The 114,522-nt window shown below is 46.4% G+C and overlaps 3 protein-coding genes and 1 long non-coding RNA gene across 20 annotated transcripts; 1 reads left to right on the top strand and 3 right to left on the bottom strand.

Annotated features, from left to right (window-relative positions):
- Nucleotides 1-1,413: 1,413 nt before the first annotated feature.
- Nucleotides 1,414-24,641, bottom strand: ST14 (ST14 transmembrane serine protease matriptase). Of its 5 annotated transcripts, none has more exons than XM_074848622.1 (19): nucleotides 24,507-24,641; nucleotides 13,946-14,105; nucleotides 13,616-13,743; nucleotides 12,944-13,014; nucleotides 12,327-12,487; nucleotides 11,893-11,928; nucleotides 11,196-11,433; nucleotides 10,892-11,031; nucleotides 10,395-10,492; nucleotides 9,768-9,877; nucleotides 8,789-8,919; nucleotides 8,428-8,532; nucleotides 7,110-7,217; nucleotides 5,805-5,912; nucleotides 5,529-5,657; nucleotides 4,987-5,173; nucleotides 4,009-4,283; nucleotides 3,603-3,739; nucleotides 1,414-2,591 (listed from the first exon to the last, which is right to left on the bottom strand). In XM_074848622.1, the coding sequence occupies exons 2-19, from the start codon at nucleotides 14,100-14,102 to the stop codon at nucleotides 2,430-2,432; spliced, it is 2,481 nt and encodes an 826-aa protein (XP_074704723.1). In that variant the 5' UTR covers nucleotides 14,103-14,105; nucleotides 24,507-24,641; the 3' UTR covers nucleotides 1,414-2,429. The 5 variants fall into 5 exon arrangements, with proteins under 5 accessions (XP_074704723.1, XP_074704719.1, XP_074704724.1 ...); XM_074848618.1 differs by lacking the exon at nucleotides 24,507-24,641 and adding an exon at nucleotides 22,234-22,469; XM_074848623.1 differs by lacking the exon at nucleotides 24,507-24,641 and adding an exon at nucleotides 21,884-21,910.
- Nucleotides 21,266-26,997, top strand: LOC141933698 (uncharacterized). Its single transcript, XR_012626192.1, has 3 exons — nucleotides 21,266-21,546; nucleotides 23,612-23,702; nucleotides 26,490-26,997. It is a non-coding gene; the product is annotated as an uncharacterized LOC141933698 (long non-coding RNA).
- Nucleotides 26,998-31,946: 4,949 nt separating this feature from the next.
- Nucleotides 31,947-50,646, bottom strand: NFRKB (nuclear factor related to kappaB binding protein). Of its 3 annotated transcripts, none has more exons than XM_074848605.1 (26): nucleotides 50,394-50,646; nucleotides 49,671-49,818; nucleotides 48,958-49,159; nucleotides 48,735-48,862; nucleotides 47,532-47,706; nucleotides 47,238-47,339; nucleotides 46,570-46,643; nucleotides 46,078-46,162; nucleotides 45,609-45,789; nucleotides 45,301-45,409; nucleotides 44,703-44,829; nucleotides 43,741-43,806; nucleotides 42,673-42,752; nucleotides 42,545-42,588; nucleotides 42,035-42,095; nucleotides 41,177-41,351; nucleotides 40,480-40,586; nucleotides 39,935-40,058; nucleotides 39,438-39,517; nucleotides 38,528-38,748; nucleotides 38,151-38,427; nucleotides 37,125-37,343; nucleotides 35,887-36,672; nucleotides 35,064-35,170; nucleotides 34,169-34,304; nucleotides 31,947-33,270 (listed from the first exon to the last, which is right to left on the bottom strand). In XM_074848605.1, the coding sequence occupies exons 2-26, from the start codon at nucleotides 49,803-49,805 to the stop codon at nucleotides 33,145-33,147; spliced, it is 3,927 nt and encodes a 1,308-aa protein (XP_074704706.1). In that variant the 5' UTR covers nucleotides 49,806-49,818; nucleotides 50,394-50,646; the 3' UTR covers nucleotides 31,947-33,144. The 3 variants fall into 3 exon arrangements, with proteins under 3 accessions (XP_074704706.1, XP_074704705.1, XP_074704707.1); XM_074848604.1 differs by having other exon boundaries at nucleotides 49,671-49,824; nucleotides 50,394-50,640; XM_074848606.1 differs by having other exon boundaries at nucleotides 42,035-42,092; nucleotides 49,671-49,824; nucleotides 50,394-50,639.
- Nucleotides 50,647-50,806: 160 nt separating this feature from the next.
- Nucleotides 50,807-96,805, bottom strand: PRDM10 (PR/SET domain 10). 11 transcript variants are annotated; one of them, XM_074848612.1, is made up of 25 exons: nucleotides 94,560-95,670; nucleotides 94,272-94,360; nucleotides 93,362-93,555; nucleotides 87,637-87,826; nucleotides 85,671-85,835; nucleotides 83,985-84,044; nucleotides 81,117-81,236; nucleotides 79,928-80,135; nucleotides 79,315-79,556; nucleotides 78,033-78,236; nucleotides 75,947-76,019; nucleotides 75,178-75,295; nucleotides 74,085-74,214; nucleotides 71,267-71,494; nucleotides 65,550-65,897; nucleotides 63,640-63,795; nucleotides 62,457-62,636; nucleotides 61,561-61,671; nucleotides 60,263-60,463; nucleotides 59,536-59,679; nucleotides 58,232-58,402; nucleotides 56,825-56,965; nucleotides 55,999-56,167; nucleotides 55,248-55,360; nucleotides 50,807-54,205 (listed from the first exon to the last, which is right to left on the bottom strand). In XM_074848612.1, exons 4-25 carry the CDS (start codon nucleotides 87,727-87,729, stop codon nucleotides 53,969-53,971), a joined length of 3,612 nt encoding a protein of 1,203 aa, XP_074704713.1. In that variant the 5' UTR covers nucleotides 87,730-87,826; nucleotides 93,362-93,555; nucleotides 94,272-94,360; nucleotides 94,560-95,670; the 3' UTR covers nucleotides 50,807-53,968. The 11 variants fall into 11 exon arrangements, 10 of the variants coding, with proteins under 10 accessions (XP_074704713.1, XP_074704711.1, XP_074704714.1 ...); XM_074848610.1 differs by having other exon boundaries at nucleotides 94,272-95,670; XM_074848613.1 differs by lacking the exons at nucleotides 94,272-94,360; nucleotides 94,560-95,670 and adding an exon at nucleotides 93,708-94,196.
- Between the last annotated feature and the right edge of the window lie 17,717 nt (nucleotides 96,806-114,522).

The raw sequence follows: 114,522 nt of genomic DNA on the forward strand, positions 1-114,522 counted from the left end.
CGTGCATTGGAGGATGTTACACAAGGCTCACAAGTGTCCCCCTCGAGTTGGGTTGACAGCGGTGGGAGGAAGGAGTTTGCTGAGAGGTTGCTGGGAGCAGAAGCAAGTAGAGCCTTTCCAGGTAACCAGATCCCAGTTACACGTCTGTGTTTGGGATGTAAAGGAAATATGCTGGCAAAAGCAAGGATGAATTTGATGCCTGAGCCAAAGAGGGCTGTAGTGCCATGGATGGAGGTGCCTCAGCCACGCACCTCCTGGATATCACCCATAAACCCTCAAGTTTAGGGAAACCTGGTGTGTCCAGCACTACCTGCCTGTTGCCTGCAGGAATTCAGGGATGAACTTGTCTCCGTGGCAAACTGCTGCTCCATGCAGCGTGCCCAGCTGCTCACATGCACAATCTGCAACCTGCCTTAGCCAGGTGTCTTCCCCCGGTCCTAGAAGCACCCGACCCTTGGGTTGGAGAGCAGATTCGGTGCCCCCCATGCCGCAGTCAGCCGGCTGCCAGCACTGCAGGGCTTTGAGGTGCCCTTTACCAGAACATCTTGCAAAGGGTTTCAGGGTGACTGTACTGGAACGAGCGTTTCTCTCCCCGGTTTGGTGCAGAGACCCACGGCTGCGAGGACACCCTGGCACCCAGCCCGGCCCTGGCAGCTGCTACAGGTCCACCCACGTGCTGGTGTCGTGTCAAAGTGACCACAGTAAACACTTCTCTTTCTGTTGCTGCAGCATCGTGTAAGCACAGATATAAAAACATTCCTTAATTCTGTTTCTCTGCAGGGAGATTTGAGGCGTAGACCATCCTCCTGCGAGCCCTCGCAGCCCGGCTGAGGCAGAGGAAAACAAGGCAGTCAGCGCTGCTGCTGAAGCTCAAGGGTGAGATTGCAAAGCGATTAAAATCCTCTCTCCGGGAGAAAGAAGCTGGCAGGAACAGAGCAGCCATGCACTGCACAAAACCAACCACACCACATGTCTGGGCTGGACTTTGTTTGGATGCTGGGTTTTGATATTTTTTTTTTTTCTGCTTCTTCCCGAGGGCCTCTTCGCCTGCCCTTGGAGAGATGCAGCGCCCATGAGTGCAGGGAAACCAAAACAAGCTCCTGCCCGTCTGATGCCAACGTGGGGGGTGAGTTTGCTGGGCTTGAGGATGGCTCCTCCAGGCTTCCAGCTGGGAAAGAACTGCTTCGTGTCATGCTCCGCTTCAGTCCTGCATCTCCCCTGACTCTGAAAACACTGGAGCCTGGTGATTTCCTTAAGGGTGCCCAAAAGAGCACAGCAGAGCTGCTGTGCACAGGATTAAAGTGTTTTCCTTTGGGGAGCTCAGCTGCCCCCTTAGCCCTGGGGATCTGTGCTGCAGGTTTCCCAGGTCAGGAACATGTGCAGAAGCTCAGGAAGAATCACCCAGGCAGAGTATTAGAAAATATCCCAGTTTATTAGAGCGTCTCCACTTCATATAGAGTTTTACAAAAGGATGTATTTACAGGCAAGGAGGGGGCTAACTAAACTCAACTGGAGTGTGCTCTTCTAGGGCAAAGAACAGGCTACACAGAAAAAAAGAAATCAAATCGGCACATTCACAAGTCACATTGTTGCATTTTTTTCTTTACAAAAGTAAGAAGGGTGTAAGACTGGTGTCTGGCACAGCAAAGCCGTGGTGTCGCTGGCAGGAGACAAACTCCAGGCCCACATTCAGTGCAGCCCTCCTGCTCCTCGCAGCCAGGAAGGGGAAGTCACCGAGCGCAGCGCAGCTCCCAGCAGTGTCGGCTAAACCCCAGCGTAGCGTTAAGGCACGTTGTGGTAACGTTTCAGCCAGGCTTCTCTCTTCCAGCCCCACCGCCCTGGACTCATGGGACAGAGGACGGAAGGAGGAGACCGTGGTGCAGGGCCACACGCAGGGAGGGAGCCTGAAGGGGATCCCCTCAAATCAGGGTAAGAACTTCTTTCCTCCCCGCCCCACCACACTGAAGACCAGAGCTAGGGCTGCAGACAGCAGTTTGAAAACAAATGGAGATAGAAAATACATTCTGAAAGCTTGGTTTTGAATCTGTCCCCATAAAGTTTGTGGTTTTTAGAGGCAAAGCGTTTATCTTTTTTCTTTCAATTTAATTTTTAAGTTGATTTTTATATATGTCTTGAATGACTGGTCCTTCAAGCTGTTTATGGGAGCTGCACTCACTTACCCACTAAAGGGAAATTTCTTAAACTCCAAACATTGATTTTTAAGTTGAGAGGTGGGAACACTAAGGGCTAAACCACCAGCTCTGGCTGTTCAGTACGCACGGGGCGTCCCAGGCGCTCGCAGCGCGAGGTAGAGGGAGGGTTGAAGTTCACAGTAGCAGCTGCGTGCTGCCGGGAGGGGAAATGCCAGTGCCCAGAGCCCCCACCCGGCTCCATGAGCTGTCCGTGTCCACGCGGGGACCAGCGCGGCCCTAGAGCCTCGTCTGCTGTTTGATCCAGTCTCGCAGGCTGGTGAGGCGGGTGTAGACTCCAGGCTTGTTTCTCTGGGCACAGCCATCACCCCAGCTCACCACACCGGCCAGGAACATCCGACTGCTGGGCTCCACGCTGACCAGGGGGCCCCCGGAGTCTCCCTGCCCAGAAACCAACAGTAGCATTAGGACATCGCTCTAATGCAAAGCGATAAACAGAGTAAATCACAAAAACTAATTACTAACTCCACAGAATTGGGTTTGAGACTGAGTCAGTTGTCAGTACAAGCCCCTGAATCAAGAAAAAATGGAAAGAAATATTTAAGCATGGCCATAAGAGTCAAAGTCCCAGAATAAGGAGCTAAACAAACCTGAAAGGAGGGTGCAGAGAGATGGGGATGAGTCTCTTTAACCAAGGAACAAGTGCCAGGACAAGAGGGAATGGCCTCAAGCTGCGCCAGGGCAGGGTCAGACTGGCTCTTAGGAAGGATTTCTTTGCAGAAGGGGTTGTTGGGCATTGGAATGGGCTGCCCAGGGCAGGGGGGGAGTCCCCATCCCTGGAGGGGTTGAAGAGTCGGGTTGACCCAGCGCTGAGGGATCTGGTGGAGTTGGGAACGGTCAGGGTTAGGTTGGACTAGGTGATCTTCAAGGTCTTTTCCAACCTGGATGATTCTGTGATTCTGTAAACAAGTGGCCTGTCTTGCCAACTACAAACTGGAGCATGGTTGCACTGTTCTCCGACCTGGTGAGATGCTTTTGTTACTAAAAAGTCACACATTGCCACAATTTGCTGCTCATGCCCATTCCAATTTGTCCAGACTCTGAAAACACTGGAGCCTGGTGCTTCTCTTAAGGCTGCCCAAAAGAGCACGGTGCAGCTGCTGTGCGCAGGATGAAAGGGTTTTACTTTGGGGAGCTCAGCTGCCCCCTTAGCCCTGGGGATCTGTGCTGCAGGTTTCCAAGGTCAGGAACATGTGCAGAAGCTCAGGAAGAATCACCCAGGCAGAGTATTAGAAAATATCCCAGTTTATTAGAGTGCCTCCACTTCCTATTTGCAGTATATTCACTCATGGAAAGATGAGTGGAAGTGCCAGAATAAAAAGGGCTGAGCAAAGGGCCTGTCTTCCTAACTAAGGCTCCTCCTCCTAGCACTAAACCCGAGCGCTGGCCTACCTGGCAGGCGTCCACGCCGCCCGTCAGGATCCCCACGCACATCATGCGCGGCGTGAGCTGGTCCGTCAGCAGCTCGTTGCAGATGGTCTGGTTGATGAGCCGGATTTCTGCTTTCTGCAAGATGGAGGCACCGCTGCCTGCGAGGAGGGAGGGAGGGGCAGCATTTTTGAGCAGCGTTGCACTTCGCTCGGGCTCCGCACAACCCACTAATACAGAAATCCCTATTGCTTTTTCCTAATAATGTTTTTCCAGCAGGACTAAGACACCACCTTTGTGTGTTCCCAAGGAAATCTCATTTGATTCCAGTCTTGAGGCAAGCCTGTACATTAAAATTGTGTCCAGGCAGCCCCCGTTCTCCCTAAAGCCACACGCAGCCCCAAATTCACAAGGCAATGGCAGCGCTCACCTCCTTCTGCAGTCGCTCCCCACCCGGTCACCCACAGGTCCTTGCCCACGGGGAAGTTGTGGGTGGCGTCGGGCAGGCAGATGGGCTGGACGACAGAGGAGAAGGTGACGGGGGTCTGCAGCTCCATCACGGCGATGTCGTAGTCGTAGGTGTAGTCGTTGAAGTAGGGGTGGGGGATGATCTGCTTGACTTTCCGGGTTTGCACGTTGTCGCCGTTGCGGTTGCCCTGGTTGGTCAGGCCCAGGTAGGCTGTCCACAGGCTGGGGTCTGAGTACCTGCATGGGGCATGAAACACAGGGCAGGGTGAGTCCACATCTCACAGACCACGTAGCTCATGATCTTAAACAGTTTCCTTGAGAAATGACTGAAAAAATTGGGTTTTTCCTATTCAAATGCTGGAAAATTTAGGCCACACCTCAATGACTGGGTTCAGTTTTGGGCCCCTCACTCCAAAAAGCCATTGAATGACTCGAGCGTGTCCAGAGAAGGGCAACGGAGCTGGTGCAGGGTCTGGAGCACAGGTCTGATGGGGAGCGGCTGAGGGAACTGGGGGGGTTTAGTGTGGAGAAGAGGAGGCTGAGGGGAGACCTCATGGCCCTCTACAACTGCCTGAAAGGAGGGTGCAGAGAGGGGGGAGGAGTCTCTTGAGCCAAGGAACCAGCACCAGGCCAAGAGGGAATGGCCTCAAGCTGCGCCAGGGCAGGGTCAGACTGGCTCTTAGGAAGGATTTCTTTGCAGAAGGGGTTGTTGGGCGTTGGAATGGGCTGCCCAGGGCAGGGGGGGAGTCCCCATCCCTGGAGGGGTTGAAGAGTCGGGTTGACCCAGCGCTGAGGGATCTGGTGGAGTTGGGAACGATCAGGGTGTGGTTCATGGTTGGACTGGAGGATCTTCAAGAGCTTTTCCAACTGAGATGATTCTAGGATTCTGTGACAATGGAAGCACCACCCCGGGGGTGTCCCCGAGGCAGCTCCTGCCTACCTGATGCCCTGCAGCTGCAGGAAGCAGTGCGCCGCCGACACCAGCCAGCTCCCTGAGATCAGCGAGGCCCCGCAGATGTGGCCCTGGCCCTTGACGTGGAGGCTGACCTGCCACGGCCACTCTCCCACGTCCGAGTCCTGCCCACCGACGATCCGCGACTTCCTTGTGTAGGAGCGGATCCCACAGTCTGGGGGGGAAGGAGAAGGGGCACTTGGTTACTCCCAGTCCCGCTCACCACCTCCCCTGTGTTCCTCTGGGATGTCTCCTACAGCACAAGTGCCCCATTACCCACATCAGGGATGGCAAAAATGTGAAATTTGCTAAAATATTTACCAGCCAAGTCTGTAAAGATGCAGACAAACCCCTGTATTATCTGTGTAAGCCCTCTTGAGCAACACAGACACACTGCAAACTGCTAAAGAACATGGCTTGGGTATTTTTAGATCAAGCTATCATGCAGAAAAAAACCTCCGCCACACTCAGGTGTTTCTCTTAGAGGCCCAGCTGGGAAATCCGCATCCCTCCTTCCCCAGGGTACTCACTGCAGTTGTCCTCATCTGAATTGTCTTCGCAGTCCTGCTCCCCGTCGCACTCCGGGTTCTGTTTGCTGATGCAGTGCCCGCTGCGGCACTTGTACGTGTACTCCTTGCAGGGGACCGTTGCGCGGGCCGCTGCGGGCAAAAAGGAGCCGGCTCAGCCCCATTTCGGGGAGATCGCGCCCTTCCCCTCTTCTACCCCTCCCCAGGACGCTGCCACCCCGTGAAAAAATGCACGAGATTCCCCAAGAGGGGAGGAGCCCCCCCGCAGCCCGTCCTCACCGCAGCCGCCCTCGTCGCTGCCGTCACCGCAGTCGTCCTTGCCGTCGCACTTGTGCGCGTTGGGGACGCACTTCCCGCTGTCGCACTTGAAGCTGTCGGCGGCGCAGCCTGGGGAAGAGAGCAGCTCCTGAGCCGTCCCCCCGACACACGGCTGCGTCCCCCTCCCTTCCCCCCCGAGACAAAGCTACAACACACCAACCCCCATTTCCTGCGTCCCCGCTCTTCTCTAACCTGCCCACCACCACGGATTGATGCCGCCCTTTCACAGAGTCATTCAGGTTGGAAAAGACCCTTGGGATATCGAGTCCAACCTTCAGCCCGACTCTACAAAGTTCTCCCCTACCCCACATCCCCCAACAGCTCATCCAAACCACCCTTAAACACACCCAGGGATGGGGACTCCACCCCCTCCCTGGGCAGCCTATTCCACTCTCTGACCACTCTTTCTGGGAAACATTTTCCCCTCATGTCCAGTCTGAACCTCCCCTGTTGCAGTTTAAAGCCGTTCCCTCTTGTTCTGTCACTAATCCCCTGGGAGAAGAGACCAGCACCAACCTCTCTACAACGTCCTTTCAGGGAGCTGTAGAGAGTGATGAGGTCTCCCCTCACCTTCTCCTCCTCACACTGAACAGTCCCAGCTCCTTCAATCTCTCCTCACAGGATTTATTCTCCAGGCCCTTCCCCAGCCTCGTTGCCCTCCTCTGCCCTCGCTCCAGCACCTCGAGATCTCTCTCGGATTGAGGTGCCCAAAACTGGACACAACACTCCAGGTGTGGCCTCACCAGTGCAGAGCACAGGGGGACTATCACCTCCCTGCTTCTGCTGGTCACACTATTTCTAATCCAAGCCAGGATGCCGTTGGCTTTCTTGGCCACCTGGGCACACTGCTGGCTCCTGTTCAGCTGCTTGTCAATGAGAACCCCCAGATCCTTCTCTTCCAGACAGCTCCAGCCACACCTCCCGAGGCCTGTAGCCATGCAGGGGGTTGTTGTGGCCCAAGTGCAGGACCTGGCACTTGGCCTTGTTGAAGCCCATCCCATTGACGTTGGCCACTGATCCAATCTATCCAAGTCTCTCTGTAGAGCCTCCCTATCTTACCTATCTTTCTCTCCCCCAACCCCACGTTTCCTACACCTCTGCTCATCCTCATTTCTCTCCTCCCAGCTCTTCTGTGGGCTCGAGGAAGCTGCACCAGGCGAGGCCTTTTGGGTTCCTTGCCCCCGTGTTTCCAGCCCGGCACTTGCCTCCCTCCACGCCTCGGTTGCCCCCTTTGCCTTGCTGAAGCCCTTGGGGTGAGTGACTTACTGCACTGCAGCTCGTCGCTGTTGTCGCCGCAGTCGTTGACGTTGTCACAGACCCAGAACTTGGGCTTGCACCAGCCGTTCTGGCATCTGAACTGCTGGTCCGTACAGGCTGAAAAGGGAGAGGCAGAAATCAGGGTCCAAAGGCACCGGTGGAGTCACCGGCGACCCGTCCGCCGCTGGGCAGCTCTCCCTGCGGGCGTGCAAGGCCACCAGAAAACACCACGACAGCCTGGGGCCATGCACGCAAATACCTAACGCACTCAGGCTATAGCACAGTATTTCCACTGTTCTGGAGAAAAAATAACTATTCAGAGTGCGGTAACATCTGAGGGAGTTAAGGCTGAGGCTGATATTACAGCCAGGGGCAACCACTTGAGGAAAATTGCTACAGCCTGTGGGAAAGCCCCTGAGATACCCCGATCACGGCGCTGGCAGCCAGGCCAGCAGCACGCTCTTCCTCAGAAAACAGCCCCTTATCTGCAAATGAGATCCCAAACCAGGGGATCCCATCCTCTCTAATTAATTTCAGACCCTGGACAATAATGATATCGACGAGAGAGCTCTGCTAATCCAAGAAGGAAACTTGTTGCACAAAGAAGCGACTCCTGTGTATCTCTCTGGTCCTCCTCTGCAATGCCTGCCCAGTTTGGTAACAAAATACATCCCTTTTACAGAATCCCAGAATCATCTCGGTTGGAAAAGACCTTGAAGATCCTCCAGTCCAACCATGAACCTCACACTGACCATTCCCAACTCCACCAGATCCCTCAGTGCTGGGTCAACCCGACTCTTCAACCCCTCCAGGGATGGGGACTCCCCCCCTGCCCTGGGCAGCCCATTCCAACGCCCAACAACCCCTTCTGCAAAGAAATCCTTCCTAAGAGCCAGTCTGACCCTGCCCTGGTGCAGCTTGAGGCCATTCCCTCTTGGCCTGGCGCTGGTTCCTTGGCTCAAGAGACTCCTCCCCCCTCTCTGCACCCTCCTTTCAGGGAGTTGCAGAGGGCCAGGAGGTCTCCCCTCAGCCTTCTCTTCTCCAGACTAAACCCCCCCAGTTCCCTCAGCCGCTCCCCATCAGACCTGTGCTCCAGACCCGTTACACCACCCAGCTCAGTCCAACCCAGGAAGATTAAACGAAAAAACACATTCCCAGCTGGGAGGGACTGGAGAAGGAGGGAGATTCCACTGGGAGAGGGCTGGATTAGCAGGAACTCCCGGCTCCTACACTGGGAAAGGATCCCAAATCGATGCCCACCCCGAGCACCTCTCACTGCAGCCCGGAGGAGCGAGGCAGGGTGGGCGAGCGGGAGGACAAGACTTACTGCAGGATCTCTCGTCGCTGCCGTCTACGCAGTCCAGCCACCCGTCGCAGCGCATGCTTCTGTCGATGCAGCGGCCGGTGTTGCAGGTAAATTTGCCAGGGCAGGCTTAGAGGGGAGAAAGGGGATCAAACGACGTGTCAGCCTGCCAGCTGTCCCCTCTATGTCCCTTCCCCAAAGCATTCAACGTCCCCTGGGCCTGTCCAGCACTAGAAACACCCTTTTCCTCAGAACAGAGCAGGAATACAAGGAGGTTTGCAGGAAAATAAAAAGACAGCTTCCCAATTTCCAGGGCAGCGTAAGCGCAGAGGAGGGACAGCCTCCAGCCTTCGGTTCCCCCCACAGCCTCAGGGTTTCAACTCACGATCGCTGGAGTCGTAGGACAGGTACTCGGCCAAGAAGCCAGTGTCTGTGTAGGACTGGTCTGAGTGGAACCGGACCTCTATTTTGTTGGTAGTACTGGCCACCACAAACTGGGGACGCTCCCCACAGTACCTGCAGGGAGAGAGAGCAAAGATGAACGGAGAGCAGCACTGAGCAGACCTTCCTCCATCCCTGAGCTCCCCATCATGGTCCCTTCACACCCCCGGAGAGCTCAGGGTGCAGGAGAACAGAGAGCAGGCCACAGACTGATGGACCTCAAGGGCCACACACGGGAGCTGAATTTTGCTGCTGTTGGCAGAAGGTTTGAGCCAGCTGCAAACACCCAAGTTGTGACCTTGGAAACGACTGGGAGTGAGTTTGTCCAAATCCCTGCCCGACACAGTGACATCTGATCTCAGATCCACCGCATCTCTGGATCTGTGGAGCCTCTAAAGCCGCAGGATCCCGTCCCACCCCGGGCTGGAAGGAAGTTTCCTTCCAGAAGGGGTTGTTGGGCGTTGGAATGGGCTGCCCAGGGCAGGGGGGGAGTCCCCATCCCTGGAGGGGTTGAAGAGTCGGGTTGACCCAGCGCTGAGGGATCTGGTGGAGTTGGGAACGGTCAGGGTGAGGTTCATGGTTGGGCTGGAGGATCTTCAAGGGCTTTTCCAACCCAGATGATTCTGTGAATCACTTGCCCAAGGACTGCTGCGGGAACTAGCCAGGGCCATAGATGTGACTGTGCTAACTTTGAAACCCCCTCTCTTTGAGGAACGGTCAGCTCCTTGCCCAAAACGTTGTGAAACAACACTGCTCACTTCCCCTGCGCAGCACCAAGTTGTCTTTTCGGCTCAGCTGCCATTAGGTTGTGTAATAGCAAACGGTGAATGTAACTTAAATGCATCACAGAACACAACGCAATTACCCTGACAATGGCCTCTCGCAGGGCCGAAGCCGCGGGTCAGACAGTGCCTGACACCCACCTCGTGCCGTTGATCTGCACGTAGTCCTTGGTGCAGGAGCTGACCGGGATCCCCGGCTCCAGCACAAAGAACATGTTGAAACGCACCTTCACGTTCTTCTTCGAGGGGACCTGCAAAAGGAAGCGGAGTCAGTGGCACGTTGTTTTCTGGAGCACAGAAAATGGGAAGAAGTTTTGTGGGAAAAGGGGTTGGGAGGAGGATAGAAGGTAACTGAAGGAAGTCCAGCGGAAAAAGAAACACCCTCCTGAAAAGCCATCATGGTTCACGCCGTCATTTAGAGAGTTGCTTGGCTTGCTGAGCCCAGAATCCCAGCGCAAACGAGCACACGGAGCAGGGCTTGAAGCCAGACCTGTCAGCAGTGCCTGTTCTCCCAGGGCAGACTGTTTCCCCTGCCAGTTCTGGGAGTTCCCAGTTTTGGGACTGGCCTGTCCCAAAGCCCACGTGCTTTTTCTGTAAAGCTACAGTTATCGGGGGCTACGATAAATGTCACGCAGGGTTCAGGCCTCTCACAGCCTCTTCTGCCTCTGGCACCAGCTCCTAAAGCCTCCCTCCAGTCATGCCAGACCGTCCCGTGTAACGAAGTGTATTTGACGGACTAATTAAGGCAAAGAGAGGACCTCGTCTCACCTCTATGTTCCAGACACAGTCCATGGCTGGGGGATAGTGTGCCGGGTAATAGGGAGTCGTGAAGGTGCCACTCTCTGCTTTTAGAGTCCCACCGCAGACTGGAAGATAAGCAGGAAGATGAAAGCTGGTTAGAGATCCAAAGAGACGTGGTTTGCCCAAGCCTTAGATGGCTATCGCCCGAGGCAGGAAGGGAGGCAGATGATAACAAGGTTAAGTTGATCTCTGGAGAGAGCAGCTCTGCTCCAAGGCTTGGAGAGAACCCAGGAGATCAATTAGGTGCTTCCTGCATACCTCAATCTGCATGTTTAATCCACCATCATTCTTACTTTGCCCTCCTCAGGGGACATCATTACAGCAGCCAAGAGCACCGTGGGCAAGGCAAGCTCCAAGAGCCATGATGGGACCTGCTTGCACATCTCCTGGCCCTGGAAACAGCCCTGGCAAACTGCCCATGGCAGGGAGAGGTGGGGGGGAAGCGGGACAAGGCCTCAGCTCACCTTTCATCTTGGGGAGCTGGAAGAACTCAGCCTTAAAGCCGGGGAATCTCCCCTCCTTGTTGGTAACCAGCGTGACGAGCATGACGTTCTGGGAGGATAGGAAGGTCAGGTTGTAGGAAGGGGCGTAATTCCCGCAGAGCCTAGGAAGTAAAGGACAAAATCCGTTAGCCACAGAGAGCCTCCAGCAGCACAGATCACCTCTGAGCAGGGACAGGAGCTCAGTTACCAGCAGGACTTCTCAGTGTCACCCTGTCACCTCAAGCCAGGACTCGGTGCCATACAGGAAGCTAACGGGGATGCTCACCTGACCAAAGCGTGGGGCTCCACAGGGCTCAGGGAGTTGTACACCTTGATGTAGTCGCTGTCGTCTGTGCACTGCTCCAGCTCCAGCGTCTTGAAGGTCAGGCTGATAATGGAGTTGGCATCTGCCCTCAGCGCCCAGTAGCAGAGCGCGTTGTTGGGGTACGGGCTGTTGGGGAAGCCCGGTGTGGTGAAACTGGTGATCTCTCCTTCCTTGGCGTGGAGGGCAAACACGCAGCTATCTGCCCAGGAGAGCAGGGAAGAGTTAATGAGGCAAACGAGGAGGTTCTGCCCTGCCTTTCCCTGGGATGGGGAGTTCAAGCCCCTCGCAGGGAGCATCCTTGCTTATCTCCCCCTGCCTCCAAGGTGGGGAAGCCAAGGCCACCCACCACTGCTAGGTTGGTGCCACAGTCTGGCCAACCCCAAACCAGCTCCCAGCAGCACATGGAGGTGCACACATGGCACCTCTGCTCATCCCTGGAGGGGTTGAAGAGTCCGGTTGACCCAGCGCTGAGGGATCTGGTGTAGCTGGGAACGGTCAGTGTGAGGTTAATGGTTGGACTGGAGGATCTACAAGGTCTTTTCCAACCAAGATGATTCTGGGATTCTGTGATACTCAGGCTCTTCCTCACCCCGCAAGGGAAACTGCCACCCCAAAGAGGTCTGGGGATGCACAGAGGCTGAAGAACAACTGTACTTACTGTCCCGAGCGGAGTTAGCTATGCTGGGGTCAGCAGCTGCAGGAAAAAACAGAGGAGATGTCATCTTTGGGCTGCGGAAAGTCCCTGGGCACAAAGCTGAGGAGGTCCCTGGGATTTGGCCGTGCTGGTGGGGTTTCTCCCTGCCCCAAGCTGGCCAGGGAGAGGCTCCCCAGAGCCGGGAGATGGAGCTTTTCCTCTGCAGGAGGGAGGATTCAGCCCTGTCCCTCCTCAGACGGGCTCAGGGGAGAACACAGAGTGCTCGAGCGAAGGGGAGCGGGTCCGATGCAGCGTCCCCCCTCAAGGCAGCTCTGTGAAAGCGGGGTCCTTCCGCTTGCCCTTAAAGCCATCCCCGCTGCCGAAGGCACCCAAGGGAGGGCTGTGTCCCCCTCCCAGCCCCACCGCAGAGGCCCAGGGACGACGGAGCCAGCACTCACGGAAAGCGACGACCGACTCCACCTTCAGCATGGGGTTTCGCAGGCGGGGGTTCCACCTCTGGGCCAGGCTCTGCTTGTCCGCCATCGCCCTGTCCAGACTCTCCTCCCGGTACTTGGGGACGAGGAACTCTGACCAGTAGTAGGCAATGACACTGCCCTCGCTGCAGGGGAGGGCAAGGTTATGGGGTGAGGGCGAGGACAGACACGGGAGGGCTCAAGTATCAGTGGAAGAAGGGGCCAGGCTACTTGATGAGCCATTTTTGGAGGGTGGCCGCGGGGAAGGGAGAGTCTCAGTGATAAGTTAAGCAAACTGTGCCCAGCAAAAGCCCCCACCAGCCCTTCTGAAGCTGCCAGGCACCACCTGCTGCAGTTCATAGGGCTCTACTGCACCATATCTTGATTTTTCCAAGACATCTCCCTCAGTGATGAGGACTGGCAGAAAACACTACACATTTTCAGGTCACTTTTCACTGCCCACCCTTTCCTGTGCCACTCAGGGTGACTACCAAGGTGCCCCCATCCCCAGCAGCCCGGGAATGGGGGTATATGGCTGTGTGACATCCCAGCATCGCCCTCCTCCACCCCCAGACAGGCCTCAGGCAGCACCTAACACTCACCTGAAGGCAGTTATCACTGTCTCTTTGTGGTAAGGGCCAATATCTGCATGATTCCTGTAGATCTCCTCCACCTGAAAGATTTGAGGAAGGTGTTCAGCACCTCTGGAAGCGAGGAGGGGGGAAAAGGCTAAAGACAGACAGAGCTTCAAGCCTGCTATGGAAAATCAGGGCACGTACCCGGCATTCCTGGCTGCAGGAGTCTACAGGGCCCAAAGAGAGGAAGAGGGAGAGCTGAGAGTCCCAGAAGTGCCCAGACCTGCACACCACAGCCTGCTCTGACTCAGCTCACCCCGCTCTTCCCCGGGGAAAGCACAACGAATACCTGAGTCTGAGAGGAAGGGCAAGACCAGCCGCAGCTTCGGCACAGAGGGCAGACACCCTCCTGCCTCAGCTCCTGCCCCTGACTCAGCCACCAACCCTGGGGTTTGCCCTGGCAGCCTCCTGCGGCACACGCTGGCTTGCAGAGGCAGGGAGACGCTGTGGCACTAGGCTGGAGCTGTGACGCCAAGACCCAGCTTAAAGGCAGGCTCCTTGTGCCCAGCCCAGGGCGTCACGGCGAGCAGGGAGAGCCGAGAGGAGCGAGAAAGCTCCAAGCAGCCTTACGTGCAAGATCCCTGTGGCAAGAGGAAAAACGTCCTGCCTGCAGGAGGAGGGATGCAAGAAACCTCTTACCGTGCTCTTCACCTTCTTGGCCAGCATGATGAACTCTGGTGAGCTGGAGTTCTCATAGGCATCAAGGAAGTCCCAGTTCAGGACCCGCAAGTGGCCATTGAAAAGCTTCTGGACGGCCACGTTCCTGTCTGGAAGGCAACAGGTCAGAGTTAGTAAGGGCAGGCAGGGCTGGGACCGTGGCACAGTAGGTCCCCAGAAGCAGTAAGGGGGTGGAAATGGTGTCCCCCCACTTCCTGGAGCCTCCCCCGAGCAAGATGGGATGACGAAGCTTCTCCCTGTGGATATGCTCCCGGGGTATCACCCTACATGCCCACCAGCCCTCATACTCACATTTGAAGTGCCAAACCAGGAGGCCAGTGACGAGGGAGATGAGGAAGAAAACAATGATCATGACAGTGACGACCACCTGTCGCTTCGGGCCGCGCTTCTCCATCTTCTTGGAGTTCATGGCAGGGAGGAACTCCACCCCTTCCTCCAGGTTGTTCATCTCCTAGGAGAGGAGGCAGGAGGTCCAACCACAAAAAAGGCTAGAGCAGAGCTCCCTGTCCACGGCAGCTCCCCAACACCAAGAGCACATGGCATGCCTTGGCGCTGGCGGCTCCGCAGCCACCCCACGGCCCGACAAACCCTGAAGGCTTTTGCTTTGCTTTTCTGCAACACACCTAATTCCTTTTTAGACCTAACATAAGGTCATCAGCTCAAGCAAACACAGGGGCGAGTCTACACACCCCCCCGTGACCACGGCAGGTCACAAGCCCACAACCTCCAAGATCTCTGCCTGCCGGCAGATGAAACTGCAGACAAAAATCCACCCCTACACAGCGCTCGCTGTGTGGCAGGTGTGTCACCCACAGCTCGCGGGGCACAGCACGCTATGAATAGCATTCCTGTAAAGAAGAAACCGGGCTACTTCCTCCCTTTATACTTGTGTCTCTGTACATCTCCTGGGCCAACACAATGTTCCTGCTGGGATTTCCCATTCAGCGCAAATACCGATTAAAAGAAAGAAACTAAAAAACTAAGATGAACACACAAGACCCCCCCACAGCCCGTGACCAGCCAGACTCTCAGGACAAGACATGCTGGCAAAGGAAGAGCAGGAAGGAGGAACGATACCCGTAGCACTATCACCTCCCCACACCGGGCTGGGTGATGAAGAGGAAGGTCTCTATCGCAGCGCAGAGCCCTGCAGCAGCTGCAAAACCCTCAGTGCCCCGGGGTTTTGCTTTCTCGTGCCTCTGGCCTACCTGCCCTTGGACCTGCACCTCCAGCCTGGGGGGAAATGGCTGCAGCCCCAGATGTTTTCAGAGGCTGCCACGCAGCCCAGAGCATCCTCGGTACAGGCGGATGTTGAGGGGGGACCCAGATCTGCACCCACTACCCTGGCAGCTCCTCTCCTCCCCAGAGAGCAGACTGCATCTTCTGCTTTCTCCCTCTGCCTCCCTCACGTAGGGAGGGCTCCTTGCCTGCTGCAAACTGCCCAAACCGTGAGGATACCTTGACCTTCCCACTCACCGTCTGCCCGTTTAACCTTCTCCCGAGCATCTGGCAGCTTCCCGGGCAGCGGCACGGGGCTCTGGACGCCAGCAAGGACGCCACAACGCAAAGTGCCGACGAGCACAAATTCGCTGCGTTCAATCGCATTCCTGCGCTCCAGATACGGGAACCTCGTCCCTGCAAACGCGACGCCGGGTCAGATGCTGCCTGTCCTCTCTCAGCCCAGGGCTGACACAAACATACCCTAACCGGCTCGGCTTCATTTGATGAGACGTCACAAGCCCCTAAAAGCCAGGAAAAACATCCAGTGAAGGGGACCCTGTCGACAGAGGGACCTTGGAGCCCCCTGTGCTCTCGCACAGACCCAGGCAACGCCCAGCTCCCACTTGCATCATTCCTCTGCTCCTTTTGCCCTTTTCTTCACCCAGTCTCTCCTCTCCTCCCACCCTCCACTCCTCACCAAAGCCTCTCCTCCCTGTGGTATTTGCCTGAGGCCCTTTACAAAAGAAAGGGACACAGCAGGCACCTTACCCTACATTTTTGTAAAGGACTAAGTTTAATCCTCTGCAAACACTTACTAGAAGGCCACCATGACCAGAGCAACCTACCAGCTTTCGCACCATCTTCTCTCAGAATAATCCGAGTTTATCATTTGACAGCTCTCCACTACAGCATGGGAAGGAAAGTTTTCACCCACTTGTGAGATTTACAGCCTAAGGGCCAGCAGAAAGAAACCAACTCTGAGGTGCCAGGCTGTTTCTGCCACCAACATCAAGCCACCCCCAGAAGAAATGAAAGACTGAGCAGAGCCACAGGAGGACAATCCCATGGGGGAGGCTCTGATTCCCCTTTGGCTTCCACAATCATACAGGAAAAACTTGAAAACATAACCCCAAGGAAACTTCAAAGCAGAAGACACACAAAGTAAAGCTTAAATACATACAGACATCCTAAATCAAAGTCAAGATTGCCTGGAGTTTGATGCACCATCTTTGAAACAGCCATCGGTTTCCAAATCATGCAAGAAATACCCCCAAACCAGGTAAAGAGAAAAAAACAGCCTCAAATCTTGCAAGCATCTCCCTTCTCCCACCGTGGGGCTGCTTGCAGCGCCAAGCCTTCCCAGGACCTCCAATACGTTGCTGCTGTTAGCAGAAAAAAAAAGTATTTAATTCTCTTCTAACATCCGCAGGAGCCTGTGGCAAGAAAACAACCTCCGGGGCTTAAATGATGTATCTGTTCCCACAGCAGCAGCTTTCCCAGACTGCTCGGGGTCAGCGAGGAAGAACCGCCTGCCCCCAGCTCACAGGGGGATGACGGCGTCCCTGTGTGCTCTGAGTAACAATTTTGGGGGACAAGCTGTTGAATCTTGGCCTTAATAACGTCCCTGGCAGGCTGAATTCATTCAGATGACATTTTTTTCCCTGAAAGAGGGATCACGCCGTAACGTTAGAGGGTGGTAGCAGCAGCAAAACAGCACAATGAAATCGGGGCTCCTCTGGCTAGAGCAAAGAAAACGCTGTTTTCAAACAGTGCACCCTCCAGCTGCAGGTACCTTCAGCCCTCTGCAAAACTCCCCAAAATTCAGTTTCATCAAACTGCCAGAAAAAAAAAATGAGGCTCAGCCACAAGCAGGAGATACTGCTGTACAAGGCCAGCCCGCACAAGACCATGGCTGACACATTTTAACATCCTCCTCGAGCTAAAGGTTGTGTCTTTGCAGAGAGAAAACTCTTAGAGGGGAACAACTAATCGGTGTGATTACATCAGAAAGAAAACACAGCTCCCCTCCGCCTCCAACACATGCAAATATGCTCCCGCGGCTGCAGCGTGACCAGAGGAAGTTAGGCAGGAAAACTCACCATCTGATCTTTCTTTAGACAATTTCTCCGCTCTCCTTGGAAAAAACGATGAAAGATCTTAAATCTGTGAGAGTTTACAGCACGCCTTTGTCAGTCTGTTCTTGCTCCAAAGCGGAGATTGCCGTGACACCCACAGCACCAAGAGAAATTCAAGGACTGTGGGGACTCCAAGGAGGTTATTTTTGTTACTACTCCTGTACAAGCTGCGTAAGCAGCCACTGACACTGTTACTCGCCGGAAGTTACCCAGTGATTAGAGGCAGATACGAGACTGGATCCAAAGAGGTTTCCCTCCCTGCCCTCTGTTTTGTATTCCAGATCTCACCCTCTCCCATCCTCGTGCCTTACGCACACCGTTACATTCCCCAGCCAGCCCTGACGCTGGAGTGAAGCTGCTTTGCAGAGCTGCCTCGTGTCACAGCCGGGGTCAGCCACGGCCATCCCTGCCAACTCTCTTCTCAAGACAAGGCGAAGGATCTGAAGCATCCCCCAAGCACTACAGGAATGCTGAATCAGGCTGTGCCGGGAAGGTTTCAGACGGGGCCCCGTGTCCTGACCTCTGAGTAAGAGGCTGAATCTTCCCTGCCCACACTCAGCACGAAAAGCACCCGTTTGACCTCAAGACCAGAGTTGTCTGTGCCCAAAGAACGTGGCTCAGCCTCCACTCTGCTGCACATCCCGCTCCTGCCCATTGGGGAAAAATACCTCCTCTGGGTGCTGGTCACCATCCTCTAAGCTGGGCAGAAACCAGGCGGCATCAAAAGCAAGACAGGCTCAAAAGATTATAGTTAAATCAAGCAAAAGACGACTGCAATTTTAATCTCCTTTAGGTAACGGTTCTGCACGTCTCCCTCGCAGGTACTGAACAGTCCATTGCAACAGCAGATGGGAACCAGAGAGGATCTGAACACACGTCCCGCTCTCACCTTGTCCATGATTCCCCGAGAAACCGTCTCTAGCCCAAAGTGACTCAAGGTCTGACTCTCTCGCCCTTCTCGAGGAAACTACTCCAATAAACATCATTAACAGCAAACCTTCCTTGATATTCTCTCCGCCTTAGTCACAGGTTCAGGTACTTCCTCTTGCTCCTCCTCGCCGTCACCGTGGGGCTCCCCACGGCAGCATCGGAGGTTCCTGGTCGCAGCGTCAGCAGGGAAGCCACACGCCAGTCAAGTGAAAGGGCCAGAAAGACGTTGCCCCATTTCTTCCACGCCTCAGAGCACCGTCTCTACAAGGAAATTTGGAAAAGGAGCGTGGCGCAGACAGATCTATAAAGCACTTGGAGGTCTCCTGCACGCAACTCCTCCGTGCAGAGAGCTCGGAGAGGAGTCCTGTGCGTAAGCAAACCTCCCCGCTCCTCCTCCGTAAGCCAGCCGCACGATATATTTTTAGACAGCCAACCCTACTCTGCCAGACTGGACAAACCAGATGCAGAAGTGACTAATTCTGTCAGCAGGAAATTCAGCAGGCGCCCGGGGACGGTGGGAGCTGCCACAGTCAACTCTGAACTGGGGGTGCTTACCCGAAAGCGGAGATATCCTCCCACAACGGGGGGTGGCAGAAAGGCTGGGACGTGCCACAGATTGCTGCGACGCGTACAGAGAGGGTCTGTCTGGGGTCAGCATCTCCCACTGAGGCTGATCTCTGGCTTGTTTGGTGGTTCCAGCAAGGCAGCGTGATGTGTCCCGGGCAGCAAAAGCCCTCACTGCTCCCCTCTCCTCCCAGATAAATGCTCCATCTCCCACTCGGTTGGGGCTGGTTCACTGGACCCTGACCCAGGCGGACGGGGGGCTTGGCCATTAGTTTCACCCACCCCTTATCACCACTGATTAATCTGCTCATCCAGCACAAGGCAGCTGGGAGACTGAGCAGCCTCCCTTGGCATTTCTCACGCTCCAGGCTCGGCTGCTCAGAGCAGAAGTAAGAGCAGGTGTGTAACCAAGGCAGCCTCGCTGCAAAAGACCCGCGGTCTGGCGCGAATGTACACGGCCAAGAAAAGGAACCTGCAAAACGCAAAGTCGGAGGTGGCCTGGGGAGGTCTCAGGTGAAGCAGAGTCATCGACTACGTGGTTAGACTCTTGCTGGGTAATGACACCCTGCAGATCCCAGCCTGTGTATCCAAGAGGCAATTCCCACCTCCCCTTTTCCAGCCACACCTGCCTCAGGTGGTGTTCAATAAAAACTAAAACAAATATCCCAGGAGCAATGAGAGGAATGAAATCCATCAACTCCTCAACCAGCTCAGGACACCGCCAGCAAGCCGGGCTCAGAGTTTGGGACACCCCAGCCTTTGAGATCAACAGGGTGGGCTTGTAGAGCACAGAAAGAGCCAAGACAGTTCTGTTTTCAAAACCTGAGGCTTCCCAGATCGTCCTGAAAGCCAACACCAGCTTTGTGGTGCTGGCACGAGGGGAAACAACCTGTTTCCCATAAGAAAAAAAAATAAATCTAAAAGCTGCTGACACATGGCGTGCACAGCGTACAACTCACTTCACCCAAGTAGCTCAAGTGCAGCTACATAACCCTTGAGACCAACTCCTGCACTGACTCTTGCTGCAAACCCTGACACTCCTCCAGGAAGAGATCTGATAAGAATAATCTCATTTCTCTTCTCATTCTTGGTAAGAAACACATGGAAACAGCACGCATCAGAGCTAAGTTTCCGTAAAGCATATTCGTGCTGTGTTGCCTCAACACGGGCAGTAAAGCAGTGAAGAAACTGCCAGTGTGTTATTCTTCGTCTTCAGTTCCTTATTAAGGGCAATGACACTATAAAATGATGACATCAGAACCAACGAGGGAGTATGAAGCAGGAAATAAGGGCCACGGAGTCCTCCCAACTGTCTACCTTCCAGGCACAGAGGGCAAGAGCAATAGTGAAAGATACAAGTCACACACCTATTTCACACACCAATTCCGAGCTCAATCCTCTACAGTATTCAGTCGTCTTGTGACCACCCTGAGTCATACGAGAAACCAAATTCCTTTAGGTTTATTACAGAAGAAACTGAAGTTAATGTTTGCCCAGGACAGCACGGGCTGGGCTTGCTGCCCCGCACCAGGCTTATCAGGGCAGTGTCATGGAACACAGCAGCTCAGAAAAAGCAACCACGCTTCTGATTGCGTTTCTGGTGGAGCAGAGACTTTTACATCTAAGTCTGAGCAATTCTGGGGGAGAAGTGGGAAATAAAGCTACCTTCCAGGCCTGATGCATGTAGCCACGAGCCATGAAATTCCTCCCTACAACACAGTTATATCCCAAGAGCAGAAGAGAAACGCGCTGCAGATGCAAATAGCTTATTGAAAACACTCTTACATCTTTCCTGGTACAGACAGTACTGTCTGAGCAACAAAAACACCCTCCAGCAGCCCAACAAAACCAGCTGCGCTCCAGACCTCAGTGCAATGCTCCACGCTCATCACAACATTTCTCCCATGCTCTTCACCGATTCTTACAGTTCTGAGGTGGATCTGGCCCACGACATTTGACTGTTTGGAGCCAAACACCAGCATCTCCAACTGGGCGAAGCCTTTGACTGGCAAACCCGTCCCTGCCAGCTGCTCCCTCCTCCTCCCCAGCCTATTGCCCGGTTCTCGCAGTTATCTGCCAGGCTGGCCCCGGCGGCCTTTGCGTGGACACGGCATCGCTACCCCCGGCAAGGAGAGAACCTTTGCCCTGATCCCTTCCCCGCAGCCAAGCCCTCAAAACCTCTCTCGCTGCTCCCTCAGTGGTTCTACAAAGTGATCTTTTGTTTGCTGAGCAAAGGTCTGGCGCACTCTCGATTGGCCTCAGCCTTTTTCTCATCGTGCCTTCCTTATCCCTGTTTGCCTTTGGCACCAACAGCAGCAAAACTGGCCCGAGCAGCAGCTCACCCACCAGCCACTACCCCAGAGAAAAGCCTTTCCGAGGAAGAGGAGCTGCTTCTCCTCACCGTGCCCAAGAGCTGTCGCTCTTTGCCCCAGGGGTAGATGCAGACACCGCAAAACTACTCACATTTGCTCCTCTGTCATATTTATAGGAAGCCAAGTCCAATGACAGTGGGTCCATGAGGGACAAATTCCTCAGGCTGTTAACTGCCAGGAGGGCAGAGACCGTTTTCGGGGAAATCCCCCCAGATCAAATCAGCTCCTCTTGAACTGATGCAGGGGGAAAACTGATCCAGAACCAGGGGAAAAACCCTGGCACACCGCTGCCCCGGTGTGAAGGGACTTGCTCGGGCGCTCAGCCCTGCCATAAAGACGCACCAGCGCTCAAACCTACCTTTTCTTTTTTTTTTTTTCCCCCAAGAGAATTGGCCGGGCAGGGAAGATCACGCTGCACACAACAGTGTCACCCCGACCCGGCCAGGGAACAAGGAGCTCGAGCTGTGTGGTACCAGAGGGAGCATCTCCTCCCCGCTCCCGGCAGTCACCGTGGCCCCGACACACGCAGGACAGCGGGGCTGGAGGCAAGGGGAAGTTTTTCTTGCTGTAGGCCAGCTTTCTGATGGATGCTGTAGCCCAGCTCCTTCGCCGCTGCCTGATAACAACCGCTAAAGCCAGGCCTCGGAGACCCACGCCAGACAGCCCGCAGGTGAGCTGGAAAGCGCTGCTGCCCTGCTTTAACCTAAAAGCCCGGTTTTGAAACAGCAGTGTGGCACAGAACAGGCTCTGGAGGTGCAACCCACAAACACCAGTCCCTGCCCACCCCTCAGCCAGGACGACCTACACAAAAAGCCAAGACCATGGCTTAAGCTTGCTCAAGTTTCAAAGCAGACTGATAATGCATCAGTTAATTAACAAAACCCCAAAGCCCTCGGTTAAAGTCAGACCTTCTGACGGCTTGAACAGGTTTAGTTAGATCTGTTGCTAAACAACCCAGACCCATGCGCTGCAAACAGTTCACCTCCACGTAGCTGATCTTTACTCACATCCCCATGCCTAGTTTAAGCCAAAATCCAAACGGTCAGAGCGATGTTGGGCGCTGACATCGAGGCGGTCTAACGCCGGCACAGACTGCCGCATCGCCACGGGCGGGGATTTCCACTTTCCCAAAGCTGGTTTTAATTTTCCTGCTCCGCTGGGCTCTGCGGCGTCCCCCAGATGGCAGAGGGGGAGCGGGAATCTCCCCCACTTCCCGAGGGATCCAGAGCCACCCCGGCCACTCCTGACCTCGCTCAAAGGAACCGGAGCAAGTGGAGGATGAGGCAGCTCTGCGAAAGGCCGATGGGTTTTGGCAGAGTCCTGCCAGCCCCCCTGACCCCGGGGGGGCCGCTCTCACCTGCGGTTGGGCGCTGTACCTCATGCCCACCCCAGTGGCCATGGGGCCCGGCTCCATGGCGAGGGCGGCTGTCGCGCCGGCTCAGGCCGCCATGGCGCGGCTGCTCCTCGCTTCGGCACGGCACGGCTCGGCTCGGCACGGTGCCCGGCCCCTCCTCTCCGTGCTCCCGGCAGGTGCGGGAAGACGGAAACACCCCGCGGGTCCCCCGTGTCCAGCTGCCTCTCCCACTTCACAGGCGGCCGCGGGGAAAACGGAGGAAAACGTCGCGCCCGGAAAGCCGTGCCCAAAAGCCCCGCGTCATCCGTAGAGCCCCTTCTGCCATGTGCTTTGCTTTAGTAAACAAAACCAGAAAAATCTGTCTTTTACCAACACAAGCCACCCCACAGTCAGCAGGCAGGCTCGCTAGCACTCAAGTTTCTAGGGCAAAGCTTTATGTACCCAAAGTCTTACCCCTTCTCGAGTGACAACAGCTGTGAAACCCCGCTGTGAAGAGGGCACTCTCCAGCGAGCACGGGCACGGTAGCCCCAGGGACAAGCCCACTGTTCCCACAAACATTTGGTACGCTCAGGGGCTGCCAAAGCAAAATATACCCCTTTATCCCAGCCTGGAACCTGCTCTCAGCTAGGCTACAGTGCTTTAGGAAGGAGCCACCTCTTAGCAAAGAGAGGAGAGCAGATACAAAGTACAGCAGAAATCGCACGTGTATCTGGATTTGGCACTTGCAGATCAGCAACAGCTCCCGGGGAATGCGTGGTCTGATATTAAACAGTGTCCCCGGAAAAAAAAAGGAGGGGCCAGTGGCGAAGCCCTGGGTTTGGAGAATGCTCTAACACAGGTTTGAAACTTTTAACGCCGAAATCTACATTCCCCACACAGTTTTAATCCATCATTTTTCCCTTCTCGGAAGGATGACTCCCCCCCGCCCCCCTCCAATATTTAAAATTTCTCATATTCAAGAGTAAGTCAAGATTAAAGACAGCTGAACCCCCAGCATCTTTCTTGGAAAGATTCTTCCCTTCTCCCTGTTAATGTGACAGTCTATACCAACACATGATACGCTGCTGACCTGCACCCCCCTTTCCACCAACTGCATCCAGCCCCGAAACTGATTTTTTTTTTTTCCACATCCGAACATTAAAATTTCCCAGAAAGCTGGTTTTGGTGTAAGAGGAGCTGCCCACCACTTCGCACGCCGCAGGGAGATGCTGGGTTACCTTTGTTTCCCCCCTTGCTCTAAAATGTCTCCTGCAGAGCGCAGGTTTTGTGTCCCTTTTTCAGGTGTGTCTCTGGGGGGGGAGAGAAAAAAAGAGGCGGTGCCAGGCCTCGGATCTGTTTTCTTTAGGTGGAAAATATAACAGAACTTCTGTTCTCTTACAGAAATACTACTGGAACTGCCTTCCCAGCTCCCTCATCTGAATCCCAGCCGCTGGCTGGGCCCCACACGGCAGGAAGTCTCTCTGGATTTAAGGTATTCCCCTGCCAGGGGTGGTTTTGTTAGTCAGCCTGCTCAACCTCCCCGGCTGGCTGATGGCAGGAGCTGCTCCCAGCTCGCCCGCCTATGCCCAGCCCTGCCCAGCGCTCTGGTTTTACAGCCACTCCCTACCTGGCTGAGTGCTGGAGCTCCAGCCTGACTTCATACCCGCTGCGACACAATGTATTTTAGGTATAAAGCAGCTAGTCCGAGCTGAATCTTTGTTACTGAAAATTTCTCCTCTTCAGCATATCAACTACTCTCCTCCAGGCAAACACCCTGGGATGTGGCTAATGAGGGCAAGACGCGGACTCACTCTTGGAGGCCTCAGGTGCCTCTTGCAAAGATCTCTTGGTTTCACAGAGAGCTGCGAACGCCCCGTGTTTCCTGGTGTTCAAGCCACCGGCGTTTTACAGCCTAATTCATTAGCCCAAGTGGCCCTTTGAAAAAGGGGATGTAATCACCGTGGGGGGAAAAAAGCAATACACGTGCTAAATATAAAATACTGTATAGCTGGGAGGCAGCTGGCGTAGAGCCTGAAACGACAGGATTCCCGTTTCTCTGCTGCTGAAGCTGAGTGGTTTATTCTGTGGCTGTGTTGCAGTCGCCAGGATAGATGAGGGCCCTCTTCCTGGGCGCTGTACGGTCCTGACACACCAAGCAGCAGCTCCCAGCAAGCAGCCAGCCACAGGTTTTTGTGGCGAGACATTTCCATGTGTCTCTCGAGACTGACAGAAGGATGCTGAGCCCAGCCAAGCCACCACGAAGATGTAACTGAAGCAGAAAGATCAAGCCACTTACCCACGTGCAGTCAGCAGCAAAGCCTCCGTTTCTTCCCGCTTTGATCAGTTCATTCAATAAAAGCTGTCACTCCTCCTCAGGTTGTCTCTTCGTCTCAGCGTGGCCACAACAGCATCGTGAGAGCAGCAAGTCGAGGTTTAACACGCCTTTAGGAGGGAGGAGAGCACTCAGCTTTAGGAGAACCGAGCCCGTCTTTGTCAGCGCTGCAGGCGAGTTGCAAGAGCTAAAACCGCCGTGAGCTTGGCCCCCAGGAGAGTCCCAGATGAGCGGGGGATTAGCTGCTGGAGCAGCAAACCCTGGCTGAACAGGCAGGAGACTTCAGCTCCCGGCCCTGGGAATGCCATCCATGTGGAAGGAGGGACAACGCCGCTGCTTACACCAGGGGATGAGTCTTCTGGGGGAGGCAGTTCCCAGGAATCCCAGCTCCGCTAAGGAGCACCAGCGAAGGGATTCAGAGACAAAGGGCTTTCCTCCCTGCAGTGTGGCTCACTGATTCTGTTCTCAGCGTGACTCCTAAATTCAAATTTCACCGACAGTGCCCTCCCACCCAGTTTCCTGCCAGACAACCCCGAAACCACCCCATCTCTGCAGCTAAAATGCTCAATCCGGTCCGACAACTTCGACAGCGATACAAAAGATATGGGGGAGAGATAAAACTCACAGGGTGTCCTGTTACTTTGCATTCCAAAGAGTAAATAAAAGGGCTGATTCAGTGGGAGGAGAGGAGAACGTCATGCGGCAGCTCTGTGGTTTCCAGGTGAACCGGCCGGAGAGCAAAAGGTGGACACTGGGTCCCGCTGGGCTCTGCACAGGGACAGCTCTTCCTGCTTTCGGGCCTGAGGCAAACTGTCTTGGTATGATTCAGCCCCTCCACCTGTAATGCAAGGAGGATAATTACTGACTTTGGAGAGTGGGACCTGTAAAAGTGCAGCGAGTTGCCCTCAACTGGCCACATGCTGCTTTGAGGCAGAGCAGGGAGGTGGTGCTACTTTCCCAAAGCTGTTCAAGGGTTAGTGTGTAATTTGGATGGGAATTTACCCTTTGATGTCACCTGCTCCTCTCAAGAGCTCTGGAGTGAGAGTCCTGCTCCCAAAACATGACTTTGGCAGGGATCACAAGCAGCTCTGCCCTCCTGAGATGATGAAAGCGGCCAGAACAAAGGGCACTAGTGACCAGCTCCATCCCGTGGATGATACGGGCGTGGGAGCAAGCAAAGGATGTGAGAGTATGAAACGAGAAAATCCACCCTCAGCCCTCCAACACGCCCCAGACAGCCCCAAGACCCACTTTCTCAATTAAGGGGGATGGTTTTTCGTGCCTCGGTTGCTACAGGTGCCAGCCCCCTGACAGCCGTGGGACTCCAAAGGGCTCCCAAAGCACTAGGAAACACCACCACAGGATGTAAGCTTGCTCCCGGGACTGTACTGTTGGCTGGGTCTCTTTCTTAAGCTCTTCTGCTGCTCGTGAAAGCAGAGAACCCCTTTTCGTGAGCTCTGAATCAGCAACAGCCCTGTTTGCCAGCCCAACTGTAAGTACAGAGTGGACAGGCTTGATCGCCTGGTTTCTGGCACTGGGTACTTTGAAACCTGGCTGCACACTGGGGCACGCCCAAGATTCAAAGTCAGTTAAGGTCCTGCCTGCTTAACGAGCTGCAAATGTGTAAGCTGAGGCCGTGGCTCAGCTGGGGAGATGCAGACAATGCGCTGGAATTGCCCATTTCTCTTTGTTTATTACAAACAAGTAGGGCTGACCCACGCTCACTGCCATGCCACCTTCTTTTCCACAGAAAACATAAGTTCAGCCTTTGTGTTGGTGTTACCTCAGCTGTTTAACAACCAAAACAAAAAAGAGGCAGCTTTTGACTTTTCACTTATTCCTCTTATTTCCCTCACGTTGTGGGTGCCGAGGTCAAAGGGATTTTTGCTGGTTTATGGTCCAACTCCTACTGTCTTTCCAACAACTAATTGCCTGATGTTTTTCCAGCTATCCCTCTGGTGGGGTACGGCGAGGCTGCACAAGCTGTTAACGTGAAAAAAAGGAGGAAAACTGGCTGCGAACTTGCCCGCAGAGTTCAGCCTGACAGAGGTGAGAAGTGATACCTGCTCTCCTAGATGATGTTAGTCCTCTCTGGGATGAGGTGGCAGAGGCTGGGTGAAACATCAGACCTGCTCTAGTCCATCCTCCACCCCAAAAGCAGGATCGTTAATGTTTGGTAACTCGCCTCCTCTCAGGACAATCTGTTCTAGCATTAAGGTGTCCTTACTTCCTGGGAGCTTTTACAACATCCAACCAGATTTCCCTCACTGCATGAAAAATTGGTTAAGCTCTGCCTTGCTTCCCCATGGCTCTTCCAGCAATCCTCTGCAGCCCAGACGCTTGTTGCTGGCTCACAAGTACTTGTGGGGTAAGGGTTGTCCGTGGGCTGAAGGAGAGCCCTCAGATTCCTTCCACCAGATGGCAGGGAGATGCTGGGAGACCTGCCTCTCCTTGCACTCTGCTGAGAGAAGGGAGTACTTTTCTTGCAGAATCCATGAGCTGGGAACAGTGGTTCCCAAACAGGCGTTGCTCCCTGTGACACTTGACTTCTATAATAAAAAAAGCAGGAAAAACATAAGCAGGGATTAAATCCAGCCCTAATGCAAAGCCTGATCCTTCTTGCCAAAATTGTTAAGATCCAGGCGCGTGGACACAGTCGATGAAAGCTTTCTTCCTACTGGAAGGAGCTCCTGAGGCTGCTAACTCTTAATGAACACAGCACCCGTTCAACCTCCACTCACCTCCACAACACAAGCCAAAAAATAAAAATAGAATAAATCCCATCAACCAGGCACAAACCCAGCTTTCTAATTACAAAGGCCTCATCCCTCTGAACAGGGGCTCTCTCTCTTGCTCACAGCTACCTGAAAACACAGAGGAAGCTTTCCTGTTGCCCTTCAGAGGAATAGGGTGCTATTTTTGTGACAATGAAGCACTTGAGGCTTTTGGGGAAATCCTCAGCTTTGCACATTAACTCCTTCCCACCTGGCCAGCTGTCCTAGTACATGTTTGGAACCACCACCCAGGTAAGTGTATGATTTTTGGTAAGCTGCCAGCTTCCTGCTGTAAAAGGAGAAAGCTCTTAGACCGCTCTTTATTAAGATATTGTTAATAATTGATAAATACAGTCTTATAGGTTTAATTGCTAGAATACAGGTGTTCGAAGAACAATACTGACAGTTCAATGCCAACACTGCTCGTTTGCCCCCAGTGCAGCCCTCTCCATGGCTGGCTTAAACCCCAGTCAAGCTGAATTAACAGAAATTAATCTTAGGTATTAAGTTTTAGACATAACAAAAGATAAGATATAAGTGATTAACTTAAAGCAAGCAATTTATAAAGGTTAGGTATTTAAAGTTAGACATAGATTAAGTATATGTTAAATAGAACATCTTGAGTTTTTTCTCAGAAGTCTAAAGGTGAACTATGATGAAGATTGTTTAAGAAGATAAGTAACTGTGACAAGCGAAGACGGCACCAAGGAGCAGCGACTTCAAAAGAGGAATTGGAACGGAACGATGAGAATCAGCTGAAGCTGCGGAATAGAATGGACTTTTGAAATTGATGAAGAATTGGGGACTGAGAGTTCCTGGAAAAACACCAGAGACTTTTGTACTGCATAACGTCATGTAAAATTGTATATATAGAAGGTGCTCTTTGTTAGTCCTCGCCACTCACCGAGGTGATGGCCCACCTCTGAGCTGTTAATAAAGCCAGCCTAGAGATACCCACAGTCTGGAGAGATCCTTTAACGCTACAGAGACCACAGATGACACTGTGATTATAAAACTGACAGAAAAGACAACAGTCCCCATCTCTGCGTTGCACCAGCACCAGCACCACCCCTTCCGAGCCGTTACTGGGGCCAACCGAAGCTGAAGTGCCCTTTCAGCACAGGAACTCTGTTAAAAGCAAACCTCGATGCAATGGCTTGCCCTTACCACTTCAGGCCACCCCAGCTATGGAACAGAACTTATTTCCTTCCACGAGCAAAGCAGTGCAAAGGGAGATCAGTAATTCATGAAGCTGCAGCAACTCAAGGGCTTCGGACCCATAACGTCACCGCGTAACAGAGCACAGACAATTCTCACCATTGACTTTCCAGCAACTTGCTTAAGCAGTTGAAAAGTCCTCAGCACAAATACATTTTTGAACCATCAAGCGTAACAAGCAGCCAAGCACAAACTGAAAAATTTTCCCTTGTTGCCAAGAATTCATTCAGAATGACACATAAACCACGTTAAAGTCACTTAGCGAGTTTCAAACACCACCAGCGTCTTGGCAGGTCCTCGCTAACTCCTCAAGCAGCATCAACACGAGTAAGACAGCCTGACCTTCGGCAGATTTGCTCTTCTATTTTCCAGGCCACGATGACCTTGCTCTGGGTCAGCACATGGATGCTCCCTCCTGTACTTGGTTGGGACCTTCTGCTCTTTCTTTAAGTGTTGTTGTGAAACCGCCCGATCCTGGAGCTCTGACAGACCAAGATGTTTCTGCTTCAAGGATCTTGGTTCTGGCAGGTGAGTTATTTTGCTCCAGGTCTTGCAAACTGGAGGGCAGTGAGAAAAAGTGATGTTAGAAGATACAGATGTGAGGTTTACCAAATTGGTTTGGTGAATACTTCTAGACAAAAGGAAACAAACTGGTACTTAAAGCATTTACCTCTGATTTAGCAGTTTTCAGGCCTCAGCGCACGATGCCATATACAAGATTAATCCATGCTCGAATGGATTAACCCACACTGAATGGGTCACTTTACATAAGATGCATCATCTCTAAATTAAATCATTAAAAACCCATATTTGAGCTACTTGCCCAGAATTCTTTTTATATTTTTATCAAAGAAATGGTTATATCCAGAGTGATTCATCCTACAAGAAGAACCAGAGGGAGGTCAAATGAATTGCCCTCCAGAGGCATCAGTCTGGGGTGAGCAATTCAGATTTATCTGTCTGGAAATTCAATGCACAAGTTAAGAAAGATGAATCCAACCATCTCTGGGCACCATAATCTCCCTTTTGCAAATTATACGGTTATTTTATTCCTTGTTATCACTCACTGGCACGTAGGAGGGTTGGACAGTGAGAGGCAGGGTGGGAGAAATGGTATCCACGGTCGGTGAAAATGATCCCGTGTCAATACACGTTCACAAAACTCCCATTAAATGATGACGCTAAGTTTGGATTGGAAAATTTTATCAGCTAGAGCGATGCTACCCTGAAGCTTTTATCAAATGAGTGAACAATAAAGAGATTAGGCTACCGTTTAATGGTGCAGTGTAGCACCCTCTGACGCACAACACACCCGACCTACCCGCAGAACTACGATTTGAGGAGGCTGCCCATTGAGGTAAGTTGGGGCAACTACAGCATGAAATCGTGTTTCTGTTGGAGCCAGTTTCCACCTAGGACACAGCAGTGTGTTCTCCTTGCCCCACAGCTCTGCCCAGTCTGCAGCAAGTCGCTGTGTTTAAGGTTGCAGTGCAAAAAATCTTCAATTTCAGACTGCCAGCCTATAGCTTTACATGAAGAGTGCTCAGCCAGAAGGGTCTGAGGTCAGACACCACGTACCAAACTCATGTCAGGCGGGTACAGGAGCTGAGTCTATCAGGACTTTGTTCTAGTTTCTGTGGTTCGGGTTTGGCATGTGAAAAACAAGTAACAAGGTTGTTCTGTTTACCTAAAAACTGTGCCAGTGACTGCAAGGCATTTGGAAAAGGAAGACCAGCTGTTAAAAATATGCAGGTTGAAGTCTAATTAACTATTTGCTTTTGAAAAGGAACACTTGAAGTAACCTCAAGGTGAGTTCATTGGGTAATGAGGGCAGCCGACTGAGGTATATACATAAAGGTTTTCCCCATGATTTAAATAAAACAGAGCAGTTGTTAAAGGTTAGAAAGGCTTTAAATGGCCTTTAGCAGTTTGTGTAGCATGCTCGGTCCTTGTAAGCAATGATCACACGATATTCTTTTGCTGGAAATAAACATCTAATCCACAGTTTTTAAGAAATAATCAAGGCTCTTGGATAACTGTGATGAAAACAGGCTGTACTTCCATTTTTTAATTAAAAAAGGTAATGACAAAGATGCAGACGGCTGCAAGGCCCTTGAGTTTCAGGCAAGACAAACAGATGGAAAATGGGTAATGTCAGTGTAATAATTCCTCCAGGCCTGCTCCCCTCTGCAGCTCTTGCTGCAGTACCCGCCCGGAACAGCCGTCAGTCCCCAGAGCAAGGGAACACGGGAGCAACCACCACCTGGAACAGTCTAGCTTAAATATACCCTCATCCAGGCCCAGCATACGCCAAAAAAATGGCCAAAAAAACCCCAGGAGCCTGCTGTGTGGAAGTTAAAGGTTACTTATTAAAAATTTGCAGTAGTTTAACGGTTATTTTTCAACCAGAGTGGAAGCAACTCATCAGAGGGGTGGCAGCTGAACCATAGAACGGGCTGTACTTTGTTCCTGAAAACGGGGAGTAAACACAGACTACCTAATCCAGCATGTAGCCATCTGAAACGAGAAGCCCACATAGGGACTGGTGCTCTTTCCCCAAAATTCACAGACTTCAAAAGCACAAAAAAAAAAAAAAAAGGGGGCCTGAGTGAAGCAGCAACGAATGCAAATGTTGGGATGGAGATGACTCTTAAAAGCAGCAGCAACCTGAGACATGCTCAACTCCTGGGATTAGATGCAGGTTTCTTGTTTTGTTAAACGTAGTATGGCCAAAGCTTCCTGTGACCGGTGACATCACCGAGTTACTTGCAAGAGGATCCACAGAAACCTAAGGGGCTTCACGCTGTAACCATCTTTCAGCACCTGACTGTAGGTTTTGAAACTTTACGAGTAGAACTAATAAAGCAGGATGGTCTTAATTATCATTTTTTGAATTTATAGGCTCTTTCACACAAGCAATACCAAGAGATTACTTGTTGTCTCTTTAATTTCTTATTTTAACTTCACAACTTAAGAATGTCCTCACCTCTCTCCCAACCCACAGCCTTTCGGCCGCCTCCTTAGTCAATAGTTAAATGTACAAAAAAAAGTACAAAAATCGAGGAGGTAGGACAGGTGCTCAGAAACCCTGTATCACTCCAAATTCTGTTCCTGAGGCATATAAACCAGAACTCAAGTGCTTGCTTTAAAACGGTGTACTGATGTGCCCTGCTTATTCAAATACTTGCAGCCAGCCACTTTTTTTTTTTTTACCGAAATACCTGATTTCCCCCAACCCACCCCTGAAGCAGGTTAGCCATTGTACAGGAAGACTGAAGCCTGGCAAAACTGCCTGCTCTGCTCAGCTGCACCCTGCTCAACTGTACGGCCTGGTTCTTTAAATAGATTATATTCAGTAACATGTAACTCGGAGCAAACCACGGAGTTAAAAAAGACTACAAGAGAAACCAAGTTAAAAAGAACCATCTTACAAAGAAGATGGATAATCTATTAGCCCTTGGCAAGCTAGACAATCACTGTACACAAAACAAGCTGTACAAAACCAAAAGGAGATGGCAGAGAGATTTGTAAGGCTTTCTGCACTTTTATTCTTCTCCTGGCCCAACATGTCTTCTGATCTCATTCCGAGAAAGCTTCGAGGTCATGTCAGAACAGCCACGAATTCATCTCCGGTATGTGCAAAATCCAAACAATTGTACAGAGAGAGATAAAATTGCAAACGTGAAAACAAAACTAAAGGCCAGGATCACGGGTTAAAATATTTCTTCTCAGTCCAAGACACTACAGTTTGGGTCTACTTGAAAACATATTCCAAACTTTTAAAACATGCTACAGTCTTTTTTGCCTGATAAAAAGGTTTATTTGTTGAGGACAACTAAAAGAGGATCCTTCTGGTGAACACCTTCTTCTGCCTTCCCAGTATATTCCCATTTGCTGACAGACTTGTTCACACAAGGACTTTATCTCCTCCACTTCTCGCTCCTCCCCATGATTACTCGCTTTTTTACAGCAAAAACCATCTTGACTCTCATCCTGCCTTTGACAGAAATTTGACATGGAAGTGGTACCTGTTCAAAAGAAGTTTGAGCTCAGAGATAGGGGAGAGGTATTTAAAAAGTCTATAAATAGTACACTGAATGTGTTAGGGACCTACTTCCAGGCTATGTTACACACAAACTGGTGTCCAAGCCACCATCCTAAGTCATCTATATAAAAGCAGTGACAGCTAGACTCCAGCAAAAGGAGGCATCTTCTTCATGACTTTGAAAAGTCTGAATTACCCCTTCCACGGCAGTTTCCCTGGTTAAGGAAGACACCAAGATCAGCTGCTTTGTCTACAACCCAAAATGCACGGAAATGCTATTCGCAAAAAACCCTTCGGGTGGGAAGAGAACAAAGAAAAGTAAGACATTTCTCAAATGAGCAATGCCACGGAACTTGGCTTTACGCATCCGGACCGAAACGTTTTGTTTCACGGCATCTTTTGCTGTGGAGTTTCTACCTAGACATCACAATGCTGACTCCAGACAAGCGGCGTGACAGAATCCAGTCCAACCCCGAGCCATGACTGTGGTTAGGGGGGTCTTGGGTGGAGGATGACCACGGACTCAGGGAAGTCCTTGGAAAACAGTCCATTTTCAAACCAGTGCTCAGAGCTGATCTTGGGTCTGTTTTGGAGATGGAGCTGTTGTCACAACCACGGTGGAAACTGCCTTCGTAGAGCCAGACACTGTTCCTTGCTGGAGATGGGAGGCTGGTACTGTTTGAATTCGCACCTGAGTGAAATGGAAGGAAAAATAACTCACGTCAAGAACAACCTGGTGAGGCACTGCACCTGCATCACACTCTGAAGTGCTGGTAAATCATCTGCTTCTGCTGCCAACAAAAATTCAGTTATATGAACAAGACCAAGCAGCAAAACACATCAAGAACAGAATGTGTCACAAGAAGATCATTCCATCCACTGTTCACGTGGGATGGTGGCAAGAGATGTCAAGATTACAAAGGAAGACGTAAAAACTAGTTTGAATAAAAACCTACATGTCAGCTGCTTTTACAAGTTTTCAGAAGGAGGACTTGGACCCACTTCTACAGACTTGTTACTAGCAGCCCTCAATCAGGATTGTTTCGAATTACAGAATCACAGAATCATCTCGGTTGGAAAGGACCTTGAAGATCATCTAGTCCAACCGTTAACCCAGCACTGACAGATCCCAACTACACCAGATCCCTAAGGGCTATGTCAACCCGCCTCTTGAACACCTCCAGGGATGGGGACTCCACCACTTCCCTGGGCAGCCCATTCCATTACAGAACACTAAGTTTCCAGACAGAAAGATGGATATGCAAAGCAGCCACGTGACTTCTTTGAGAAAGCAGAAGCCAAAGTACAAAGCACTACAAAAAAAGCCACGTGTATAGAAACAAACCTTCAAGCAGTTGGGAGCTTTTCCTGACAGGATTTTTGGGTTTACATTCAAAACACTGCTTCAAAAACATTTAAAAACCGTGTGGGGATAGAGGGAAGGTGAAGGAGGTGATGTGTTACATGTGCTTAACGCAGACACTACCACCAAGCTGCGTACCTCTACTTTTTATGGAACCTCACGGAGTCCTCGTGGAGATGTTAAGTCATAAAAAAGCAAATAATATCACCATTCTAGGTGCCATTACCTGCGTGGCCTGGCCTTGCTGCTGCAGCTGCTGTAGTTGCTGGGCAGTCAGAAAACTCACTGGCTTGTTCCCAGCGATCAGTTTTGTCCCTGCCGGCATCGTAGTCAGGATGATATTTCGGCCTAACCCACTGATGCTAAGGAAAGGGAATTGTTGAAAGGTTAGTGAACAGCCCAGCAGGCTGGGTCTTTCACAAATTGTTCTTCAGTTGCTAGGAGATTACTTATCTAATTTACTGATGATTTTATGTAGTGGTTTTTTTTTCCCCACAAAACTGGCAAATACACAAGCAACAGGTTTATGTCAACATTTACCCCTACATAGAGCATCACTTTATCACACAAATTAAAGCCATTCTGGGATTCCGGACCATGCACATCACTGGGTTAGTCTGAGCAGACCTGAGCACTTCTCGAGGAATGCAGAAAATAGCCAAGCACACAGTGTTCTGCCTTGAAGTATTAACTAGGGGAGACACTACCAGAATTCATGGGAGAATAAACAAAAAGACTTCAATATCTGAAGACCAGAGGAGTTTTCATTGAGGCAGTTAATGCTTCCCTAGTTTAACGGGGAGATGCCTTCAGATTACAGACATTTTTAGGTATGTCACCAGGTTAATTCTTGCTCAAACACACACAATGAACCTAATAGATGGTTTCAAGGCAGAAAGTATTTTTTTTCCTTCAGTGTGTTTGCTAGAACCCAGATCTCAGGGCACATAAACAAAGACTATATTCTCATCGCCATATTCACTCCGTTTCTTGCTGCTATTGGACCCCTGAACAGACTGCAGGTCTCTTCCACCCCCTGCTTGTTAGCTCCCCAGGAACCTTCTGAACACAGACCTGCCTCAGCCTATTTCTGAAGCAAAACTAAGAGGCAAAGTACTCACTTGGCCCCGAGGTTGCCCTTGATGATGGGGGCAGTCACCACGCTCTTGCCCTTCACGGGCTGGCTGATCACTGACAGAGGCACTGTTATCCGTGCTGGTAGTTTACCCTAGAGAAGTTGGAGAACACATGAGGAGCCGCGGGGAGTTCAGCAGAGAAACTGCTTGACAACATGCAATTACCACTCAGCTTGATTTTTAGGAGTCCTGGGAGTAAAAACCAACAGCAGCTTTGCTGATGAAATCTCTGCTCCGTTTCAGGCTCATTAAAATTCACCTCCATCTCATTCACTTCACAGCTGCCTCAGCCCCAAAAACCCCCATCATCTTTGCACCACAGTGCTGCTCTGGGAAGGATCACTGTATCCATCTGTGATTTTTATCCTTAGGGAACTATCATAGTGTCGATTAGCTTAACTCAACTTTCACGATACAGTTTATGGTGCCTTCAGTTTTAGGCATTAAAATTGTGTTAAACTGGGAAATCAGTGAAAAGGTTAATACAAGTAACAAGCACTTCTGACACCATTCCAAGGGGAATTATTTCAGAGGTGTAGGGCAAGACGCTGAGCTGCACGAGGCAGGACTTTAGATAAGCAAAGTTTATTTCATTGACTTGCAAGAGGAGGTAGGGGAAGACATTCTCTGTTTTCTGGTCATTCAGCATTTCGCTCCAATTCTGACACCACGAAACTAGTCGCAGTCCCACATTCTACAGTATTTAACTGGAGCGGATGTAAAGAGAAGTTTTCAGATGTAAAGCATCACTGTATTTCAGCGTTCCCCTTTCTCACCCCCCCGCCAGAAAAAGGTGAGCGTTACTTACTGCCTGGGACGTAGATACTACCGTGGTGCTGACGGGTACCTGCCGCACGGCCGTGGCTCCCGTGCCCAGCGTTATGGGAGTGCCAGCAGCTCCCGAGGCCACCGCCACCGCTTTGGAGACGGTGGCACTCACGGTTGGTAAAGAGACAGCTGAGGTGTGGCCCGAGCCGGGCACGCTCACTGCGGAGGAAGAGGGCACCTGCTTAGCGTGAGTAGCTACAGTAATAGTCTGCCCAGCTTTGGGCGGCATCACCCCCAGCCCCTGCACGATTCGGATGGTAGCAGCCGGCTTGGCCTCGCTGGATGCCGCCGTCGTTATGGCTTTGCTCTTCTGATCTGCCACAGTCATGCCCAGGGCAGGCATCAGGCGGAAAGCAGAGCTTGTGGGCTCTGCTGTCTTTAAGTCAGGAGTTACTTTAACCACCGTGCTTCCAGCTGGGCTGGAAGAAGCAGAAGTGGCCGTGCTGGTCTTGGCCGGAGAATCAGCAGTCTGGACAGGATTGGACGTCACGTGCAAAGTGGCGGAGATGCCTTTCCCACCAGCGTTGCTCCCCGCAGCGGCTGTGAAGAGGTCCTGAGTCAGTTTGACAGTAGTGACTTGAGATTTGGCCAGGGTGGCCATCATGTCCGGGGTGATCCGCAGCACAGTCTGTCCCTTCGCATCTGTGGTGATGGAGGAGGGGGGTAGGCGCAACACATCCTTTCCTTGGATCCGAAAATTGGTTGCTGTGAGGGGGATGCCACTGCCGGGCTGGGTCTTCATGCCAAGTTGTCCCGTGATAGCCACCTGGAAGAGATCAGGGTGCATCAAACCAGGACACAGTCCGAGGCACAAACTCCCCAACAGGATGTTTGCTCCCATGAGGACTGAAGAGGCCTGATGCCAGCACTCACTACACTAATGAAAATAGTTTTGGTCGCGTGTCAGATGGCATTCCCCAAACCACATACAATAGGAAATACTGCGGAGCTGCCTTTTCAAACAAGGTGAATGAAAATGAGATCAACATCTGAAGGTGGTTAACCTTGGACTAACACATCTTTTACCTGCAGGGGAAAACAGGGCTCAAATACACCAAACCAGCAACTGCCTAAATCTGCACGGTCAAGAACTCATACAGCACTAGGGCTCACTACAGTTTTCACCACCTTTTCATATCTGCATATCACGTCTGTCCCAACAAACAGGAAACAACTGGGTGGTGGAGCCCAGCCCCTGGTTTCTCCCTCTCCCCTCACCTGCTTGATGATATTCTGGCCAGCCACGTTCTGCATGACAGTGGTAGAGGAGGTGCTCGTAGCAGAACTGCCTGGAGAGCTGGTTGGTGGCTTTACAGCAGGACTGGGCACTGCTGACAGCCCTGTCACGGTGATGCCCGTCTGTCCCGACACGGAGCTTCCTGGTCTTTGCACCTGCACTGGGCTGGTTTGAGCTTTTACCGGCAGAGTCATCACAGCCTACAGGAAGGCACAGAGACAGCCTGTGAGCAGACCAACACGACACTAACGGGCTCTTTTTGTCTCGTGCCTTACAGCTTGCTAGTTCTCTGGACTTTTTACTGTAATGCACAATTTAACGGTGCCATATAAATAGGCAACAGGAGGAAGAAAGCACTAATCGTATTATTCACACGCAATGTTTCTATGTTCCTGCCCTGCAGTTACTGCATATTCCAAGCAAGTAATCCCAGTGCACCATACCGACACGCTAAAAGAATCACAGAGTCATCTCGGTTGGAAAAGCCCTTGAAGCTCCTCCAGTCCAACCATGAACCTCACACTGACCATTCCCAACTCCACCAGATCCCTCAGCGCTGGGTCAACCCAACTCTTCAACCCCTCCAGGGATGGGGACTCCCCCCCTGCCCTGGGCAGCCCATTCCAACGCCCAACAACCCCTTCTGCAAAGAAATCCTTCCTAAGAGCCAGTCTGACCCTGCCCTGGTGCAGCTTGAGGCCATTCCCTCTTGGCCTGGCGCTGGTTCCTTGGCTCAAGAGACTCATTCCCCCTCTCTGCACCCTCCTTTCAGGGAGTTGTAGAGGGCAATGAGGTCTCCCCTCAGCCTCCTCTTCTCCAGACTAAACCCCCCCAGTTCCCTCAGCCACTCCCCATCAGACCTGTGCTCCAGACCCTGCACCAGTTCCGTTGCCCTTCTCTGGACAATGTAATTCAATGTCCTTTTTGTAGTGAGGGGCCCAAAACTGAACAAGAAGCCAGATTAGAAATCAGGAGTCACTCCACCACTCCCACGCAGCTAGACTCACCTGAGGGAGCACTTTGGTTTGCGTGGCCGTAGCCGGAACGCGGATCTGAGGGACGGACGCAGGTTGCTGCTGCTGGGTTACCACCGGGGCTTGCTGAGAGGCAGCTGGGAGGCTGGACTGGGCTGTGACCACGCGGACCTGCGGCAGGCCCGAGGAGGTGGTGTGACTTACCACCCTGGGCGGGGGCGGCTGCGGCCCCGGCTGCGCTGGGGAACTCTGGGCTGTGGAAAGCAATGTCCCGAGCTGCGGCATGGTAGGGGAGGATACCAGAAGAACACTATGGCAAAGATAAAAGCCACAAGGTCAGCAACAATGCAAGAAATGACTAAGAAAGAACCAGCAACATTCAGAAGCAATGTATGAGACAGAAGAAATACCTTTGGCTGGGTTTTGCTGGCTCCGACCCAGCACTAGATACACTCTTGCTGACCACAGACACTGGCGGGGGTGAGATGGGTGTTGCTGGTAATGCTGGTGCAGTTGGTGTCACGGGCGTCACGGGGGTTGGTGGCATGCTGGAGTCATTGAGGCTCAGCTGACTGGGCTCTGTTGTGCTGCTGGGGAGTGCTTTCACAGAACTCTCCTTGTTACTGGACTTCTGCAAAGAAAACACGTCAAGCACGAAGGTCTTTGCAAAAACTGGGTTTGACTGCTGCACTCTAGAGTGGGCCAAGCACTTTAAGATGAGTTCTGTACAGTTATGAGTGATGCCCTGGTGCTAAATCCTGAAATCACAGCTGACTGTCTGCCTTCCTCAACTGCAGCCACGAGTGGGCCGGTGCGTTTGGCTGCTCCTGTTCTCAGGGAAAAGCACAACTCGGCTGTGACAAACATTCATAATGTCCAGATTTCCACCTTGGGTCATTTGCCAACAGCAGCTATTTTAGAGATATCTGATATTAATAAGAACAAAAGAAAAAAAGAGACATCCAAACCCTGACAGCTTCAGCACAGCAAGAGGGAGAGCAGAAGACGTGTTCCACATGCTCTGCTACAGATTAACCTCAAAACTAGAGCTGAAAGACCCTCCCTAAGATAGGGAGCATGAATTAATTCCAGCGATCCTTCAGCCGAGATCAACAAGGATAACAGTGGAAGCTGGGAGGAGCAAAAGCTCCCTCTTTCCCTCTTGTGTACTGGGGTGCTAGGTCAGACTGATATCCGTATACCTAATGAATAACTCAAACACGTGGTAATCTATGGATGCAGAATTTACAGATTAAATTAAGACCCTATCTCCTTCCTAGTCCCCAAAGCATCTGTGCAAACCCGTGCAAAGAAATTTACCATTTTAGCCGGAGGTTTTGGCTTCTGCTGAAGAGCTTTCTTGGCCTTTGCTGCAGCAGCCTGAGCCTGGTGAATCCGTTCTGCAAATAAAAATTAATGATTAGAGCTCCTGAGCATGAGGAAACACGAGTTAGGAGGCCCATCAAGAACTGTAAATTCATCTTCAGACAAGAAATCAAACACATGAGTCAGGTAATAATACAAAGAAAAATACCAAGTAAAATTAGCCATAAAGGTTGAAACAAAGGGACATAAGAAGTTGTGGATGTACATGTACACCTGCAGTTCTTGCACACGGCATGTTATTTTTCAAATACTTCAGATTGACACACTGCTCTGCAAGACTGGATTTAAGTGCCGATGGACTAACATTAGCAAACTGGCTAGAGAAAAAAAATAGACTGATAAATTAATGTTCACTATTCCAGCTAGACTGAAACAGCTCAAGAGATTTATACACATTTTCATTTCTTAATATATCACTGAGCCAGACTTACCAAACTCTTCCTCGCTCCTGTCCCGGTGCAGGTAGATCCACAGCTTGCGTCCAATATCATATTTCACACAGGGATCCTTCTCATAATGTAATCGATCCAAAGCACCACTCACAACAGTATTAACCTGGAAGTTCAGAATTCATGGAGTTACAAGATGTCCCTGGTTCGGCTAGCCAAAGGTCATCCATCAAAAAGTAATCCTATTTGGCATAAAACCCGAGTAAACTCCTAGGAATCTTCTTTGATAAGAACTGACTTAGAGCAGATATTGCAGTACAGGATGCCGTTTGCCACTTTGGATTAAACGGAACTTCCACCAAAGCTCAGAACTCTTCTGAATCTAAAATGCGAGCAGCTGTATGACACGGTGTTCATTCTGTGGCTTTTCTAGATGGTTGGTCATCACCCAGAGTGCAGAGCAGATTTGCAGCAGCTCAGAGCAGTACACAGCTCTCTTCTGCTGATCAAAGCAGCATAAAAATTACTGGGGCCACTGAATACTGCCCAGTGTATTTTTAGGAGAATCTGTCTGAGGCCAGACTTACTTGAGCACTTGTGACATCGGGAGCTAAGAACTGGGAATCCTTAAGCAGCTCACAGATTTCAGCACGAGTTCCTTCTCCATTAGGAAGGCGAGCAGCAGCATCACGAACTGAAATACAAAATCGGAGCTTAAACTTCCAGCTGTTACGAGGTAGCTGCATTCGAGTCCTGGAGCAGACACACTTTGGTATTCCTGTCATCCCTCCACTCTCATAGCGCCTACTTGTCACTAAAATCGAGCCCCCACGATCCCTCAGAGATAGGAGCAGAGATTATAAAGGGCCATTTTAAAGTACATCGACTGTGCCGGCTTTGTGCTAGGAGTGACGAACTGGGGGAACAGCACTGCACCCCAGAATGACTTTTGCAATGCCCCAACTTCACAACAATGTGCTGAAACCACCACTCTTTGTTTTCCAGTTATCCGAGCCTTAGGTTCAGGCAGCCCCATGGACTCTCCTCTGTATTTCCCATTTTCTTTCAGATCAAAATCAACACACAGATGCTTTCTTTTCTAGTTATTGCTGCTCCTAGCATTTCATCACCTCTATTCCATACAATTTATTTCTTCTTTGCTTATGTCGTCCCGGTCTGCCCACCTTTTCCCTTTATAATGTCGATTCCTAAAGTTTGAGGGGTCGAGGGAGCCCTTTCCTTTTTCAAAAAAAAAAAAAAGAAATCTTTTGGCCATCACCTTACCAAGGGACAAGATGGTGACATACGCTGGTCTGTCTGAGCGCAGGAGAGAATGTTCTCGGGCTTTGTTTAATGAGGTTTCCTTGTCAAACACTCCCTTCACAGGCCCAACAACTGACTCAAAGCCATGCATACGGAAGGTGAAAGCTTTGTGGGGCTGGCTGTAGCGGTAACGTTCCTGTATGCAGATGCAAAAAGGACTGAATTTAGCAGGAAATATATAGTGCAAAGTTTTCAAATTTATGCTACATTATAAGTTATTATCATTCTCCAGGGAAAGGTTTTTTTTAAAAGGCTCAAATACTGCTGTATAAACTTATTTTGGATCAAGACAAGCAACCCTTTCTTCCTCCTCCTCAAATCTGGCGAGAGAGAGATTTCCAAAATTTAACCTGGATATTCTACAACGCACTCAGCACACGTACCCAGGGAGAAGAGTCATCATCATGTGTTTCCCTTATAATGCACACTAGCGTCTACTACAGACAAGATAACTAAGTGTAGGGGTGCACGTATTGCCACTCCTCCTCTGCTTGTACTCATACATGCCCAAAAAATATAGAGAGAAGTCACCCTCATATGCTGGGGGATGACAGAGGAGATAGAAAGGTTGGCACTACCAATTTCAATTAATTTTGCCCAATACCCATTTGAAATACAAGTGCTTCTGAAGTCAGCAGCTAGGATCTATTGTTAGCAAGTTTTATGTAAGGCCAAGATACCTACTTCAAAGCAGAAAAAACATACTAGTTCTTTAAATTAAAGTTTCTAGAGTATAAAACCGCCATCCGATGCAAATTCTCTTGTCTTAGTGGCCAGCTGTTTCACCATGTGCATTTAAAATTAAGATTCTCTTCTTACCTGCTCCTGAAATACACGTTTCTCCTCTCCAGTGCTAGGTCGGACTACATAGTCAGTCCTTCTGAAACAAAGGTCACCATCAGTTCTGAACAACCACCAGCCCACAACAGTCCCAAAGAACATCCCCAAGGATTAGTCACCGCACCCTTTCTGCAAAGTCTTCTGAGCCAATTCTCAAAGCATTTAATATAAATGAGTCCTGCAGAGATCTTAAAACATGCTCCATGCGCTGCCTGAAGATAAGCTAGGGCTGCCAATAATCTAGTTATCCAGACATAAATTAGATTATAGGTTTGCTCTGATAATATACGCAAACTTGGAGAAAATCAGTTGCTTTTGTGAAGTCTAGTTACTGCATTTATAAAATCAGACTACCAACTTCCCTCCTGCCCCATGATGTAAAATCATTTTATTTTAAGCAACCAGCCATTGAGATCCAGAGGCACAAGGACCAAACTTCATAGCTTTAGCACACACTGCAAAAGCTTTCAAGCAGTATTATCTACTTACACTCTGGGAACCGGTGTTGTGGCATCTGAGCTGTCTTCATTTTCCTGTCGAAAACCAGAGAAATGTCAGTGTTGGATATAACTCAGTCAGGTTTTGTGCTGCTAGAAGGTGATTTTTTTCTGACTCACTTTGAAAAACGTCTGGTCTTTGGTCTCCAACCAGAGCTGAAACAGTCCTGCCAATTCCTTCTCATGATCTTGGCAAGAACCTAGTCCAAGAAAACAGGGAAAATCGGAAACAGAAGTCCTTTATTTGTTATGAAGTTGGTTGCTTGTACCTCCCAGTCATCTCCTTCTGCCTTCGCCCCTCTATGCACCACCAGTCACAAGGCATCTTCCACGCTTCACAGATGCTCCAATTTCAATACTTGAACACACACAGACTTAAGAAAGTGCTAAAATCTGGTTATTCTACTACGTTGGTACAAAGGACAGTGCTTCAACTCCTGCCATAGCAGGCAAGATACTGTCTGAGACACAGACACCTGGTATCTGCAGATGGTTCCTACTCTCCAAAGTAATCCCACTCGCTGAGTCTGTGAGCAGAAACACGTGCCTACATAACCTCCACCAAAAGCTGCGAAAGGGACCAGAGGAATGGCTTCCTGACTCCAAAGCTCTGCCACTTTAAGCCTGCAAATACGATCACTAGAATCACTATAGTCAAGAACAGAAAATTTTGCCCCGTAGCTAAATGACGAACATAAACACGAGACATCTGTAAATCACTCTGTATGAGCCTGGGCACACTGATTATCAATTTCCTTTTTGGTTCCCACTTTTAAAAATGAGAACAGTGTCAGTTTGCTCCGCAGAGCTGCTTAAATCATTTATAATTGTAATAACTAATAATTACTCTGAATAATCGGAAGGTTTGCTCTACAGAAGGGGAAATAGGAAGGTGTGCAGACAGATTTGAAGGGTGATGTAAACATGGTTAGGTCTGCAAGATAAAGAAATGCAGCCCAGTGCCTTTGCTCACTTATTCTCTGTCTGCTGCTGATACTAATGTCTTGTGAAAACCTCGAATCCAAAACACATCTTCGCTCAGCTAAAAGCAAAGAGGAAGCCTAACCAATGAATTAACATCTCTGCTGGTCTTTCTGTCTGGGCTGCAGCAAGCTGAAAAGTAAAGTCCTGGAGAAAACAACGAACGTTTGCTATAGTAGAAATCACAGAAAAGCACAAGACACTCACCAAGCAATTTCCACTGCTGAGTTTTTTCCTTGAATTCAACAAAAGGTGAGAAGCTGGAAGGAACATCTACAATGAAAAATGTGCATGTCAGACATCGCACAATCATCCAACTCCCAAAGTCCTACTGCTGTAATGCAAGCTGTTGAGTTAAGAGTCATAACGACAGATAAAGTGTTTTAAGTGATTATGTAAGCGCATCTCTAAATTTATACCTGCCCAAAGGGAAGGTAAGCACTCAGAGAAACAGTGCGAGCCCAAGGAAAGACCAGGATAACCAGTCTTTCATCTACAGGCTGTCAGATGAGATCCTGTTCATGCTGCGAGGCACCAGGAGCTGTTATTGCACGGTGACTATTCCTGGGCTCATGGGAAGTGAACTTGGGACATACAGTATTCACCAGCATTACGGAGAACGTTAAGTATCTGTGTGGCAAAGGCCACTACAATCTACACTGTCCCTTTCTTTAAAACTTCCCACTATGCAAGTGAGAACCACAGAATAATCCAGTTTGAAAGGAACGTCTGAAGCTTCGCTGGTCTCAGCCCCAGGTCAAAGCTGGGCCTTCATGTTTCCTGCGAATTGCTCAGGGCATCCTCTAGTTTATTTTTTATTATCTCCAAAGACAACTAAGACGTCTTTGCACCAGGAAGAGACTAATTTCTTCCTGCTTCAAACATTTCGCTTCTAAAAAGATCTAAAGAGGAGAATCTGCCTGTCTAGAGGCAATTTCACACATTTTCACATACTCAGGAATCAAGCTGGATCTTATCTACTATCCACATGCAAAACAAGTCTACTGCAATCGAGAAACGTAATCCATAAACCTAAACTGGGAACGTTGTCAACAATACAATGATTTATTGCAGGGATGAATTCAAAGTTGATTTGAGCCATAACATAAACCAGCACTGATTAGAACTGAGGTACCAGCATCATCAGTATTTTTAACAGCCATCCTTACCTCTGCTGTCACCTGTCAAGTATTGCAAGGCGGGTAAAACCAGTTCAGACCAGTTAGAGGCAAAGGAGAACCAGTTATTTAGTGCGCTGGCAGGAGAAGATTGCCAATCTAGAACTTTATCTTCAAGCTGAAGAGGAAAAAGAAACCTTCTATTAAAAGATCTCACACTTCAAACTACGACTGTTTTAATAGAAAACAAACCAGCTAAACATACCCAGAGGACAAAGAGATTTTTATGTATATAAAAAAATCACCTGACTTTTTCAAGTAACCATAATGTGGTATTTCAGAAAACAGACACCAAAAAGGGGGAAAAACTTCCTCATCTCTGCCCTTAATACACAGAATATATCTAACCACGATCTAAGGAATGGGTATGGAAAGACAGATATAACTGCCTAAATTTACAAAACATGTTAAGAACAGAATGTAGTATGCACTCCCAAAGAGTTTCTTTTCTTTAATATGGGGTCTGCATCTTAATATAATTTACAGCAGGACAACTCTGGAGAAAAGTTACCATTACATAGCTATAAAACCCTCTATCCCCCAATTTTGCTTTCTGCGAAGATTCTTAGGTAAGGGGGTGGTTCCTTACCACAGAGAGAGTAGCGGGTCCTTCCAGAAACAGTATCTCCAGAAGGAGAAAAAAGAAGCTGGAAGATATTTCATTTATTCCAAGGCATGGCTTCATCTCTTCAAGGGGTCTTCAAATGAAAGAGAACACAAGCAGAGTAAGTTCCCTGAGAAAATATTCACCTTCATATATAAGATGAACACCACACACTTCACACACCCCAAGCTGCACAAAACCAAAGCCTGCAAAAGTCCCACAAAAATCTGAGCCTCAACATCTGCTGCTCTCTCCATCTGTGCAAGGCGTTCGGGGCCCTCTGAAGCACTTACTCCTCTTTGACAGATGACAGGGGGATGGGGGAAGGATCCTGAGACATCGGTGGGATTCCATCCGCGTTGCTCAGAGAGTCAGCCAAATCTTCCACCTCGGATTTAATAATCTTCAGCTTTTTTTTCTTCTTATCTTCCTTTTCCTTCACCTTTTTCTTGAGGGTTGCAAGGTCGAATAAGGCTTCAGATATGATAAAAGGTAAGAAGAACAAGTTTCTTACCATATTTTATTAAGAATCACAAACTATACATATATTTAGAAATGTATATAGCGTGCACTCATTCTCCACCAGTTCATTCCATCCTCCTGGTCATCTCCATGAACCTTTAATAGAAAACCCTTAGTTTTTAAACCAATGTATATGAAATTAGAAAGGCAAAGAGACCACCCTCCTCCTCCTCAGCTTCTCACACGCACAGGATCCCCTGTATTCACACAGCACACCAGTATGGTGGCCAGGCCACTGACCTGCTAAGGAACCTTTCCTGCCAGCATTTACTCGAGTCATAATGTCCTCGAGAGTCAGGTCTGTCGTCACGAGATCGGGGTGGTCCTACACAGGACAACGGGAAAGAAATTAAAATTGGGAAAGGACAAAGTGTTAAGACAGCAACAAGGGTACAGAGGATAACCCAAGTGGTGAAATGCCCCAAACTCATCCGGGATCAGCTTATAAAATTATTTACCGCAGCAGAAGTCGGGAAGTCTAACCCTGAAATCCAAAATGTTGTCTCCAAAACACATCACTAAAATTACAAAATTCTTCTGAACAGACAAGCAGGAGTTCCACATAGACACTGACAATTAAATACAGATTACAAGAAAGGGCTGAGGGGTGGTTGCACACAAAAGAAACAGCAATCGTTTTGTCACCCAGAAGCACCCCGAACTTCACGGCTAACAGATAAAAGACCAATAGATAAAAGATAGTCCCACCCCCCAGGCTTCTTGACATCTTACAGGTTGACGTTTTCGTTTCTCATGGTGCTTCCTCAACATCATCTTCAAATCACTTTCCCCGAGTTCTATCTTGTCTGCAACAAAAAAACATTCAGAGATTATTTGCACGGTTTTCCATTATTGTTACAAGACTTCTCAGAACGCCATTTTCTATCCATTCCCACTTTCAAAAATCTCCAAATCTCAATAACTGATTTTTCCTTATTTGAATTTCATTCTCTTAATCAACCAATTTATTTCCACACTTTCTTCCTCGGATCATCAGATTTCACCGCTGATGCAAGTATGGAAGTGAAAAGCAGCGAGAACCAGCTGTGCTGCACGAAGGGTTTGCAGACTTGATGACTGTCACCTTAGGAGGAATTCCCTCAGCACACACACCAAAATATTTCAAATCGGACTATACCAACGCTTCAACCATTAAAGGCAAAATATAACAGAGAAATCAGTAGTATTACACAAACTGTAGACCCTTGTGTTAAAATACCAGCCTTCCAAGGAGAAAAAGATTTAAATCAACTGGGAGAAGACCCAACTGTTTGGGAGACTGCAAAAATGAAGCATGACAGGATTTCCCATCACACAACAGATTTTCAAACCTGATTTCTTGCAGGGTCTCAAAGTAATTCTCACCCCCAAAACCGTATCACCCCTAGTTCGGTTCTCACCTGCTGTTTTCATGTCCAAGGTTGATAATGTAGGGATCACTCTCAGGGGAACTGGTGGACTTGGACAACGTGCTGGAGAACTTGGAGGCCAGGAGCTTAGATCTAAAATAAATAAATTAATTTATTTCTGCAAGACCTAGCACCAATCTACATAATTCATTTACCCCATGTTGATAAGATCACAGCCAATAAAACTGCAGTTTCCATTCTTCTATCAAAGACACTGTCTCCATACCAAAAATTTGCCTTTCTCCATTCACACCACCAAGTCTTCAGTGCAGAGCAGGGCATTACCTTCTTCATCAGAAGACAAGGTGGTGTCTCCACACTCCTCCTTCACTTCCCTCAGAATCTTCAAGTAGCGCCGATGCGTCCGTCTGTCTCGTTCTTCCGTGTCATACGTCGGTGAGAAGTGCTTTCTCCTTAGGGTCATATCAGGGCCTCCTTTCCTAGCTAAATCCAGCAAGTGCTGGGAGAGGAGATACGTGTGACAACAGCTATTATCTCAGCTACGGCACTGTAAGCTAGAACAGATAAACTCGACCCACAGCTTTCAGCAAGTTTAACAGGTGGAGTCGGTGCGGCGGGCACCTCGGCTCTTTGTAAGGTAACCCTTAGAGTATCTGTCACATACAGGGTTTTAAAACCAGCATTTTAGCCCACCATTTCAAGGGGAAAAAAGCCAGGCAAAATTTCTGCACCTTCATCCATGCACACAATAATACCCCACTGTCATTTTATGTCGACTGTTAAGAACCACCTGACTATTGGTCCGAGATCCACCCGTGCAGTTTCCGTAATGCAGACATGGAATGCTGTCTCTTTGGAAGAAAACATTTTACCCCTTATGGCTACAGAGGAAATAGCTTCCTACACATTTCTGTATTCTTTTTCTCATATCACTGTGGGGTGTTTTATAAAGACAGGCTTCCATCCTCATCCATCTATCCCATATGTTTCAACATCTAAGCATAATGAAACGATAAGCAAGCAAATATTTACAACACATTTCAGTTGGCAGCAATTAGCTGACAACAGTACCCACAGAGGAAGATTTCCTCAGGGGTTTACAGGCATCAGACTCAGAGTTTTGTGTCTATTCCATACCGCTCCCCAGTGAAGCTGGGAATTCAAACAATTATGTATTTAGCAACCTTACGTATTTCAGGATGACAGAAATGGTAGAAAATGAAGGCAGAATGACTTGTTAACAGGACAGTAAGGGGTAAAGGGGCAAATGCAGGAAGCAGGGGACAAGGTGGGCATGGAAAAAGGACACAAGCGAGAGCTATGAGAGTTTCAAAGCCTGAAATTTGCCAACATCACAATGTTTCTAGTGTTCTCATATTATAAGGGCCACTGGAAAACCAGAAAGGCAGCATGCATTAAAGGAAAGACCCCCAAGAATTGTGAATGCACAAATACCAAGGCACTTTGTTGACAACCTATTCTCTACAGAGCACACGGAAGCGATGTCTGTGCCCCGAAGACACTCACGTTGCGGGAAGCGAGGATCTGCTTGAGCAGCCGGTAGAAGTATTGCTGCTGGGAGCTCAGGTAGCGTTTGTACTGGGACTTAAAACAGAGCTGCCGGTATTTCACAACTTCAGGGTTAAAGTGTCCATCTGTAAGGAAGAGGTAAAACACGCTTCAGTTTTCCTCAACTGCTAGTTGAGAACTTCACCCTAAAAACACGCAAAAGTTGATTACGCTCACTGACCCCGGAAGAGTTTCTGGGCGATGTGCAGTGGATTTCCAAATCGGAAGTTTTCGCCACTGAACAGCGCAGAGATGAGCTTGTTCTGATGTTCTCGGTTGTTTTCAGGAAAGTGAGGCAGGAATTTTTTTAGGTGGTCTTGCTGCGCATCCGTTAGCACCTCCTGCCATGTAGATAAGCTGACAACTTCAAAGAAGATCTCAGGCTAAAGAAAGCAAAAAACAATAGCAAAGAAAATGCATCCACGTCCTTGACAATTTTCTAGGCCTTAAGGCTTTCTGTGGTTAAATAATACAAGTCACGAGACAGCGTCTCATCGAATGCAGAAAACAAGAGGAGAGGTGAGGAAGTGAATGACACTACTAGCAAGAAAATAAATTCAAAGCTTGTCACAAACAAAACTTTCTCAAAGGCAATTTTAAAATCGGATAGATCTAGTGGAAGGTGTCCCAGCCCATGTCACAGGGGTTGGAACTAGGTGATCTTTAAGGTCCCTTCCAACACAAACCATTCTATGATTATCTAGGAAAAGAAGATAACAGAATGGTTTTAAAAGATGTTTTCCTGATATTAATCAAAGCTCTTTTTGACACCTTTTCCAGGACAGTCAGAAACATTCCCCCCTTGTTTCAGTTTGCTCTATAAGCCTCGCAAAGGGAGTTAAACACACTGTTTATCAAGGCTCTGAAGAAGTAGAGTGTCTTAGCAGGACTCACGTCCTCCAGAAGGTCCTCAGGCAGGCTGACTCTGGTGGTGCCCAGCATGCAGTCCTCCATGATGCGTGTGCCATTTCCCTCCCCGCAGGGTCCCAGCTCCAGGGGGTCCGTCAGCATATGGTCCAGCGAGTCCATCCTTCACCCTCTCCTGCTCCTGAACAGCGGCAAAACCCTCAACCACCGAAAATCCCAAACCCAGGCGCATCCCCTGCTGAGGAATGACCGCGAAGCCGCGCTGGATGAAGCGGCAAGCTACAGAATGGGGCTGTGAGATAAGTAAGAAGTCACAGCGTTAACTTGCTGTTCCATTACAACACAAGTCACGCCAACACAATGTTTTTGCAGACAGCGTGTACCGTGCCCCGCTACAGGCAGACTGGAAAGTACAAGTGACCGATTTCACTTCACTTCTCACCTGCAGCAGCTGTTATCCATGAAGTAAATACCATAAAAAAACTGTATCTAAAGCCTGAAAGGGGTTTTAAGGCACAAAACCGAATGGCAGGTCTAAGGTAGGATTTCTCCCAGGGTGGATTTGCAGCTGTGACCGGGCCAAGAGCCCTGTTCCCCTCAAGCACAACTGGGCACAGCCGTGCAGCTCCAGGCTGTGAGGAAAACGCACGAACCACGCGGAATAAATTAACAGGAAAAAAAACCACCGCAAACACTTAAAACCAGGGTCGGACGGTAAGAAACCAAAGGAAAAAACCCCTCATTTCATACCTGCTACGCTGGCTCTGGGCTTCCCCCGCCGCGGAGGCACCCGAGACCCCCCGGCCAGGCCGTCCCGGAGTTCTGCCGCCGGCTGCGAGGGCGAGGAGCCCCCCCCCCGAAGTACGGGCACCCCCGGCCGGGTGCCGCTGCCCACAGCCCCGGCGGCGATGGCTGGGCCGGGGGGGGCGGGCAGCCCCCACACGCGGCCCGCACCGGAAGGCGGAAGGCGGCGGCCGGTCTCCGCGCCTGCGCGTTGGCGCCGCGCCTGCGCAGTGCCCGCGGTCTGGCCCCGCCCTCGGGAGGAGGCGCGGCCCCGCCCGGCCATCGCGATCTGTCGCGACAGAGCCCTTCGCCGCAAGCGACCTTTGGGAGCTGAGTGCGGCGAAGGGTGGCCCCAGTGAACAGACGGGTCAGCGGCAGTAGTTTGGGTTTTTTTGTTGTTTTTTTTTAAAAAAAAATTTATTAATTTTGGGTTTGTTTTTTTTTTTTTTACACCTGCGAGGTTGCACAAGACTATGAACACAGTAACAGTCACTGAATGTACAACAAACATACACAGTTAAATAAGAGAAGGGGCAGAGCAAAACAGCCCGAGCAGTCCGAGAGGTGCAAATTCAGAGTTGTGTGTTTTCTTTTTCTTTTTTTCTTTTCCTCCAGGAAAATACAGAACCGGACCCAAAATGCCTACAAGGAACAGCATTACGCTTCCAAAGAGCCTGCAGCGGTGCCCATCTTCAAGCAAAGCATAGCCCTTGCCAGCAACCCAGACTTAAGCTCCTGCAGGGCATTACTCAAGAGATAAATCTTTGGGTTGCTCTGGTTTAAAAAATAGTAATAAATCCTATACCTTCTGCACTGCAGAAATTGGAAAAAAAATCCATGCAAACTTGTCTTTTTTTTTTGTTTTCCTAAAAGCAGGCCCCTGCCATCCGTGCAGTATCTGTAGTTCCTTACTTTGGAAGGGTAATTATGATACTTCCAGTTCCAGGGATGCTTCTTTTGCAAGGAGGTTTAACCCGTGAATCACTTAAGAATCACCGAGTACATTGCTGTTGCTGTGGGACAGAACAGAATCTCTGATAAGGAAGATTAGAGTTCAAAGAGGCTCTTCTACAGTTGTTTTCTGGAACACCTTGTAGTTTTCAGCTTTAAATAACTAGTGCAATTGTCCTCATTCTGTGAGTCTTTCTAACAAAGGTGAATAGAGCAAAATATTTTTTAAACCCCACATCTGCAATATCATTGAGGGGAACCAGTCTGATGTTCATCTATAGAGCTTTTAAGACTTTAAAATTGCTCCTGTAGGGCAGTATCCACCTGGAATATCCCATTTCCAAGCCTCCTATTTTCCTACTAGTCATACCATTATTGACTCGTTATTACATCACCTAGCAGCCTGAAGCAAGCCAGGACAAAACCTCCCTTCTCTTCTCCCACACAAACAACATCTCAACGCCCAACACTAATTCAGAAGCCCTCAGCAACACGACTCCAAATGAATTAGTGGGAACTGCAGTCGCTTGGCCACGCTGCTAAAAGTTGATGGGCTCCCAAATCCACTGAATTTAAAGACACTCATCACTGCACTTGACTAATCGGGAGCTCTGGTCCTCGTTAATTTTACCAATTTCATTAATGCCCCCAGTACGATGGTACAGCAAGAGAAGCGAAATCCCAGGAACAAATTAATCCACATTTTAGCCAGTCACTTCAAAGCTACCTCAAACCAGTTTTGAGCTTGCCAGTATTTTCAATCTGATTTATCTCATCACGCATGGCCGCTATTTCCATGCTACATTAACAGATCTGTTAATTACCAAAGCAATACCTGCTACGAGGCTTTGCCCGCAAGGAACCAGACTTCCTCTTGTCTGAGTCTGAGTGTGAAGTTCTCTCTTGTCTAAGAGCTTTAACTCTGTGAGGCCTGATCCCAAAACCTGTGAACACCTGTACCGCTTACTCACACGGGTAACCCTTGTCTAAATCTCTGGGAGTTCTTATGCAAGAGTCCTGCGTTCACACTCACTGCAGCACAAGAGAAAACGAATCAAAAAAAAAAAAAGTCTCAGTCCTTCAGTCTCAAGGGCCGTTAAGACAACACATCCTTCTTTGCTTTTGTTTTATAAATAAATGTATCTTATTATGCACAGACATTCTGGGATGAGTTTTCAGGCAGTGAAGGGAAGTTCAGACATACACAGTATATCCCATCGGAGTCAGTGGAGTTGCAGTCATATTCTTACAAATACCAGAATGCACTAAAGAACCAACCAAGACGACCCGGGCAGGAGAATTATGTAAGAAAAAAAGAAATACACTGCCTTAAAAAGAGAAACCTTCTCTTTCCCTTCCTCCTGGTCCCTAAATGTAATGAGAATTCTGTACATAGACCAGGTCTACCAAAGCAGGCAACTCTCACAGATGGCTTTCTGTGTCCCATGAACAGTGGTCCACTAGCATGTTTCCTGTATTTTTCCTGAGTCCAGGGCTGGTCATTTTACAGAACTGTCCAAAGGAATTACAGTGCGCTGCTAAGAAGGTATTTGGAAAAATCAAAGTAACCAGCTCTCCATCCAGTTTTCAAGGGGAAAAATAGGTCCTCTTCAAGGTGGCAACAGAGACAGCTACCCTGCCTCCTCAGAGGTGTGCTCCTCTACCCTCATTTTTTTTTCCTGGCACAACTATCTTCAGGTCACAGCAGAAGCTGCTATGCAGGATAAGCTGAGCGCTTTTTTTTTTTTTTTTTTTTTTTTTTTTTACAGCCAAAAGGCAATTTTTCCTGCAAATACCAGAGGGGAAGAGAGATAATAGTGGCTCCATACTACCCTTACGGGCTACTCTGATTTCCATCAGTTTGTTCCACATGATATGGGTTTAAGACTGCACTTTTCCTTCTTTCTGGAACTGCTTGGTCAAATAGGGCAGGACAGACAGCATGTAAACAGTTCTCGAGGGCTGGAAAAATAATAATTTAATGGACTGCTTCAGCACATCTTCACAGCTTCATTGTTATATCCATCCCTGCACACGTATGCAGGGAGCCACCGCTTTGCTGCTGCTGCTCGTTTTCTCCAGGCAGTCTGCTTGCGTTGAGCTGGTACGTTCCCTTTCACCTTGGCTGCTGAAACAGAGGAAGCAGTTCTGCCATAGTCTGGCAGTTTACATGATGTCCTCCTCTTTAACGGCTCCTATTAAAAATATACATACAACAATCTGCCAGTTAGCCTTCAGTTAGGCAAGCTTTCTCCCATAAATTCAAATAAAAAGTTGTTTACTGGAGACACTTCCAAAAAGGAAAAATAAGGGTCAGCAGACATGCCAAAAATAAAGTCCAGAGCAAGCAAAGGTTTCACTTCTCTTGTCCTTTTTGTTAAAAGCTGCATAAAATAGCATCCCAGAAGGATTTTGAGGGTACTTCATGATCACCGGGGACTTAAACCCTCTTAAAGCATTAACAAGAGCTCCAAGATTTTAGTTGAAGTTAAGTGAGCATATACTTTAAAACATATTGAGCCCCAGGATACCCATAGATTGGGCTTTCAGGGGTGGTGACAAGTACAAGCAAGTGACACCCCAAGGCTTCTTCATTCGTGTTCTGCTGAGAAAGTTCTTGGCTTAGTGATGTGCACTTCACTGCCGCCGTTCCCGTTGGTGGTTGTAGTGATTATGTACTGGGTGGTTTGCTGCTGACTGCTCGTTTGTGATTCCAGGGCATCCGTGTGGGCTGGCGGCTGGGAAACGCCGACCTGTACCTCGCTGGAGAGCGAAGAGTTCTGTTTGCCATCCAGATCAGGCTGGCCTTCAGATATCACATAGTGAGTCTGCATGGGGAATATAAAAAAAATAAGTAATAATCGTTGCATCTTCTGTTACTTTTCTGTTCTAATAGTCTGTAACTTTCCTGTTGCTGTGCTGGAAGGTATTCTGGTATGAACAAAGAACTTTGAAATTAAGTTGTATTTCATTTAAACGTGCTTGAGAGCAACATAACCCTTGTCCTTTGTTTTGAAGCACGTTGCATTGGGTTAACTTACAAATGGTCAAACTAATTATACAATTAACCCATCACCTACAAATTAAAACAGCAACTCTAAATACAACTATTCTGAAAGTTTTTTGTGTTTTCCATGTGTTCTAGCAGAAGTTGCAGTTCCAGTGTGCAGTATCAACGTACAACAGCCCGCCTCCTTACGCTGGATCGCTTACAAGGTAAGATAGCAGTAACTCTTCTTGTTTTGTCATCCTATAGATAACAGAAAGCTATCCAAATGTTTCTAGAAAGTGTTCTGAAATTTGCTTTAACGGATACAGCTGAGTCATAAATATTTTTAAGACAAATCAATCCACTAAATCATACCTTGTCCTGCAAATGTGATTAAGCCAAGTCATTAAATTTGAAGGAGTCATACAAGGACCAGACAGTGTGGGCTTTGTAAATGGCAAGATGCAGAAAACTATTTCTAATTAACACATAAAGGAATATGATGCTATTTCAGGGAAAAAAAAAAAAGATCTTTTTCTTGAAGCTCTAGGGATTATTTCATAACCTGAAGCTTAGAACATTACGAGGTTTGACCAGTAGCACTTTTCTCCTTAGTTTAGGACACAACACATATAATTTCTTAGCTGTTTTGCCTATAGATTTTACACAGCATGGAACTCACCACCACGGTTACAGAAAGCCAACACCCTTTTGGACTCTACAGTCTGGACCTCTTTAGGTGCACCATTATTCTCTAGTCTCTGTGCCCCAGTCATCATTTTGGCATTCCTTCAACCTTCAAACTGAAGGCTTTAAAGTCTGATACATTGTTCTGGATGAAAAAAAAAAAAAAAAAAAAAGGCCATTAATGTTTTCCTTACCTGAGTAACTGCTTTCACTTGGCCTGTGTTGACAGTGGTGACTGGTGTACCTACAGCAGTCTCTGTGATCACATACTGGCCTTGGGGAATGGTCATCATCTGAATCTCAGATGCTAAAAAAAAAAAGAAATGGGAATTGGAGAACCAAGACCTTCAGTCAAACTCAAAGGCCACCTTGAAAGAGAGTATCTTATGTCATTAAGATTTCAAGCCTGAAACAGTGGCTGTTGAATAGAAATTCAGGTACTGTAAAGCCTTGGAAAACTCTACAGGCCTCAACAGAATTATGCCAGCTAACATTAGATGTGGATTTAGTAATTCATGCACAGACAACACATCCTGTTCCCACCCAAGAAATCATAGAATCACCATCCAGAGTTGCACGAACACAAGAAATCATTTCATGTCTGTCGTAGCACCCCTATCTTCTGTGTGATTCTTTCAAGCACACATTCAAACTTGAACAAGTTGCTCTCCAGCACATGGATTCTTGCTGAAGGCAAGTTCCTTGGATTAAAGGAGCCCAGTCTACCTGCCCAAACCACGTATCAGATCATTATGGACCTACAGCAGAAAAGCTTGTACAACCATTTTCATTCTGAAACAGTTTATCATCTTAGATCTCTATGAATATTAATCATGAAGCTTAACGAGCTCTGAAAATACTATCCCATTTGGTAGCTGGAGAAATGGAGCACATTAGTCCCACACACTAGCCAGACTACTAGTGAGAGCTACTGCTGACACTTACAATAGCTCCGAAATGAGTTCCACGTGCTGGGAAGATACGTGTGCTGGACTGAAGATCCTTGCTGCTGCTGGAGGGCTTGGTTTGGTGTTGATGGAGTTGTCTGCATCTGTGAGGGGCTGAGTTCCTGCTGCGACTGTTGTGAGGAAGGACTCAAAGGCTGACCCCCAACCTAGGAAGAAAAAAAAAAAAAAGGTGTAAGTGTTCTCAGTGTACTAAGGATTGCATACCTCTGTGCTGTTACAAACTTATCCTTCTTATTAATGGAAAACACAGGGCGGGGTTCTATAGCATATCGAGCACAAGAACTGCAAAGCTCTCCTCCCTCTCCTCCAATTTGCTTCACTCTATGGTTAGTAAGCAGCAATCGGGAAACTGAAATAGAGATGTTGCTTGCTAAAGGTTACAGAGAGAGTCTGTGGCAGACAACTGACATTAGAGGCTAAATACTACCCAACAGCATGAGGAGCTGAATTTCAAATATTTGAGGAATGCCAGTTTCCATTTACGTCTTTCAATTGGCTAATTTTATTTAAGCTGCAAATTTGTCTGTTCCCAGCCATTTATCTCTACCTTGTATACACTGTTAGGAAAAAAACCCCAACCAAACCAAAAAACCCCAAACAAAACCACAACAGAACACCCCCATACACCCTAGGAACATCTGGGAACTACTTGATGATTTCAGAGGTGTTCATGTGAGAGTCATTTCACGTGTGGTCCTTTAAATGACACAGGAAAGACTGTCTCCTGCATCAGCACCTGTAATAAGCCAGCAGCTGAGCAGGCTGGGAGGGAGAGCATTTCCTGCAAGAGAAGAGTGAAATACCTGTGACGATGACTGAGTTGCTGGCGATGGCTCTGTGACCTGGATGTGCTGCACCTGGATAGCGTGCTGGGTGTACGTCTGGGGGTCATGAAGCTGCCCAACGTCCACCGTGGAGTGCTGGGACTGGTGAGGTGAGGTAGCCTGGAAAAATAATAAAAAAAAAAATTCAAAGAAGAGGCGTATACTTCAAATTCTTTGCAGAAGCAGCCACATAAACCTCTTCTGTGTTACAAGGTCTGGAACAACGAGACATGAGCCTTAGTGAGGCCATGCAGCATGCCTTGTGCAAGCCTCTGTTTACCCTTTTCACACTCCTGGGAGATAAAGCAGCACACTTAACAGATGTAATGGCACCGAGATGGTTACATCTCCGTGATCTCAGTGGAAAGGACTTGCCTAAGGTCATACAAGCTGTCTGTGGCAGCAGCTGGACTCAAATCAAAGGGTCTAAAAAACAGGATTAGTGTCAACCACTGAACCATCCTCCTTTGTAAGCATCTTTCTATAAAATGTGTACACACTCGAGATCTGCATATCCAATACCGCAGTTTAACATCGCTCTGTATCAAGACAAGTACTCAGAGTCTTATTGATTAAAGGCTTTCTTTGAGCAACACCTGCTAATGATGCCAATTGGAGTAGTTTAATTACAAGCCTGAGTTCTTGATAAAATTAATATTAGCTGCAGGAATCAGTTTTCATGCTCTTGTATTGTTAAAACAGCCACAGTCAATATTAACTGGGGCCATTGTTTAGGCCTTTACTAACCAAATTCATAACTTAATTTGTAATGAGGGGGCAGACAGAACACAGAGTTTCAGATTCAAACACAAACACGTGGTAGTTTCAGCTTCACCCAGTGGATGAGAGATTTGAAGGCTATGGCAGTTTCTTACAGCCGCCCGAGTTATTTTCCTCAGTTCAGTTACTCTAGTTACATTCTGGTTTTATTTTTAGGAGGCTGTTGAGCGTCACAGAGAGTGACTACTCCATTAGATGATACGAAGGGAAAAAGCAAACGCTTTCTGTACTTCCAAATTTTGGCTCTGGCTCACTGAGAACAAGGAAGTATAAATGAGTCTTCAACTGCAAAAATGGGTCACCCACTGACCCACTTTTCCAGTTGCTGCAAAACCTTCCTAGAGCAGACGAGCAAAGGTGCCCAGATGGGTAGAATGAAGTTAGGACTGTGTTGATATGTCTCCAGCAAGCTGGGCGAGACTGGCAGAACTATTTATGCCCAGAACATGACGCTTACAACAGCAACTCTATGCATTAGCAATTTATCTGTAAAAAATAGTCTGCACCACTTCCTGTAACTACTCCTTAACAAACTTCCAAGAGCTTACAGCCTCAAGAAAGCACAGGCTTGATATGGAGGGGGTGAAAACCCAACAGGTTACTCACCTGGGCCACTTGAACAACCTGCAATTGTATGTGCTGAGGCTGCTGCAAGCCAGTTGTGGACTGAGAGACAGGGATGTACTGGATTCGCTGGTAGTCGCCCTGGGGAGTTCGATAGTCTGTCGTGAGCGTCTGGGAGATCTCCGTCATCGCCTGTGTCAGTAAATCTGTTGTCTGAGCAGGTAGAGAAGGAGAGATACAGACCGTCACCCCGTATTGTCTACTGGATTGAATGCTTTTGCAGGGCCGCAGTTCTTTCATCACGCTGAATCTACACTTAGACCATTGGGCCTAGTCATTTATTTACAAGAGCTTCATGTGTACAGAGGATGGGGTCATAAGCAATTGCAGGGATCATCCACTAGGACTGTCTAAATGCTGGTCAGGACTGTTAAGGGCTAACTTAACATACAATAAAAAAATTATTTTCATCTTCTGACTTAACAGTATTCTATTAGACAACAAAAATCCTGCCTTTGTGAAGGGTTGACTTAATTTCCAAGTCAAAAAAGTGCTTCTCAGATGTATTCCACCTTTTCTCATCACCTGCCAGAGTGATAATTTTCTTGGCAACTGTATTTTTGAAGTGTGTAAAGACATTTAGTACCAAACAAAGCGGTATCAGCATCCTGGTTGACTCTGCCCATTTTCAAGCAAAACAGTCTTCTATCCAGTTACAGTCTTCAAATAGCAAGTTTTAAACGGTGGTTAATAAGATTTTTAAAACTATGCACCATCCCAGCACAGCTAAAGGACACAAGACTGATTTTCTATTCTCAGCTTTCACTTCTGTAGCAGCTGAGGTATTAACAGTGATTAATAACAGTGAGAGATCAGCCACTGGAGGTTCATATCACTCAGTGCTGCACTGTCCAAAGGATTACAGAGAGATGTTGTCTTCTCTGAACAGAATTTGATCCAGTCCCCAGTCATCGTTAGACATGTTCTCTTGATCCCAAGAACTGCAAGCACCTCAGGAGAACAGTCCCAGTGAAAATCCACAAGATGTGTATTAATTAGGCAGGTGTGAAAGTATTATGTGGAGTCAGTAGCATATGGGTCTGAGTGAAAGAAGGGAACGGAGCAGGGAAAAGAGACAAATCCTTAGAGCTCCAGAAAGAAATACATAATTCCTGGCAAAGCAAAACTACAACACAGATTCAGGAACAGAAGTGATCTCAAATAACATCCTAACAGACGCTTTAAAGCGACGTCTGCCAAATAAACACTAAGACTGCTATACCAGAGGGCTTCTGTTCTGTTTGTTTCCCTCCATTGGCCTGATCTAAGACATCTTGAATCCTTACCACAACAGTCTCCCCGGTGGTGCTGTCGGTGGTTAGAACGGCAGGAGTGGAGCTGATGACAGCCGTCGCCAGCGGAGCATGTATCGTGTTAGGGAGCTGAGCAAACTCCGGGTGCTTCTTGCGAATGTGTTGTACCATCTTTGTCTACAGAGAGATGCAAAAGAGCATTAGAAACATGGTCAGTAACCCCAACTGAAATCTAACAGCTCCATGGACTGTAGTTTTTAGGTTTTCCTCAGTAAGGTGGCATCAAGATTCACACTATGGGATGCTCTGCTCAGCAAGAAGGTAACAAGGACCACAAAGTTGCTGCCAATTAGAGCTATGCCATACTGAAATATTGCCCCAAACATCACAGCCTGTAAGCTTTTTACCCCAACACAGCCAAATATTTTGGGGACCCCTTCCAGAAGTCACCCATTTTGCATTTTGTTTCCCTACTCCTCTCCCTTGTAACTGTCAGTGAGCAGTTTCTAAGCTTTTCCATTTGTGACTGCACTCAGATAACACCTCCGTTTCTTCTTTTAAGCTCACACCCTCTGTTTAGGGAACGTTTTTGCCATAAAACAAGCAGGCTCTGCCTGTATTGTCAACACGCAGCATGGAACCAGCACTCTGACTCAGAATAGAAGTGCTCTGCTTGCAGACTGACCAATGACAGAGAGAATGGTGAAAAAGAATCACCAGGGAGAGGCTGTTTTCTGAATCTAGGAGACAACCCCCTTACCTTACTGCTGTACTGCTTGGAACAGTGAGGGCAGCAGACCGGAGGGGTGGCTATGGTGCCTGTCAGCTGGGTGTGGGTGCTCAGCATGGGATCCGGCTCTCCGGGGCCTGCAGGGCGCAGTTTCCGGATGCTTGGAGGTAGCTCAGCACCAGGATGGTTCTTCAGGATGTGTGCTTTGCGTTTACTGGCACTCTTGTACACCTGCAGGGTAGAGATTTGGAAGGAAAACTGCGTAATCCCGAAGTCTGCACAGGAAACAGGTACCAGTTATCTTTATCTGGAAGGTCTGCAGGTTGCTTTAGACAATATGTTTAGTGAAATCCCCAAATAAGTGCAATGCATGAATATACCTACACCTTCCAGTGTTTCATCAACCTGTAAAAGCAATTCCTTCTTGTGTAGCATGCAGAAGCCATTTGGGAACATGTTGTATGCCACAACAAAACATCAAAGCGGGACAGGAAGGTAAGAGGAAAATCTTTTTTGCCTAATCCTCGAGGGCCAAATGTCAGAGAAGCCACTGATCACTGAAGTTGTAATTTGTCCAGTATTAATTGGACATGAGGGTTGATGCCTCCACTCTTGCACAGAGCATCAAACTGTTTTAATGGTCTTCAGCAATCAACATATTTTTAAATTCTTTTTAGGCACATCAACAAATGAATGTTCTGTGATATTATTTAAAAACATCCATTTTTTTCCCCCTTTAAACAAAAGGAAGGAGGCATCACAGAAGAACGCACTGAGGATAAGGACAGTCAGAATACACTCCCTGGTAAATAAAGGCCCACATGCATAAAAAGCAAAGGCGAGGGAATAAGAACAGGAACCCAGAAGCAGCACAGAAGCAGCTTCAGGCTCCACTGAACACTGGGAATTATTGGCATGTGACTAAGCAAGCAGCTTAAAATAAAAGGGTTAGAGGCTAATGTTTAGAAGTGATACAGAAACCAAAAGAAATTAGTGTTCAGGAATTATAGACAGATAGGATACTTAATCCTGGGCTGCAAAAAGTGATACAGGACTAAGGGTGAGTGACTGCTTGCTGGATCATAGTATTTAAGTTTTCCAACTCCAAAAATAGCAGAAAAGGAGAACTGCAGTTTTCAATTAGCATTCATCTGCCTTGACCTAAGTGCATTTTGTCTTAATGTTTTTTGGACAGTACTGCAGGAATGTTGCTGGCAAGCACCTCAAAAAAAAGCTACAAACCCTGCCAGATGTTTTATGCGGAGACAAATGGATTGCATACAGGTCTAGGACTGAGCTACCCTCCAAGGGGTGACTTCCCTACATACCTTATCACAGTACTGACAGAAATAATCTCTGTTGGGTTTGATGATGGGCAACGTGAGCTCTGGCACCTCTTCTATTTTCATGTCTGGATGTCTCTTTGATAAATGATTCACCTTAGGAGAAAGAAACACAGAGAACAAGAGAGCATATTACAGCTGGAAGCCAAGAAATTGCTTTTTCTCCTAGAGATGGGTAACAACCAAACCAAAACTGTAGCGACGCTAACCAGCAGCACCGGGAGCATTTGCTGCTGCACGGGTTAGTGCGCGTTCGCAGTCAGCTGCTGAAGGTAAACATGGTCTTGCTAGATCTCATTTAGAGTTTCTCTAATCAAAGTAAGGTGGGAAGGGGTAAAATAGCTTGCCAGAACTCTCTTGCAGCTGACAGCGAGGTAAAGGGCCTCTACCTTGGGAGGCCTTTGCTAGCAGAGATCACAACCCACGCAAAATATTTGCAAATAAGATTTCCTGCTGCGTAACACCCTTTACACGGTGGCAGTTACCAGGCATGGCCAGGAGAGGCCCCTCAAGAAGGGAGAGAAACAAAAAATAGGAAACACAGTCAGGAAAACTGAGGCAGTAAGGCTGAACTAGGCTATATATTAGTCTCATGTTCTGTTAAATACTTTACACATTAATCAGCATTACATAGCATTGAAATACGGTCGTGACAACCAGACAGACAACACAGGCAGTGAAATACATAAAGGCACACATCTGCTGAAGAGATAAGACACACGGGTTTAAAAAACATACATAATCTCAACTCAGCTGTAAAATTCTCCCAGTTTCGCAGCATCCTTGTGTTCCAGCCATTGGGATTCCATCTTTATTCCTCAACTACTCATCAAAATTGAGTACAGAAGTTGCAAGAGAAGCTGGAGCACACAGGCACTCACCAACATCCCCCTCCGGCGGAAACCCATCATACAGAGTCGGCACTTGAACATGAAGCTTTCGTAGTCGGTGGAAGCTATCCGAGGCTTGAACGTTTTCGAGCGGCTGATTCGATCAGCTTTCTTGGCCTCCCTCTCCGGGTTGTGCATCCTCTGCATGTGCTCTCGCAGTTTGTCTTTCCTCTAGGGAAAGAGCAATCGGGGAGAAAAATATCATCACCACTTACTGCCTTACTACCCATTACAAGGAAGAGCCACACAGTAAGTTGTTCAGAGATCTCTCTTTGGCTTTTCCTCTCCAGTGTTGCCATGAGATACAGTTGCATGCTCAGCGTTGGACAGCTCAGCAAGAACCCTTTGGGCTTAGGTTTATCCTTCAAACTAAGCTGAGGTTGCTCAGCCACGAAAGCAGGAGCCTAACTAATGCTAATTTAGCAGCATCCATGAGAATGAACCCCACCGCTCTGGTTTTTTCTTTGAATTTATCTAAAATATTAGTGCTCAACTCTGTACAGCTGGAAACTTGCATCAAATAATGCTCTTGACTGAGGAGGAACCTACTGCCCAGATGCAATCCAGCCTCTCTCTGGACACACACTGTCTAGAATGTGCTTCTTCACCCCAAAGTATCCAGTCCCTCAGTATCCCGTAAGAAGCTAAGTGACAAGGAGCAGGCTGCTGCCACCACAGTCTACCTGGCTCCCCGTCTGCTCCATCTGTTCTGGTGGGATCTGGAAAGGCATCTGCATGTCATGCGCTGACAAGATGGATGCCACGGACACAGGCACCTTGGCCAGGAATATTATTAATCTGCTGATATCAGCGAGAAGTTTTCTTAACTGATATGAGCAATACAACCCAAGCAGCTGGCAATTGAGCCTATAATGACCCAGTTCTTAATGAGAAGATGGAAACTTCCTTTAATAGTAAATTATTAGAAATAAGATCTGACAGATGAGACACCCTGCTGCAGCAGAGCATGCTGGAGCAGATCTTGCCCTTTGTCCATCAGGAATGAAGGCTGTAGCTCACACATAAAGCGGCGCATGCGACTTGCAGACAAGTCTAGCATGTTTACACATTAGTTTCTTCCACCTTGGAGAACGTGAGCTTATCGACTTGAAGGAGGGTAAAGAGTGGTGTTCTCCACCTGTATGGGGAACAATCCAGTCAAGAGTCATCTCACCTTGAACTGCTTGCCACACGTGGAGCACAGGAAGTCTTTGCGGTCCGAGTGTCGCAACATATGGAGTCGCAGCTTGTCAGGACGGCAGAAAGCCTTGTCACATTCTGTACACTGGTAAATCTTTTCTGAATGGAAACTCCGTACGTGTTTCTTGACCTAGAATTGCAGATCGGAAGAAAATGGAATTTAATCAAAAGAGGAGCGTGTGGTAAAACAGTCTAGGAAATCCTTCGCAAAAAAAGGAAAAAGAGAGGAAGAACGTTTTAAGAGATCTCTAATCTGCTTTGGTTTAAAAAGTATTTTATCAGAACAGTTGATATCTTGGCAACAAAGCCATAACATTTTATCATGCATCTGGATGGACAATTTGGTTTCCTCAAGACTGATTCTTGAAGGCATCAGCTATTGCAGAGTTGGGTGCTTAATGGGCAGCAAAAGTCCACAATGTACCAGTTTTACTGAATCATCCTTGAGTTAACATGTTCATCTGAGGTCCGTTATCTTTACTTCATTTATAAGAAATCTAAACGCAGGGACTAATTCCTTTCAATCAGAGAGAACGAGCTCGCAATTATAACTGGCAAAAAAAAACTTGTGACAGAAAAGCATTTGCACGCCATTCCTGAAGGGCAATTACTTTTGCATAATTTGGGACTATCCTTGACCTCTTCAAGCATCTAGTGGTTTGATTTTTTTTCCCCCCTAATAAAGTAACTAATGAGCTTTGACATGTGAAATGCAAGCTCAAGAAATGGATCTCTAAATCTTTACCATCTTCTAATACTGATCATACGTGGAACAACTTGGTATCTTGATCTGTTCCACATCAAAATGTTTAAGTAGGCAGCAATCTATGGTGACTAGACTTAATTATTCACGTAGCACCAAATGAAAAAATCGTCTTTAAATTTCAAAACAGAGCTGAATAGCTGGAAAAAAGCCGTGGGACCTTCTTCTGACTCGATTGGTTTCACGGGAGAGTTTATGGGGAAGAAGTTCCAGTACAGCATTTCTGAATCATCAACATTTTTCCTTGTTCAACATCTACAGAAGATAAAGGTTTTTGCCCGGACGGAATTATATTAGTAAATCACTTTTCCCCATCCTTTCCTCTTTAGCCTATTGGATAGTTTATCAGTTCCTATTACTTGACTTAAACTGGATTTCTACATTTCAGTTTAAGACAGGCAACTCAGCAAGATGTATCAACCTCTTTGTCCCGGTGAAGGATAATGAATACGTGCAGGGTACGTCTCAGTTTTTTCTTACTGAACATCGAAATAGCATCCTTAAACTCTATTAACAATCTTCTCCAACAGCTCTGCACACCGCACAAAGTAGTTACATTACTCAGTACTCCAGTGCAACCTCTCCTAAGCAGTGTGCAGAGAAGAAGAATAAAGTACTCAGCTGAAGCCCAGGGGGGAAGTCAGGAAGCAGAGTATCCTGATCTGTTCTGGCATTTCTGCAAGGTGTTTAAATGAATTATCCTGACAAAAACAGTCAAGGGAATAAAGATGTAAAACCACATTTTTTTGTGGATCAGAGTTTTAATGACAAAGGACAAGGTGTATTCAAGTACAAGCAAAAGACAATTCCTTTTTGCACCATGGATCTGTACTGACCAAAAGTAGTCGGGACCTCTGCTTTAGGCATTTTCTAGGGATAAGGGACCACCCCTCCCATAGTATGGTGCCTCCTAACGCCAGATTGAAGTACTACATCTGATGATTTAGGGGAAAGCACTGCAGTGGCATAAGACAACACCTAGCAATGCTTGGTCACTCCTCCTTTTTAATTTCCGACAGCCACGGACCCCTTTATCTTGTGAGAATGAACTGACATGCAGCATCACACGAGAACAGTACTGAAAAATTCACAGAGCGCTTCAAATCAGTGTGGCATCTCACCTGGATAAAATCTGGGAAGCGTTTTTTGCAGGTAGGGCAGGTGAAGTAGCCATCATTGACATGGATGGCCACGTGATCTTTGAGCAGATCCAAGCGGTCAAAGGACTCCGGACAGAAAATGCAGGAGTATGTTTTCTGGTCCATGTGGAACTTCATGTGGCTCTCTAGAGCACCACTGTTGATGAAGCCCTTGTTGCAGATGTCACAAGTCAAAGGGCAGTTCCCTTCCCGTCCGTGAAACCGCAAGTGCTGATCCAGTTTGTCCTTTTCGCGGAAGGCCTTCCCACACTGGAGGCATTTGAACGGGCGGAAGGATTTCCGTATGAACAGGTGCTGAAGAGCTGCATTCTGAAAGAAACGTCAAAGAGACCGTTAGCTTTCATTAGTACACATCGATTCCACATACAAATATTTTCAAGATCAAGTATACCAGATGATCAGTGAGGCTAAACTTCAAAAAAATGCTTTTGCATTATAGATACTGTCTCCATTTTACAGAAGGGGAGGCTGAAGTTAAGGGATATACCTGCAGTTACACACCGAGTTAGGAGAACACAATGCAGGAGTTTCCCCTCCAGTCCCTGTTCTCTGCCAGTTTAGCTAACTTTTGTCTTTATCATGCCATGTTTCTGTAAAATAAAACTAAGTCCTCTCTGAAGTACAGACCTGGGCCTGAGAAGAGCTGCAATTCCAGCTGATTTTTGGGGATTGGGTCACCAGTTCAGCCACCATACAAAGGAACAGCGAGCTAGTGCCCTGTCTTTCACACAGGAGCAGGGCTTATGAAATTCAACAGCCCTTTACAAAAATCAGCTTCTGCACCAAAGATCACCACAGATGTGTGCAGCGGTGGTTTAGCATTGCCTGGAAAACTTCCAGTGGAACACACATTCAGGAGATGCTGGCCTAAACCTTTTTGTTATTTTCAAAAAGAAGATGGTTTTCAAAACATTACAGCAGGGGCAGAATGGCAGGTTTACAAGCAGCAGGTAAGAACTTGTGAGCAATTCGCCTGTCTTTGCCATTTAGCATATATCATGTGTGAAAGCCTGAAAATGAAGAAGATAGATAGAAGACAAACACACCGGTGCTAAATCAGGAGGAACCCTGATAGATTCTGTTGTCTGCTCAAAGGGTTGTTGGTTACACACAGTCAAACTTGAAATTGCTTTTCTTGGTATTGCAAGACACTAAGAATATTGTGAATTGAACACGTGTGTTGTGCAAACATTAATTTTAAAATTTAATATACTGGGCTCTTCTCTGTTTTTCTCCACGCCTACTGTGCACAATTTCTCTTCTCAGCCCCTGCTTTATTTTGGTGCGTGCTTTCCTTCAGTCTACCTTTTCTGTAACGTTTCATGACTGATACCTCCTCCCTTTCTCCCCTTCAGATAAATGTTACAGAGCCATCTCAGTCCTGATACCAGCACTGTCTGCTGGAGGAACAGATGCTGCTGGACGTGTTGCCTGTAGAAACAGGCAAGTGTGCCCTGCGCCTGCATTTCAATATTGGATGAGGGCTTTTATGTTGGACAGCTGCAAAGCTGGAAGTCAGACATACCTCTGCAAGCATGAAATCCCACAGCACACTACCACCCATGCTGTGCTGAAAGTACACTGCAGTACTGCCATTTCTCTGCAAGAAGCCTAAGGAATACTAACTCTTCTCAAGAATAAGATCTATACGCTGTCGTTTATTGATGTCTTCTCTTTTCAGATGTTACACACAGATTCTACATCATGACAGTTAGAAAAATAGCACTAGAACATTGCTGGCATCTACGCTTGCACACGTTCAGTACTACATACTTCTCCACGAGATATGTTCAAGACTTCTGCAAACAGATTTTCCTGGTTTCCTCTCTCCTTTTCCTGTGGGAATGTCTGGGCTGACATTTGCTGTGTCCCTTAAGTGTGTGCCAACAGCTGACACTGAGAAAGTAAAGTTAGGAGCTCTTCTGCTGCACTGAGGGAACAGCTTGGGAATACTGTGAAATGCTGTGCTAGAGATTAAATTAGTGAACCTGAATGATCCTTTTCACTGTCTGAACTGCAGAGGGAAACCTATACTTTCATTCCAGAGAAAGGAACATGAGAGCAGCTGTTTTGCTAGGAAAAAAGCTAACAGTTTAATAAAGGAGCCCCAAATGAGTCCTCCCATGAATCATAGTCATCTCCATTCCCCATTTTACAAGTGGAGACAATGGGAAATAACACGGATCTGCTGTTAAGTCACACTGAGTTGGAAAGACAGACATGTGCTGTATAAAAATTAATGTGTTGCTTGGAGTCAGGAGTATATCATTTTCCCCCTAACTACAAATATTTGAAGAGATGTGCTTCAAGTTCTTAACTCCACTATTGCTGTACTTTGCTATTTATACTTTGCTATTTGAGCAGGACTAGTAGGATAGCAGGCCAGACTTCTATACCATGTAAATCTACATAGTCCCGTTGCTATCTCAAAGGCTACAGAAGGGTAAAACGTTTTACTGCTCTTTGGTTAGATAAGCTATCAACTATAAAAACAGAAAAAGAGAACTAAGTGTTGTCTCGTTAACTGATAACATTGATCCAGTGCAAACAATTGCACAAACAAATCCTCCAAAGCTTTAAGATGGTTATTATGCATTTCATCCAAGCAGATTACTCCTGTAATATTCACTTAAATTAGTTTACTCCTGTAACATTCACTATTCAATTCAATTTGCGATTAATTAGTATGAAAAGAACTAGAGGAATGCAAATTGTTATTCAGATAACACTCCGTTCTGGACATTGGTTGCTTAAAGAAGAACAAGTGTGACAATTTACGATGTGGGCTCAATCAGGAAACACTAAACAGAAGTTGGACAAAACAACACAGAAGGCGATGTTGTTACGTACCATTCGATCAGATACAGCAAAAACCCAACGAAACAAAAAACCAAACCAAACCTACCTGCAGCTCCAGCTGAGCAGGCAGCATTGAGGGAGAGAAAAATACTTATGTTATGCAATGGACTTTAAAACAGAAGCCTTGACTTCTGCAATAGTCACGCTTCTGCGGGTCACTACAAGGGTCAGCTCTTCTAGCTAGAGTTTACTCTTTACTTAGGCAAAACTCCTTTGAGGTTTTTGCCTCAGGAAACACTAAGCAGATCTTCAAGGTTTACCCTGTAGTTAATAACTGCCCAAGGGGAGTTAAAGGGCAAAGATAAAAACCACAGATAATCTTGAAGGTGTTTTGCGACCTTTCATGTTTTCTCAGAGTTGATTAATAATGATGTAATGCTTACTGCAGAGCCACAGTGAGAATGAAATGCTTTTAGCAGAAGGGAATAATTAGGGCAGGATGACAACAGGGCAAGGATCAGAAGAGTGAAAAAGTTAAAGAGTAGGGACTTTTTTTAACCTCATCGTACTGTTTGTACTCTGTTATACAACCAGTTGCATTTCTTTCAGCATGAAGCAACTGTGCTTTCCAAATCATATCCCTGGTCCCTGCCAGTTCCTTCCTCTGAGTAAAGCAGTCACCTACACAAAGGACATTTTAGGATCAGGTCTGTACGTTTAAAAAAAAAAAAAAAAGAAAACCAACAAGTAATTTGGAAATGTAGATGTTTCTGGGATCAGCCCATAGATGCTCTGGACACTGCCCAGAACTGAATTGAAAACAAATACTCATTTTGGCTGTGGACCAAACAGTCCTCTAATTTGTTACAAGAGTATCTTGAAGGGTGGGTGTATCTCTTTCCAGTACTAAGGACATGACTGCCATATTTAAGGTCTGATTTCTAAGGCTCTAAAGCAGAGGCTGAAAAATGAACTGATCCTATCAGAACTTGAACCCTGGGGCACCAGAGATCAGTGTTTCCACCGAGAAGGAAAGCACTCAGAGCATCACTGCCTTAAACCTTAGAAAAAGTTGAAGCAACTCAAAGAACTACTGGTTTTGAAAATTAAATCCTACATGAGTAATAACGAAGAACTAGAGCTACACAGGCCTCCAGATCGTCATCAGGAGTCAAGACTTTCTGCCTGTTCTTTGGAAGCGAACGGTGTACTGCACATCTTAAAACCAAATGTTTGCTTGCTTATAATATTAAGTGCATCTTATCGTAAGAAGGTGCTGTGAATAGCTGAACTGAATGAGTGCTCATAGGGTGCTAGAGAGTGCTCATAGGGTGCTAGAGCTTGCTGTGATTTTCCAGTGCTTAAAAAAAATAATGCTTGCGAGTTCACTCTTATCTCAAGCCCTCATTGCTCACAGTCTGACGCAGTATGGAAAGGTGCTATGCAACCATCCATCTGCCATTCTGCCCCTATCTTGAAACATCTCCAGGACTCTGCTGAACATGAGCTGCCAGACGTATGAGAAGTTTGGGAGATTTGGAGAGACAAACATGTCGCCAAGGACTAAACCACCACTGCACTCCTCCTAGTTGTCATCCATTTGTGAGGAATTTCCACGCAACAAAAGCTAAGTCGCCAGACGAAGAAGTAACTTCAGAATTTCTGTCCCTTTCTTCCTACATTTACTCCTCAAGATGATCTTAAGTTCACATCTTGGGTTCAAAATTTCAGGGAAAAGGCTACACCACCTCCCATCACACCCAGGCCTCAACTTTCTCGTGAGGAAGCTGTGGCATATCGTAAGCAGTAAATACCCATGCTCTTTACTGTCAAAAACTTAGCATCTGTCTTTGGACTCTGTTATCCACCCTTCAACACATCCAGTAAAAATCCCCCAACATACGAAAAATCAAATTACTTGTCATTCAGAGTGCAAGCATTTTATATGGTTAAAAATTCTGCAGTCTTAACGTGCCTGAGCCAAATGCTTCCTTCCAGATATGCTGCTGCATTTATGGGGTAACACCACCACTGGTCTTGCATATATATTGCTATAAACTGAGAGCACAATTCGGCTTAGCATCACCCTATACAGAACAGTTACTCAACCCTTTTCTAATCCTTTCTCATCCCCTAAAAATGAAGTCTTACCCCAATTGCAGCTGTTCCTTTCTGTAATCAAAATTTTACACATGGAAGAAAAAAGATTTTAGACTAAATAAACCAATCTCACAGTTACACGGCTTGAAGGATTATTTGCTTGAATCATTTCCCTCCCACACATAGTAGAGAAAAAACAGCTCACCCAGTTGACACAAAGCTCAGGCTCAAAGTGTTTGCTGTCGGTACACAAAGCTCTTAGCACAGGTTTTAATCTCACAAAGACAGGCAGGTTTTTCTACCCCAAGAAAGGATTTTATCACTAAATATCATCATCAAAGTGGATCTAAACTGAGGTCGTGGTTCCTCTTTGGCAACTGTTTGCGAGAAAAGAGTTCTGAGAGACACAGATGGTGCTGTGAACAAGTCATTAGTCTGTGCCACAGTACCACGTTCAGCCGGCTGTCTGAAGCACTCCTGCTTGCCAGCTTGGATGGACTGTTTCTATGAAAGAATTACTGTGCTGGAATTGAATCCGCTCCAATTGGTGACCAGTTCTCACTAGCACCTCGTGAGATACTAGTTCTTTACACAAGATTTGTCTTCCTTTCAGTGCAAATAAAATTGTTAGGAAGGAGATGCTTTATTCAGGATTTGGAAATGGATACGACAGTGAGAGAAAGAGACCAGCTGGTCCTGGCAGGCAGGTCCGGCGTTCTCTGGGTTACAGCAAATGGAGAGGGTGAGAGAAGACGTGATCCGCTGTCCTCTTTGCTTACCCTGATACGCTTGGCTCGCCTCATGTCATCTGCTGTCATGGTGCTCTGCGTAGGCACCGCGCTCTCATCATGCTGCGGCTGGAGCTGTAGCGGGTGGCTGTCTGACTGCTGCTCCAGTGCCGACTGCGTCTCTGATGGCACTGGAGTCTGCTCCTGCTGCTCCAACCCATTCAGTGTGGCTTGGCCGGCCTCATCAAACTGCCCCTTGCTGGAAAAATGCAGCAAGTCCTGAAATCGCAAATCATACAACCAGTGATTATTTCCCCCCACCCACTGAAAAATGCTTTGATAATACTCAGCAGACAACAAGATTTCTACATACTTAAATCACAAGCTATAAACAAAATGTGTCTGCACTAACACTTTCCTGCTGCGTTCCACTGATGCTCACAGCAGATCACCTACAGCAACAACATCCAGAGCGCCAGGAGGAAGCGCTGCAGGTGGGCGACTCTCGTGGCCATCAGATTGTCGGATCGGACACGGACAATCCAAATGACCCAGCTGTTAACAGCCGAGCAAGCTCTTCTGCACTCATGACTACAACTGCTTTAACCAAAGATGATGTAGGCTGACCTGTGAGAAATTATACCACCAAAGTGACTAGCACAGACCAGGGGAAGCAGAGAATTCCTGTCTCGTTGAAATTGTTGTCACTTTGAAACATTATCATGTATTGTTATGCAGTGACTTCTCCTTTCTGACAAACTAGCTGGAGTGCTGAACTGGAGAGTGACAAACGAGATGATTATACAGTGCACCGTGTGTTTTGCTACCCAGTTTCCAAGCTCTGTGTACTCTCATCTACCCAGCTGCATACATCACTTATATTTATCACACAAAGCTGGTTTCCTCCTTTTTCTCATTAGCAAAAAAGGGAAGGTGTTGGGAGCAGAAAGCACATGCCAAAAAGCTACATTCTTTTCGTGGAGGTTGCAATAACTCCTCTGGGATGGAATCCTCTTGTATTACAGAAAAACAATCCACAGATCCTTACTTGGTATCACTTAACACAACTAAGGAAACTTAATTACTCAAGCGTGTCCAGAGAAGGGCAACGGAGCTGGTGCAGGGTCTGGAGCACAGGTCTGATGGGGAGCAGCTGAGGGAACTGGGGGGGTTTAGTCTGGAGAAGAGGAGGCTGAGGGGAGACCTCATGGCCCTCCACAACTCCCTGAAAGGAGGGTGCAGAGAGGGGGGATGAGTCTCTTGAGCCAAGGAACAAGCGCCAGGACAAGAGGGAATGGCCTCAAGCTGCGCCAGGGCAGGGTCAGACTGGCTCTTAGGAAGGATTTCTTTGCAGAAGGGGTTGTTGGGCGTTGGAATGGGCTGCCCAGGGCAGGGGGGGAGTCCCCATCCCTGGAGGGGTTGAAGAGTCGGGTTGACCCAGCGCTGAGGGATCTGGTGGAGTTGGGAACGGTCAGGGTGAGGTTCATGGTTGGACTGGAGGAGCTTCAAGGTCTTTTCCAACTGAAATGATTCTGGAATTCTGTAAAAGCACAAGCTAGGAAACAGGGTGCCAAAAGTGTATCAGACTGGTACTGTCAAAGCGCAAAAGCAGGTGTGGGAGAAGAAAAACTGAGGTGCCAGCAGGAATGCAGCTGTTACAAACCATGAATGTTTACCAGAGACACTTAGCAGAGCCATCTACCAGCCAAATGTCCCATCCTGGTCTACGTGGCGAGTTTCCACACCTGCTGACACTAAACTGTGCTCACAGCCCCCTGAGTCTCAAGTTCTCAGGCAGATGAACTCATGCCTAGTCATTGGCAAGGCAGGCAGGCCTCCAAAGGCTTGGGACGTAACTGTGACCCTGCTCAACTCTAAGAGACACAAGGGAGCTAGCTCTGGGCCATGCTCTGGGCGGGCAGGATGCGAGCCACCTCCCGTCAGAGACCAGACACATCAGCATGGGACTGTGCCCAGTAAGTCCTGTGTCTCCAGAGTTAAGAGTTTGGGAACAGCATTATGCTTACTTGTCTAAACGGAGCTGGCTTGTGTCATGTCAGCTTGGAATGAGGGTGATCTCGCAACTGTCTGCGCTTAACACAACATTTAGGGCAATCCTGCAGGCTCAGAAAACGAGCACAGACACTCGTAGGCAACGTATACATTCCTCCCTCTGAGTCAGCACTGAACCATGACCCAGTGAGATGGCAGAGGAAAATTACCGCCCCAGATATCAGCTTTCAGCTAAGTCATAAAACAAAGCCACTGATCCCTTCTGACACCTTTCATAAAAGGATTTGGTGGTAACCTAAGCATGGTCAGCATCAGAGAGAATTTAGCATTTTACTTAAATGCATCATATTAGGTCCCTACAGAATATAACCAACAGCCACGAGCAAAAGAACATTTTGCAGTAAGTATGCCTACAGGAGGCCCTTTTGTTAATATTAAAACATCATAAAGAATCATAGCTCAAACTGATTTAATTCTACCAGCAAGTTATAAGAGCAGGCTCTGACCTCACATTCCAGAAAGGACAAATATGAACCTAAATTCCCATTACAGTTTTACTGTCTATATTACTTTTGTGATGCTGCTAAACTGCCGCAATAACCTGTCTCGCAGCTAAGTGCTTTGGGATGAAAGTTGCTGTAGAAATGCAAGTGATTTTACAGTTTTCATAGAAGGAAAGTAGTGTGCTCCCCTGGCAGAGAATCCCAGATAGAAAACCAAGAATTACTTGGGTATAAGTCCAAAGCACACCCTCAACTTGCACTGATGCCCCAAAATTCTTTTAGGCAAGAGTTTACATGCCACATGATTTTTTTTTTTTTTTTTTTTCTCCTTTTCTCCATCCCCCAAAATATACCTGCGTCCCTTCTTCACACTTTTCCCCATTTTCACTGGTTACTTCCATACGCATGAATTTGGGAGGGCGCCCCGGGCGTCTGCCAGGTCCAAACCTCCTCTTTCCACGCCCACGACCTCGGCCTCTGGCTCTGCAGAATACATAGTGCTCCAGGTTAGAGACAAAAAAAAGATGGATTTGGAATCTCCACTGATTTTATGCATTCTTTCTCAGCACCACTATTCACCCATTCATCTCAGTAACAGTGCTCTGCAGTAAATAATAAAACCTGAAGAAATTCTGGCGGAAAAAAAAAATAGGGTACTGGATCGTATCTATTTATTTTGTGCTCTATGAAAAATTAAAGTCCACAACACATTAAAATTTATTTTGGTAACTGCGGGACCAAGAGGACTACTGGCTTCTACCAAGCCCTCTGCCACGGCAGCTCTACTTCCAACACCCCAGTCCACGGTGTGCTGGAAAGCATTTTCAGCTAGATGGAACAGTGCACAAGGAAACCAATTTAAAACCCGAAGCCATAGCATCCCTCCCCAAAAAGGCACTTAGCCATTGATGTCAGGCAGTAAACTGAAAGGAACAATTTTCTGTGTCAAAAAACAAACAAAATGCAGCCACTTGCTAAGTTTCAGGAAAAAGAAGGCACCAATGTCTTCTGCTCTCTGATGGATGCTTGTAGATTCAGCTTTTAATGGGTCAGGATAAACTATCTTGCCAGCCCACTGAGGAGCCAAAGCACTAGAAGTCTTGTTCTCCAAGCTCTGTATCTGCACACACCTGAGAAGCACCAGTATTTCAGTATTGTGGTACCCAAATATTGTAATTTAAGTCATTGGCGAAAAACCAAACGCAAACAAACAAAAAAAAAATCTCACCAGTTTCAATGGGGTTTTTATTTCCCTCAAGCTATTTCTTTCGCAAAGTCCCTTAGGCCAAGCAGCTTCCTGGTGCCACATTCTTACCTTGAGGTGCTGAGCCGTTCTCTCAAGGGTACCCAAGTTGGTCAGTAAGATCTGTGGGGCAAAGACCCTCCTCTCTGCAACTTTGGGGAAGCACCACAGTGATACACAGAGACAGCTAGAGCTTTCAGTACCTGCTGAAGAAGTCCAGCTTCTCATCGTGGGAGTTGAGGTGCTGCTGGAGTTGCTCTGAGCTCATGAAACGACGATTGCACTCGTAACACGGCCAGTTCTTCTCTTGCTCTCTGAGAACTATGTTCAGTTGGAAATGTCAATAACAGCATTTCAGTCACCACCAATTAAACGCCTCATTTTTCTTCCCCAAGCCTTTCTGTCCTCTGTGGGCCATATTTCTTCCCTGAAGGTTAGGCAGACTGCAAATACCCAGCACTGCTCCATTTAGCTTTGCTTTTATCCCCTCTGCACCGTGGCATGACTACAGCTCTTCACAGAAAGACAAAAAGGTCACTGGGGACAATTCACATGGACTATAAACATGGCTTAAAATTCAGGGAGTTTTGGAAATCTACCCCTCTATGGAAGAGCACTTGCAGGATTCTGTCTCTGGCATGAGTTAGAGGAGGTCAAGAGAAATTTCTCTATCTAAAGCAGTAGCACATCAGTTTACGACACAGGCATTAGACATGAAGTACAGAAACATACCTGTTTCCAGCAACAACCTAATGCTTCCCCAGAAACTGAGGCAAAAGGTTAAATTAGTGTGATATTAGCATGAGAAGAGTTAGTAGAAATAAGTCCCAATAATAAAATCTAAATCTGGTTTAACTTTTCTTAACCTAGCAGAAATTTGGGAGCACTATACAGGCCGTATACTTGAAACTAAGAAGTACAACATCCAGCACATCATGCAGCAAAAACTGAGAGCAGAAGAGCCCAAGTTACCCTTCCTTTCCTCCTCAGATATGTCATGGATCTTCTGGTTCACAAACTCTGCATAAGAGGCAGCGTACCACACCTGCAACAGGAATACAACATAACAGAACACTTAGATGGAACCAAAACTAGAGGGAATTCATTTGAAAATGGTTTTTAAGCAATACATTTACTTCACTTGCCTCAACCACTAACTCTTATTGCTCCTTTCATCCTCAATAATAAAGCCTGTTGAGATCAATATGCCCCCACTGAGAAATAAAAGAGCGTTGCTCAGAAAGCATATCCATTTAATTTTAAGGCACAGCCTCCTAATATGAATGTTAATCTCACACATGGCTACCAGTAGCTCTAAAGGAAGTAAGATTAATCTCTTTAGACCTGACTGTATGATGGTAAAGGATGGATGTCAGCAGAGTACTGTTACTGGTTGTACCAAGAGGAATGGAAAAAGTAGTTAACTCGGGGGATTTCCCATTTCTTTCCTGCTTTCTTTACATAGACAATAGGCAGCACTGTCCACAGAGACTCATTTTAAATGTTTCTGAACTTCTGAAGGATTGAAGTAATATGGTCCTGCTTCCCAAAAGAAAGATCTGCCAGGCTGCAGCATGATGGACCCACTTTCATTACACAAAGGATTTAGGAAGCCTTCAGCAGAGACAACCACAGGAGGCAGAAAGACAAAGTTTATAAGAGCCTAAAATCAGATGCTCACGTTTAGCTGAGAATTCTGGCATCATTTCTCATTTTATCTGTTTGATTAAAAAGGTTCAGTTTTAGAAGAGATTTCTCAAAGAAGGCATGTACAGATTTTCAGCATGAAATATCTGGGCAAGTTTAAACTTGTACTGGGCCGCGGGCGGTTTTTGTAGCAGCGGTGAGTGGGATTTCTAATTCCTGCAAAGACTTCCCCAGCAGGTACGTGTTACTTTGCAGGAATCTCCCTGGCTGGACAAAGAAGAAAGCCTGGAGCTCCTAGACTACTCACCTGTCACACAGTACAAAGCTCTCAACTTCAACTGACTGATCCTCCTAGTTCAATCTTTGGACAAAACTCATATGAATGCCCTACATCCACTTGGGGAGGAAAACACATTACAGAGCCTAGGTAATCCTCTTTCAATTATCTAACCAATTTTACCCCAAAAGACGCTACTAACACGTAAAGCCAGAAAAATGGTGCTTCTGCAGACAGGTCTGTACAGATTTCATTAAAGTCTGATTTCAGATTGATTTTAAAACTGTTGAGAAAATGATGTTTGGATACACTTAAAATGGATTAACAAGGTTTCTAGAGATTCAGCTTAAACAAATCAGAGAAACCAAAAAGAATCCTACTCTTAAAAATCAGCAACAAGTGTATAAGCAGGCTTTTGCCCTGGTTTAGCTAAGTGTGTTTAAAACCCTTTTTTTGGGGTTAAATCGTTGAAGTTTACGTGCAAGAAAATATTTGAAGAAGAACAAACAATTTCCTGATGTCAAAGTTTTTTGGTTACCCCCAGTTCCCCAAAGGATGTTGAAAATGAAGGCCATCTCAGCCAGCCACGCTGAGCTCAAAGTAATCAATACATTTTGAGAGGGAACAAAAAGTAACTCACAGGGAAGCCACAATATCCTTTATCATTTTCCACATGCAAAGTTTCAAAAGTTCCAGGAAAGCCAGGTAAAGTGAGAGACCATATTCACTTAAGGCACCAGAAAACAAGTCAAGGGCACACAGGACTAACTGGAAAGGGCATCCAGAACTAAAAAGAATAAGACTGCTGCAATAAAAATTAGGTTGCATCAGCAAAATATATGCAGTGTAAAGCATGACAGTGACAGACAAATAATTTACATACTCTTATTCTAAACTTCCTCATTCTATACGTGAGCCAAAGCTCATTTAAAATCTCTAAGTTGCTGGCTAACTACTTACTGACTTCAGTGACATTTGATTCAGGCCATCATGTGCTTTATCAGACAAAAAAAACCCTTAAAACTATTTACAGCAATCATTTCTGGCACTTGGAGATGCACTTATTAGGTAGCAACTCTAAGATTTGATTTCATCAGCAGAAAAATGAGTCACAAAACACGAGCAATGCCATACCTTGAGTTCCTGCTTGGGCTCCACGTTTTTAATGGTTGTGTAATAAATATGGTGGCCGTACTGATACGCTACCAGGTTCTGCTCCAGATGGTTTTGAGCTGGACGCACAAACATCATCCAGTTACAAAGAGCCTCGCTAGAAAGTTCAAACCACAGGTCCTCTTGCAAATCTCTGTCTTTTCTGTCACCCTTATCAAGAGAAACCTGTAGCAAAATCCAATTACATGTGACTGTAACTGCCTGGCAGCAGGTTCAAAAGAATTTGAGTTTCTGAAAAAAAAAAAAACCACCAACCAAACCAACTATTGTGCCCACACAACTTTTAGGAAAGCAATGAATTAGGAAAGCAATGAAGGCATAGTTAATTTTCTCTTTGCTAACAGGGATCCAGAAACAGGCAGTGCTTAAAAAAATACTTAAAAACAGGCAGGGATTTAACTATGGAGACATGATGGACCCTTCCATGGCTTTCAAGGGCAAGAAGCATTCATTAAAAGGCTCAGGCAAAATCCTTGACGTGCAGCTATAAACAAGGCAGAAGAAGCTGCAGCTTTAGTCAGCTATAGGGCATCAGTTGTCAGATGTTTCTAACTGGCAGACCCACTTCTCCTTTCCTTTCTTGACCCATGACACTGCCTCAAGCTGGAAGCAGCACTTCTTTAGCTGAACTTCTGTTGGGTTACTGAATCTGTCTGTGGTCACAACTTCCTTGTCAGACACTGACCATCAGAGCCCAGTGCTCCTAAGACTGTGGGCCTAATCTCCAGCAAATAAAGGACCAATTCCTGTAATGAAACCAGTAAATAAATGGGTAAAAGTCAGTCAAATCCATTATACCTCCCACCAACGACTTGGCATGAGGAAGGGGAGAAAAATCTCTCCTCTCCCCTACATCTTGTGGGGGAGAGGAGGGAAAGGGGAAGAAAAATATTTTTAACTTAAGTTACAGCATGACACAAAATAACGGTTGCAAAAGATCCTCAGATGGGGCTGCTGTATTTATGTCCAGATGCTGCTTCAGCCCATGTGAGAGTGATTCACAGCATTCCACGTTATGAGTCCTATACATCACAACACCATAATGCCAGAATATTCACCACCATTATTGTGTCTCCCTGAATAACAGCAGATTTCAATCTGGGTATTTCCGAGTTGCATTCAGAGATGGAAGTAACAAAAGAACATCTCCAGTGAACTGACTGAGGCAGAGCAACACACTCACGAAAAATCAAAGCTTAAGCACAAATTGATCCCTCCTCTTCTCTCGCATGCACACCCTTACCTTCAAATGGATATAGCAGTCTTTGAGTTCGGTTTGTCTAACCAGGGGTCCTTCCACAGGTCCAAACTGTGTGCGTTTTGGGATACGCCTTTTGGAGAACACGCCTCCCAAAAACCTGTCTATATAGAGCACCAAGGGGAGGCTAGCTCTCGCCCTGGTCAGCACAGGCCGGTTGGGGATTGGATGCAAAGGTCCGTGTTTTGGACACACAGAGGGATGTGCGTTATTACACTCTTCACACCCTACAACACAAAGTCAGAGAGGACATGACTGTCAGGCAGACACTCACGCACCAGCTCGGAAGAGACAGCCTTATCTCTCTCTAAACATCTTTGGCTCAGCTGTGGGAACATTTATTCCAATAGTCTGTCTACATTTTAAAACAGTAGAGAGGGCAGCCTGCTGCAAAACAGCTCTGAGACTCCACCTAAGACAGAACTTTGCCTTTTCAGTAAGGCAGCTCGATATCAGTCTACATTTCTGGGTATAAAGGGGTTTACTTATTACTGCTAAAATCTGAATGGTTTTTGGCTCCATTTACTAAAGGGCTGATAGAGGGGAAAGAAAAAAGAGCAGGGCAGCTAATACACTACATGCTACGTCATATGCTTACACAAATCATTGGGATCAAAGGGTCGAGGTGGATCTGGATCCCATTCATCCATATCAGTGTCTTCCCCATCTTCATCCTCATCTTCATCCTCATCATCTTCCTCTTTTGTTTCCATCCTTCCCATCTGATTCTGCAGAGGTGCTAAAGGGTCAGAACCATCCACTGCCTCCATAGGAGGTAACACCTGGTTATGCACCGGTAACGATGCCTGAGGAGAGAAATCACAAACGAACAATCAAAACTGATTCAGGAAGAAAAACACTCTTAAAGATGAGCAATGAAGGTTTGTGCTAGTCTACCCTTTCTGCTTCCTTTGGTAACGGAAAGAAGGACAAGGGAAAGTGAAGCGACATGATAAACGATTGCTGAGGGATGTTTTGCATCGCTGCTGCTGACAGCCTCACTCAGGACAGCTCTGTGTCACTCTGTCAAGGACTGACTTCTCGGGAGAAGAAAATGGTATCAGAGTAGTTCTGGACCCTCACAGAAGGGCTGAAACAAAATCCAGGCTCTGTGGAAATTATCCAGAGCCTAAGGCTGTATTTTAACAACTTCTGTACAAGTGAGAGAATCCGGCACTTTGGCACGTGATCTCTCCTTTCATACGATCAAACACAATCCCCAGAGCACACACGTAGAGATCAATACGGGATAACATGGGGACCAGATATAAACTATGGGACATGGAGGACAGTTGAGGACATTGTATTCTTTCGCTAATTTTAAAGTTTATTCCTTTCTTTCACTACAAAAAAAAAAAAAGAGAAAAAATAATTGACAGAATATTCCATCACCCACACAGGTTTCTCAGGTAGAGAACAAGAAATATTACACACAGTAAAGCTGTCTGAAAAGACTGGCAAAGAGACCCAGTGGATGTTGGTCCTACGTGACAGTCAGCATTACACCTTCTGTTAACTTTGCTTTTCAAAGCTGAGAAGAGTATTTTAAGGCGGCTGCTCAAGACAGAACTATCTGCAGAACAGGTTTCTCTGTATATTAAATACACGATCTCTCCTAAAAAACCCACACATTCCATGGTGAGACTACGAAAGACGGTACAAATCTGCACTACAGCTTTCTCACATCTCCTCCCGTACCGCTCAGACGCGTTTCATCACCCGAGACAATGGAGCAATGAAATCAGTGTACTCGTACAGTTAAAAGAAAAGGGTGCCTGGCAACTTACTCTATCTGCTTGCGGACCCTGCTCCAGAGCCATTTGCTGGGGGGATTCGGCAACGTTGCCGAGCACGGACAGGTTGGTGGGATTCATGCTCTGAGCAGCAGCAGGCAAGAGCACAGTTACCTAAAATTATAGGCACTCATTTTAGCACTGCGGCATTTCCATCAGTCACATACGGGCAGTGCCCTGCATGCAAAGCTCCCTGGAGCCCTATGCTAGGTCAAAAATCGCAGCATTTGAATTTTTTTTTTTTTTTTTTTTTGGTAGGGATGATGGACTTGGACAAAACCTGTAGATCTGGGGACCAAGGGAAAAGCTTCAAAACTTCAGTCTAGATTTTGCAACTTTTGAGTTTCCTGTCTCGCGCTTTTGGCTTTAAATTAGGGTCCTATCCAGCCTGGGTTCAAACTGCACTAAAACCAGATGTGAGGAGCGCTTTAGCTCTTGGTACAACCAATGATTTGGGGTCTTTTTCTCTTCTATGTCCAAATTTGTGGGGTTTTTCAGGGAAAAGGTAAAGAAAAAAGAAGCATCTCCTCTTTTTGCCTATCTTTCTTTTTCTGAAGCAAACCAAGATCCATTATAAAAACAAAATGGTGTATTGACCTCATTGGAAGATCAAGCACTCAAATGAGAGGACTCCAGCTATTATTTTTCCTTTACATTATTTGGTCACTATACATTTTTATTTGTTTTCGTACTCTTTTTTTTTGTGTAGTAACAGGAAAATTAATGCATATTATCATACTACTCCTATCCATTCAGCAATAAAACAAAGCAGAATTAAGATTATAGGAATCACCTTTCCTGTCTTTTGCTTCCTGCTTATCTATACAGGAATTTACACTGTTATCCCACATGATTTTTCATCCTTCTCTACAGCTGACATCATGTGGCTTTAGTTTGTGCCTCTGACTGTTAAGCAGCTTTTATGCAAAAATTAAAGCCCCCACCCCTCTATGGAGGGCTGAAAAATATCAGATAAATCTGAGAACAGCTAATTGTGCCAGCACTGAAGGAGCAGGCAAGAAAATCCCTAACACAAGCACATAGTCTTAAAACTTCAAATCTAGCTGTTCTGTTTAAAGAGGTATTAAGAGTAATTTATGAAACGGCTTTGAAACTACAGCAAAAAGACTTCAGGGGACCATGTGACAGTGAGCAGGAAACTGCCAAGACAACAGCTGAACCAAGCTGTCTGGTATTGACATTTCTGATGCCAAGTGGCAACAGAAAAGGCATCATTATTCAATGGCACACCTCCAGGTCTGCCAGCAATGAGAGGTTCACACAAGCTTGTGTCTATTTGTACCTCATATTAGCATTTCCTACTACTAATCACACTTCAAACACATCTTTACTTTCACTTCCACGTCAGACACTGCAAGGAATATAGGCCTTATTTTTAAAAACCTTTCAATTTCTTTTTAAAAAGAAAAGTTTCTTTTGAAAGACAAGAGGAGTTTTGATTATTATTTTAATATTTGTTGTCAGTTCAGGGATGTCCCATGTGAAATGCTGATGTAAAACCACCTGCAAAGGCAGGAGCTGCCACAATGAGGGACTAACCCTTCACGAGCAAATGAACACCTCTGCTGGGATGGTCGTCGGACAGTGCCGGAAGGAAAGACGGGCTGAGGACACACAGACAAGTGCTCATGCCCCTGATACTCGACGTGGGATAGTACAGCAGGCCACCTCTGCTGTCAGTGTCTTTTGCACTGCACATATAAGTGATTTCTACTTTTAATTAGATCATATATTTATTTGTTAAGCGAGCTTTAAGGCAGTTAAATAGGACTTTTCGGCTTCTCAACGCAAGGAAACCGATGTGGCAAAAAATTCCAGAATGACACTCCAAACACCTCCAGTGAACTGAAAGAAAACAGGTAACACTTTACTGTGTCAGTCATATCGTTTCCTGTCTGTGCCTCAACAGTTTAGGTCTGCTTTTAGCAAGAAGAAAATTTATTTTCAGTGCACATTCAACCCTTTGCTCTGCCCCAAGACTGTCAATAAATACGCATTTTAATGATGGCATTAGTAATGATCCAGGTCTAACACGTCCATTCACACATGCCATTAAAGACTCACCAAGCAGTAATGATTTTAAGCCTCTATGACACGCAGAGAATTTGAACTAGAGATCTAGATCTGAAAGCACCTATACCACAGTGCAGTCCCCAAAGATACTAGTAAAAGTTAACAACAAAACCTTCCTATCCACGGCGGATGAAAAAATGAAAAATCATCAGCAGTTTATAAACATGGGCTCCCATTTTATTCTGTTCCTAGCCCACTTCACACTGGCAAGCACACCAGACCTGGGATGCCCCGGTAAGGCAAGGGAGCCAGTAATTGAACTCCTTCAGGTTTTACAATTAATTTCCTGTGAAGTTTCTAGTAAACATAGAATTTGATCCGAAGTTTGTATCTCTCAAGAGCCTTTTATGGACTTCAAGGCATTTGGATCAGAATCTGTACGAGGACAACTGCAAACCCAGTCTTTCCAGAATGACACATTAAAATCAAGTCAGCCACATCAGCTTGCTGACTTGAAGGGACACTGTTGAAAGATTTTTCAATATATCTGGGGCAGTAAGTTAGTATTTTTGTTGAACGTGAATTAAAAAGAATAAACTCAAGCTCTCTTTTATTGTCATTCATGCACAAGCTAGCCAAGATAACAGTGGCTTGTTATCGTAAGCGTTTTGCCCTTGATCCCTGGGATGACAGTGCATGGCTGAAGACTGCCGTTTGACAAATTCAGAGACAGCTTATTACGCTCTAGCACCACAACAATGGCCCTTTACCTTCGGTAACAGTTTCCTTACAGTTTCAGGCCCAAGGAAAATAATGTCTCCTTCTTACCTGCTGGGTGGTGGCATCCTGTTGGACGTAAGCCACTTGGGACGGATCTGTAAACAGAGTCTAGACAAAGTGAAAAAGGCTTATCAAACCGGCCTTGGGGTTGTTTACTCCCAACTCACACAAAAATTACCCTGCCACCACGAAATGATCCATACTGGATCCTTTGGTAACTTGGAATGTGCCTACTACCACAGCAGACTAATTTAACTTACCCATGTGAACCGACATGCAGAGAGATTAAACTAAAAATAGGTAGTGTTCCATAAAAAGATAGTATCATATTTATGTGGCACTTTTTTTATCTACATACTTGAAGTGCTTCACAGGATATTTTTTTTTTTTTAATACAGAAATTACTTTGTCAATTGCTGATTTAATAAATTCTACAGAATGAAATTCAATAGCTGGATGAAAGCCAAGTAATACTTGAGGGCAGGACAGAAGATAACTATTAACTTTATCTTTCTGCAAATTCACAGGAGAGTTCCTCAAAAGAAAGCATGCAGATATCAGGCATATCCTACATGTAAGTTTGATAAGGCAAGGATGTTGGTTTTTTAATTTCATAGAAGACATGCCAACTCCAATATTCTTACAGTCGCCTGCAAAAACAGCCCTGATGGGAGGGCTTCCCCTTTGGAAAGGCAAGAGTCAGATAAAAACTAAGTATTGAGTGAGGTCAGCCTTGCTTACTTTGCCAAAACTTGAAATATCTGAGCTTGTAGCAGTCTGGCTCCAACAAAATAAAGCATGGCATAATACAAATTCCACTAGCGCTTCGATAATTTCATCTCAGTTGCATGTGAGTGTCTTAATACTACACCTCTTTTTTTACAAAATGGTAGTATTCAGAGTTTTGGAGTTACTTGGTCAGTAACTTCCTGGGAGATATCCTCTCAAAATATCTTATCCTCAGAACATCCCACCACACAGGAACTGTTTTTACATAACAGCTAAGAGAGAGACCACACTGCACGAGGCTGTGCCAGCGTTGCTGCGGGTGTCAATTACATGCACTTTGTAGCATTGCTAATCTGTCCTGTCAGCAAAGACATCAAACAGTCTCAACAAAGCATGCCTGTTCCTTTTTGTTATCTGTCCACGCAGAGGTACAGATGCATACTATATTAACCCTGTATAAACACATGCTGTCAGAGAATAAAAGCTATTTGATATAATTATGAAGAAAAAGAAGCTAGGTCTATAAACCCAACAATTTCTCTGAAGACTACCAAATTAGACTGAATACACCGAGATCCTCTGCAAAAAGACACGACTGTTATTGTAACTATCAATTATGAAAACTGTACTATGCAAAACAAGGACTCTTCCACAAGATATATAGATCACTCTTCGCTTTTTACTGAATACAACAGAGGCAGAATTTCTGGAGAGATTATCTGTGTTTTGGAAAACACCTTTGATTTAATTATAATCTCATCCACCTTCAGCGAAATAACCAGCATTTCATAACTCATAGCCTTGACATCCTTCGATTACCACATTTACACATCAGACAAATGAACAGCATGAAGTCCCTGTTCAGCAATGGGCAGAGAAAAGTGTTAAGAGCAACTGCCTGCTATTTTCCAGTCATATCACTTGGCTGGTAACTGGCTTTCATCTCAAACAAGATTGTTTTGTTTTCTAGGTGCCAAAACGGGGCGGGCTCAGGACCACACATGCCTGCGTAGCTTCCACGGGATGGATGTAAACGAGCGTGTGCTCTGAGGTGTCCACGGAGGTGTAGGAGGTGCCATCGGCCGTGTAGACCACCTGCTGCGAGGGACGATCCTGCTCATCACTGTAGACAATCTGTGCCACCGTCCCCCCCTCAGGGACAAAGTGCACCTGGAAGAAAAGAACAGACCCTGTACTGATCTTCTGCAGTCATAACGCCTATGGGAAACACCACAAAACTCGTCGGTTGCGGAGGAGCCTTGGTAAGCAGAGTACCTTGTGTCCAAACTATCTAGCCAATTGTTTTGAACACATACATTTAAAATTGCATCTGAATTACACCAGCAACATAGAAATCTGGACATAAGAACCTCCATCGGTTTCTGGTTTTACTCTGCATTTTAACTCAAGACCTAACTGGTATAAAGGGCACCTTCTTGGATCATCCTTCGAAAATTCGTAACAGAAAGAAAGCTCAGATATGAACTAGTGTATCTATGGGATTTATTGGTGTACTGTTTCCCTTTATTCTCATATTCCTTTCTGGATTTATGATAATTACTTCATTCAGCTAGTTCTGTAGTTGGGGGTAATTTTGTCTGTTCGATGAGGGACTAACAAAACCTATTAACTTTGATACTGCTTCAAGTAATAGCATTGCACCTATCACGAGGAAGCAATAGTGTATGTTAGATTGCTTCTCTGTAGTACGTACTTGCTGTATCAGTAGAAAATCCAACTATTTAAACAGAGAAGCATATAACTGAAAACATTAAGCAATGATTCCAAGGACTACTGGAACAAGTTATGTCTAGAGCAGCAGTTTAAATCCAAACAAGTTGATTTTGACAGAACATTATGATCATAAATGATGATCGGTGGCCTACCTTCAACAAGCTAGAATACTTAATTCCAGTGGCAATAGGAACATGTTCACCTTCTGACACCCTTTACATGCTGAAAACCATTTTCAGCACATGGGAAGAACAGGACAGTTCGCTGGAAACCTAGTTTTAAGATCCATATTCATACAAAATATTTTCACATAAAGCGATCCCACAGTTACATGTGTTATTTACCTTGTTTCACCTTTTAGCTTATGTTTCAGAAGACACCTGGTACTCCCCCGTGGATGCCAAGTGCTGATTCTGTACAATAAATCCTCATGCAAACACTACAGTAAGGATACATGCAGTGTTTCACATTTGGAGAGCACTCTGCAAACACTAATTAAGCCTTATAACTGCCATGCGCAAACAGTATGGTTATCCCATTGTACAGATAACAGAACACAGGGCATTGAAAACTGCCTTTCTTTGCAAATTTTAAAGCTGGAAATTACCAGGAGCATCAGAATTTCTCAGCTTGTGGGTCAAATGACATGCAGCACCCTCTTCATAACATATTCAGAAGTAAATCAATTTACAGTCTTCTAGAAATTCTCAGCTGTATTGTCTCAGAGACAGAGGGACTGGCTGCCTAGATCAGAATCTGACTGTATTAGTCACTAACGATTAACGTTTCTCCCTTCCCCACTACTCAGATGTCTGACTGGAAAAAATTATTCATATTACTTTCTCCAAGGTCCACCCACAGTTCCAATTGATTCGACCGATGCCATCAAAATGGGCCGCCACAGACCACAGATTTTGTTAATATTCATTAATCTGAATACCCTTTCACTTTCCCGCATGGCTAAACATATATTTGGACACTGAAACTTCTATAGCCACTGCCTGGTTTCGTTTAGCTCGTTTCAGATGTCTGCGTATTCACTGCTGCGGTTTGCACAGCTCACTTTTGGAACCTTCAATCCGAAATCACCACAGACGTGTTTGTATGTCCCCTCAAATGAAAGCTGAGTTTCCAGACTCTAAGAAGGGGTCGAATGGGAACGCCTGCTTGCTAAGCCACCGCACCCAGCCCAGGTCAGTCTGAGCAGAACCCGAGAGCTCTGGAGGGCACTAGTCACCTGCGTGCTATTCTGTTCCGGCTCAGCAGAGTCAGCCCACACCTGAGGACTTTCCTCTTTGGAGTCCATCTCCTCCCTGCCGTGGTGCTCCATGAGGAGAGGGATCTACTGGAGGAATGTCTGGCTGAATAGATTCATCTGTTCACTGTGCTTCTACTTCCAGGAGACAAGGTGATCTTCAGTAACATGGCTATAAAGAAAAAAAAAAAAAAACAAGCGTGACACGTAGAACGGAGGTATGAGGCATTATCATCACACACTGCTCTACAGGAACACACTGCCAGCATAAAGCAGGCTTGGCGTTATGAACATGTGCATTCTCATTTACCATACTCGAGTTCTGCTGTATAACACTTTCCATGTCCTATTAAGGGGGAAACAAGTCAACCATTGCTACAATTGCACTGAAAGATGACAATTAATTCCTCCTGCACATCTTTCTCTGGCCACAGGCAGTTCACAAAACATTCTTCCAATTGTCCTTCTGGCACCTCCAGGCCCAGAAATCAATAAACGATGCAGGAAATTGGCTTTAAGATTCCAGCAAGCCAATGGTACCTTCAGAGATGCACCACCAGTTTCTCAGTTTTTCCAAGACAGGTTTTGTTTGAGAACCAACTGGCTTGACATCTACAGGCAGCTTTCACCTTGTGCAAAACTGCAGTCCCAGTTGGTATTCAGGCAGTGTTACAATAGCCAACTTTTAGAAAGAGAACAATGAAACTTAAAACTCTAATTCATGCGAGCCCAAAGATCCTGACAAATTGCTTCCAAGCTAGGTTTTATTCACCTCTTGCAATTTTACTGGGGCCTCTCAATCTGCCATTGGGAATCTCAGAAGCATAATTTACAGCTCCAGTGATTGGTTTAGTCAGTGGTTCAGCACCTTCCCAGTCCTTTGTCTCTAATGCCGTATTAAATCACAGGCCCAGGAATTAGCATGAGGCTGAGCCCATTCCATTTTTCAGCTAGTCCAATTAACTTTATTTTATACCGAGTGCCTCGCTGGGCTGATCCAATGCCAGTACCCCGTCTGTGCATCAGGAAGAAAGCAGAAGGCTCCTTGCTGACGCTTTCATTCATTTGCATTTTAAATGCAAATTATTTTAGTCATAATTTATTCCCATAAATGCTAGCAGTTGGCTTGTCATTGACAAACTAAAAAAAGATAGGGAGGGAAAAAAAAAAAAAAAAAGCAGCAGGCACTTTCTGCCTTGTGCCAATTTTGCCAGCAACGAATAAGCTTTGCAGACCCGAGCACTGACTGTACCGCTGGTCCTGGCCAGAACATATAAATCAATACTACAGAAAAGTCTCAGCCTAACATCACTGAACTGCGCGGTGGGGAAAAAAAATCATATTCCTTCCACATATACAAAGAAAAACTGTGGGAAAGATATTTTGGGGCATCGCTAGACAGTAAGTCACGCCACTGTTGGTGACTAGAGCCTAACGTTTGCTGTCTCATACCGAGCCACACAGTACACGTGTGCCACACGGTCCCCCACACAAGCAGAGACCGAGGAGCTGTTCTGACTTCCTCTGAGACCCATACACCGTTAGGTTATGGGAATAAAGGAACAGAAATCCTACCTCCATTAGTATTACTTGATACAAAACATCCAGAAAAAGCCCTGAGGAGGAAAGGGAAAAAGAAATACATGTACCTGCAGGCAACGCTTTAGCTAGGGGATCTCATTAGTAGGAAAAAATGAACCGCAGCAAACAATTGGGACTGATAAACACCAGCTTTACTCTCCAAGTGTTGAAAGCCAGGGCCATTTACAATCAAATATTATTTATTTATATATCACAGCACACACAAGCTGATAGATAGATAGATAAATAAATATCATCCATCCCCCCATAATATCTTTCATCCAGCTATCTCAAAGCTACTTGCTACATTATTAAGGATTGAGGGATTTTTCTCAGATCTAATCTGACCACTTTCACTGAATTCCATTGCTCATTTTATCAGGTATGCGATCACCAAGACGTCTAGAACTGCTTGTATGAAACGTGATAGCATTTATGTCAGTAACATAATCTGAACAACAACTTTTACGTAAAATTAAATGCCTATCCTGTTGATATTCTTCGGCTGGTTTATCCCAAACAGCTCTTTTTGATTGTCATTATTAATCAAGAGCCAATTCAGGTAATTGCACTAACAATAGCCAGTAGTTTAATCAATGACCTAATTGCTTAGAAAATAAATATAAATGCTCGAGGTTTCAAATTTGGGTGGTTTGGGGTTTTTTAATTATACTGTTAATAAGAATGTAATTAAATTAACCAGTGATTGAATTGAGAAAGGCAGAGCTCCGGCTATTGCCACATGGTGCAACAAGTCACAGAATTTTTGGCTGACCTTCCCCACAAGCAGATACTGAAGGTCTGAAGGAAGATGCTGACTCACTTCTGCAGACTCATTTTGGCACGAATAACTTAGAATTTGAGTGGAAAGGAGACCGAAGGGTTCAGACAGGTTTTTTAGTAGACAAAACTGGGCATTAAGGGTCATATCTGCAACAAAATAGTACGAAAAAGTTGGAAAAGAAAGCAGAAGACAGTAATTCTACATTTTGCCATGGTTCTAAAGGCTAGTGCTTATCTCAAATCTCAGGGAAAAAAGCAAGGTTGCGCCAAATTCAGTGGCTCAGTGGTGCAGTTTCTATAAATGGTACTGTTAACTGCTGTTCTTCACGGAAATGAAAAAAATATACTGCTCAGCCCAGCCAATTGTGTAGCAATAATAATCAGACAATATTAGGAGCTGCAGGATTTGCTGATGCTTTCAACTTCTCGGCTTCAAAATACACCCCAGGATCTGCCTCTCTGGTACGCATTCCTATCAAAGACCGGAGCTCCGTGAATTCTCATCACTTCTATCATCACCAAAATACACAGGAAAGCACGTCTCCCTGGAAACGGGGATGTGCTGAGGGAGACAGCAGTGCAAGAGCAGATGGGCCACATCCCAGCGAGGTCCCAGGGCCAGGCAATGAAGAGGGCCCGAGGCAGGAGCGAGCGTCGGAATTCAGCTGGTACAAAAGCCAATAGTGAAACAAAACCTGCAGTTACGGTCAGGAGCTGGAAAGCAAGATCTGGTCAAACGTCACTGACAACAAAACTGCCAGGAAACACAAACACCTGAGTAAGTTTTCTAGCACTGATGACAGAGAAGACCAAAATAACTTTGCTCACTAGTCCTTCATAGGATGCTCTCCCTCATCAATCCTGCATGATCTTATTTTCTTTAAAGCCCCCCCTCAATATCCGTTACAGCTGTGACGCTGACGGCCACGGTGCTCGAGACTTTAACAATCTCCCCATGTTCTTCTCTCAGCAGAGATCCCTCACTGCACGAGGAAGAGGCAGATGTCCACCTCAGCACGTAGACACAATATTTTTTCAAGTTAGCTGCAGAAGAATCATGATGAGTACGTTAGGGTGTGTGGCCTCCACACTAAGCCTGTTAGTGAAGCCAGTTTGGGAGATACAGGTAAAAGAAAATACTTAGTTTCTCAAAGGGTCTGGCTGGAAGCTTTGTTGTTTTCTTTAGCAGAAATAAATGAAATTCTGGACATAAGCATTGCCAAACAGCTGGCATGCAAGGGAACACTCCGCTTGTCTCTGCTTGCTCTCTGCACTGTTTGCCCACGGATTATCCTTTGCAATTGTTGGTTTTCCTCCCCATATCTCACACGTGTCAGATATTTTCAGAGAAGCTAAATGTTGAGGCAAGCACCTCAACGGGAAGCTCTGCAACGCCCAAGGGGGACGCACACACGTTCTGAGACCTATCACCCAATCTATCGGCTGCGGTTGCGTCACTGCCCCGGGGTTTGCGTACGACCTGATAAGTGTCGCGGGCACCAGCCAGAAGCGGTGCCAACTCGTGAGATGCTCAACCATTTACAGCAATTGTGAAGACAGCCTCTTCCTCCCCAAAATAGCAGGCATGCCTCACCCAGTCCATGCTGGGTGATGACACAAGCTGAAACAGTAATAGGTATAAATATAACCCAGCACCACTCCAGTACGTCAGTGGCAGGACGCAGCGTGTCACTATATATAAGACACAACGCGAATCAAGAACCCACGCAGCTCCCGTTACTTTAAAATATCCACTCCAGCGGAAGAGAACTCATTCTGACTTGGGTCTGCTGGAGCTCTGAGACAGCACCCATGGGTGCTGCCCTTCAGCTCCCTAGGACGTGCCCATGTTTTCCACAGGTAGAAGCACGCTCGGAGTTCGGAAGCGACACGAGCGTGCCGCTGCGCTTATCTCTCAGCGAGGCTTAGGACAACCTGGTGCTAACCACAGCTAGGAGGATTTAGAGTTGGAGGGCAGGATGAGTATTCTCCTACGTGTCCGTGCACTCATAATATCCAGCTGTCTGCCTCATCAGGTAAGTGCAAGTAAATCAACCACCTCTTCCAAACAAAACAGGTTCATTTCAGTGTGCCATTCACATTTACCTTCCTTTTCTCAACACCCTCTGGGGACCTGCTGGTGTCAGAGACCTATGCCTTCCTCTTTAGTTCTTGCCTTTTACATCCAATCTAAAAAATCTCATTAATGGTGAAGCTTCTCCTCACGCCCGGAAAGTGCCTTTGTGTCACTGCCTGACCAGTTCTTCATCTTTTTGGAAATGGCACTTGAAAACTCCTTTTGACCACCGCAATACTCTCTAACGCCTCTCTCCTGTTCCTGCAGCGTGTTGTTTTCTTTGAAGTTGTATTATTAAATCAGCAGCTTTCCCCACTCGCTGCATGCCGCTCCAGAGGATGAGAAAGCACTGCTCAGGGGAAAAATGCCTCTACCCAACAGCAAAGCCCTCATTAGCCTTGCTGTCCTCAGCAGAAGACACGTCGCCCTCAGCCACCACAGCACCCGTGCCATGTCACCTCGTAGGCACCCCTCTGACCCCTAACACTTAGAGAGTCCATGGTGCTTTAAGAGGAAAACCTCCACTAACAGCAAAGTCATTGTTATTTTGCATTTGCCATGTAAGAGTTTGACACCAGTCGAATACAGTGAATCCATACGATGCTTCAAAGGAAAGCTCAGCTCTGAAAATCAGAGGGGAAAAAAAAAAAAAAAGATCAGCAGTAACCATATTTTCTTGGCACACTTGCTGTTAAGGAATGGCCATTTCTTTCAGTGCTGGGACTACACAAGAAGATAGACAGACAAAAACTCTGGGGACTTCATCTGCAGCAACCTCTCCAAGACTCATTAAGGACATTCTGCTGAGAAAGCACCCGAGCCAGTAGCTGCCAAACATTCATTTTTGTCCCTTCTCCGGGATGAGAAGAAAGGGGGAATATTAAAGCTGGGCAAGGGGAGAAGTCCACCTCCCTGCTCAGGGAGCCATAAAGCCACTGCAGTATCTCAAATGAGAATCCACTTTACAATAATGGTGCATGAAACGGCTAATGTGATTTACTCCCCGGTGTAAGAGAGGCTTGCATATAGATTGGGGTTCCCTGCAGCAATAATAGCAGGGGCTATTAGCTTAATCCTTTAAGTACTGAGCTCACTGACCACTCTTCTCCCCCGCCAACCATACGCAAGGACAGCAAGATTGTTATGAAAGGGGGTTTTACGACTACAGGTCTTCCTCCAGCTTTTAATACGAAAATGATTTATTATGCTCAAAAGGAACATCACATGTGTCTGCAAAAAGCTATATCCCACACTTAAGTTAATTACCCCAGCTTGCCTAGAAGGCAGAGTCGGTGCATTTCCTGAGATCCCTTGGCAGGAATACGCTTTCATTGCAGCAAGAAGGTTTCTAACCTCATTGAGGACTGAGTCACGACTGCCGTCTCCTCCTCTGCATTCCCATCCATCAAAAGCACATATTGTTTCAAGGAACCCTGGCTCTGGCGCATTTTGGCTGACTGCTAATAATCAGGTAATACATAACCACAATATTTATGTTTGGTGAGTTAGAAACGGAAATCACACATAGGGCTGGGGCAGTACAGATTATTTCCACGAAAGGAAAAATGGCTTCAATTTATTTAATTGTATACTCAGCCAAACACAAACTCACTCTTTACTCAAATTGCGCATAATGAATTGATCTATATCCTTATGGCACACCCATCAAAGCAACAAGGAGCTGGAAAAGATGTCTTAGATCTTCAAGGCCAGTCCTCCGCATGTCGCAGTCCTTCTCCCGGAGGGACAGTGAGCAAGCACTTGTTGCAACTATTCTCTCACAAAGTATCAGGTAACTAGCTGAAACTGTTTCTACCATAAAACACAGGAGATAATCAAACCGCTCTCTTTCAGAATAGCTGATTCTCTGAAGTAGCACAGATACCACAGAGAACAAATCAGGCTATCTGTCCATTAAAACAGGTGGGAACTTAACATACAACGCCAGTCAAGGGCTGCCACACAACTTCTATTTCTGTGTGTTTTACTAGCATGAAATAAAAGTGACAAATAGACCCGATCTCATGTTTAAGTCAAAACAAAATTCACAATAGTAAGACAGCCCCTGTAATTAGCTACACTTATAAGTCACTTAAAATTCTGTTTGCACAGCTGACAGCAGCTGCAGGTGGTCAGAAACACACTCAAAGTAGCTGCTGACTGCAGAGCAAATTACCATCAGAGAGCTCATCCAGGGATTCTCTTTGCAGGTTAGTAGTAAGGGTGCCAGAGGAAAGCCAAGCAACATCACATGCCCATTTCTCTCTAAAAACAAATTATCAATTATTCCATCAGATAATAACAACAACAATATCTCATCCTATAACCAAGGTAATAAAGGTGTCTTCATTTTAAATGCCTAACGCACAAGAGAAGCATGCATATAGCAAAGTGCCAAAAAGCATCACAATTCGGGAGATAAGTTTTCCCTTTAAGGACTGACTAAAGAAATACTCCCTCTTACTTTTTTTTTTCCTAGAAATGAAGGCATTAGAAGGTTTGAGACTGCCCATTATTATATTTCTGCCAAAGACGCAAAGAACTCTTGTAAAATCTGCTGACGATTCATTCACATTTCATCTTCTAACTTAACCAATAGAAAGGAAAAAAAAATGTATTAAAAATAGAAGCTAAAGTTCAGTATAGTCTCTATTCCCACTGAAACTCTGAAACAGAAACGTTGATTTGCATCTTACAGACACTCAGCTTTGTGCTTGTTCATTCAAGGCCTGCAAGAACCATGAATGCATCAGTAATAGACTACTGGTTGGCACTCAGATAGCAAAAAGCACATCACAAACACTGACCATTTCACTCTCAGGACTATGAAGCTCAGTAGCCTAAACCAGGTTTTTAACTCTGGACTATGAAGCTCAGTAGCCTAAACCAGGTTTTTAACTCTGATCTACAGAGCCCTGCAAGGCCCCTTCTAAGGATCTGCAATGAGCAGTTGAGAGGCAAGAAGTGACCATGCATAGCTTGAAATGTCTTGTACAGGGGAAAATAACGCTTTAACAGGTGAACTGCCCCTTTAGGGTGGCAGATCTGAAAGACAGAGCACCAAGACCTTATTTTCCCACTCCAACTTAACAATTTAAGTTTTTTAATGTAACTGTGGCACAGGATGGGGGGACACAGCAACTCAACACCAAAACCTAAGTAGCAAGAGGTCCACAAGATCAAACAGCCACATGTTATAACTGTCCCTCAGGCCACAAGAACAGGCACATTTGGCAGAGGCAACCACCACCATGAAGACCATCATTAGCAGAGCAGGGGCAAACACCACAGCTTCCACTTGCAGAAGTCGCTTCTGCTCACGCACAGGCCTTGCCCTTTCCTTGGGGCCCTTGCTGGATGGAAACACCTCACACAGCGGGAAGCAGCAAAAGGCCCAAACCCACCAGCCTGGTCCTGCTCTGCCCTTGGACGAATCCATCCACACAGGCCCCATCCTGGCACCTCAAGGTGGGGAGGAATGGGCTACCAGCCCTCCACACCAAGCTCCAAGGCCACCCAGACCACAGCCTTTTCCCGCTAGGGCCAATACGGGCACCCAAACAGCCCCCTCACGGGATCCCCACGGATGCAGCCGCCCCCCAGCCCCCCTCAGGCCAAACTGCCACTCTCCCCCACCCGCTCCCCTTTATATACCCCTGCGCCCCACCACCGGCAGCCAATCCGGGGAGGGGGTGCGACGCCCCCTCCCCTAACTAGGCCAATGGGAGGCAGGGGCGCGAGGCACGCGGCCAATCAGGAGGCGCAGGTGCCCCCCGCCCGCCCGCCCTCCCGCTTCCCGCCACCGCCGCTCCCCCGTGTGAGAAACCACCGCGCCCCCCTCACACCCCCCCGAGAAGGCGCCATCAGCCCCCCGTGAGGGCGCCCAACGGTCAGTCGGCCCCAACCACTGTAGCCCGGGGAGGGGGGGACAGGAGCTGGCGGTGAGAGGCCGCGCCGGGCGGGCAGAGGAGAGAAGACGGCCCGGCAGCCGATACTCTTGGGGGAGCTGGTCTGACTGTGGGGCGAGGGGAGCGAGCGGCCCAGAGTAACGGGGGGTGGGGGGGTGAGGTGCCCACAGTGCTGGGGGAGGGGGGGAACAAGATGGCTCCGGCACCCCCCCGCCACTGAGGTGCCGGGGTCCGGACTGTACCAAGCAGGGAGGGGGGAAACAGGGGTGGGGGCAGCCCCTTCTCCCTCTGTCCGGGGCGGGTGGGGGATCCCGGCTGGAGCGGGGAGGGGGGGGAAGCGGACTGTACCTCTCCCGCGGGGGGGGAAGGGGAATGACTGCGCCCTGCTCGCCCCCCCCCCCCACTCGCGGGAGCCAACGGTTTATCCCGTTCCCAGCGCTAAGGAGCCGCCAGCTCCGGGCGCCATCTTGGGTGCGACTAAAACAACAAGTCCAAAACCCCCGGCGGGTCCCCGCGGCGCCCCTGGAGCGGGCTTCCCTCCCGGACCGTCCCATCGCGTTACCTGAGGGGGTCCCGTGCCGGTGCCGCGTCCCGGCCGCCGGCGCCGGCCCCGCTGCGGCCCCAAACCCCCCCACCTGTCCTCACCTCACAATGGTAGCTGCAGAGCGGGAGGGGGGGCGGCCGCCCAGACTTCATTACCATAATCTGCCTGGCAACAGGCCGCGGCGCCGCACGCTGATTGGCTGAAACGCCTCCGCCCGCGAAGATGGGGCACAAAAGTCCTCAAGAAAAGACTCGGAGGCGGCCGGGTCACGGGGCCGGGGAGCAAGGGGGGGACCCCGATCCACGGGGAGGGGAGGGGGGGGAAACCCTGCCCGGGCCTTTACTCCCCCCCCTCGAATGCCCGCGACCAATCAGAGCGCCTCTCTCATCCCCGCACCTCACCGCTGGGAGCCTCGCCACCAATCAGAGCGCGCCTCTTATCGCGGCGCTCCGCCCCCTGCTGGGGGAGGAGGTGTGGGGAACGCGAGCAGCGCCCCCTGCTGGGAGGGCGGGGAGGGGCGCCCCCTGCTGGCGGGGTGGGGGCGGCCTCCGAGTGACGGACGGTGATTTATTTATCGGGGCGGGGGGGGAGGGCGGCCGGGCCCCCCCCCTTTTACACGGCAGGGAGGGCCGGGTCCATCTGCCTCTCCCCGCTAGATGAAGAGGCGAGCATGAGATCTCCACAGCCCCCTGTGCTTCATCTCGCAACCCCTCGGGGTATAATTCTCTGAAATTGTGTCAAAAATAGCAGTCTGGAGGGATTCGCTGTAATTTTATTTATATACTTACAAATTAAAAGCTGAAGCAAGAGCTATTAATATCTGTCGAGGGTCAGCCAGTGAGGGAACTGCCCCCAAAAGGGCTCCTTCTGCCTAACAGGACCCCAACTGGTGCTGGCGTTTCTTTTTTTCATGGTATATGTGTCCAAGTCCTAAATGTCAGCTCAGAGAAGGATAATAATTACTATTGTTCGGATATTTAACTAATTGGTCATTCTAATGGGGTTATCACCATACTTTTGTTTCTGCTCTTCTTAAAGAGGTGTTTGTATTATGGTGGCATGGAAAAATACTGCTTTTCTTATTCCTTATTTGACATTAGCATGTGCTCAGAAAGCCATTTGATCTAGTAGTTCAGTAGACATTTCTTAAATAAGACAATCTCTGTGTTTTGTACCTTTTAACTTTATTCCAAATGGCTTCATGAACTGCGTGTGTGCACATTCATAATAAACACTGTTCCACTGAGGCGTGGGCAGCTACAGATCCTGCAAGGGGCCATTGTGGCTAATTGACCCAAAATCCACTAAGACAGGAAGGGTAAATTTTGGTTAAAGATGAGTCACTGCTTTTACAAAAACTGGTTCTGCTCATTCTCTGCCCAGGAGAATAGTGAGAGGGTCAGATCTTGGTGCAATTAAGCATACTTCTCCACTAGGTCTGTCTTTTGAAAGCCTGAGCTACTCTTTTAAATTAAGAAGTGCAGGTATATATTGAAATCATCCCCTGTTGTACTGACCCATCCCTTCCATGAGCAATCAAGATTTTAAAAAAAAAAAAAAGCAGAGATGCAAATTTTCTAACTTGTACTTAGGAACTTGACCTTAAAATGTTAGGTAAGAAATGATTTTAAAACTGAAGTGAGCAGAATTAATTACCAATTAGAAGTTTGTTGGGTTTGTGGGGCTTTTTTCCCCTCCACAATAATTTTTCACTCCTCTGGGCAGTTCTCTTAATCTGGATTATGAGAGTGATGGAGTCAATTTATTCCTCTATCCTATAAAAACAGTTCTAATTTCATTATACCATGCTGAAATGTTAGGATAACAAATAGCACGAGGAAATACATAAGACCCAACAAAACTGCTTTATTCCTCATAAGTCTTAACAGCTATATGTATTACTTCTGAAAAATCAAAGTGTTTTCAGTGTTGCATTTTTATTTGAGATTTCCAAGAGTCTCCCTTACATTTTGAAGATTTACTGGCTCCAACACACACTATTGTGCCACGTTTGCATACATACAGTTCTACAATTGGGCACAAAACAGCGTGGGACCTCTGGGCTGTCCTTCCCCGGTACGTGGGTCATATTCTGAAAGTTATCCCACATTTGGTTTTTTTTTCCCCTCTTAGCTTGGAAAGGCCGGTTCAGTGCAAGTGTACAGGGGCTGCAACAAGCTGCCAGATGCAGCAAAAGCCGATTCATCATCTGCAGGATCTGGAATGTGATGTAAAGCCTATTGTATTGCCCACATTTTATGTGTTGTTTCGGACGCTCCAGCATGGGCTTTGTTTTTCCAATAGCTTCATGCTGTCGGAGAGAGAGGAGCCTTCACATTAGGTTCTTTTATTTCTAATATTCATAGTTCAAGTACGCTACATAAAATCATTTCCCCATCCACCTATATTGTCTGGAACAGCGTTGTAACCCTTCACCAGATCCTCCTTTTCCCCCCTTGTCTTCTGGGTCATCAGATCTGTATCTCCGCCTCTGCATCACCTCATTTGGATACTGCTGTTTCAGCACTACCTCTGCTGCATGTGTCCTGTCTTGCCTGTTCTGTCTCTTCCCTGTGGCCACTACAAGGCTCATTTTTCCAGGCCACAGCCCTGTCTCCCACATCGAAGCATGTGTACTGACATCCTCCCAGCAAGGGCCATATTCTCCCTCATTTCAGGCTCCAGGTGGAAAAGCATACTTTAACCCAAGCCCATTTCATTTACTTCTGAATATCTTTTTGAGCCAACTCTTTCCCTTGAAGCTCTTCAGCTATTCCCTTCACCTAGTAAAACCACTTTCACAGGTCTTTGCCTTAAAAACAAACCTCCCACACCTGGACCACAGTCCCCTAAAGCTGCTCGCCAACACTCTTTCAGCCCTCCTAGAAAGCTTGTCTGTTCTTTTCCTGTCTATACCTCCTTGTTTCTGGTTTTGTTGAGGTTACCTGATTTTTCTTTATGACATTATCCCATTTTGAGAAGCACGTAGATGAAAACATGACAAAGAAAAATGCTGTAAACTCATTTGAGTTATTAGAGAAGCAGACGATGCCTCGCTGGCCCAATTGACCTCCCAGACTACATCTGTGCATGATAAGTAGGTACTTGTGCTTAGATTTCCAAATTAAACTGTGCACAGATCGGGCTACGCATTGTGGTACCCATCTAACTTCCTGTGTGCAAGTCAGCAGCTGGCTGTGATTTAAAACACCAATCTAGAAGATGGAAAAACTTCAGCTCTCCATGTTTCTCCTAAAACCTGCTAAATTATAATGCAACTGAAATGTAATTACTTTACATCCTGCACAGAGAATACAGAACATGGTGAAGGTAGAAATATGAGTTTACTGGTTTAGAGCAAGCCACGATAAATTTAATTAAAGTGGCCTCATGTAAAACACATACAAATACAACAAAGTTATCCTATTTTAATTCTCAGGGTCATTTCCCCCCCAAAAAAAGTTTTAACTAGTTTATTTGAACAAGCTGAGTTAATCCCCTTATAGTGCAAGGAAAGGTTTGACTAATTGAAGTTTGGGGGTTAAGTGTGTTTTAATAGCATCTACCTAACCATCTCAAAAATTTAAAAATTATTTTACTTAAAACTAAATTAAAAACATACCATTGGAGAAAGTGTTTCATCACATACATTCATTATTGGCCACCTTTTTGCCTGATCTGTACCCACCCGAATGGCATTTACCCCCAATATTCATAAGAAATATAGGCAACAGGCACAGTAATAAGGGAAGAAACAACTCCCATAGCCCCACCCCCCCGATATCTTTACAGGGCATTTGGTAAGAGGTGCCTCAAGTCTTGGGAAAAAGGAGCATTTCAGTTCACTGTGAAAACCTATTTAGCAAAGCCATGCTGTGGCGTAGGGATGGGAAAAGCAAGTTCTGGCTGCAAAAACGCCTGCAGGGGAAAATACTCTGCCACTCACACACCAATATCTCCCCATTATAACCGTATTTACTAAGGCTGCTGCTTCTGAGGGTGTCTTGAGATCTCTGGGTTTAGGGGAAGATAGAAATCAGCCGAGAGAGTTTTGTGTTTCACAAGTTTTGATGTAAACTGCCTGTTTGCAAGCTTTTACAGGGTGAGAAAAATACTTTTCATTCTTGTGCACAGCTGCTACGTGGAGTCCTGGCCCTTAAGCAAGGCAGCGAGGTGGTTGCGGTACCAGTAGATGCCCCAGCTCACAGGCGACGGCGAGTACAGGAACACCAACGCAGCAGAGTTGTTCTTTGTGTTGCAAGACTTCTTAATTACTGGAACATTTCCCAGAAATCTGCGTTGGACAGATGTAGTTCAACTTCAAATGCAGGTCAACTACTTCTTCATCTGGGGTTACTGTTTATTCAGTGCATGCATTTCTTCTCTGGGAAAGACCTTCAACCACAATTAGCCTCACCATCCTTAATTGAAAGTACCTGACTTCAGTGGCTGATTTTGGACTCAAGCTCAGGTGTCACCACTATCCAGTTCTGGTTATGTAGGAGCATTGTCATTAGTAGGAAATCATTTGTCCATCAACTGCAAAGTAAACACAGAGGCTGTTTGGGTTTCCTCTCCATTAAGCAAGCTGGAATGACTCAAAACTATTAACAATGCTTTTTGATATTTCTGAGTTTGCCCGAAAGTTGAATAAAGGTTGAATATTCTATATTAAAATTAGTCCTGTATCTAGGCCTTAAAAAAACATCATAAATAGTTAAAGGATTTTTAACTTTTCTAGAAGGTTTCCCTGTCTCTAGCACCGGGAAAGGACTTGTTAATACATGTCCCTTTGGTAGCTGTTTTCAAAAAAGTGATGATGAGATCATACAGTCAGTCTTACCCAGCTTCTGCTGGGAAAGAAGAGATCTTCAGAGATATTCCTCCTGCTTCTGGATATGCTTAGTAGATAAAGAGAGGCAATACAGAAAAAAGTGCAGTGATAACTTATGGTAGATGTTTAGACAGGAGCCACTTTTTTAAAAAAAGAAAACATTTTATTATCGAATTTAGTATATGTGCAAATCGTACACTCTGTTTATCTGGGCTTTTTATATAACAGCAAAAAGTAAATCCCCTAGCTGGGAAGACTCAGTATTATTTTTCAATATGTATAAAGATAGAAGATATTTATCTGTCAGATGGTCAGTCTTCCTCCTTCCCCAGAATTTAGAAATTAAGAAATCTGACCATCTCATGGATGTAGGAGTTGGCAGGGGGGCTTCTAAGCCACCCAGTCCTCTCCATGACTACACTATATAGCCAGGGCAGGCTTTCTCTTAGAGAGAAACTGAGACTCTTGTTCTTGCAGCCTTGAACAAGAGACTAAAAACATCACTGAAAACAAGGTTTTTTTTCCAAGGCCCATTTTTACTTATTTGTTCTTGTGCCAACATTTTTATGCAGTTTAAATAGGGGACTTTTTTCTTTCCCCTGTGTTTACTCTCCTGATGTATTTATAGGCAGCAGGCATAGCCTCTCCTGAAGTTTATTTCGCTAGACTACACAGGCCACATTTCTTTCATCTTCTGCTGTATAACACATTCCTCATTCCCCCATCTGCCTTGCTAGCCCCTCTGCTGTAGTGGGGCAACAGAGCTTTTAAAAAGAAGTTTTCATCTTACATGATGAATTTTCCAAAGCAGCTTTAGAAACCCTTATTGATTTCTAAGAGTAAAACAAACTCCCCTGGGAGGTTTTGAGCTCTTATCCAAAAGTCTGGACCTCCAAGCTTGTGAAAGTACTCATCAGCTACAGTCTCACCCTTCAGCACCTGAACAAGATGAGTAAGGCTTATCCGGAGATGGCAGTCAGGGTCATTTAAGAATCCAGGTCATTAGGCAAGTCCAAGAGGATGAGGCAGGTCTGATGTCCAGACAGGAATTAAACCTGTAGGTCATGATACAGGGTGATGAGGACAATCAGGATTAGATAAAATCCAGGAGGTACTTCCTAAATCAAGAGCAATGAGACAGATTCAAGATCAAGCTAGGACTGGAGATCTGTATCTAAGCACAACTATCTTCAAGCTGAAGCCCAACACTTCTCTAGAATCACTCAGGGAAAGAAAGAGGTTCCTGGGCTTGGCTTAAATAGAGCTCCTGGGCCTGTGGGTGGAGGCCCCAGGTGCAGCTGCTCAGGATCACTAAGATTTGTTAGTGGCCTCAGGTCCCTGGCAGGGTGCTACCTTGGTAGGGCTTTGTCATTGCAGCAGTCTTGTTTTTTTGTCAAAGTAGTTGTGTTTTGGGTTTTTTTGTCTCTTCAGGTTTGCTTTAGATTCTGTCTTAAATGTAATGTTTGTACTGTTACTCTATTTATTAAGAGCTTGTGGATTTGGTGCAAAAAAGCAATTTTGGAGGAGGTTGTATGCTTCACTTTTTCTTTTTTTTTCTGAGGTTTTGAGTCTTTGCTTACTGTGTTTTCAAGTTTTTCCTCAATTTTCTATCATAACAACTTGAGAGTTAGACCTCTGAGAAGAAAAACACCGCTGAAATTTTCCCACAGGGTTCTGGGATTTTGTGGCTAAGTGGAAGAAAAACAACTTTTGCAACGTTGGTGGTGTTGCATTGCTATCAACACCTCTGGCACAGCAGACTGCGGCGTCCTGTTTGAGAACCTGACCCTGCAGCAAGAGCTGTACGAGCAGACGCGGGCAGCAGCGTGGGGCTGTATTGATTTAGATGTCATTTTGGATTGCGTTCAAAATATTTTTGCAGAGGGGTTCTTTGCAGTTGGATGTGTCCTTCAAGAGGATAGTTGTCTCAGTGGATGAGAAATGTATACTTTAGTGACTGATTAGTTTAAAGGAGGGGATGTTTTGAAACTAAACTGAGTTTGAAAGGTAAGTATATTCCACCCACGCTATAGACAGAATACCTGAACGCCTTTGAAAACAAGTGTCTTAGGAGAACAGTAGGTATCAGATAGAGTAAATGTATAGCAAACGCCGAGGTTTGTCAGTGAGTTCAATGCTGCCTTATCTCTAAAGCTGACAAAAAGAAAATGGTATCATCCGAGACAGCCATTAAGATTGAAGCCGCAGCCTCTGCCCTGGTGCAGATGGCTGCAAATGAAAAACTCCTGCTGCCAGCCAGACAGGAAAAACGTGAAAATTTGCTGCACAGAGGAAAAGCGCAGAGCTGCCGGGAGCAGGGAATTCTGGCAGATCCTCCACTGTGCTTCAGACAAACGACGCTGGAGGAGAGATGCAGATACTGTAGGCGACGAAGACATAACACATCAATCTGCCTCTCCAAAATCTTTTAGCTAACAGAACATAGCCCCAATATTTTAAGCCAGTCTCATTTTCTTCCCTTTTTTTTTTTTTTTTTTTCCTTGCAGGAAATAATTCATGTTGTCAAAGCTCATGTGATGTTATTCAGGTGCACCCAAATGTTATGTATTCCAGGTGTGCCCAGGCACCTGGCCAGCTCAACCCAAAACGAGGTGTTTTGGTTTTTTTTTTCAAAGCAGCAGATTTACACGGTAAGGTGAGAGCTTTCTTTCAAACACAGTTATGACAGTACTTAATTTCTCTGTTATTACAGAATTGTTCAACTGTTGCTTTGAACTCTTGTAACCTCAGCCTGCATACAGTGGAAAAATTCAGGATTTGCTTGCCTGAGCATGAGGCTGCAGTTCACAATAAAATATTTGCTGCAGTTCCAGCTGAGAGTGCTTGCGTGTCCTGCGTCATGTTAGGTTTGCTCTGCCTTAATTTTGCACGGACCCTTCTGGATATTTGTTTCAAGAGTTCTGCTGTCAGAGTAGAATTGATATTTCCCAGTGCTCTAAAATCCATTCGCTCAAGAAGACTGTCTTTAATACACTACAGTGGGAGCTCAGGTAGGATTCGGGCTGTAAGTTTTATCAAAGGATCCCAGAATTTGACCTCTGATTTTCAAAATCTTCTGAAATTTGCTGCTTAATGAATTTGCCTGAATAAGAGAGTACCACAGTGATAGCATGGGGGTTTCTTAAAGCAAATTTGGAGTCACTTTGAGACTTGCCAGCTGCAGACCCATCCAATCAGTAGCCAATTTTTCCACTGAAATGTCTTTTTTGCTACCGGGGTAAGATTGTCTTGAAAGTTACGATTTTAGTTGCTGAGATGTTTCGGGAGGCAAAGGAGAAGAATACACCTAAGATGCCTGGGTCATTTTACACTTAACGGATCAGTCTGATAAGGCTGAATTCATCTCCCTGGTGAGTTCTGTTTAATCCAAGAATACCCTAATAACTTGAATGAGTCACTTCGCATCCTCACACTCCTCCACAAATGCAAGAGGTTGTAGTAAGAAGTCTCCTTCTGTGTTAATCTTTGTAATGAATTCCAGAGCCTGGCTCTCCTCCTCTGCCCTCTCCTCACTAATTCCCTGCAGGACTTCTAGGAAACTTGCTGGTGATGCCTGTTTTCATTTTGTTCCTTCCCCCAGTTTGGTCCTTACCTAGTTTTATTTTGACCCATTGACTTTCTCTTATAGTGGTTGTAGAAACTGTAGAAAAAATATTTTACAAAATACTGTTTCATTTAATCTAGAGCAGCTGCAACACAGCAAAAACACCTTAAAGGTGTAATTAAGACTAAAAGACAATTCAGTATTTCTGTAACACCTGCTGAGGGCTTATCTCCTTTTGTAGTCTTTCACCAGGTTTTCTTTAAGAGCTGACATGTTGGTTGATAATATAAATACAAAATAAAAATGAATGAAAGAGCCCTCTACCGTACAGAATGCAGGCTTCTTTCACGATGAAATACTCAATAGTGAATCACGCAATTGTTGAAAAGCTATTGGCAAGCATTGGAGTCAAAGGCAGAAAAAAGACTTAATGTGTGCAGTATTTTTCCTTCCCTTACTTTAAAGAAACGTTTTCACAATGCAAGAACCTTTAGTGAAGAGAACAAGGCCACGTAGCCATAAACTCATTTGATTATTATTTTTCATTGCTGTACTTCTCAGATGCTTTTTGGTAGATTATTTCCCGCCCTGTGCCAGATGCTGTTTTCATTCACAATGAAGTAATAGTCCTTTGTGAGTGATATCACAGTATTATACCACGGCCCTTATTGTGACTTCTCAAATTTAACGTACTGAAATACATTCTTTGTTGGTTGTTTGGGGACTTTTAGATCTAGGGTTTGATTGAAGTCAGTCTGTAACAAAAAAGAAAGAACAGAGCCCAGAGAACTTGGACAGTCTGCAATTTGCAGAAAAACATGGAAACAAAAGAAGGGCAAAGAGGAAAAGTTTGAATATTTGATAGATGCTATCCCTTCTTGTGCAGACAGAGGAAAAACTTGCAGTAAGACTTGTGTGTGTAATTTATTGTTTTTCAGGTTTTAAGATGGTGTAGGTGTTTAATTGCTGGCCCTGCCAAGGGATCTACCCATGTGCTGGGCTGCTGCAGCCGATGCTGGATCAGCAGGTAGCATTCGACAAGGGGGGGGGGGGCGGAACTTGGTTTGGGGTCTGCTCCTATTTCACACCGCTGCATGTGCTCCCTGGCCACAGCCCTGGCTCTGCGCCCGTGCGCTGAAGCAAATCCAAACACAAATAATTTCTAGTTCTTCAACTAGCTCACAGGGTTAGGCCCTTCTAAACATAGGCTAGAAACTCTGCAGTTCCCTTTTAGGCATGTGATCTGTGGGTTTCATATCACGATGACACAATTCCATCCTTTGCCAGTATAAGGTTTATTAAAACTGGTGTATGTGTTTGTGCCAGTGTCCGGGTGCACAGAAATGAATTCTTTTGAAGGATTATGTAAAGGTATATTTTTCAGAAGATGGAACAAATACAAGGCATCCAGTTGAGTTACTTAAGGCCTGATCATGCACGGAGTGGAGCGCTCTGAATTTTAAATGCAGGTTGGAGCACTTAGCATCCCCCAGGTCCGTGTAAGCTTGCAGGGGTGTGTCTGTGTACACACATGTATATGGATGTATTTACGCATAAATTGAGCTAAGGACATAATTATGCGTGATTATTTTTTTCCCTCTTAGAAGTAAACTGGTAGTTATGAAAAAGAAAGTGAGATGGAAGATATTCCTTTAAGTATTGATTTAACATCTTTGCTAAGTAGACACTTTTTTGGATAGCTTTTTACCCTTTCCAGTTAACAAAGGAGCTGGCAAACAGGTCTGTCATCCAGCTATATTTTCAGGAATTATAGAGAAGGTCTCGTTAGACTTTTTTAACAGAAAAGAGGGAGATATTTATAATACCTGAGAGAATATTGATACATTTAACTGTGCTGATATATGAGATTTTAAAAAATAGAAAACGTGGTCAAATTTTGCCCTCGTTGTAGTCCGCTGAGACTGCACCAGGTAATATGTCGAGGAAAAATTTAGCCAAAAGCAGTTTTGAGGGAAACGATTAAAATGCAGATAAATGAAGATGTCTGGCTGACCAGAAGAATCTGTATTCATGTGGCGACTGTTTCATTACTCATACTGCAATGCTTTCTGAAGTATATTTTTGTATCATCATTTCCCATTTTAAATTCAGCTCTTAAATCCCAAAAGGGAATTAACTACCATCCATTTGCATTTTAAAGGGAAAACTCAAGCCTCAATAGAGTGCTCTACTTAAGACTCCTTTTATATAACTTAGCCAATGAGCTACATCTCGGTAGAGACCTTAGGGAGTCAACCAAATGACTGAGACAGGGCAGGAAAGCCTAGACTTGGAAGAAGCCTTGTAATCTGCTTCATAAAATGCAGAACAGGCTGGTATCGGTGTGAAGCTCTCCTGCGAACTGGTGTTTTCATTACTGTGGGGCAAAATGCCCTTAGTGTTGGGGTGCGAAAAAAGGACCTTCAACCTTGGGCAAACTGGGACAGCTAGAGCACAGGCCACTCTCTCTTCCCCGTGAGCGAGGGGAATTCATAGTGAAAGAACTTGTAAAACAAAACCAGCAACTTTTAATTCAGCCCTTTGCAAGACGTGGGAAATGGTGATTGGAAAGTTACAGGAGAAGCAACATGGTTTTTGTTAAAACAAAGATCTCGCGGGGGCTGACTCATCTTCCGAGAAAATGTGATTCAGGGGAGGAATCGAGGGGGCTGTTCTCCCCCTCGGGCCATGGGTTTAGGGGTGAGAGTTGTAGGCGGTCCACTCCTTCCCTTGGAGACATTGGGATTCATCTTCTACGCAGATGTCCCAGTTCCTTTCAGCCCTGTCTTGCTGTATGCCTTTATTCAACTGAAACAGACTTCAAATACGTGTAGTTCTTTATTTCTTATTGCCAAGAGAACCTATATTCTAACTTCTCGCTGTCGTAGGAGCTTGAAAGCTGCAAAAGTACTGCTCCTTATTTTCTTGTGGCCCTCCAAAGAGCTGTACTTTTCAAAGCTTATAAAAAACCCAGTGTAGAATATGAAGCCACTCTTAAATGAGTTTATAAATAAGTGGTACTAGAGAGCACTGCCTATATCTGGGGCATTTTAAAAAAAAGTTGCAGAGCGAGGTCCGCAAATATGAATCCCTGTGCCTGGGAATTCCAAAATCCCACTGTTTTTCCCCGTAACTCTCAGTTGAAGCCTAGGCTGCTCATCAGCACGAGACCCTCCAGCTCCTTCCCGAAGTGTGGTCCAGTGACAGGCACAGGAGGGCAAAGCCGCGGCTCCCTGCGGTACCTGGGGCACAACTCCCTTGTCTCCAGGGTGCACATTTCACGAAACTAAAATAAATATTCCTGTGTGTTGACATAAGAAGAATGACTGGGTGGTTGGGAGCCGTGAAGCTTCTAATGATGATTGTAACAGGAAATGTACCGTAATGTTTGTTTAAATAGAATGATGCAACCTGTAGATGTCTATGCTGGTATCAAATTAAAGTGATTAAGGAGGGAATTTTTGTTGGAGTTATTTTGCTTTTAAGTGCACCAGAAAAATAAGCACTTAAAAGTATCATGCAACTGATGGAAAACAGCAGTTCCCAGTAAGAAAGCATTGTGCTATCGGACATGACATGTCTCCTGGACGTTTTAAAATTCCTTATTGTCTGTTCCTGTGTCATAAGTTACTTCCTAACACACCCCGTTCCCTGCAAACTGAGTAACTGCACAAACAAGTGATGGGGGGCGGGAATAAAAGGCGACTTCAGTGTGCCGTAGAAGAGCTTGTTAACACAGGTTATTCCGTGGTGCCTGATGTAACAGGCACTGAATCAGACCTGATTGTGGAGGGAGGGGTAGATTTTTTGTTGTTGAATTGCACTTATCTTCAAAGCTGCTGCAAATGATTCTACGTTTATTCAGCAGGACAAGTCCTGAGGTTTTTAGATTTGATGTTGTTCATTGCCATGCCATTTGTTAAGATGATTTGGCTTTTAATCCGCCAATGAATACTGAATGAAGAATTCAGTCATGAATCAGATCTCTTCTGTTGCTTGCCAGTAACACAAGCCATTTTTATTTTAAATTTCAGGTTTCTTTTACAGTACAGGACAAAAATAAATTATGAGTGGAAAGAAGTTAAAATTGTTTCTCTAGAGCAACTCTCCTGCATCAAGGCTTAATCCTTCCATTATGTGTGACATCATTAACCATTCTACTGTAATATTTGACACAGGCGTTCGTGGGACAAATTCAGATCCAGTATAAAAGCTGCAATAATACTGAGTTATGTGGAACTGCAGCTAATTATAACATATTTGAATTTTCGCCTTTCCTGTAAGACCTCTACAAAATGAACAACCTTTCACACCATTGCAATGAGACTGACTGAGACCAGCAAGCAGAGGAGGGGAGAGGAAAGAAACGTTGTCCAAGAACAACAGGAGAAATCTCAGCATCATAATGAGCCAATATCTGTGGAAAATATGCTTAGTTGTTGGTGGATTCTTTTTAATTGTAGGGTTTTTTTTTTCTCTTTAAGCTCTCATATGGCTTCTCTGCCACAAACTGCACCACTCAGCTTATTTAAGTTGGAATGGTTTGGTTGCCTTGATATGTGAATGACTGATCCTGCCATCTTCAGAGACTAAACGACATTTCTGTCTTCCCTGGTGGACTAGAAGAGACAAAGATGACAGGACGCCTTCAGCCCACTGAAGGAAGATATTACGATGCAAGAGGGTGAGTGTTCACTAAATGTTTTCTGCAGTGCAGCCTCTCCTTCCTCTCTCCCCTCCAGTGTCTTGACTATGCCTTCATTTATAGACCTCTAGACCCCGCTGCCTTTTGAGTTCCATGTGTCAGGTGTAAGCATTTGCTACAGCTCTTTGAAGAAGCATCAGGCATTATTCTGCTTTGAGATCCTGCCAGTGCCCAAAGCCTCAGATCCATCTGGAGAGAGAAAATGAACAGCATAAATACCCAGTTTGTATGTTCTGAAAGCTGATCGTTAGCTCAAAAGGTGGTTAGGCTCTCTTCTATTTTTGCATTTGGGATCCTAAATCTGAGTGCGGGCTCATTACTCTATTGAATTATATATCAGAGGTAATTTCCTTTCCTGGATAGTGAATCCTACAGATGTGCAAATCTACTCCAAAAAAGGATTGCTTGTGTGTTTCAGACACTGCTTTTATCTTGGGTAATCTTCCTCTTCAGAAAAACAAATTGTCCAGTTAAATTCACCGCGATCATTGGTTTTGCCCTCCATCTAGAAAATGAGAGGAGATCACAGACTTAGCACATTTTCCAGATGCTAAGATTCATATGCAGAGTATTGAAGGAGCAGCGGCTTCCTTTAGCAGCCACACTCTTGTGCTAGCCTTAAGCATCCTCGATTGATGTATTTTTCATTTTCCAATGCATTGCCACCTTTTCTGTGCTGATGTGCTTCAGCAAAGCAGTAATATTTCTAAACCTAAAAGAAGGGCTTATTTTGAAGTTTGCAGTTATGGGAGAGTATTAATGTTATGATTGTTCCCTTAGCAGTTTGTTACATGCTGTAGGCCAGGATTGTGCTGGTTGAGATTAACATAGCACAAACTGCTGTTTAAATCTGCCCCCAGAAAAATCTCAGAATACCTGCATGAAAGCCAGATTAATGGCACTGTTTCAGGCACAGAACAGAGCAGTAGAAAAATGGCCATCAAGAAATAAGGATTCAATAAAGGGTAGACTTTTCCTACCTTCCCTGCCAAGCCCTTTTAAAGATGTCTTCAAGCAGAAACAGAAGAGCTTGTTGTCCAGCACTATTTACTGTGTCGTCTCCTTTTCACAGATTCCTGTGCTGGTTTTCCTCATGCCTGCAATTTCTCTTTTTATCCCTGTTTTTAAGGTATGACTCCACTCTCCACTTCAGCGCATCTGTTCTTATTCTCCATCCTTTCACTCTTCTAAACTTCATTGCATTCCCATAGAAATCAGCTTGCTTTTTTTTTTTTTTTTTTAAACTTCTGTCTGCCTTGCATTATCTTTCAAGGCCTAGAAGGTCGCTGCATCTTTTTTGTTACCCTCTTTCTATGGAACACCTTCATCCTCTGTGTAGACCTTCTATCTTAAGCCCAGTTTCTTCAGTGGTTTCCTTCATCTCATTGCTGCTGGACTTTCTACACCTTGTCTGCAACGTGTTGTCCTTTTGAGTTACAGGTGGAAGACTGAGTTGCAAATCTGCAGGAACCCTTGACTTCCACAGAGAAATTTTGTAGCCAAATATAGATCTCCAATTCCATAGCAGGTTGGCAGCTTTCTAACGTTATTTATGGGGTTTGAAGAAGTATTATTTCCCAAAGGCACTTACAGTGTTCTCTTTACTCAAGCCCATCACATGCTGTAGTCATTTTCTAAATTCAGTTTGTATTCTACCTCCTAAGACCAAGGGTGACTCAGCTCTACCTCTGCAACCTCTAACTTGCACATATCTATTATGTAGAGCTAGTACGAATGATGTGATCCACCATTTAAAGCTTCAATCAAGGTTTTTGATTGAGAGCTGCATAACGTTACCGTTCACAGGCTAGATCAATTTTTTGCTTTAATTTGTGGATTTTAAGAGAATGGTGAGAATATTCAAAGACTTTCTCACTCCTGTGAACTCATTCTCCAGGTACTGGCAGGATCTCAGCACATCGGTTTGCTAAAGTTGCTGCTCCCAGTGATTTTAATGGTACCAGACACATTCCTTGCTTGACTCGTTTGCCCTTTTTATCCAGAGTTTAATGTCGCCCTTTCAGGGCACTTTTTTGCATAAATATGTTCTTGTTTACATAGTTGTGGTCTTGCAAGTGATAATGGGCAGAGATGTTCACTTGAAACATATTTTACAGAATAAACAGTAGCAGCCAAAGGTGTGAGGATGAGATTCTCAGCGCTTCGTTAGCACAGATGTGCTGGGAAAAGGGCACGAAAAGCCTTGGAAGCAAGCATATAAAATGGGATTCTTGGAAAGAAATGTAAGCTGCCACCTACCTAACAGGGTTAACAACAGGAAAGGTCTTCTAGGGAATGCCGCAGCCTTGCAGCCTTCATTCAAAGTGGTACTGTTGTCACAGGCAACAGATAAGTACCAGATCTCATCTGGAATATATCTACACGGTAAATTAACCACGACCATTGCGAGTGTCAACATACCTGCAGTAGCGTAACCTGCTGTTCCGACGGTGACTAGGACTCATCTGAGGGCAGCCACTTCCAAAGCCTTTCCCTGCTGAAAGTGTTTGGTTTTTTTTCAGCTGCTATAGCATCACGTTTACGTTTTGCTGGAGACTCTTTCTCAATCTCCCTTCCTCCCTCCACCCAACAGTCATATGAATTAATTGCACATAAAGCTCTCAATGACCATCAAGGAAAGAACAAGATCCGGTAGCTTAGAACTGTTCTTTCTGGGGACTTTTGTGCCTGGGGACGACTGATCTCTATATGAAGGGGAATCTGTTATTCTAGAACCTCTTGCTGCTTGTTTCTTAGGTAGTGAACTGAGCACTGACTGTCTCGCTTTTGAAGCGGAATACACTGTGTGGCAGCCTCGTGGCAGGACTTCAGCTCTTACACGCTGGGTGTCTGCAGTGTAGTACTAGGAGCAGGGCTATGTTACTGGAGGTGAGAATACAGCTGAGGTTGTACCTCGTGCTTATCTGTGAGATTTCCCCAAAAGTAACCAGATTGAAATGGCTTTTTGGAAAAATGAGGGTAACACTGTTGTAATCAGGGCTGTCTCAGTAAAAATACTCCCAAAATGAATCAAGTCTCTGGTATGCCATGCTTGCGTGTGGGAATGCTGCTTTCTTTTGTGTTAACAGTGTCCTCCCATGAAGTATTTTGTCTGCACAGGATGAGGCAGAGGGGTAGGTGTATTCTGGTTGTGCTGTGCTCTGACCTCTGACACTGGCACCACGTGGCTGTGGAAATTCAGACTCTCGTGAGGGCCCTTGTACTTTGCATGCCGCTGTACTTAAAATGTTTGTGACTGGAATGCAAGTGGTGCTCAGTAACCTGCAGCCAATTACTTCAGTTTCTGCTGTGCCCCAAAAATCAGGTCTTCACGTACCCCAAATTAACAAGCCCTTCTTTTTTTGCAGCTGTTTCATCATCCTCAAAATGTGTTAGCTCAGAGGGCTTGCAACCATTAATTCTCACCAAGTACTGTGTAAATATTAAGTAATAAAAGTATATTAATTTATATAGCACTTTAAATGCTATATAAATTCAACCTCAAATGAAAGCCCCTATCCAGAGATTTATAAAGAGCTTGTACATTTTGGCCTGGGAAGAAAGAAAAATGCCTCCTATTTTAAGAAAAGGGAAAAGCTTAACTCAGAATGTCCTGTTAATTACTCATGTATTCACATTGCACAATAAAATATTTACATTAAAATGTATCCGTTTTCAAAAAGAACTTGTTAACTCCATTTTCCAACTGAATTTGGCCAAGTTGAAAAGAAAATTATATATGCCAGAGGACTGCAGTAAAAGAGATTTAGGGGTTTTCAAATACTATAAAAAAAGAGACTATAATAAGTGACTAGTGGACCAGTCAGCTGTTTTAATTAAAACTGGGCTGCTTATTGATCTATCGTACAGATTTACCCCCATCTGCAACATTTCAGCAATATTCCCTTCAACCACTTCAGAAAATAGTGCTTGTAAGAGACACTAAAGAATATGAAAGTTGGGAACGGAAATGTTTTATAACTGCGACATTTCGTACAAAGATTTTTTTTTTCATTCTTTTTATAAGTAACATGGTGAAATTAAAATAGCGTCAATGCAAATTTGGCGCAATTGATTTTAAAGCCAGAAATGTGTCTTTAAATAGTGGCACCAGCTGTGGCAGAACATCAGCACTGAAAGAAAACGGTGCCATGCTCCGGTTGTTCAAAGAAACCAGAGGCATGGCTGTTTCACACCAACCGGGGCACAAACTGGAGAAGGTGGTGATGATGATGATGATGATGATGTGTGCCTGGTTTAATTAAAGTTTTTGGGGAGCTTTGCTGTGCTTAAAGAGATTGACAGTGTGCATGATGTCTTCTCTCACAAGTGGTGCCCGATGAGCACCTGCCCTCAGTGTCAGTGTCAGGATGAAGCAACCTATGATTATTATTCAATAGTTGTATTTTAAGAAAAAAAAAAAGAAAAAAAGCACAACTGTGTTGTTTTTTATTGTGGAAGGGCTTGGAGCTTGCTGGTAGCACCATCAGTGGTGGGTTTTAAGAGATTGGGAGATTCCCACTCCCAGTTTTAAGAGATTCCCACTTTTCAGAGTGGGAAACCTCATTGTTTTCTTTTTAGATGAGAAAACCGTCTCATTTTCCTTTTATTACCACAGGAAACGCCCCCCTCAGCACTGTGTCAGGGAGAAGCAAGGCGCTCGGAGGGCTTTTAGTCCGCAGACCCCCATACAGCCCATGGCCATACCGCCCCATGGCCTTTTAGGCTCCTCGACGCAAGCAATTTCACGTGGGCGGTTAATTTCTCTAGCAGCCTAAAAATAAAAAGGGGGTGAAAAAATCCCCCCGGGGTGTTTCCCCTCCAGGCCTCCCCATAGCCTCAGCCCTCAGCTTTGGCCGCCATTTTCCGGC

This window comes from Strix aluco, chromosome 23 (genome assembly GCF_031877795.1).
Source record: "Strix aluco isolate bStrAlu1 chromosome 23, bStrAlu1.hap1, whole genome shotgun sequence".
Taxonomy (NCBI): Eukaryota; Metazoa; Chordata; class Aves; order Strigiformes; family Strigidae; genus Strix; species Strix aluco.

What these genes read in the sequence shown, in the direction of transcription:
- ST14 (XM_074848618.1), bottom strand. Translation starts at nt 22,290, where the DNA reads ATGGAGCCGGGCCCCATGGCCACTGGGGTGGGCATGAGGTACAGCGCC. An exon ending in ACAGTGATAACTGCCTTCAG is followed by an intron (nt 12,488 to 12,943) that starts GTGAGTGTTAGG and finishes CCTCCCCTGCAG; the next exon opens with CGAGGGCAGTGTCATTGCCT. An exon ending in CAGCGACGAGAGATCCTGCA is followed by an intron (nt 7,218 to 8,427) that starts GTAAGTCTTGTC and finishes CTCCCTTTTCAG; the next exon opens with CCTGTACGGACCAGCAGTTC.
- NFRKB (XM_074848605.1), bottom strand. Translation starts at nt 49,805, where the DNA reads ATGGACTCGCTGGACCATATGCTGACGGACCCCCTGGAGCTGGGACCC. An exon ending in CAAAACCTCCGGCTAAAATG is followed by an intron (nt 38,749 to 39,437) that starts GTAAATTTCTTT and finishes TTTTCTTTGCAG; the next exon opens with AAGTCCAGTAACAAGGAGAG. An exon ending in AGCAAGGCCAGGCCACGCAG is followed by an intron (nt 33,271 to 34,168) that starts GTAATGGCACCT and finishes CATTTCACTCAG; the next exon opens with GTGCGAATTCAAACAGTACC.
- PRDM10 (XM_074848608.1), bottom strand. Translation starts at nt 87,729, where the DNA reads ATGGAGCACCACGGCAGGGAGGAGATGGACTCCAAAGAGGAAAGTCCT. An exon ending in CTTTGATCCCAATGATTTGT is followed by an intron (nt 79,557 to 79,927) that starts GTAAGCATATGA and finishes TTTGTGTTGTAG; the next exon opens with GGTGTGAAGAGTGTAATAAC. An exon ending in CCACCGGGGAGACTGTTGTG is followed by an intron (nt 58,403 to 59,535) that starts GTAAGGATTCAA and finishes CTACCTGCTCAG; the next exon opens with ACAACAGATTTACTGACACA.